Genomic DNA, 110520 nt, shown 5'->3' with positions numbered 1-110520 from the left:
TCCCACAAATCTTCACAAACATACTGATTGCCTCGTGGAAATGACACCGGATCGTTCTCCAGGAATTAGTTGGCCCTCAAAGAAATTCTGTTGTGACTAAGAAATGTATATAATTCTTAATTGCCAGCTGAGAAAAAAGATCTTATATCGAATAGGTGTTACGAGATTACAATAGTGGCAAATTCCTCAAATTTGTTTTCCCCCACGGAAAAGGATATCTCATCGTAATGACAATATTTTCTCGCCCCTGAGTAAGGCAATGATAAAACGCAGTTTTCTTTTATTCTAGTTGTTCTTTCTATTAAATGTAGTTTTTTAAAGTTCATGCCCAATGACGATTGGAATTACCTTCTTGTTACGTCAACGTTCTCATCTCTACCCAATATTATTTATTTCTTCAGATCTTCTTTAAAACCATCGCACTCTCCGTAGTTTCTTCCCTATTCATCCTTCTACCGTTTTTACCTAGCATTCTCTTGTTTCTTTTACGGTCGTTATCCCACATCCCACTTCATCTCTCAATGTATATATCCTCCACCCGCCTAGTCTCTCTTCTCCGGACTTCCCCAAGCAACTTGGTCTCTTCTTCCACCATATTCAAAACGCCCTCGTCAAGTCTTTCCTTCTGATCAATTTACCGTATCCAGTATTTTTCACCCTCATATCACACAAGTCTCCAATCTACTTCTACCCTCGTCCCATAAAACTTCGTTTCCACGGCATAGGGTGTTACGATTTGCATTGAAGTTTTTACCAACATTTTATTCACTTTTTTATTTAGCGTTCCTGTCACCATGCGTCTTCTCCTTGTTAAAGTATCCCTTTCGTCTACGACATGGTCCTCATAATATCCTAACCACTATCGCCATTCTTCTTCAAATACTTCTCAAATACCAGAACTGTTCCATCTGCTCTAGCATATTTACCCTGCTTTAAAGTTTAACTTCGCTTGATTACTAAGGTGTTACTTGTACTCTGAGGTAGTTAAGACCATGATTTAACTCTCGGTCGATGTATGCAGTAATTACGGGTCTTCTAAGTGAATGTTGTCTCGGGTCGTATGTTACAGATTAAACCAGCATGGCCCCCTCCCTTTCCCCTTGATCACCTCCAGTGTCTCGACGCACAACGAAGCCCGGATCACCGAAACGAGTGATGTGATAGCCGTAAAGAATTTCGCCTGGAGAGTGTGCGCACACGCTCCCGCTGCGTCCTGGTGACCCATAGACGTGGTTACACAAGAAATGACCCCAATCGTCGGGATGGCCGAAATCGGGTCACTGCTAACCCTGAGGTTTCCGCTTGGATGCATGTTTTAAGCAATTTTATTCGATAAAGTTCTACTTTTGGAGATAATACTACTTTATTTAAGCTGTTAACACGATCAGGAAATGTGATATAAAGGTACAAGCTTTTGCTAATTCGGTAATTTCGTTGGGTGATAATAGTTAAAACCCCATTTAAAGGGATTTGCTCAAACATATTATGCTTTAATCGAGGTGAGAAAGTCAGGGGTTCATAACTGCCATGGTTGCAGGGTAGCGAGCGACTCAGTGCATGCATGAATTGGCGTGGAAGCCTAGCGGATTAGCATTGAAGCGATTGGCAATCTAGTTAAGGATTTGTCTGGACAATTGAAATTAATTGAAGCGGAGCAATTTCCTGTATGTTCTCGGGAAACCGCATGTGTGGAAGATGGAGTAGAAATGTTTTTATTGCATGTAATTCAACTATTTATTATATTTTTTCATATGAAATAGTAGTATTATATTCATCATATATGATATACAGCAGAATTACAGACAATCAATGGAAAATACAATTGTATAAAATCTTCATCATATTTCATAGCGGTATGATCTTCATAATATTCAATAGTAGTATGCATTAAAAATTTGTAAATGGAATACTCTCTCTGGTCCTTCTAAGCCAATCAGTTCTGACTTCACAGTAGACGATTGCAATTGTCAGAAATAGGAGACGATTGCGAATTTTTCTAAAAGTACGACTACATCATTTGAAACCTTAATGAGCCATGAAATTCTAAATTATGTAGGTTTTCAATGGGATTAGTTCTCGTAGAACCTAAGAATCTAAAGTAATGATCAAGTCACCGAAAAATGTATTCCCGCTTATTTTAAAGACATATTATTTGAGAGAACCGAATAATCGAACAACACGCTTTTCATCCGATGGAGTGACTCAAATTAAATTGCAGGTAAGTAAATTTGAGTGCAATAACAAAGTGCATCGAAGACCCCATTTTTTTACGTAGGCGATAATTCGATTTCTTTCTCTCCTTGATAAAATGAGTTTCGTTTCGCCATTAATTGCACTTTCCCGATTTGATTAGTGTTTCTCCAAGTTGTATCCACAATAACAAGAGCAGCTGTTCCACTCTTGCCAGTATTCATGACAATCAATAGGACGTGTTTGACGAACGGCATTTCTAAAACAAACACTTTCGTTTTAGTCTCATCCACCACTCACAATTTAATCTATTTGTGTCCTCTTACTCACTCGAGATTCATTGCCATTGGCAATCCACATCGTTTTAGTGAACTACATTTTAAATAACACATTCCTACGAGAAAGGCTAATTCAAAAGGCATTTGAAAGCAATAAATAAGACTTATTTTAGAAATCACATTAGACATGAAAAAAACCTGGCAAACGCCCTGGTATTCAAAGAGATGGTAGTCCGAGCATTATTATGGCTAGGTACAGATTTAAAAACGATGTATTTGCACAGTTTCCGGAGGCTATTGCAAATTCAAATCATAATTTAGTACCAAAGGTATTTAGCGTCGAATTCTGGAAGACGGGTAGAGAAGTGGGGTATAGAATTATTAATGGGGACGAAACGGATGGAGTACCGAAAGGAAGTGGAAACATTTATGAAAGAGAAAAGGGAAAAGGAAACTGTAGAGGAAAGATGGGTTGTATTAAACAAGGGATATCAAAAACCGTTGCAGAAAATATGAGAACATTTAATAGGAAAAGAACAAGAAAACCAGAAAGAAGGAAATTGAATAATTTGAAAACAGAATAAGAAAGTACGAATGATAACTTTAACTATTTTGGCTTTTTCAATATCATAAATTCTGGAACCATAAGCTGGACATGTACGCTGCCTCAAAATGCTTGAGAGAATAAATGGAATGAGGGAGGAGGTCGTGGTTTCGTCGGCAGGAGACATGATCGCTCGGCGGCCGCAATTGTAGGTGGGTACCGCAAAGAGGGAGAAATAGCGCCCGTCCGTCGGATGGGGGCGCTCCAGCGTCCCCATCCGACTTGCCTTCTCTCTCGCACTAGCGGCGCGTTCCCCAAACCCCCATAAGGCTAAACGAAAGCAAGAGTAGGGACGACGTCAACGGAATTACGCCGCTGGACGTCCTCCGGCTAATTAGTCATTATGGACGGTCTGTAGTTCAATGTCATCGACCATTGAAACATATTTAAATGAAAAGTGACGGACGAAATTTGCTATCGCGAACGACTTTAGGTCAGTTCAACAATTTCAAAACGTGATGGCTGACCTCTAGGTAAACGGAGCCAATGTTTTTAACCAAAATAAAGGTTGGCTGGCGACTTTTTGCCCTTTTGAAGTGGCAAACCTGACTTCAATCGACGACGTTCAATCACATCACAGGATAGACTTCATTGAAGCCAGTGAGGGTGAATCAGAACTACCGATTGGTCAAAGGCAGAACAAGTAGCATCCAGTAAATGTAACCGAAAACTTTGATGATTTATCCTTCGGAAACACTCGATAGAGACATCTTTGGAGGACGACATTGGAGGTTTCTGGTTATTTCGAGTCCTTAAACAGGGTGCGGCAGCATATTTTTTTTTAGACGAAATAAAATCCATTTTATGAAACAGAATCTTTTTATTGTTTTTTTAAATGCAGTTTCATGTTTAAAGTTTTGTTTGACAGTTTTGAAAATCAAATCAGGTAGGTAATCAGGTACGTAAAAATGCCCCCATTGTCAATACACTGAATAAGTATTTGCCATGACCCTTCCGAGCTTAGCAGCAGGTATGTTGGCTATTTCTGCCCGGATGCTGTCCTTCTGGTCTGTGCGGAAGGAGTGCGTGGGCATAATTATAATTTTGCATAAATAATATTTTTATGTAAGAAAATGGAAAGAATTTCCCGAAATAAATGTCATAAAAACTTGTTTAAAATGTTTTGACAAATTCCAATGTTTTGCTACAAGATAAATTAGGCAAAGAAATACGAAATTCACATGAAAAATGCAAAAATAACGATTTGCAAAACTTTTGAGTCCGGAATCGATTTCAGCGAACGCAGAAACCTGTATACTCAACATTTCAAATGAATCCATCGATAGTATCATGAAATGTTCAGCTTTCAGAGAAATTGTACCAATGTGCGGTGGGATAGAGATGGCGCAAGGGGGATGGGTCGGGAACACGCCTAAAGGTGTTACTCCGGGGGAGGGGGGTCATGGGCGCCCAGGGACACAGCAGCGAGAGGAGGGATCGGGCCGCCATCGTCACGCAGAGAGCGCGGGGTGGGGTGTGGGAGAGAAGTCTTTTCGTACGAGGGGGAAGACGGGAGGGGGTTCCTACCCCCGTCTTCGTGACCCCCCCTCCCCCCGGTATCCTCCTCACCCGCCTCTGATCCCGCGTGGGCGTTTGCCTGCAGTGCGATTTTTCGCCGTGATGGCGAAATCCACGGAATCCCTCGCGCTAGGAAAGAAAAAAAAACATTCCGCGGACCCCCGCCACCACTACCCCCGAGAGGCATTCAAAAGGATTTCGGAAAAACGCTCACCCACCCTCTCTATTGGTGCGACCAATTCAAGTGAAATCGCTGCAATAATTGAATTCAAACGCCTACGTGTGCTGGGTTTAGAGCCATATTGCGTCAATTCACTTTGAATTTTAAGTTAAGAATACCTCAATCAGATGCTAGCATAAAGCGACTGAATATTTTATTAATTAGTTTATGTTCTCATTCATCACCGATACATTTACCGATATTTATGTAAATTTTCCAATTAGCTGATTTATTTAAGTCACCTTTCTCTCAGATCTTCTCGGTAAAAAAAAATTCAAAGTGCCGAATATGGCTCTCAGCTCCAGCAACGTATTATTCACTTAATCTTTGTATTACAAGAGATACATTTAAATACCGTTTTAATGGTCTGTTTTCTATAATGTTTATTATCGTCTGCAGTAGATGCTACATGCTAGCCAAATATTTGCATGCTTACCATTTGCGATATTCTCCTCTTATTTAGATATGAATTTATATTCACTCAACTTCTGGCATGATCTGCATTGAGTTTTTCCTTCTATTCACTGGCCCTTGAATTTATTCGAACTGTATCACGACCATGTTGTCATTGTTTTCTCTGCCGAGGACCTCCATTTCCTTCATTGAATCCTTCCAGCTGCGGCCTTTGGTAAAAAACTGAAAAATTAAAGGTATCGTCGACATAACATGGACAATATTCTCAATGCAACATTTTCACAGTGTAAAAATAATTCGCCCTGACGGGGATTCGATACCCGATCCCTCGATCACCGTCCGAGTTTTTTCAGCCAGTTAAACAATCGGGGCGTCCTCTTAAATTCCGATATAGTTACATTGAAGTGCATATTAGCAGATGACTCAGTTAAAATTTACTGTTGCGGCATCTCCCACAGTTTTTTGGAATTTGACAATATTCCAATCAGTATTATTGTAGGTTAACGTCACGCCATACGTTTTATCCAAATACTTGTTGCAGTGTGAAGTAACTTTCCGGTTGACAGTGCGGGGTTCATTTTGACAGATTTACTACAAGACGGCACTCCTCGGTGAAATTGGCAAGCTCTGACACTAAATGAATGAATATTCAGCGTCATTCTCAATTACCATCAGTTGATTCTGAGTATATGGCATTCATGACCATTAAAATACACGGTTTCCATGCATAATATAGGCTATTGTTTTAACCCATGGGGATATAAAAAAAATAACCATAAACACAGTAATCAGCCCGAAGGTTGGTTTGGTAGGTGATGGTAGAGTTCACCCAGTACTAAGCCCGACGACGTTTGAAATTCACACATCAGGGTAGGAGGGCCAGTTCCTTTCCCTGTGCCGGTTATGGTTTCCCAGGAAGACCTGGTACCCGAAAAATTACTTTAGCTTGGGTGGAGCTGCAGGTGCCCAGAGTGCCTTGCCCGGGAATCGAATCCGGGACCCTCCGGTCAGCAGTTCAACGCTCTACCCCCTGGACTACCGATTAAAATTGGCACTACGGTTTTCCGTCTAAAATTACTCTTAGAGAGCATGTGTATATACACACACATACACTTCTATATATGTATAAATTTTGGTTAAAATATTTATACACAGAAACACAGAGAAAGGAAACTCAGATGTTTTAATCAAAATTTTATTTATATTTAAATATTATATAACCGGTATATATATATATATATATATATATATATATATATATATATATCATTTATATCTACACACACAGAAGCACAGAGGAAGGACGCTCAAATATCTACTTCTCCTTTCTTTGTGTTTCTGTGAACTCACACGTATTCCGAGTTTTCGGTGGCCAAACCACGTTCCTATAGGGAAAGATGGAATTCTATATTTTACTATATGAAGGTAATTTGGCCACCGAAAATTTGGAATACGAGTGAATTTCATTTGTATGTGTTTTTCTGGGTTTTTATTCGCTTGCGCTATCTCGCTTCTCTATTTAAATTATCATTCACTTCCGTGAGACTTTCCTTCAAGATATGTATATATATATATATATATATATATATATATATATATATATATATATATATATATATATATATAATTTGCTACTCCTACTAAGATCTGCACCTCCGGTGGCTCCTAGTAGGCTCGAGCTCAGACCCTTTTGCGCACGCCGCCGCAACCCTCCTAATCGTCGCCGCGCCAAGCGGCATTGGACTCTAAAGCCGAGTCCGCCTCGTATGTAAAAGGGAATATTAAGACCAAAGCTCAAAAATGGTTCCACCTGCTACTAATCACAACATGCATATAATATCAATCAAAAATACCTGGTTGACTCCGGAGAAAAGAAAGCAAAAAATCTTTCTTCCGGCATACCGGCAATACAGAAACGATCAGACAAAGTGGTGATATGATACTTGTTAAACGTCTCTTTTTTCCTCTCAACTTACAACCCCAAAAACGGATAATCTCGAAGTAATCGGAGTAAAGAGGGGTACCTCCAACGGTAACATTCATTTATAGTTGGTCTGCGTGCCTCATCAATTCTCATAGAAAGACTCTGCCGTATAATAAATACAAACTGCTGCAATCCCACTCCTTACCAGGCTGAGACTTAAGCGCAAAAGATTCCGACTTGGCCACTCTGTATAATAACCCTGCAGGGAACACCCTAAGGCTCTTTCAACAACGAGGTTACTTCAGTATATGTAACTGCACCTGGAGAACCCACTCACGTCTCCTCCTCAGAGTCCTTCTTAGACGACATCCTTAATATCGTCCTCTCCTCTGGTTAGTCCTATGACCCAATTCCTGCTGTCCTCCAGTCCTCAGCTTCAGATAACCTTCCTCTCCCATACCTTATATACTTTAACCTTTACTCCCGAATCTTTCCACCCAAGTCAGTCATTAACTTCTAAATAAGATGTGCTACCCTAGTAGGAGAAGGTGTTCGTGCCCTTCACCAACACCAACCAACGACTAAACACCAACACGGATGCAGAGAGTTGCTAAAAAGCCATCACTTCGTTTGTAAAATCAGCAGCAAAGAAGGCATTCTTCTGCCCACCTCCTCAGTTTAAACCCACTCTTCTTTCTTCTGAGTTATTACTAACTATAACATTAAGAAACATGGCCAGAATAATATGGCAAGCTATCAGACACCGCCAGATGGCAAATATTTAGAAATTCCTGCGGAATAGAATCGAATCGCTGCTTAAAAACACAGGGATACCATGTGATAACGCAACGTCAGTTACCTTGCTACAGAAGATAGTTCAGTTTGGAAATTGATACGCTCAGTAGAAATTTCATACCCACTTTTCTATCCAGACTGTCTACTGCCACCGGATATGTGGAAACTGATAAGGAAAAGTGTGAGAAATTCGCTGAATGTGCTCAATGAACGCTTTGAAAACAAAAAAAGGAAGAAGTATAAATTTCATGCTACTCACTACTGTACTGCCCTGTAGGCAACTTGTCCAAAATCACCCCAAAGGAACCTCAAAACATAATCACATCCCTAAAATACAAGTCTGCTCCAAGTCTAGATGACATCACTAACCTTACATTGAAAATTCTCTCCAAAAACATGTCAACCTTCCTCTCTCACTTCAATGCAACAATTTTAGTGTAAAAATATTTCGCATTGACCAGGGTTCGAACCCGTATGCCTCGATGTTCGGCCGAGTACCTTAGCCAACATCTTGTTCCTGTAAAGCGACCAAAATTTCAGAGTTTAAGAGGACGCCTTGATAGCTTAACTGGCTAAAGCACTCAGCCGGATATCGAGGGATCCGGGTTCGTATCCCGGTCAGGACGAATGACTATTATACTCTGAAATTGTTGCATTGAAATGCATGTTAGCGGATGACTCCGTTAAAAGTTACTGCTGCGGAATCTTCCGCAGTTTCTTGGAATTCTTCACTCACCTTTCCAACCAACTCCTTCTGTCATATTTCTCAAATTCATGGAGAAAATCCTTATTCCTAAACCGCAACAATCCAGGAACCTTCCCTCCTCATACATGCCCATAAGTTTTCCATGCACCTTCGATAAACTCCTAGAATCCATGATCCACTTCCAACTTACTTCTATACTCCTAGACCACTCACTCATCCGACCAGAGCAGACAGGGGAAGGGAGGTGAGTGGCGGAGGACAGTTCCTTTAGGGAAATGACCTTAGACCTCGAGGCGGCTTTCGGTCGAGTCACGACCCAGGGGCTCATCTACAAACTTCAACAATTACCTACCTCACCTTAATAATCCAATCCTACTCCAGAGACCACTCCTTCTTCATGCATCTTTCCTCCGTCCCCTCTGACCTCGGACCCATAGCCTCCGGTGTACCGCAAGGTGCTATTCTTATCCCTATCCTTTAGAACCTATTCATTAACAACGTACCCTCCCCTTCCGGCACCAGCCGTCTTCTTTCCACTGACGATACAACTATCGTGACCCCAGTGAGCGAACGCAGGTAAAATGGCGTATCAACTCCAAATCCAAATGGAAAACTTTGAAGACTGGGCCCATGAGTTGAAACTCGCAGTGGATCCATCAAAGTGCACACCCGTTGTTTTCTTGCTTCACCCATAAGCCGAAAGGTGAAGGGCCAACAGTCCACCACGGGAGGAGAATAGCCATCATTGTAACGCCACCAGTTGAAACCCTCAACCGGTGAAAGCCGAACGAATACTGCTAAGAGAGGCATGGCATAAAAAGGAATCGAGTCACTCGTAGTATCGCGTGGCATTGTTTAATATATTGAATAACATATATCATTTCCTCTTGCGGTTGACTAATAGGACTCCTTCTCGTAGAGGTGATAGTAAATGACTGAAATATTGGGCTAAATTTGGCCGCCATCCTACTAAGCTTTCATCGCATACGTAGTGGTCAATTGAGTGATTTTTCCTCTGGAATAGGTGAATATTTACATCATTTTGCAAGTTTTAGCGATCTCTTGCCAACGTAGCAATTTTTATCGATTAAAATGAAGCAAGCAGCTATTGAATGTACGAGTTACTCGCATAATTGAGGAAGAAATAGACTGTTCGAATCAGGCTTCTCTTTTAAAAGATGAAAAATGCTCGTATGTACAAAATTCATTCATAAAATATCTTTAATCTGCCTTTATATGCATAAATTGTTTTTTATACTGTATATTCAAAAATATTACAGAAATCACTTGTATTAACAATGGAGCCACATGAAATAACCCTAATTCAGGAGTATTTAAGACGGTTTATTTTCAATTAATTTCGTAGAGACGTTTTTATTTTAGTGGAGCGAACTTTGACTTACTTTTCAGGGTAAATTTAGCGCCGGGCTCAAAAATAGGTTTGGAACCAATGATCACTTAAGCCTCCACATTCTCTCCCTCCATCCCTGCGTCATCGTCATTCAACTTCCCATCCCAGGGTGCAACTGGCCCTATTCCACTTTCCCCTCAGTGGTGGGTTATGCGAGGGGGAGTGGGTAAGGGAGAAAACGAGAGAACATTAGTAGGAGAGGGGGAAATAAAAGAGGGGAGCTCGTGGGGGTGGACTGGATGTAGAATGCGGGTGGCACGGGGGGGTGGGTTAATGCGCTGAAAGGTGGGGGCGCCATCGGCCACCGTGTAAGCCAGGGCGAGTCATGCGAGCCGGCGCCCTGTGGCAACCAATGGGGAGAGAGGGCGGGGGCGACGTCCCACCGGGGGCGGAGGGGGCAGACCCGCCCCTCTCGCCGTCCGTTGCGTCGCTCCCTCCTCTCGCCGGCGTAGACTCAGTGCAGAGCTCAGTGCGTGGGCGAGCTGGTCTCGAGGGAGAGAGGGAGGAAGAGAGAGAGAGAGAGAATCGCGCGGCCCTCAAAACTCTCCATCAATTCTTTGGAGAAGGGGGTGCCGGATGGGGGGGAGGGAGGGAGTCGAGTGGGGGGAGGCGGTTGTGACGTAACTCCTCTTCTATTTCGAGAGGGTGTGAGTGAAAAGTGAATTCATCCCTCCCTTCACACTCGCCCTACCGCATCCCAAAACTACCCCTGTCTCATCCCCTCGTCCTTACCCCTTCACTATAGCGTGACGCGCCTGGAGAAGGAATTTGTTTCTCGCGAGCCCAATCCACAGGCTCTCCGCCGTGGTTGTGGTTGAACTCATGTGCTCATCCCTCGCACACAGGGGACAGTTGAGGGCACGTTACCGCATGGTGCAATGCATACCACGTAGACCGATAACACATTTACTGTACAATTCATAGGCAGGGGAGTGCGTGGGTGCTCCGAGAGGAGTGTTAGGGCGGGCGGGCGGTGGGGAGGGCGGTGCAGGGCGGGGGGGAGGGCGGAGGGGGAGGGGGTGTTAGCGGGAGGAGAGGGTGGGACACCTACACTCGAGGGGAGGGGCTGAGGAAGGGAGAGAGGGAGGATCGGACAGAGAGGAGTGGGGGGGAGAGGGGGGGGTTGGGAGTCCTCTTAAAGACGGCAGCTGGGACGGAGCGCCTGGCCGTCGTCAACTGTTCTCCCGCGCGCGGAGTCCGAGGATCGAAGGGTGGGCGCCTCTGTCATCACGCACTCTGCTTCGTTCTGGGGAGGCGGTGACTTGAACGACGGCGCTGGTGGACAGAGTGGAGGACGAACCCGACCGAGGCACCACGCCGAACGCGTAACCACTTTGGAACTGAACGCGTAAGTACACACCTAAAGACTTGTCAGAGGTCATGTCCCCGAGTAGTTGACGGCTTTCTATTTGACGGACGTACTGGCTTCTCAACCTGCGGGCCCGGGTTCAAATACCGGCGGTGTTGAATATTTTTTAGTGGTATCTCGATCCCAACTTGAGGTGCTTTGTGGGGGGCACTTTGAGTAACTTGCCTACTCTTCCTCTGCATCGAGACAGTTGCTCGTCCCACCCTGAGGGTCCGGGTTCGAATCCCGGAGGTGGCGGAAATTTTTTAGTGGTATCGCGATCCCTATTTGATGTACTTTGTGGCTGGCACTTTGAGTGAGTACGCCGTCTGTCGGATGGGACGTTAGGCTGCGGACCCCTTGGCGCCTTTCGTTAAGAGTAGGCTAATGCCGACACCGGGTTTCTCTCCAACCTTCATCCTTTCCTGTGCATCCGTAATGGCGCAAATTACCTCAGCTCTCGGTCGCCTCCCCTCTACCACTACCAGTTGTCCTTTGACAGGTTTCGTGAGGGCGGAGAATACGACTAGCCGCGAAATGGAACGGCACCATTGTTGAGTGCTTGGAAGTTCATTTTCCTTCTCTTTCTAGGGTTAGTCTCCCTCATTTGTTTCACGCTACCTCCAGTGTTCCATAAATATGTGCAGTCACCGAAAGGTTTTACGGGAGAGGCACGTCTGCATTTGCATGGGGCAATAGTCTAACTGTTGATTTTTTTGTCGTCCTCGGTATATTCCTGGTACAGAGAAACTTCTTGATGGACGATCACGTATTAAAGCAATGCTATCCGCGTCGCACGAGGTTAGCGTGACAGCTTTCCGTCGTCAAAGTGGCAAATAAAAATAAAAAATAAATAAAAACAAAGTGATTAATAAAAAAAATAATAACTCTGGAAAATTACACATCCAAGCAATTGAGTTAATAAAATCTCATTTAAAATAATATTAGACGTCAGCCAGCCCACCTGTACGTAAATTACAGAAAATAATTTATTTTTATTCATTGGAGAAATTAATCCAGCGTTTTCATATATAAACATATAATTTCTAAATGTGAATTTTAATTTAAGGTGTAAATGTAATATAGGTGATTCATTGTTGATTTCCATTCTAGTGTTTTGTAATTTTTTATGTCCAATTCAAAATTACCTTTATGGTAAATACGAAAAGTATACAACACGTGTACTTAAAAATTAAAAAAACTTAACAAATAAAAAATTACGAAAATTAATCCAAGGCTAACATTATGTTTGGCGAATAAACATAAATATTTGCGTCATTTATTTCCAATAAATATAAGTATAAATATATGTGTAATCCGAAAATATGTATATATATATATATAAATAAATAAATATATATATATATATATATAAATAAATAAATATATATATATATATATATATATATATATATATATAATATTGTAGTACGCAGTAGTCCAGGGTAAATCGTTCCATAGGCAAATCTGAAGGATATGGCGGGTAGTGGTTGTTAAGGTGTAGAGAGTAGAATTTTGACTACTGACCGGAGGGCCCGGGTTCGATTCTCCGGGTAAGCTTCTTTGGGCACCCTCAGTACCGACCAAGCTGTGTGATTGATCGGGTTCCGCGTCTCCCTGAGAAACTATAACCGGCAGAGGTAAAGGAACTCACCCCCATACCCTGTGTGAATTTCACACGTGTATATATACATATACATATATATATATATATATATATATATATGTAAGTGTATATATATATATATATATATATATATATATATATATATATATATATATATATATATATATATATATATATATATATGCTTTCGTAGACGTAACACGGAAGTGCCGAATAGTACAATACACATTACATGAGTCATTACTTCTATATCTTCAGAGGAAGACGGATTGTTTCCGTCGAAATATCAAGAAAATACGTGTGAGTGTTCTTTTTTTGTGTTTCTGTATTATATATATATATATATATATATATATATATATATATATATATATATATATATATATGAGAGACGGACATGAACACACACTGAAAACATATTATCAGGTATAATAAATAGGTTAGTGGCACAGGTGTGCAAATATAAAACCTTAGAGCACAAAAAATAAAGCCGCCAGCTACTTGTAATTTTCAGGGTTATTTTATGAAATCACAGCTATAAACCCGAAGGTTGGTTTGATAGGTGAGGGTAGAGCTCACCTAATACTGAGTGAAATTCATACGTCATGGTAGAGGGGTTAGTTCGTTTTTCTGTGCCGTCTATGGCTTCCTAGCAAGATCTGGTACTCAAAAAAGCACACAGATCGGATGAAGCTATGACTGCTAAGAGGTTTCGACCAGAAATTGAACCTGGACCTTCCGGTAAATAGTCCAATGTTCTACCCACTCATTGGACATTTATATCCTTGTATATATATATATATATATATATATATATATATATATATATATATAATGGACGTTGTGGTATATATTTACGCGTGCACAATATGGTGGTGTGCGTGCGTGATATATGTGCATTCAGGAATTTTGAGTCGTGTTTCCTATTCAAGGGTAGGGTTTTGACCGTATATAACGATTATTCTCCTCTAAGTATAGATGAAAATTCCCCATTATATGCGCTACATTTTTTCTTTATTTCTAAATATGATAACTAAAGACCTCCTTTCTGCTGTGTAAAACCTACTTTATTCCTTCCTCAACCCCGCTTACTCGACGTTTCTTCCTCAATCGCAGCCTTCGACACATTGCTGCATTGCAATACATCCCACAGTAACTTTTTATCTTCACCAGCCCTAGTAAAAGCCTCGGCTTTTTGTCTTTCTTTCTGCCCCAGCATGTACATGCTTTTGCCTTAAAAGTCCGGTATCTTCATGATGCCTTGCTCCCCATATTAGTCTTTGCTGTTCTTTTCTTAAAAAAGTAATTAGTGGACACGACATCAATTCTCTTTTCCTTACAAATGTTCCTTTGATTGATGCAATATTGCTCCTAATATTTCCACTACAGCAATCCTTTGCCTATAAAACACTGACTGTCCTTTTGCATGAACTGATCCGCCTGCTCTTGTTTACTTCCTCATGATGTATAATTTAGCTGTCGTACATCTCGAGAATATCTTTACTTATGTTTTCTGGTGTTAATCCCTATACCATTCATCTCGTATTGCTCCTGTAAAATCCTCGGTAACAGCTACAATTTCTTCAACATCTGGTAAACTATTACTTCTTCATCTGCAAACTTAACATACCTAATCATCTCCCAACACAATTTGGAATGATATATTATTTAACCGCGAGTGGATTATTTCAGAATTTGGTGTGATGAGCCTCGAATCATTAGAATCGTTCTTACATATATTTTGAATATTGAGTACTATTTGACTTTTCCCCCAAAAATCTGACGAATATTCTTATAGTTTTAAATTTATTTTTAAATAGTTCAATTCTAAATAAATTATATTGTTTTATTTATTTATTATTGTTACATTTATGCATTTTTATTCAGATTTTTCTCCAAGCTAATAAAAATTAAAGTGATCATTCTCCCACTGTCAAAAAACATTTCTTCCCTCTCTTTTATATTATTTTAGCATTTTATCATGAGCTTATTAATTTTGCATGAATAATTCAAAGTTTCCGGAGAGACGTGATATTATTTATTAATAATATTTCCGAGGGAATGAGCGATATTTAATCATATCTCTAAAAATTAAGTTTACGTGGCACCAAGCAAGTCAAAGGCTGGAAATCCATTCTTGCCCAGTAGAACAATGGGAACACCTTTCCCACTAAAGCTATTTTTTCCCCCAATTTTTTCAGCAAGATACCGTCAACCCTTGGTCATTTTCTAACCCAGCCAGCTAATGGTTTCATATTTTTGTTATCTTTTAATGCCAATAATTACTTTTGGCTTAATTTTCAAAATGATTTATTTGCGGTTTGTTTTTTATGGTTGATATAATGATTATTTTATAATTTAACTATACCAGTTATTGATTACGGTGTAAGTATTGGTATCTAAATTCTTTGAAGTAAATGCAAGTCACGACCCGACCGTGAAGGGTAGGCCAAGTCATTATTTCCGGTTAAAAGCACTCGGGTGGTTGAAATGCCTACTAATGGCTGAGCCGTAATTAATATAACTATTTGCCCACCCTGAAGGGGTACTAGATAATGACATGGTTTTATTCTCTCACAGACTCTTTTTTTCTTAAAACTGATAAATAAATCATTATCATCCGTTGTGAATTCGCCACCTAGGAAATAAATCACATTTAAAAGAGAAAATTGTGTTAAAGCTGGAATTACAACCCCTCTTCTCGGTTGGATGTGCCGCGGCGGATATATTGGAACGCGGATGAATGTTTTTCCGAGAATTACGTCATATATTTTTGCTTGAAAAGTACAATATTTCATTGATTCAACAGAAAGCGGTAACCAGTTTTCTATTTGCAATGCCCCAGAGTGTAGTCAATGCAGTAGATACAAATCCCTCTGCAGACGGATAAGTATTTGTCGTAAAATGGAAGCGTGACTCAGCAATTGTATGTAGATCTTTGATGCATCGCTCCTTTGGGGAGGATTGAATTGGTGCCGGAAGAAGGCCCGGATCACACTTGGATTCGCCGCTCAGCTGCGCTTCTACTAAATGCCTCCTGTGATGCAGCCACAGCGACGTTACGGTTTATTTGCTTGCGGAAAAACGATGAAGATATCACTTTACCTTAAAGGTATTTGGATAAGGGGATTTCCTGTGACGCACGCTCTTGACAGTTCTACGATACACATGTTGGCGTTCTAGCGTCGGAGATGAACTCTCAGGTGTCAAAAAGAGCTTTTCCGGCGGTATTTAAGCGGAGAACGCGTGCGCAAGTACAAGGGTATTCTAATCACTGAAAGAGAAGAGGCGCTTAGTGGGCTACGCATGCCTCGTCCTTATCTATAATCCTACAAGTCGCCACGAGGGTGTGTGTCACAGGGAATATTTGGCCACCAGCCATTAGGACATCCCGTTATTATTTTGATCATTTCACTTTTGTAAGGTTTACATTGTATTAATTGGCATTTCCCACAGTAGTGGGCATTGAATGTCCGAGAAAAAATGGGTGCCTTGATTGCATTGCTGTGTTGACAGTCAATCTCTCTCTCTCTCTCTCTCAACTTCTCGTTCTCATTTTGCTTGCCAATATTTGTAATGCGTCTCTAAAATATTTCCTCGCTTTGTTCTTCTTCTAAAACTTGAAAGTTTTTTATTTATTTTATGTTTTAATTCGTGAATATAATCTTTATCTTTTAATTGGCGCCTAAGATAGAATTTCTCATAAATAAGTGAAATTTTTTGTTCAATCAGGATTCTCTGGGGTATCGAAATGGTTTCTACGTGCACAATTAAATCTCAAATTCATGTGCTCCTGCGCAGGAAACCAAACATTTGACACGTATTAAGTTAAGGACTAAGCCACTAAAAAAATAGGCGCGTTTTCTTTTTATGCTCACTTGAATACTTAATTTGCCCCTCTGTTCGTTTGGATAACCTTAATTTTGAGACGAGTGTGCCGAACTGCTTCTTACTACTCCTATCTCCTGTTGACTTTGCCATCGTTTGAGGTTTAAATATTGTCAAGGTTCTTTCTTTAATCTAGAATGATTTATTTGTATCATAAATGTATTGATTTCAAATTTTTAATTTGGTGGCTACGATTTCAGTGCTTTTTAAAATAATATACAACAATAACTTATAAAATAATTTCCAAAGTCCGTGGTGCAGTAATCCCGTGGATATGCTTCTCGGGATTGAAGAGTTCGGTTTGGGGTGATACCGCTTGTCACCCTCAGATTCTATCAACCTATATTGTGACTGCCATAGCCGGCACAGGGAAAGGAACTGGCCCCTCTACCCGGATGTGTGAATTTCACACGCCGTCGGGCTTAGTATTGGGTGAACTCCACCATCACCTACCAAACCAACCCTCGGGTTGATTACTGTATTTATGGTTATATATAATTATGTATATATATATGTATATATATACATAATTATATGTTATATATATACATACATATATATACACACACATATAAAAGACGAAAACAGGAGAGGCGGAATCGAGCATATCACAAGTGCAAAATATTTCTTTATAAATATATATATATATTTTTTTTCTATATATATATATATATAAATATATGTATATATATATTTTCTATATATATATAGGAGGGAGTTATAGTATAATATATGAGCAGTGGGGGGGAGGGATTGGGGTGGTGCGGTGGGTAACGTACTGACTTCCTACCGAGAGGGTCCGGGTTCGAATCCTGGAGACGACAGATATTTTTCAGTGGCATCCTTATCCCTACATAAGCTGCTTTGTGGAGAGCACTTTCAGTGAGGAGTACGACGTCCGTCGAATGGGACTTGAAACTTTGACGGGCCCTTTGGCACCTTTCGATAAGAGTAGGCTAATTCTGACGCATGGTTTTCCTTCTTCTTCCTTTCCCATCCATCCCAAATGGCGTAAGTGACCTTAGCCTTCGGTCACCATCCCTAAAACTACTACTATACGTGTGTACAGTGGAGGGGAAAAAAGCAAATGATCGCATTCGTCCATGGATAGTTTCGTCAATGAACTCCTCCCATTTGAAAATAACCTGGAATTTGTAAACGTGTGTTATCTTCACCTGAGTAGAATATCATAAGAGTTAGATCATGGTGAAAAACTCAGAAAATATTGAAAACTTACCCTTGAAAAAATTATAGAAACTATCCTGTTTGAAATTTTAAAAATCCTGAGCCAAGTCTAACCATAATAGGTGGAGTCACGGAAGGATATTTTTTGAGATAATATTTTAGCATCCTGGTTTATAGTGTCGTTTTCCTGCGGATACAATGAGAAAGCAGATTAGTTGACACAGATCTCGAGGTGATTATCAGTGAAATTCTGAACCAAAAGTGTAGGCCATGTTTGCGCATAATTTTAGTTCTTTTATAATAATTGATAATAAATTCGCATGACTCTTTAAAGCATAAAAATAGCAAACCGAATAATAGCAAATAAAGTAATGAGCAACAACAGCTTGAACAACCCGACATTTAGCACTTGACTTTTTTATTTATTTTATGGAACTAAATTAAAATTTGGACATAATATGCTTATTTATAGGGAATATAGTCGATACTGCCTCAGTTCAGTGTGTGACGTTGTCTAGTGCAATAATGGTAGCTATTTTAGACTGAAGGACTACTAAAGGACAATTTTTAGTAATACCTGCAAGAATATTTGTTTTTTCTGATTTTATTTTAATCACTTAAATATGAAAGCATTAGTTATAGGCCCATGAATTCAAGTATTTTACAGAAAAAGGATTAAATTTTCCGATTTGGTTCACCATTTATCATCTTTTATAGAGAAGAGTTTTAACACAAAACCTGAATATTTAGAGCTAATGCGAGGGTTACTATTTATATTTTGAGCCTTGACAACGCAGTTCTTTAGGCGCTATCTGATGTTTCCATTTGAAAGTTAGACTCTTTTAAAGTTAACTTTCTTCAGAATATTTTTTCGTTCGATAATATTTGTGTTGTATACGGTGACTCGAAAATATTGCTGGAGTTAACTGGAGTGAAAAATGGAGTTAACTCATAAAAACTTTCGTGCAATAATTTTTTACGACTTGGGACGCGGATTATCGAGACAGGAGCGCAACGTCGATCAACTTACTTCCACTTTTGGCGATAAAGCCCCATCCTTTCCCACTGTGAAACGCTGGTATAGGAATATCCATCATGGCCGCCATTTACTCAGCCACGAAAGTCCCGAAGGTCATTCAAAATCAGTTTTGGGGCCGAAAACATTGATAGTGTGCAAGAACTAGTGAAGAAAAATCGTCATGTGACTTTTCGTGTGAATTTAGGAGAATAGTATGACATTCAGGAATAAGATATTCCATAAACCTTTAATAGTGGAAAAAATTTGTTCGCGTTGGATCCCGCATAGTTTGAAAAAAGCTCAAAAAGATGCTCGTGTCAATTGGTGCTAAGAAATGCTCAACAAATACTATCGTCGTTTCTCAAAAGCTGTGTATAAAAACTACACAGGTGATAAATCTTGGATCTATCCTTTCGTCCGAAAGTCCGAAACAAAACACCAATCTTATGGGTCTTCCAAGACGGGTATGGGTCTTCCATGACGAGCCAAATCCGACAAAAAAGACTCGTGCACAAAGCACATCGAAGCAAATGATCGCCTGTTTCTTCGGAATAAATGGACATGTGGCAACCGTACCGTTAGAGAAACTTAGAACTGTAAATTCCGAATGGTACACGAGCATGTATTTGCCAGAAGAGCTTGGTGAAATACGGAAAAAGAAGCGGGAACGAAGGACCATTCTTCATCATGACAATGCAACCTCTCACAGATCCGCTGACACAACTACCTATTTGACTGGCCAAAACGTCGAATTGATGGGTTATCCTCCGTACAGCCCTGATTTAGCACCTAATGACTTTTTTATTCCCGTTTATCAAGAAAACATTACGTGGCTAACGTTTTTCGGCTTCCGTAGAAGCCGTTGATCCATTCAAAAACCATGTTTTGGAGGTACCTCAATCGGAGTGATTGAGGTACGATTGACGAAAATTGGTTCGAGCGCATGCAAAATTGTATTGATTATCAAAAAAATAAAGCCATTTTCAACAATAAATTACAGTCCTTTCATTATTTGGCTCAAAATATAAATTATAACCCTCGTATTAACCTTAGTGAATGTGATCTAGATAGATACCCCATCTTTGCCAGCTTCTTTTATTTTTCAGTGGAGAAAGTCCACAATCCGTTTAATTGAAAATCATCATGCATGAAATTTCTAAGAAAATACTAACTCAAGAAAGGCATGCAAAGGGTGGTGATTTTGAAGCGATTCTAAGATTTCACAGGAATACGATAAATAGGAATTTTTGCAATAGACACGAGTGATGACCCGATACGATCCATAAATTACCGTCAATTATTGAATGCAGTCCATATCTAAGGTCATGAAAAGGAGAGTTGTGTGGAGACCATTTGTGTCTGCCTCTCTAAAGGCCTTCTCCTGGTATTTCCGCAGGCTGTGATGGCGTCCTCAAGCCGCCGGTATGCACTGCTGTCGCGGGTGTTGGCGGCGCCGGCCACGCCCCTGCCGCCCCTCGCGGCTCTCCTCCTGCTCCTCCTCGCTTCCTCCTCCGGCTGGTCGTCCAGGGGCGTCGACCTATTCCCCGCCGCCTCCGCCGAGCCCCTCGACGCACCATCCTCCATCCTCAAGGCAGTCGACCCCGCCACCACCCTCCAGTGTCACCGCCGCATATACAGCTACCGCGTCTCCAAGACGGACAGCGCGGGGCGCAAGTGCTGGGACTACATCAGCGTCATGTCCTGCTGGGGCCGATGCGACTCCAACGAGGTACCCCGCCACCCCACCCCCTCTTCCGTAAATATATATGCATATAAAATTATGCATGTATACATATATACATATATGTATGTGTGTGTGTGTGTATATATATATATATATATATATATATATATATATATATATATATATGTGTGTGTGTGTGTGTGTGTGTGTGTGTGTGTGTATAAACGTAACTCAGACGTATTCAAAATTTTCGGAGGCCTAATCACCTTTCTCTGGGGAAAGAAGGAACTCAATTGTCCCACCAACCTCAGCAAGGTGGTTTGGCCACCGAAAATTTTGAATACGTGTGAATTTCATTTTTATGTTTTTTCTCTGTGTTTTTGTTGGCTAGCGCTATCTCGCTTCTCCGTTTAAATTATATATGTATATAAAAACAATATATATATATAAATATATATATGTATATAGAAATCCTATGGGGGCAGGGAAAGTGGATGAAGGGGGTATTGACCGGCAGTGGGATGTTGAAGACTGTAATAGAGGGGAGAATGTTAGGCAAACGAGGAAAGGGAAGGACAGGATAGGGATGTTGGACGGGATGAAGGGAGGAAGAAAGCACTCAGAGATGAAGAGGGACCTGATGTAGAGTAGGATACTGGATTATGTATTTTGTTAGGAATCACAAAATATTTATTTAGTAGCTGTTTCCATCCAAAAACCTGCTTTAACATTAACCGGTAGATTACCTAATAATAATAAATTATATATATATATATATATATATATATATATATATATATATATATATATATATATATATCCTCCTGCTTCAATGACCACGTTTCCGAGCCGTACATAGCTACGCTCCATATCAACGTTTTAACGAGTCTTTTCTTAATATCCTTACTCAATGTCCCTCTCATTAACTCCCTCCTCCTCTAGAAAATGACGATATGGTCATATAAAAAATGCCAAATATTCGCCTCAACATCATTCCGTACAGTCCAAAGAACACAAATCCATGCCCCTTGACTCGTATATCCAGTGCGATGCTCTCCTGCGGCGCATAGGAGACAAAGCCCGCATTTTGCGTGGGGATTACACTCCTCAAGCAGGGGTTCCTCTCAATTCTCCCATTCCTCACTCGCGCTCACACGCACAAAGAGAAACTCATTGAGAGCTTCACCCTATTAATTACTCACCCCCTATCCGCCAACGTAGCATCCGTAGACGTCGCAACGCATGTGGTTGGCATCTTAAGACGCCAGCCACAAGAAGAGTATGTATTTTATTCATTTTCTCCTCTTAGTTTGATCATATTACATCAATCCCGCATTCACGAACACTTGTCGTCACCTCAGCCTTTAATCCCACAATCTATGCACCAATGCACCAATGCACCAATGCCCCAATGAATGACATTCATTCATTATTCCAGCCATCGAATATTCTTCCGTCTTATTTTTCATTCTCACCAACCCTTCATTACATACCGAACATAACCGATCGTGGGTAGGCCGACCGCAGGTTGGGCTTTTGAACACTTGCAAACTGCTGTCTTTCCGTGAACGCGAAGGTGATACGCTACTTGGCCCAGAAGACGGTTCACACCCGGAAATTTCCCTGTGAGTTTATTTTGTTTCTCTGCTTCTGTTGGCGTTCCTTGTCTCTTCTATATCGTGGCATTTGTCTATATACAGACGTATACAGGGTAGGGGGATAGAATTTATAGAAGGTGATGTGGGATGTAAGAAGAGAGGATTACCAAAAGCCAGAAAGCAGGAAGTGAAGCAGTCCTGGGGGGATAAAGGGTTTGTAGCAGGACTCCTTAGCTGGGATAAAACCAAACTCGCAGTCAGTTTTTTAGTCTGGAAGAAAAATTCAAATGAGTAAGATCCGTTACTTGCAATGGAAACTATTGAGATTGTCAGCCGTTGGCCATGGCATTACCTTGACATTATTAAACGGTGGTAAGTTTGTCATTGATTTCTATTCCATTGATGTTTAATTTGTATCTGAACCATACCACTATGGAGAGGCACAATGTGGCCACGTTGGTCATATTTTCGGAGAGTTTGAACTTGATTTTCCGTTATCCATTGGAAGATGGATTTAAAAACCAAAGCTTTTCTTCCCTTCAATAAATGGAGATGCCTGTTTCTTTACGAGTCCTTACCCCTACGATTGAGCTCGGGCTTGTTAGAATAAAGAGGATGCCATGGCTTTATTTGGATGTCCTATTTCTTATTAGATGAATTGGAAAAAATGTCGTGGTTTAATTGCAGTATATTCTCGTGTAGTTTAGTTGACATTTTTCATTAGACCTTCTATATTTGATTTAATTGGACACTCTTTGTTTATTTTTGGCAATTTCAGAGCATAATCTTCAGCTGAGGGCAGTCCGCTGTGTCCCACGATCACGACCATTGGTTTTTTGCTGGCGTTCGCACTTAGGTTTCGCGACAGGAGAGTACACATTTGACGTTCAGCCAACGGCAACCATTGTGGGATAATTCTGCACTCATTAACAGCAGAGGGAAAGCAGACGCATTGTGTTGCGTCAAAATTTGAATCAAGACATCACAAGCGTGACAGCTAAGCTAGTTTAGACGAATGCTCAATTTTTACACTCAAAGGTTCATGAATATCTAAATTGTTCGGATTATCACGCCAAAAGAGGTAACCTGCTTTGAAATACTCTATTTAATAACGAATTACTTTTATTATTTAAATTCTAGATAAGTTTTTATCCTATGGGAAGAGCGACTGGTTAAGAACTCATATTTTTCGTGAATTTACCAGGAATGTGACCTCTACAGGTTCGTAGGCTGTATTTCGTAGGTTTACAGGCAAATTGCTTTTAAGATGGAAAACCAGCAAGAAAAAATTATATGTATGGCACTACTTTTATTTTTATTTATGTGTATGATATAAGTGTTGATAGAGAAAAGATGACTTAACGGTGGATATCTTTAAAAAGCAATTTCCATCGAAGTCTGGTTGACACATTATTTTTTTCTCCTAATCAATGTAATCTCCGCTTATATGTGCGTTCGTGAGTATTCACCCCCTGCCACACACCCTAGCGGTGTTTTGCAGGGTACATAAATAAATAAAAAAATATATGGTATTTCATACCTTAGTTTTACTTAAGTAAACAAGTCACCCATTGAGTTTCAGGTAAAAACTTGTCCAATTGAAAGGAAGAATTAATTAAAATTACAGATATAGATACAGATATTAATTAAAATCACAGATACAGTATCAAGACGGGGAGGATTCACTGTTACATATAGGGAGACGCATTTTATATTTGATGTTCTGGCACGCTATTTCCTCTTCCAAGATTAGCTATTCGTCTTTAGAATGAAATATTTGGAGAAAGGGGTAAGGAGGAAGATGGGGCCTCGCAGTATCAATATTTTTCTCAAGTTGAAAGACACGTAATACATGTAGCGGAAGATGATGCTATTTATGAACTGGTCTCATACAGGGAGTGGTTCATGCCGTGAAACTGCAAACGGTTTACTGTTTTCACACCACAAATAGTTTCATCATGCGACACCATTTAATATTTGATATTTTAGCTGTCATTTTGGGCGGTATGATGGTAAAAAGTTAAGCGAGCCCGGGAATTAATGTTAAGTGGATATTCGAAATATTTTCCGAGTAACATGTTTGCGCTGATGAGAATGTATCATTATTGTACGGTAAACGGAAGCAAAAGGAGTTTAGTTAGTTTATTTAGTACCCTGCAAGCCACCGCTAGGGTGTGTGGCAGGTGGTGATTGCACAAATGACTGCCCTTGACCCTTTCCTTCCTACCGCGGTCGGACAATGCTATTATGATTCCTTATCGTTCGTGGAAAAAATGACGTCTTAAATCCATCTGTTCTACTCTCTCGCTCTAATTTTATTAACATGATCTCACCTAGCGAAGTAATATGGGAGTAATGATACATTTTTAACATCATTGCTAAAGAAACGTCTTTCCATTTTATGCAAGAGCTTCAGGCTGTAATTTAACCTTCGCTCCGTGAGTGACTTCTAACATAGATCCTCTGACAACTTTGATTTAAACACTGCTCTCCAACGCTACTCAGACAAGCACTTCTCAGTTTATCATAACAACGTTTTACAAATGTAGCTCTTCTACGCTGCACGCGATCCAATTCGGCAATCAATCTAATTTCATGAAGATTCCATGTACTAACAGCATATTCTAAATTAGGCCTAACCAGCGAAAGACAATACGTATATTTAACCTTTTCATCCACATTTCCCCAACACTCTTCAAATAAATTCTAATCGTTTGTAAGCTCGTCCACATATTCCCTGAAGTAGATATAATGGCCTCATGAAAGGAAGACTGATTTTGCGATGCTTTAGAGGCACGTAGACATTAGTTTTCTCTCTTTAAGGAAAATGATATACATACATGTGTTGTATTAAACTGGTGATCGTCAACCCGAATAGTTCCATCTTTTCCGCTGGAGGGAACGAATCAGAATGGCAGGATGTGATGTGAGGTGAGGCGGGGGGGGGCATTATGCGCGTTGTTTGGCGTTCCAATGACGTCATTGGGGCGAGAGGGAGGGGGGGATGGTTGGGGTGGAACAAAGGTGCGAGGGTAGCGAATGATAGCGGAGAATTTCGAGATTAGATTATCTGCGATTTACGGCGCCCGCCCTCAGCATCGCACGGCGCGTGGAAATAGGCGCATCTTCAGAAGAATTGACAAAACGTTTTAACCTGCGATGCCGTAATCGTGTTCATTGCACACCTGATGAAACAAAATCATCTGGGATTGCTGTTACGCATTCTTCAGGTATTCAACTAAATTAATGAAGCTTCAAGTAGCGCAACTGGCACATAGTGGTTAGACCTTTGAAATTTTCCAGCCAGAAAAACACTTCCGCGCACGGAAAAGTGGCGGCATGAAACGTGATTGCAAATGAAACTCTCGAAATTTGCTGATCTTCTTTTTCTGGCGAACAGGTGCAACGAATGTTATGTTGTGACATGAAATTAGTCCGTGGTATTTTAATTTTTTTGGTACTTCTTATGATTTAAAAGTTCCGAACTGTATACGCCCGTATCGTTTTAATTTATGCTGACACATCGGAAGGAACAAAATTTATCTGATGGAAATGAAGCACTCGGATATGTCTCTTTACCTTATTCCCGTAGTGCTGTCTTTCTACTCTAGTTGCTCTTTTACTTCTGTTTTTCCTCCTAATTTCAAAACACACAGTGTAGCTCTCTCTCACTCTCGACTCTTATATTGATTGAGTTAATTCCATTTGAAAAGGAGATAGCATAAAAGAGTTGGCTTTCGCGGAACTTCATAGGAAAATTCGATTTTATTTTCGCTCATGGGTCCACTTCTGTACAAGTTTACTAAATATGATACTCATGACGATATTTTAAGATGACATAAAGTCGTCCTAACTAGTCAAAATCCTTTGGGTGAGCATTTGATGAATTCTTGCAAGCCATTTTAGTCGAATTTTTGAACAGAACAAACAAAGTAACTACGAGTACAAAGTAACTCGTATTTATTATCGTGGGCTATGATATTAAATAAGTCATTATAATATTAGATGATACATTACATTTTTTTCACATTTTGTGAATTGTTCTTGAACAGACAAAGAGAATAAAGACGTATAAATGTCGATCGAAAGATTTGTGAATGTAATCAGGCTTAAAACGTGTGTATGGTGAACTTTTGTCTTAGGTAAAGTAGAAAAGGTAAATTAGGAATATCCGCTGATAATGTAAGTGTATTATTGGATAAAAAGAATATCATAAATGGTTTAGAAGAAAGTTAGAACGAAATACATCCCATCTATTTTTTTCCTGCTGATTGATGAGAAGGATCCTAAACCTTTTTCGAATAATTTGACAAGAAATTACTCGATTTTCAAAGAAATTAGAAGTTTGCTTTTAAACATTGAGCAATTACGTAACTTGAGTTTGATGATCACAAACTTCTTTTGCGATACAAGAGGTGTTGTTCTTACTCATATAAATGTGACCCTACGTCAAGTTCATGCTTCGGTCGGCGACGATTCCCAATCAATGGAAGTCACGGCTTTACTTACGACATAACTGAACAAACAGGAAGATGATAAACGCCCGATAGAGGCCTTCACACAATAACATATATTGAATTCCCGCGGAGATACTGATGGTGAGAGGAAGGCTGTGCATAATTACACGCCGAGCGCGGGCGGGGGGCGAGGTATTGCCCGCTAGGGGTGAAAGAGTCGGTAAAAAGAAAAGGCAGTCCAAGAATGGTATGACACTGAAGTAAATCCTTTCTTCCATGCATTGACAATGCATTTCCCGATACAAAAGCGGCTCCTTAAATTCTACATTTTGATTATTTAGGAGAACAAACAATGTTCTTAGAAAATGTAAATAGATGGCTGTAATGTGCCCCTTCGAGGTTTTTACCAAGTAACTAAATTAGACTGACAATTAATTATCCCGGCTCTACTCTACAAACACGAATACGTGAGTTATCAATGCGAGGAAGGGATTTCTGTAGCTCTTCAAACTATCCTATTTCTGTCAGTTTTTCATTTTCTCATACCTCCTTGCAGCTCATGGGAAAAGGAAATTGGAATATTAGGACAATGTTGACGAAAAGAATATTAGAGAATATTCAGCGAGAGATGGAAAGGGGAAGTATAGATATTTTAGGTCTATACGAGGTGAGATGGAAGGATAGCGGGGATTACAGGAGTGATAATTATAGAATAATACACAGCGGCGGGGACGAGAGCCAACGAGGGGTTGCCATAATATTCAATTAAGAGGTACGAAGAAGCGTAATCAACATAGAACAAGCAATGGATAGAATGCAACTAGCAGAGATAAATAGAGAATCAACGAACTTAGTCATGGTTTAGGTATATATGACACTGAGCAACCATAAGGAAGAAGAGGTCGATAGGATATACTATCTGAGGGCATAATCGCGTGTGTTTGTGTAGGGAAACATTAGATAGTGATGGGGGATTGACGTGCGACGGTAGGCGAAATAGAGATGGTAATGAGGTGGGGGACTACGGTTTAGGTACGAGAAATGACCGCGGAGAGAAAGCAGTAGAGTTCTGTAGGAGGCAGGGGTTAGTCATCACCAACACTTGGTTTAGACACAACAAAAGGCGTAGGCACGCATAGAAAATACCAGGTGATTCAGGGAGGTATCAGTTAGATTATATTCTGATTAGACACAGGTTTAGGAACAGTGTGATAAATTCACACAGCTTCCGGGGAGCGGATGCGGACTCTGACCACAAATTAGTTGTTATGAAATGTACCGTCCGTTTCAAAAAGATAAAGCTGGGGCGGCAAGTTAGGAAATAGAATGTGGAAGCATTAACTGGATCGACAAGGAAGAAGTTTCAGTAGGTTGTAGAGAACATCATGGATTACGGTAAAGAGCTGAATACTATCGAAGAAAAGTGGGAACACATCAAAAAAGGGATATCAAAAGCCGCAAATGAAACAATAGGAACCGTTAGAGGGAAATGGATAAGGAAACCATGGATTACGGATGAAATGATTAAAAAGATAAATGAGAGAATAAAATGGAAGAGCGTAAACACAGAGATACACAGAAGGAAGTACAAAGAGCTAAGTATTAAATTGAGGCGGGCAACAAATAAAGCAAAAGAAGCATGGTGGAAGACGCAGTGCGAGGATATGGAATGTTTGCAGAAGAAGGGTAAAATTGGGGCGCCATACAGCAAGGTTAAATCACTATCGGGAAGTAAGAAGGGAAGACCAGCGTTAACAGTGATGAGTCAGATAAGATAATAGTTGAAACAGAAAAGATCTAAGAGAAATGTAAGAAATATATGGAAGAACTGAATGCTAAAGAATTTAGGCTAACAAGGTTAGACATAGAAAGAGAACACGACGTACAGGAAGATAGCTTAGGTCCAGGCACACTCCACGATGAGATAAAAAGAACCTCAAGGGAGATTAAATCAAATAAGGCTGTGGGGGTAGAAAATATTCCTGTGGAAGTATACTAAAAGGTTAAGAAAAATGTTGGAGGCTGGAGTCCATATGGACTGATTCGTAGTATCTATGAGAAAGGAATCTGGTGGGAAGAATTGGTGAGATCAATATTAGTTCCTAGTCTGAAAAGATAAAGACTACATCACGTGAGGGCTATAGAACAATACGTTTGATTTCCCTTGCAGCTAAAGCGGTTGTCAGTATCATCAACAATAGGATGGAGAGCAAGGCAAAAAATTACTTGGGGGATGATCAATTTGGGTTTAGGAAGGGAAAAGACACGCGTGATGCTATTGCAATAATGAGATCACTAATCGAGAGGTCTATAGAATATAATCAGGACGTATTTGCCTGTTTCGTAGATTTCGAAAAAACGTTTGATAGAGTGAATTGGGAAAAACTAATTAGTATATTGCAGGAAATAGGAATAGATTGGAGGGATAGGAGGCTATTCCACAACCTATACATGTCTCAGACTTCTCAGGTGCGAGTGGGGAATGAAGAGTCAGGAATGATGAGCTGTGGTTGGAAGAGGCGTAAGGCAGGAGTGCCCATTATTACCGCTGCTATTCAATGTATACATGGAGGAAATGTTTAACGAGGCATGGGAAGAACTGGAGGTAGGAATGAAAGTTGAAGGGGAATTTGTGAAATCAATTAAGTTTACTGATGACCAAGCTCTAATTTGCCAGTCAGCCAAAGGGTTTCCAGCATTGCTGAGTGAATTGAAAATTCAGTGCAATAGATACGGGATGAGAATCAATATAAATAAAAAAAGGTTATACGATTTTCCAAAAAGAAAAAGGTTTAGCTGAACATTAAAACAGGAAGGGAAAAATAGAGCAGGTACAACAACTTACGTATCTCAGAAGTGCTTTAGACCAACATGGTCAAGGTAGTAGGGACGTAAGGTGAAGAATTGCACTTGAGAAAGAGCGAATTGATGAGAAGGACGTTGAGTTAGGATGTTAAGAAAAGACTTCCAAACTTTGGTACGGGGCGTGTTTATGTACGGCGCGAAAACGTGGTCATTGAAGCTGAATGATATAAGTAGATTGGAGGCTTTTGAAATGTGGGTGGGGAGAATATACCTGTATATATGATATAATAGTATATAAGTATAGATATATAGTAATAAAGTATATATAATTTATATTTATGTTATATATATATATATATATATATATATATATATATATATATATATATATATATATATACATACACATTAAATCTCAACGGAGAAGCGAGATAGCACTACTGAACAAAGACAAGGAGAAAAATATACAAATGAAACTCACACGTATTCCGAATTTTCGGTTGCTAAACCATCGTCCTCTGGGGAAATACGAAACCTTCGGAATACGGTGAGCTTCATTTTTATACATGCTCCTCGGGTTTTTTTTCACTAGTGCTATCTCGCTTCTCCGTTTAAATTATTACTTATATCCGTGAGAATTTCCTTCAAGTAATATATGGGGCACAAAAATATAAATATAAAACCCATTAAAGGACACTCACTATTAAGAAAGTTCGAGTTTTCGACGTTCTTGCAGGACTTCTTCTGGTGAGACAATAGTTTGACCTGAATATTGTCGTAGGTTTCTCAAATAAGAGTGTCCTTTTACACCTTTCCTATGTATATATTTGTGTTCTAGTGTGCAGCCCGTGATATGAAATTCTCTTGAGTACTTCTAAATCATCTATATAAAGCATTTGGACGGCATAATAGAACACACAATAAAATAGATATCTCATAAAAGGTCTCTCACATTTTAGATTTTTTTATCTTTCGGCCATCTCTGAGCTTAAACAATGTAAAATGTTAGTGTATTTTACGTTTTATCAATTTTATTTTGTGATCTATTGTGGCGTCCAAATATATTGCTCTCGTGAGTACTTCATCATCATCCATATACATATAATACCCACCATCACAACTCGTAAACTTGGAAGCAGTGAATGGCCATGGTTTTTTTGATTGAGAGCGTTTGGCGTTATGACGTAAACAGACCGCGCACTGCTGTGGAGTGGGTGGATGTAAAACTTTGAATCGGGCCGCAGTCACTCGTGTTCCAGGAGAAAAAATGTGAGTCGGCCGAATGATTATTATTGGAAGTGGCTGAGGAAAAATGAGACTCGTGCACCTGCATGGCCAACGGTCATTACAGGTCATTAAGTGTGCGGCCCAATTTTTAACGTGGGCGTGCCGTATCGTCGTATTCCCTTACTGCGAGAGAATTACTACATTGATAAGTTCTCTCCAATCATGCCTTGCGGCTACTGGGCAAGAAAGAGGTGGTGGAGGGGAGAGCGGTATTGCTACTTCCCCCCCCCCTCCCCCAGGGGACGCGTCTCTCTCGTAGAGGAGTGCGACTCACTTTGCATCCATTGATGGCCCTGGGTCCAAGTCAACTCGGCCTCCATCGATGGGATACCCCGGAGCAAAGATGAATCTCTTCGAACGCACCCAAAGCTACTAGTGCTAATGATCAATGTATGAATACTTTTGCGTGGTCGTAGGTGAGTCTGGGGGAAGTCTCAAATGTTGTGACATAAAGGCTTACGATATTCGGGCTTAATTTTTTAACATGGAGTGATATTTATCTAAACGATAACCGTCCAACAATGATATTAATGCGTACCTATCTTCTGCTTCTATCATCACCATCCCATTTCAAGAAAAGTAGCAAGCTAAGTCTGAATGGTTTGAGCATTGAAGCGTGAGCTCTTTTATTTTTATAATCTTAAAAGTTTGCTGTAATCTGCACCACTTTCTAATTCACAGCCAAATATGTACTATTTCACTTCAACAGTCTACACCAGTGGTTCCCAAAGTGGGCGCTACTACCCCCCGCGGGGCAGTTCTCTAGTCTATGGGCGCAAACAGAAGCAAGGATGCGGCGGGTGGACGCCAGAGGGTCTCCGCATCTACATCTAAATCAATACCCTGCGAGTCACCAAAAAGGTGTGTGGCAAGGGGTGCAGTACCAGGAGGAAAGGGTAAGGGATGAGGGGGTTAGGGTTTTTCAAATGGATGGGGAAAGGTGGGGGGAACCTGCAGAAAATATATAAATATGCTAGTATAACCATGCGCAGTCCCTACCTTGTAGGTTAATACTTATTATGTCGAGCCGACTAGTGGGGGATATCGATTACAGGCATTCTGGTCTCTTATTGTTCTTGGAAAAAATAACCATTTAAACCTGTCAGTCTTGCGGTCTATCTCTCTAATCTTATATTCGTAGGGTTCTGACACAGCATTTGCGAAGGCTCGGTAACCTTCCTTTTGTTTCCATTTTTAATCTTCTTTCTTTAAGTTTACATTGTTTCCGGAATATGGAAGTAGGTGATTGAATCGAAAGCCAATTTCACCGCAACAATCCCTTGAACTGCCTTTCTTATGAATACAATTTAGGGAATTGCATGGACTAATATGATCATAACAAGAGAATAGGAGCCAAATTAGTACTATTTCATCCTCAAATGACTAGACCAGTATTTTAAATGGAATTCGAAAGTAACTTACTTCGCAGCCGAGTGTTTGATTTCTCTATGAGAGACGGCAAACATGCATGTGCATACCTGCGGCACAAACTCCCTACGCACCATTATCAAATTTGCTCGCGTGATTAATGTATTCCTTTCTTTATTAAATGTATATTATTTATAAAAAATAAATTACCTGTATTAACATTTTCGGTTCACCCGAAGTGAAACTACTACCGTTCAAGAACAAAATAACGTGTATGTAAATCCTGTTTTACCCCAGATATGCAGAAAAATTACATATTTCCAGGTTGCTAGTTTATGTTTGAAATTATGCCGCAAGCACATAAATATTGTGTTTTAATGTTCTTCATATGGTAATTAGTAATTTTATTTTAAAAAAGCGGCCACTTAAAGTATAAATCCTCTTGGTTTCATTAAATTATACACGTATTCTATTATTCTATTAAGTTAATATATATTACATTTAATTTTAACAAAATTTAATATCTAAACCTTTTTGTAGAAACAGAATGGCAAGAAATTACTCATCAAAGAAGAAATGCAGTAAACTGTGGATTATCTTAAGAACGGATTTATAGAATCACCAATAAACGAGCACGTATCTATGTGCTTACTATGTCAAAGGGTGTTTTAAAATAAGGCGATGGAACCTTCCAGGCTAATTGATCATTATAGGAAGGCGCATCCTGACAAGACAGAAAAGACTAAAATTTTTTCAGTCACCTCGTGTAGGATTGCAAAGTCGTCCAATGCTGTCAAGTATGTTGTATAATGCTTCAAAACATATCGAATCCCGGTCATGGTGAATGATTTTTACACTTTGAAATTTGTGCATTGATATCACTGATAGTTTGCATGCATCATACATGATGTCATTATTAATTTGCCAAATCTGGAAAGCCACATACAATTGGTGAGGAACTTTCATCTAACCAGCAGTAAGTGAAGTCCTAAGTACTATCTGCATAAGCAACCATGTGATATAATGAAAATTATTCCCTTGCGTAACACTTTAGTTCAACGTAGAAAAGATGAAATGGCTGAAAATGTAGAATATATATTGTGCAGCATCTTGAGAACAACAGAATTTGCATTACAGTTTGACGAGTCAACTTTAACAGGTAATAAATCTGCGCTTCTAGCTTACGTACGCTTTGTTAAAGATTGAAATCTATCTCAAAAGTTGTTGTTTGCAAGGCAATTAGAAAATGACACTAAAGTGGAGTCAATATTTCGTATCGTAGAGCAGTTTTTCAGGTACGAAAAAATTCCACTTTCTAACATACTTGTTGTAGCGACAGACGGAGCTCCGTCAATGAATGGTCGCCACCATTATTGCATTGAATACTTGAAAAAATATGTATAAAATGTTCTTGCTATTCATTGTGTCATTCACTGGCAATATCTAGTGGCTAAAATACTAAGTGATCGCCTTCACAAATCCTTAAGCATTGCAATTATAGCGGTTAACAAAGTCAAGCCCATGCTCATAACGTTCGATTCTTTCCAGAGTTGTGTGATTAGAACGACGAGGATTTCAAACGTTTGCTACAGTACACGAAAGATCGTTGGCTATCAAAAGACAATTTTAAAAGGTGCTTCTATAATCTTTTTGACACGGTCGTGCAGTTTTTGAGGAGAAAGATGCTTTTCCCAGCGACAACCTTCAAGATATAAGGAGTGACGTTTTATTTTTGTATGAATTATTTGCAAATTTCATTGAAATAAATTTACAATTGCAGGGAAATGATATAATTTGAGGATCTTTGTTTGTTAAAGATTCCAGACTGGGTGATAAATCCGTTTGTAGATATTGAGGAATTTTGAATATTAGAGGAAGAATTAGTTCGGAGGATGGGAGCGTTGTGCGTGCTGGGAAAGGGGGTAAGCTGTAAGAATATATCGGTGATAGTTGTGCCAGGAAATTTAGAATGCTCTAAATGCCTATAGATAGATGTTACAATGAATATTCTTTTCATTTTCGTCGTATGGTCATAGGTAATACTGGAAACATTGGGGAGTTAAAATACCAAAAGCAAAAACCAGCGTTACAGATAGAGACCTTTCGTATAAAAGCAATCGTTTTCAAAGCACGGACACGACTATCGTTATGGTCCAGTTATGTTATTCTCAAGTTGCAAGAAACTCATTCAAAAAGAATTAGAATGAATTTGAAGTCAAATGTTTACTTGATATATGTAGGAAAAAGATTAATACGGCATTACAAACCTCTATTGACACTCGTCAATAGCAACTGTCCTAGAAAAATAGAAAACCTAAGAGCGAACATTTTGGCCGGCGTGCAGCAGACATAACCTTCATTATAGTCAACCTTACTCAGGCAACGTTAAAGGACGAAATCGGGAAAGAATTTTAAGCCGAATCCATCGAATATAAGTATAATTTCAAATTCACTTATAAAATTAAACGCTTATTTACATTAAAGTGCTACAAACTTTTAGTTGGTCAGGTATATAAAGGATAATTAAAATAATGTCAAATAGGTGCTCTGTGAGTGCTGTTAATCTTATCGGACGATATTTTCTCGTAATGACAGTGGTGACGTGGCTGTTTAATTCTGTAAGAAAAACTATCGATCGGAGATATAGGTACATATATGTATATTTAATCAATTCCATTTCCCCTCTTTAAAAATTATAAATACTTTCTAGCTTGGCTATTGGGTCACCCCGGTGGCAGTGGGTTAACGTATTGCTACGCCTGTCAATTCAGGTGGGAATCACGAATTCGATTTCCACTGAGATGGGTTTTACTCCACTTGAAACTTTGTAATATAATGTTTAGGGGTAAGTCAGATGGTAGAAGGCACTATGAAGTCTCAACCTCGTCCCCGTAAAAATTGGTTATATAAATAACTAGAGGAGAGTAGATATCCAATAAGAATCCTGTGGAGTGTTTCAATGAAGGTTTCCACACACAAATATTTAAATTATCGAGGGACGTAAAAATAAAATTATAAAAACTTCCGAAAAATTAGGTTTATTTGTTTGTAATAGGTATGAAATGTTCGGCGGCTCTAATGACCCTCTTTCGGCATTCACTCGGCCTCCGTCGTGGGTGACCCCCCCTCCCTCTTTTCCCCTCCCTCCATCCTGCTTCGGTAGTTTCCTTGCTTTGGCGCGGCAATCAGTCTTGAAATCGTGAATCGGCAAGATGAAATATTTAAATGGTTCTCAAACTCTTCTCAATATGAAAGTTTAAAAACTTGAAATATTCCTTGGAATTTAGATTTATTCCTCTTCAACTCGTGGTGATCTTGAACCTTTTTAGGAATCATCAGAGATTCTGGAAGATTAATTGTTTTTTAGCATATATCAGATGAGTATTGCATAAGATATTTAATGTTTTAGGGAGCAAGAGTTGAAAAATCGTTTTTGAATATGATGGGGCTCCAGGTTTGGAAATTTTCATAATTTTTTTCGATGCTACCTTCCTTTACTGTTTAGAAACATTTCTTTACTTACAAACGCTGCATCATTCACTGCTTACGTCGATAGTGGCTCGGGCACTTCGAATAAACGTTAATAACCCTAGGCAGGGTTTGATACCATTAACACCGACGTGATATCCCGCTCTGTATGTACCAAAATGCGAGACGTTGTACGCCAAAAAGATCCTGATCTTCAACCTTGGGGGGGGGGGGGGAGGTTACCCAAACCCGTGTTGCACCGTGTTAACCGAACTGGGAGGGAATTCTGCCTTCGTCCCGGTACGGGCCTTCCTCCGTCTCCATTCTCACGCATGCGCCTTCGCGTGTGTATGATAATCGGAGGGCGATTGAGGTGAGGGGGTCGTATTTCTTCCTTTCGGGGGTCCGGGGTGTTGAAGAGGCTCCCACTGCCTGCTCATCCGACACTTCCTCGCTAGGAGGATACGGAGACCCCCTCTGTTCCGGGGTGAGGATACGTATTTAGGAAGGGAGGGGTTCGGCTCCCGCTTGCATTATTCATGTACACATCCCCCCCGGCACTCCATCCGACTATCATAACCATTTCGGGGCTTCAGAATCGCGATCCCTGCGGCGATCCGATAGGCCTACGCGACGTCTGCGCCGCGGCGTTTCTCGGAACTTTTGGAATGATAAATGACCCATTGACAGTCTGCAAAGCCCTCTCCGTCCCTCACTCAGCTCACCCCCTTGGCGTTACCGTCACCCCATCCCATGTACCCCCCTTCCGCGTTGGATGGAGATGATGCCCGCCTTCCATTGTTCCCTGGTGCTTCTCTTCGCCACTCATCTCATGACCCTCTCCGAGCCCTCAACAGTCTCCTCCTCGAAAACACCATATCGCCCTCCAGCCTTCCACACATTCCGCAATTTCGCCGACAGCCGGAGAAAAAAAGACGCCCGATGTGCGTCCGTTTATTTTTATTCTACCGACGGAAAGAGTTTTTTCTTTATATTTCCATCTACATCCCATATTCATTTTTTTGTGGATATTTTCCCCGGCTCTCGAGAGATAGAAAAATGTTGTTGGCCTCAGAGAGAGAACTGGTAGCCTCTCCGACCAAACACGAGACATAAAGGTTTCGAGGAAACTGGTGAGGGGATTGTGGGGATCTATATTTAGACATTCATCCAGAATCGATAAATTTCACCTCTTTGATCACAATTAGACACCACCTCCTTCCTTTCCTCTGCGGCTATCCTCTGCAGAATCGAGTCTGTGTGTCACAGGCAAATCGGTTTCACAAATATTGTGTCCGATTCAAATGGTAGCACAAGCATGTGACAGGGAGAGAGAGAAAAACCTTTATCAATGAGCGAGTTGATGATGAAAAAAATAATTCTATTAAAATAAATGTATTTCTTATGGTTTTATCTTAACTTTTTTGCATACCATCTCGAAAAGAGATTCATGATTGAGGTACTGATGAAGAGGCATGTCAGAAAGAGACTAAATCTCTTTCCGCTGACATATGCTCTGTCGTGGCAATAGTACTGTGCGTGGTTAATATTTCCTGACCTGCCATTTAAGTAACTTACTCATGGACACTACTATATTTATTAGCCTCGCTTAATAAGGCAAAACCTGACACCCGGCAACACAATATACCGTTATTTAATTTTAAATACTTCTTTCCCCCTTCAATCCGTCCGATATCATTTTCTTATCCGAAGTCTGCATTGCTTGCAAAAAGCCACCCACTCCCTTCTATAAAAGTCTTCAGCATTGCTTCGCAATGAAAATAGTCTGCGTCCATCTTTGTTGCTTCCTTCGGATTCCTCCCAACAATCGCTCTCTCCTCCCCACCATGCTTATTCTTTTTCTTCTACATTTCTTCTTTTGACTTCTTGACTTCCTCTCCGTCCATTTGACCTTTTTTATTGTTTTCCACACTCTTATCTCAAAAACCTCAAATTTTTGGATATTATGAAGCTCGAACGATCAAGGTTCCGAGTAGTAAAAAACGGCCCTCCATATTAATGTTTACACAAGCATTTTCTTAACCACTTTGATAAAAGTCTGTGTCATCAATTGTGTTTTTCTTGAGAAAGCATCTCTTCCTGACTTAATTATTCCTTACTAATGCCATAATCTTGGGAGAAGTCACTTCCAAGATACGTCAATGTTTACACCTGTGCTAGCTCATTATTTTTAATTCTAATATTTAACTTACCTTTCTTCTTTCTCGAAAATGGTATAACTTTTTTTACATTATTCTTATCTCATAATTGTCACACTAACTATATGATTCGATCAGAAGCACCTGTAACCGATTGGGTGACTGGAAAACTAAAGCTTGATTATTAGCAAACTTGATTTCTTTGATTTCCCACCCTAAATCTACTTCCTACCTTCAGTCCTACCCATGCTCCTTTTCCATTTACTCCACATATGTATACGTTGAAAAACACAGGTGATAATGGATAACACCCCTGTCTTGTCCCTTTTTCTAACACTGCCCGTCTGTACTCTCCATCCGCCACTCGTACCGGAGCAGTCTGTAACATGTACAGGTTGTGGATACGTCCCGTATTCCTCCAATTCAGTCTTATATTCTGCAGTAGATTCCAGCCAATATAATCTATCAAACGCTTTCTCGAAATCTTCAAAACTGACAAATATATTGTTTTCTTTGTTCTTCTGTATTAGAAATCTCTAGTTTTAAGCGAAAAGCTATTACTAGGCTATCAGGACCTGTCTTTACAAGTTTTTACAAAATATATTATAATTTAAAAAGAAATTACAAATGTATGCAACAACAATATGACTTCAAGAATCAATTCAGGCATTTTAAGATTAAAGATTGATTTGTTTAACTCATGATCATCTCTATATGAAATACTCAGCCACCATGCATTCACAGTTCCATTTCTTGCAGTGAAATATGTTTGATGGCCGAGATGTTGTAGTCATCGCAACGAGTCTTCGGATTCCGTCGCCGAACTGTCAGGCCACCGCAAACACTGAGCTTTTGGCCTATTAACTCCTGAAGGATGAGAGACAAACTTGTTGAATTTCCTGGTATAATTTTGCATTGAACCAATTCTTCGTAAATTGTCCTCATATTTTTGATGATATTTGGAAGATATAATCCAATTATAGTTCGGCCTTCATCTAATGTCTCTCCTCAAATATCCTTACTTGTTTGTGGTGTGTGCGTGTGTGGGGGGGAACGAGTGCTGGAAAGGGGGAGCTGCTGGAAGAAGGGAGGGGGGCGTACGATAGATATGCAGCTGACTTCTTGTTTCTGTGAGTATTTCCTGCTGAAAAGATAGCCGAGAGTGAGTAGAGGGGTGGAACGGCCATCTATGACGCAATTTAATTTGAAAGCAGCCATTAAAAAACTTTGCAATGGTTTGAGTGAATTTAAAAAATAGCTGAAACGTATGAAATGGGTTTTCTTTCATTTAAATTATGACAAGAATCCATATATCCCAAATATTTATCATACCGAAACAATATTATCCCAAATATTATGACCAAGCGCCCAATTAAGTGAGAGTATTTGCCTTTATTGGGCCTGGAGAATCAATTAATTTCGTTGTTAAACTATAAACTGTAAAAATAATATGAGAAATCACTCTTGCCAGCCATAGATTACTCTTGAGGGAACACAAGAAGCAAACGGTCTTTGAATTATTTGTCTCCACAAGTTTCATTCCTACTCCACCGTCACAGCGTGCACCTTGGAATTCTATGGCAAGGGGAGGGCCCTGCTTAAGTGTTCGCAGTTGTTGGTTTTCGCTATTTTACTTTTATAAAACGCTATTGTTAATAGAAAGCTGAATGATCAATCGTGGCTAAAGAGAATTCAACATTTCTTTAATGTTACCAAACTTTTCTCAAATGAGACCTGATGGTAATCTTTCTATAGCTGGTTGTAAATGGTTCGAAAATTTTTCTTTCCCTCACGTAATGAGTTAATAAATTTAGTTGAAAGACATTTGCTGCGGCATTTCATCAAATTATTCCAGATTCAGATCCATAATCCTTAAGAAACTTACTCTTGACTTGAAAAGATTACCAGAAAACTTTGCATATGTGATTTTCAATTACTGCAGAGCATGCCATCAAATTTCGGCGAGATATTTACATCACAATATTTAGCGGCAATACGCCTTTCTGGACAGTCTATTCCCAAATGGTTTTTCCATAGCTACGGAAATTAAATTGGCCCAATTTTGTAGTTATGCCGTAGGCATTGGGCTGCTAACTTTCCGGGAAGCCCAAGAGATACAAAATAATAGTAAAAGATAATAGATGGTGGCAAGAAACAACATCCCTTCCCCAACGCCTGCTGCATTGGGAACACCGAAATGGAATGTGTAGACTCGATTAAATACTTAGGCGTTACCCTGACTCACGGCCTCTCTTAGGTGAAACATACGGGGAAAACTATATGTGAACAATCTAGCAACAATTAGGATATATTAGTAGAGCATTATGATATGTGAAAATTTCAAAGAGAAATGTTTTCTTTCGCTGATTAGGCCTCCTTTAGAATATGCTGCTACGTGGTATATGGGATCCTCATGAAGTTGGATTGATTGACGAATTGGATCACGTGTAACGCAGAGGAGCTAGAATTGTAAAACGTTGTCATGGCAGACTGTCTAGTGTATACATTCCATTAGAGGAGAAAGCTTGGGAATCAATCACGGAGGGAAAAATAAATTACATATTAAATCTCGTGAATAAATTGGAAGGATCTCTTCTTAGCAGTGATGATGAATATGTATTATAACTCCCATCACACTGCGGTAGGTAAGATCATGTTAGTTAAAACTGAGAAATTAAGTGTTCAACCGATAGATGTAAGATGTCATTTTTCTATTTACGATAAGGGATCAGAATAACGTTGTCCGAATGCCCTAGGTGGAAAAAATATTTCGGGTCAAAATTAGTCTTTTGTGTATTCGCCATCTGCCACACACCCTAGCGGTTGCTTGCGGGGTGCTAAAATACCTAAAAATGGCGAAATAGGATAATTATGCTTGGGATGAAAACCGTGCAATATACTATATGCAAATTCTGGGGTTCTCTTCTCGCACATAGATAGTCCCTTTCGTCAGGTAATTCAGTTGATTATGAGGTTTTACCCTGGTTCATAATTAATAACTATTGTTTTGGATAATCCATTGTCCACGTTTCAATTCGGTATTTGGTGTATGTGAATTGCCGTTGAAAAGACCGCAATCTTTCGGGGGGTGGTGAGTTCTCCAGAGGGGTTTATTCGGTGTTATTAGTTACTCGTGTATAGGTTGTATGGGGGATGTGCGTGCGTGTCGAGAGGGTGAGGAGGCAAGAGGGTTTGTACGTAGTAGAGTGGGTGGGCGGGCGAGTCAATAAGGGAGGGCGTGGGTGAGAGGAAGGGGGAGCAAGGGGAGGTTGTTGAGCGAGCGCTGTGGCTATGAATGAAGTAGGGCCGATCAGTAGTTTCCTGAACTCCCGCTTTCACCGGTGCCACAATTCTCTTAACACCGCCATGCCTGAACACCCTCAACTCCTTGAATCGTCTCCAAAGATTTCCAAACTATATTCGATGAACTTCTCCTTTCCTCTGTATAGAAACTCGTACACTCCTTCTTTCTCTTCATTCAAAGTCATTATTTCACCTCGACTTCTTCGAGAATTTCTAAGAAAGTTCACGCTGGGAAAAGTACCCAATAACATTTGTATATTGGCCAACAAGTGACCAAGTTCACTAAAAACTTGTAACATATAAATATACGTCGAATCTTAAAAAAATGTATCCGTTTCTAAGCCAAGGAAGTAAGGAGAAGTGAAGTTGTACCCGGTTGGAATAGTATAAGGTGATTGATTGATAGAACCAAACATTCGTGCCATTTAATATTAAAAGTACAGACATTCTTTAATATTTAAGCTTGGTATTAAATTGTCCCATTGATGCAGGATATCATTGTTTATAACATTAATATGGATATATTCTAACAATAAGATAATATCTGAGAAATATATAGCTCTTGGGAAAATTAATACGGGGCTTTGAGAATGAAACGAGTACATTTAGTGCGCTTGAGATATCGAGGGAAATATGAGGGCTTAAATTTGAATGGGCGGGTACATGCTCGTCCAAACTCCCCCACTCAAACGATGGGACACCATAAATAATAAGTATTATGAGATAATATTTCAAAATCCATAGTTTTTCCATTTAATAAGCAATAATATAATTATATATTCAAGAAAGTCAGTGTCACCCGTGAAGTTGGCCCTTCAAAAAGATTAGAGCATCAGGATGAAATAAAAGAAAAAGAATCCGACACTGAAAGAATGTCCATTGATAAACACTGTTGCAACCCCTTCCTCTCTCCAATGCATAATTACCCTAAAAAATAACTGAAATTAAATTACCCTAGCAAAAACGGTCGAAGAACGTACTTGTCATCTTTCTTTTATGCTAAATATATATATTTCATACACATAATTGAATAGAGTTAATATACCTAATGAAAGCTTGCATCCTAATAGTCACTACAGCTTACTATCGCGGCGACTGAGGCAGTTCTTTCCTTCTTTTCCTTGAGAAAGGTGGCTTTTGAGTTTCTTTTCTTTATTGTTTGTTTCAGTGTTTTTTTTGTCCAGAAGAGTCGACGGATGTCTCGAAGCGAAATTAATACTATCCATACTACACAACTTTCAACCCCTTACACATATGCAACACAACTAACATCGCCTGCTGTATATGCAACACACACAACTCTAAGCGCACAATGGAGTCTAACGGGGATTGCCAGAAGGCGAAGATTTTATTCGCCCGAGCAAGCTGATGATGCTGGGAAGAATGTTGTTTGAAGATTGCAATCGGCTAGAGTTAAACGCCTTGAAAAACAGTTTGTCCCACAATTTATCATATTAATTAATTAATTTACACAATTAAATTATTATTCCCATTCTTTAACCTTAAATTATTTCCCAGTTTAAAATTATTGAACCTTTGAAACAGAAAAAATGTTCTGTGGGTCTTTGAATGACATAAATGGATATAAATAGCCGTTGGATGATTTGCCCAATAAAAGTTAATTTAATTATCTTAAAGCTAAAAGTAAAAGTTGAGGAGCTAAACTTCATTTAGCCAGGAGCGGATATTAGTAGCTATGCAAATAAGGTATTAATTGATAAATTCTCTTTCTCAATATTTTAACTGTGCAAATATTCTTATAACAATGACGGAGGGTGACACAGATTTTCACACCTAATGTTCCGCATGCAAAAAGAAAATAACGTCTTCTCGTCTTTAATGAGTGCCATCTTGGCCCTCCTTAATTAAACATTTAACTTTTCACGAATAAAATCCAATGGCAAGTTACGAGGGTGGTCCCAGAAGTACCCGACCCAACAAAGAAAACACAAAAATTTAGGAAAAAATGTAATTATTTTTTAACATAACCTCCTTTCAGATCTATACACTTTTCCCGGTGATGTTCAGTAAGGTTGATACCCTTTTTATAATAAGAAATGTCTTGCTCCTCAAAATAGCCATTAACTGCCGACATCACTTCTTCACGGTTGGAAAATATTTGACCACCGAGACATTTTATCTAGTTTGAAAAGAGAAAATAATCCGAGGGGGCTAAATCGGGTGAATAGGGTGCATGAAGTAGGAACTCAAACTTTAATTCATCAATTTTGGCCATTGCAATAACGGATTTGTGCGCTGGTTCATTGTCTTGATGAAACAATACTTTTTTCTTAGCCAATGTGGCCGCTTTTGCTTGATTTCTTTGCTCAAACGCTGTAATAAGCTCGCATAATACTCGCCGTTGACAGTTTTCCCTTTTTCAAGGTAACCAATGAAAATTATACCACGCACATCCCAAAAAACCGAAGCCATGATCTTGCCCGCAGATGAAACGGTCTTCGCCTTCTTTTGGAGCCGGTTCTTCCTTCTGAATCCATATTTATGATTGTTATTTTGCCTCGGGTATGAAGTAATAACGTTTCATCCATGGTTATGAAATGGCGCAAAAATTCTGCCTGGTTGCTGTAAAACTTACTAAACACTCAATTGGATTATTTTCACGACACTGGTTTTGCTCGAATGTGAGCAAACGCTGCACTCGTATAGCACACAGCCTTCTCATGTCCAAAATTTCAGTAAATATGCGATGTACCGCAGTTTTAGAAATGCCTACTATATCTGCAAGCTCGCGCACACCCATTCGACGATCACATAGCATCACTTCGTGTATTTTCTTCACCGTTTCTGGAGTCGTCACCTCATTCGGTAAACCAATACGATGCTCGTCTTGACAGCTCGTCCGGACTCGGCTACCAAATATTTTATTTTACTTTTGTAACCGAAGAAGCAGACTCACCCAGAGTAGAATCCAGTTCAGCTTTGATATTGGTTTGGCTGAGGGCTTTCAATTAGAAGTATTGTATCACATAACGATGACCAATTTTATCCATTCTCATAAATTCACTGAAAACATTCAGTATTGATTGCTGCCAAACAAATACAAACAACGTGGCGTCTTCAAACGTGAAACATATTCTTTCTAGAAATCGGAATTTATAATACAGCGATATTTTTTAAACAACTACCGCCATCTGTAGATGAGGCCGGGTACTTATGGAACCTTCCTCGTATGACTTACCTATAGAAGCAAAATTAGTTTAATGAATAAAATATTTTCACGGTAAAGGTTAAATACCCAGGATTTCTATCTACGTGATTGCACTACTTAAATATAATAGTTTGTTTCATCATCAGCCTTAAATATGGTTAATGGTTTTTATTTCAGATCATTGAGAATTTTATTGGGTGATTTTTAATCATATATATGAAGAAAGACCTACGAAAAGGAAACTTTTATCGTTATTTAATACTTCATGATATAGAAATAATAAAATACATCGGCATTAGAAGCTTAACTTAGTGATGTAGTGCCATGAAATATTTTTTAGCCCAGAAAATTAATTAAGAAATACAATTTTTGGGAATTGCGATATTTAACTTTTAACAGCTGCTATATTTAATGATAAGTTTATTAATACTTTAATAAGACTGAAATACCGTAAAAGTAATAAAATGCAGGAAACGAACGTTTGAATTCAAATGTGTGTCTGGACACTTTCACAATATCGTCAACTCTGAGAAGACAGCATTTAGATTTGTATTAAGCATCAGTTTGTGGTATTTTGACTTTCAGAAACTTAAAAATAAATTTTTATTCAACCAAAGTGTCATGGCCAAAGTCCGAAATGTTTTCATGCTTTCTTCTTCAAAAAGCTCTTAATTTTAATATAAATCCAAAAGAATATTCAACGACATTTTTTTAACCTTAGATTTGTTGTGACCATTCCTCTTTGAACACATTTCTAAAATGCACACTACGCCCGAGCGTTGCTATTGACTTCTGTGCTCTTTTTAGTGGCGCCAAGTGATATAAAGCCGGAACGGAATGAGGAACAAAAGTAGTGACCGTGTTTCGACCGCACTGCAGTAGTGGGGAAGAAGAGCATTCACACACTCTCACACCACTTCCCTGCTGTTAACACTTCGCCCTCATCATGCAACAAAGGGAGAATAGGAAGAGAATGCACTCCTCCTTGTCATTCTCAACTCAACCGCAGCTTCTGTTGTAGAAGTCGATTGTGAACGCATGTAACTGCATACACATGTCACATAATGAGAGGCGTATTAGTTTGCATATTGTATTCTTGTTACTAAATTGAGGTATTCTCTAAAAATCTTACATTCCGTAAAACGTAAGAATGTTAGCGACAACAAAAACCGTTATGACCCATTACAAATCATGAAGGGCACATTTTGGTTTTTTTTTTTGAATCCTTAAAATTATCCAGTAATTAACCATCCTATAATTATCCTATAATAACCATTACATCCATGGATGAAATACAATTTATCTTTTCTTTCTGATCGTCAGTATCCGGTTTGAACTCCAGGATTAAATAGCTTGTTAACCTCTCTAATTCGGCCCAACCTGGTCCACATTTTCAATCATTTTGGTAATATTATCCACTTGAATGCTTCCTTGCAAATTTTCCATATTTTTAAACGTTCTTTTTTGAAAACTTCCAAAAAATCTTTGTGGAAAATACAAAAAATGCATGAGATTCTTTTTCATGCATAGAACTTCAATAAACACAATAGCCGTTGATAGAAATAAAATCTATAGAGACATTAAAACAATGTGTAAATATTTAAATTTATTAAGTAAGGTCGTTAATAAATTAAACGAGTAGACATATAAAATTTAACGCTTATCAAAAGATAACCGTGCTCATTGACATAAAGTGTGGTATGATTTCGAAACTTGGTCGCTGGGGAGAGAGAAGGGGACCAACATATTGGAATTGGCATGATGTGGCTGGGGACAACTTGAAAATGGAAGTAAGGGACCCAAACCAAGAGGTATAGGATATGTCGGAGGCGAAACCAAAGGGAAGGTCCCTTTTGGAAGACGAAGAGAGGAGGAGTGAAAGGAATCCATAAAAGGAAGTGCTATGGATCAGGGCATGTAAGGTTGTTGAAGACTTGAACATGTTAGTAACATTTGGATGAAAATGATGATGACGACTCTGGAGTAGATGAAGTTGATGTGAGAAATTTGAAGGAAGGAAAAGGTTATCTTTGGTAGTAATGAGATTTGAAGAAAGAAACATAAGGAAAAAAATTGGGAAACTCAAATACCCTAGTTTTTCAATGTTTACTCGTTCCGTCTTCTTTTATCTAGCAACTTGTGACCTTCCAAACGGTATCATTAAATCAGATTTCCAATTGACTCATAGTAATCTAAAACACTCATCACTATTTTTCCTGTACAGGTTTCACCTATCACTTTCAGCGTATGCATATGAAAGACCTCTTACCTTCTATGTGTAGTGTTACTCTTCACATTGCAATTACCCAGACGATGAGAGATAAGCATTTATCTTTTCCTTCACATTGAATTTGATTCATTTCCCAAAAACATCAACCCACTTTCGTTTTCCTATAACACATTTGTCAACATACCTGTAGCTCTCTTATTACTATCTTTCCGTAAGCAATAATTTTTCCCATTTGATTTTTTCCAGTCTTTTTAGTTTAAAAATACCTAAATTCGACTGAAATTACATGTGTTGTTATACACTCCACTATAAATAGGTCAATCAGTATAAGTGTAAAATTCTGCTGTACCTTGAGCAGTTTTCCAAAATAAATAAAATGCAGTTTACAACACATAGGGTGGGTTTGCATAGGGCTTATCCTTCAAAAGGGCTAAGACTTCTGACCTCGCGCCCTTTTCATTCCGACTTTCTACCCCTTTTGGTGTCTCGGATCAAAGGGTGCAAATGCGTCATCATATGTCTTTCATTTATTTAGTTTTTGCTTCCGAAATGGGGAATATGTTGCGCTGCGAAATCGCATCATCCGGGCATAGGGGCGGACACTCCCGCAACCTCCTGGGTGTCCAGGCGGAAGGGCCTCACGACTCTGAGGTCGGCGCACAGACACTCTCATCTCTTCATTAAGAGACCTCGTGTTTACACGAGGGGGTTTATTTCATCTCCACTTGGAAATAAGACCTCGTTGTTCCGTAGAAGTTCAAATATCCTTGGTGTCTGAGCACCTCTCATCTAAGTAAACACCCGCACGATGGTCCGCGCAAGCTGACGTCATTTCCAGGCGGCGTCGAGAGCAAAGGCGAGAGGAAACACTCAATGGCATTGTGAAATTTAACTGTTTCCTTTGTGATGTGGTTTGAGAACCCGCGTGGATGTTCTCAGCATATCGTTTTTTTGGTATCAATGGATTTTAAGGTTATTCTTACATATTCGACTTGTTTTATGACTGATTAAATAATGTTTCATGTTTCAGTTTCGTTTCAATGGCTATCTGCTCTCATTTAATATTTTTAATTCCCAGTTTTATTTTGAATTCTAACCTCATACATTCTGTAGAATGCCAAAGTTAGATTCAAAGGTCAGAATACACAGTGATATATGAATTTATAAAACGCTAAAGGTAAAAAATTAGAAAATAATAAAGAAATTTATTTTAGACATTAGAGGTCTGCGCCGCCTTCTTAAGTTACCAATCTGGGGAGAGATTTTTATAGCTTTTTATAGATTTGCGCTTTGCTTTCTTGCAAAGCGCAAATCTATTTATTCCTCCCCATATTTTCTAACACAGACAAGTTCCACGATAGAATCAATTAGTTGCAGACCTAGTTAAGAGGGTAATTTAGTTAAGCTGATTGAAAAACTTTTGTAATATTCCACAATTATTTGTTGTCATTGAAGTATTGCCCTAATTGTATGCCTAAAAGTGTGTGAAAACATACAAGTATTTGATTGCCACTTTTTGTTCTCGTGGACCGACGTTGGCCGTACTCCGTTTAGTACTTCTCATCTTACGGTACTTTCAGTTACGATCGTGCCTCAGGGTACGAGGATACGTGTCCCTTTACTTATTCTAACTGCCTGCTTGACCCACTCGAAGTACTTTGCAATTTCTCATTCCCCTCAATACATTTATTTTTAATAGTTTTTCTGCAACGATATATTTTCATCGATTGCAATTTTCTTTCCTCTCTTTTCACCTGTTATCCATACTTCCATGTTTTTCATAATTTACGATCAGTTGATGTTGTAATGATCCGAATCCAGAACGTGCTGCCCTGGAGTTCCCTATTTTTCCAGCCGACCGCTCTTCCAGTCTGCCCTAATCCACACAAATGCTGCCGCGCTCTGCTTCCCTATGCATAGTCGAGGAAAATATGTATGTTTTACAAATTATGAGTCATCTTGTTAGCCTAGAAAAGATAGAAACCCATACCTGTAGCATAAAGTCTGATCATAAAGCATAAAAATCTGTTCTAAAAGTATCACGATTTTTGAATTTTCGCGGGTTACGTATATTTGATTTATTGATTTTTTTCTGGCGCTATGTTAGTACTTATGCGTCTAATTTATGCCGAAAAGTTCGGCCATTTTGATTGTTCAGTTAATTGTTGAGAGCTGTTTTGCTTGGACGTGTTTGGCTTGTCTTCGATTTTATCCTGTCCCAAAAAAGGGATCAAAGAATCTGTATCACATTTTGTGTGAAAAGCGAAATTAAGTGCGTGGACCTATTCCGAATGTTGACTGTGGCATATGGAGAAGATACCTTGCACCGAAGCAACGTTTATTGGTGGTACAAAATGTTATCAGGGGGCCCGAGAAGATGTGAACGACGAAGAGCGTGCCGGATGCCTGAGCACGTCAACAACAGACGAAAACATTGATGAAGTGAAGAAAATAGAATTGACCTATCGTTGTATTACCGTTAGAAAAGTTGCTGTGGGCCTAAACATAACGCTTGGCTCGTGCCATTCAATTTTTACCGATTGCACGGGTCGCCGCAAAATTCGTACCAAAATAGCTCAATTTCGGCCAAAAACAGCAACGCAATAAAAACATTGTTAATGAGGTGTTGGACTCTGTCCGCGACGACCCAAATTTGCTCCAGAGGGTCATAACTCGTGACAAATTATGGGTTTATGGTTATCACTCGGAAACGAAAGCTCAATCATCCCAATGGAAGCTGCAGTACGAGCCAAGACCGAAAAAAGCGCGCCAAGTTCGGTCGAATGTGAAAGTTTTGCATACAGTTTTCTTCGATTGCAGGGGCGTGGTGCATCATGAGTTCTTACCACAGGGTAGAACGGTAAATAAGAAGTATTACCTGCAAGTCATGCGCAATTTGCGCGAAGCAATCCGCCAAAAACGCCCGGATTTGCGGAAGAACAAAAATTGGCTTTTACACCATAAAGACCACCCTGCTCACACATCGTTGTTTGTGCGCGAATGTTTGGCCAAAAACAACACACTAATGACACCACAGCCACCATATTCTCCAGATCTGGCCCCAAGTGACTTTTTCTTGTTCCTGAAACCGAAGAGGACCATGAAATGATGGCGCTGCGCTACCATTAAAGACTGCATCGAAGGAAGAGCTGAACAAAATCACAAAAAATGATTTTTTGAAGGGCTTCGAGGATTGGAAAAAAACGTAGGCACAAGTGTATAATATCTAATGGGGATTACTTTGAAGGGGAGAAAATATATTTTCATGAATAAATAACTAAGTTTTGATAAAATAAAAAAGTCGTGATACTTTTTGAACAGACTTCGTGGATAGATATGTCTTATGCTAGGTTAAAGACTTGCTGAATAGTTGCATACAATGGTTGGCCATAGATGGTGCTAGATCCAATGCAGTAGAAGCCACTGAAAAGGTTCCCCAGGGAAGGGGACCTATTATTCCTTCTATTCGTTAACGAAATTAACACTGCTTAGTAGTCAAGAGCGATGGGATATGGCAAACCTTTCATCATTACTAAAAAATAACTTCTCTACATAGTCACCATCCAGAGTTAAACATTTCTCCTAGCGTTTCTTTGCCTTTCAAAGGTAAAGAAACACTCGTTCTTTCTAAATCCGAATCACTGCCTTTTGTGGCTTTAGACCGAAGACGATAGAAGGAAAGGGAAGACGGAAGGTAAAGGTGACAATGTGTGGGACAAGTAAAGAGGACTAGTGATTACGTGTGAAAGAAGGAAGGGGAAGAACGGGAGAAGTGGCGACTCTAGTTGAGGAAAAAAGAACTAGGCGTGCGTGTGTGTGGGGGTGAGACACACGCTTTCCACGAAAAGGGAGGGGGAGTCGTTCCCCTGATCCATTGTGTCACCGCGAAGTATTACACTTCCCCCTTGTGAACGCAGCGCGGAGAGAATCCGAGACACAGCTCCCTGTTTCCGTGATTCCCCCTTCTCGGAGAAACTCTAGCGAATCCTCCCAGAACAAAATACCCTTTCCTTTCCCTCATCAATCTCACCATTTTTGAATTATCCTAATTCGCCAAAAGCATCCCTTCCTGCCCCTTTTGTTTTCTCTTCATCCTCTGCGGGGGAAACCCTTTCGGGAATCCCTTTTGCGTTCTTCCATCGTCCGCAGAGTTTTCAATAGGGCGTAAAGTTGGAAAACGTTCTTCCCTCTTATCCACCTTCCAGCACGCCCGACCGCCCACTCTACCCCCGCCACCCCCTCCCTCGCGATGGGGTGCATCTCTTTGACTAATTTCTCATTTTTATTTCTTGTTACAACTGGGCGAAGGGATAGCTTCTCGTATCAAGGATTTAGGCGATGCCTCGTTCGGGATAGATATGAATTAACAAACAAAAATATAAAAAAATAAGTTTAAAAAAACTTAGGCTAAACATACAAGCGAATTGATCTACCTTTTTCATGAGGTTATGAGGATTTAATCATCAACTTCACTGTTAGCAGGATTCCATCCGTTTAGAGGGGTATTCTTCCATCTCAGGCATGTTTCCATTATACGAGCTAAAATATACTCTCTACAGCTACATTAAATAATAAATGCTATTAAGGATTAAATAAATAATGGGTAAAAGAATATATTTTATAAAAGAGGTAAGGACTATGCTGTTATAAAATGAGTATTCCATTTTCAGGACTAAACAAACGCATCAAATGGATTATAATGTTATTAATGCCATAGTCAATTATAAATGCCGGATTTAAAAATAGCACAATTTTTTTAATTTTACGATTAATTTTAAATATCCTCTTCTTGAATTGTAAATACATGCACTGTCGGGGATAATCGCTGTGATAACTCTTTTGATAAAAAAGAGTACTTTTGTACCTTATGTGTATTATCATGACGTCAACGCCCATTTATCAAGTTAATGCGTCTAATATATTCTATAATTAATCAAGGGTTGAATATACGTTTACATGAACCTACAATTTCGATATCAAAAATTGAAAATCGAAAAAAAATGGCAAAATATTGGCGCAAAAATGAATGTTGCTTTAGGCGCGATTTCAATTGTCAATGATGATAAATGGGGCAGAAGGGAGGTCCCGACGAGGGAGGTTAGAGGTTCAGATAGAGGGCAATGGTAATTCAAGGAAATCTTCGACGGATGGCGCCTTCAAAAGGAGCTGACTGTTGGCTGCACTTTCACTGAAATCGAGTAGTTTTTTTATGGGGGGCGCCCGTCAGCTAAGGCCGTTTACGCCATTGGAGATAGATGAGATAGAATGGGTGGAGAAAAACTCGGCGTCGGCATTAGCTTACTCATGTAAAAAGGTGTCAAGGGGTCCGCAGTTTAACGTCCCAGCCGACGGACGTCGTGCTCCCTCAAAGTGCTCACCCTAAAGGGCCTCAAGTAGGGATCGGGACACCACTGAAAAATATTTGTTGCCTCCAGGGTTTGAACCTGGGCCCTCGCGGTGGGAAGCCTGTACGTATATTTTACCAACCCACAAGGGCGTGTGGAGGGGGGTTTTCTGTGCGTGAGAATTCTTCATGACCAGGCTGATTTTCTGGCATCACGATTACACTAGATAAGTTATACAGGGCAGGGCGCAAGTTAGCTAATAATTGCTATTAATTAAGTGATGAAGGATATGATAATTGCATTTAACTTTTATTGAAATGTGATAAGTCGATTCCTTGTTCAACTAGATGGATGTAAGGATTCAGTTTTTCTCTATTTCGCATCAAGAAACAAAAATAAATATTATTCGGGTGTAATTTGAACCGAATATTTTCAATGAGATATTAAAAATTTACATCCACCATTCGACTATATTTTACAGTAGCTATTTAACAGTTATCAGAATGAATAAAATTACGTTTCGCGATGGGTTTCGATTTTTATGTAGAAAGAGAAAAGGAGAACCGGGAATAGGGAAGTCCGAAACTTTTGAAGCCCGACCGACTTGATCAGTTCATTGAGGTTTAAAGTAGAAGACACCTTAAAGGAGGGGCTGTACGAATTAGCTCCGTCTTTAGCGAAGTGATAGGAATACCATCTCCGTCACCATATGACATCCCATCCTAAGCCACCCTCCATGGCCCTGTTCTCTCTTTCTGGACCCCTACCACAAAATCACCACGCGACCCCTTACGTCCTCCCCATAGAATCATGCATAACTCCGGTATAAAGTGAGTGGCGACGCGGAAGGGAGGGGGGGTTTGCGTGAGCCTCTGCGCAGGTGACGTGTTGCAGTGACTCCCAGATGGGGCTTGGAAAGGCGAGGCGTGGTGGGTTAGGCGAAGCGCAGAAGTTGAGTGCCTGGCCGAATCAGATGATTCCGGTAGTTAGTGTGTGGCCCGGCTTCCACGATAACGTCTTGAGAAGGATATTTACATCTTACTTTTCTTCCCCTCTCAATGTTCTCAGAGGGGAGAACGCTTCCAATGCAGTCCATCGAGTGACAGGCCAGGCTCGTTGGCTCCTTGGCGCTAAAGAAAGCTCAGTGCAATCTTTGTCGTATTTTCATCATTTCTTCCCCCGTTTCCTAAAATATGATGGACCATCGTATCTCTTCCAAGCAACCATCACCTCCATTTAATCGAAACAATCATTTTTTTATCTTTGGAAAATTGTGCTGCCTCTTCGTTTGAAGGAATAGGAGGACATTCATGGATAAAACAATTTGATAAAATATTTATTTAAAAAAGAACTTTTAAATTATGTTCTGAAATCATGCGGATGACGTTAATATAAAAATTAAACACGAGAATCACATAGAAACGCGCAATTCTAGCGATGGATCCAGTTTTCCTCGCACGATATTAAATGTCTTGATCTTGAAAATATTATCAATTTTGTTCATTTACAAGAAGTTGATCCTTTAGAAATTTTATTAAGTACCATGTCTTATGAAATTCTATGGAAGAAGGCTTTTGGTCTCACTTTCATGTGTTTTTTTCTCCTATAATTCCGCACTCTACATAAATGTTTCAACTCTACCAAACCATTTTCATTTTTTGTGATTTATTCATTGACGCAGTGGGAACGCAACTATGTGATCTGAATATCTATCTCACTAACTTCTTCGCGCGTTAGTTTCTTCTGTCTTGTTCTTTCCCCTGAAAAGCGCTTTTCTGGAATAAAATGAGCAATCAATTGAAGTAGTGTTTTATCTTGAATGTTCACTTTCACCTTGCATTAATCCTTGAATTTTTGTTAAGTTTCACGATTTTGCTTAAAATCGAAAAACCATAAACGGGATTAAAATTTAAACTGTGATTACGATCTATAGCTATTTTTCACCAACGAAATTCTCTTAGCAGAACGTTCTAAAATTCCATCAACTAAAATATTTCAGTTAAAAATAGATAATTAATTAAGAATATAACAAAAGAATTAATAACTAAATAATTAAAATAACAAATTAAGAGATTATAATAATTTTCTTTGCTATGTTACTATGTTTCTCTGTCACCTCCTTCTAAAGTAGCTCACAACCAGAATATTTCTTTTACCGAGGAGAATAAAATTTTTAATGAGATGCATGAAAGTATTGTCAGCAACTAGAGCAGCTATAATCTTCCAAATTCTTGATCGCAGTTATTTGCCACGTTTTTTTACTTGCGAGGACCCAGAGAGTTTATGGAAAATAGTGAGACCTAGATGATTTGGAATCAAAAGGAAAATTACCAAACGATCCCTTTGAAAATTGTATGTTGACCGTAACATCCTCTGAAAATGAAAAAAGTATGATAAACGCATTTAATTCATTGCAAAAAATTTCAACTTTTTATCGTAGCGACTCGAGAGAAATATTTGCACTCTCCGAGGCCAAATGAAGGAGAAGAAGATGGTTGGGAAGGGGAAGAAAAGAAAACAGAAGACCCATGGAGCATAATCATCTGAAGGTGTTTGATTTCGGCGAAACTGATTTACTGCAGTTTCATGCATTCAGAGGTTTCAAATATCTCAAATAAATATGAAATATAAAATAACTTTATATTTCAAGTAGTAGTAGTTTTGAGGGGAGGCGACCGACAGCTAAGGTCATTTGCGCCATAGGGGATGGATAGGAAAGGATGAAGGGTGGAGAGAAACCCGGCGTCGGCATTAGCCTACTCTTTACGAAAGGCGCCAAGGGGTCCGCAGTTTAACGTCCCATCCGACGGACGGCGTACTCACTCAAAGTGCCCTCCACAAAGCACCTCAAGTAGGGATCGAGATACCTCTGAAAAATATTCAACACCGCCGGGATTGAACCCGCGCCCTCATGGTGGGAAGCCTTATATTTCAAATTAAATATATTTTATATAAAATTCAAAATATATTTCAAAATAAAATTGTCGAAAATACAACGTGCTTTTAAGAAACATTTAGAGAGTCCATGGAAATAAATACATATCAAAGTGAATAAGTTAAGCTCGTACTTGAGAAGGAAAATTATTCTTTTTAATCGATCTTATACTCGGTTTGATGTATTAAAAAAAAGTTTTTTTGATCTCGAGGGACTGAATTTATGTGATGTTTACACTTGCAAATATCCCGAAAAAAATCAGTTGTGTCCGCACAGCACGCGGTAGCTTAAAAAACGTGCACGAGTGAACGAGTTCCTCATCAAACACTCCTTACGTGTGCCGGCCGTGGTTTCCTATGAAATCTCATATCCTAAAGAAATCACAAAGCTTGGTAAGTTGTTGGTGTCCAATTTTTCCAGATTGCCCAGAATAGAATCCGGGTTCTCTAATCAGTAGCGCAGTGCTCTATCCACTCGGATACTCCTATGCAGGTACGATGAGAAAGAAATTTCCGATAGCACATAGTTTGTAAAAAAAGGTATTGGGAAAAGTCTCGGGAAAAAGATTTATTGTGGATATTTCTACAATGGCTCTATACTTTCCAAAGTACATCCCTTAAGCGTTGACAGGCTTTTAAAAGCAACCTACAGCTTTTCAACGACTCGTAGAACCCCTGGTAGGCGGATGTAGGTTATAAGGGTACGTGTGCAAGCGTCTTTGACGGCACTTGGGGTCACATGGTGATGTCCTTTGAGGGAGGATTTCACTTTTTGGAATAGGAAATAGTCTGCTGGTGCCAATTCGGGACTGTAAGGTGATTGAGGAATCGTCGAGATGTCATTGGGAAAGGTCTTCGCAATCAGACACTCGACTCTGCTCTTGGTCGTCCGTCAAGACCATTGGGACGAGTTTAGCGCAAATCTTTCGCATTGCCAAATTTTAAGTGATAATGGTGTGCACTGGCATCTTGTCAACGCCAAAGCGATGTGCGACCATCCGCGCACTTAACATACGCCCTGAATTCAGCACTTCACGCACTCGTTAGTAAAAAAATTGTCACCGATACTTTTTATACAAACCTTGTAAAGCGTAGGAAAAAATTCAAAATCCTCCACTTCTTATCGTCAATTTTATGCCTTTTTGATTAATGACTGAAACTTTCAATTGCTCATTTTCCTCGCCTTGTTCTCTAGTCGCTGTTTATTAGTCTACAGAACCTGCAAAATATAACCCTCTCCATCTCTTTTGTGCAATTTCCACTTCGCTCTTCTTTTGTGACCTAATTAAATTATTCTTGCCCCAAAAGGCTCCAATTAAACTACCTGGCCTCTGTCTCTCCGACAAAATAACTCTCGATTATTTTATTCAACACATTCACTCCACGACGGACCTTTCCACCCCCTCAGTCCTCCTCCATCCCCCAACAGAACTCCCGCCTCTCACCAAATCCCATTCTTCGACCCTCACCCACCAAATCTCCCTTCCTTCAACCCAATTACTCTCCAACACCTTCCAACCACCCCCTTCCTCAACCCGCTCCTTTCATCTCGGTTTATTTCCGAACGAATGCATAAGTGAAATGTTTTTCTCTTCATTTGGCAAAATCGCTATTAAAATCTTTTAGACATTTCAAAGTTGCGCATGTACTCGTAGATGAGTTGCAAAACGTAATGCATAATGCGAGCGTATTCTATTCATCGCCAAAAATACATGCGGGCCAATCGAGGCTGTCATCAGCACATCGAGCATGAGAACGCTCCGAAAATTATGATGTCTTGTAAAATGGCATTAATTTTATTTTACAAAGTTCATGATTTCAGTGCCAAAATGTAGCGCGTGTCTCTTTGGATTAAGGTAAAACCACGTCAGCCTCCTTGAAGGTCGTCTTGATAGGCGAGGAGAGAGTGAAGCTCAGCCCCAACTACGCCCGGTGAACGGTGCGTGAAGTCCACGCATTAATAGGGTTTTGGTACCAAATCATAATTCATCGTGCCACCTGCCCTTTTGCAGGGAGATCTGGTATACATTAAAAATGATATTGTTTGGATTTGGGTGGGGAGGTATTCAGAGAAATCACTCGGCTTCGAATCCGAGAAAGAAGCGAAATGCCACAACCAGTGAAATGCCCCGGTAAATAGGGATTGCGTGAAATCGTCCTCGATTAACGTCCGATTTTGCTCGTTGCCCGTCGTTTGTTCCCATGGAAACATATAAGGTACGAATCATCGCTGTTTCCTGCTTTCTCCTGCTGTCCGTATGAAAACGGGGTAGGAACCCCTTGTAATTCCTATGAAGTATTATGGTAGAGACAGCGGTGATCCTTGTGGAGAGAATGTGTAATCCAACCTACGGATCGAAGCTGGGATGAAAAGATGAGTGCTGAGTACTATTTAATGGGCATATTCTTCGATGCGGGTTTGTACTTTATGGCGTGAAAGTCAACTCAACTTAGGAACGGTGTTTAGTAATTCTAATTATCTTTTTATTAACACAAAGCAAGTATTGGTGTTGGTGCTGGAAATTAATTACAAAACTGGTAAACAAGATTTTGACGAACAAAAAATGTCCGAGTTCCTTTAAGTGTGAAAACAAAAAATATGGGTTTGAACAACATAATTTCCTCCTTGAATGACTAATGTATTGCATCATCATCCGGTGACGATGATGTAATACATCGTTTGATGATGATTTAATACATCGAAACCCGGTCGTAAATAAATTTGATCAAGTGGAAAAGTGCTACGATCAGTTATTCATTATGTTTGGCTTCCACCACATCATGCCTGAAGCTACTCAATTTATGATCTCCTTCGTTTAATGTTTGTGTCTCAGGACAATATTGAGTGGATAAGCAGTGTGCCTCATGGAACAAAGAAATTATTTTAGCAATGAAAAAGACGGAGCAATCATTTCAACATACTTTATTAAATTCACCTTAAATGCCCGACAACTGAAATTAAAATAATGAGGGGATTTTTAGTAAATTAAGTAAAATATAATGAATTTAATCAAGTATTATTCATTGATTTCGACAATTTGGCATAATCAAAAACCATCTTCTGTTGAAAATTACTGTAACTTAGTTAAATACTTGATTGGAATTAATTTCACTTACTCCTTTTTCATTCGATTGTCTTTATTCGATATCAAGCGCAAAAATTTAAATGATCTATACAATTTGTGCCTTGTGGCTTGATCTAGGAATCTTTTTTTGGGCATTTTGTCGTCCCTAGTATTTAATAACGTTTACTATGGTTCTCTTCCTCTCTCATATATCTTTACACTCTTCCGATCCGATAATTCGATTCCAGCAGTTGAATTCATCCCCTTCAACCATCAACCCCTGACGTGTCTCAATGCCATTCATCCTGTTCTACCCCACCCCCTCCTCCCTCCCCAACCCCATTTGCCCTCTTTCTTTCGGCTTGCTTAATTACTCGCCCACACTCCCAGCTCCCAACACGCCCATTTCATCCGAATAAAATGAAGTCCTAAATTAATGCTATTAATTCTGAAGTGTTTCTTCACCCGAATCAACCCCCACACGGTTAGCTAGAAATTTTGAGCCCTTCTCAGTGTTATATCTCAGAAAACCATATATTTTTATTTTATTTTAATGGATTTGTATGAATAGATCCATTCTATACCTGTATGTTGATATATCCACATGCATATGCATACTTTTTAGTATATATGTATGTGTGCACATGTATATATGCATTGAACATTTGGATGGCACAAGAGAACACAAAATTATAAAGAGGAAAAAACCTAAGAGAAGGCCAAAATCTCAAACTTTCATAAATACGAATATCCTTTTACATGTTTTCTTTTAATATGTTTGTGTTCTATTGTGCCGTTTATTCATTTGGAATACTGTGCCCAGGCATCCAGCGAAAATATAAAACAAACTTTAAGCATATTTGATCTTGAGGAGAGGGCTCGCAGCAGAAACACCGAAAAATCAACACGAACCACGATTGTGGAGACACTAGTCAATTGGCTTGAAGAAGGGTTTATAAGTCTGAACAAATTAAGCCCTTTGTTTTTGCTGTGTATCTGCTTTGTGTCCTGTCCGCAAATAATAAATCGTGTCGCAGAACGGTTGCTTCGATTAAATGATCTCTATGAAAATTTTCATTATGCAATGGATACAAGCATTAAAAAGACGAATATAAGGTTATTAGGGATGATGAAATTGTGTGGGTTTTCAGTACAAAAAGGAAACTTTATTTCACTTTGTGCAATATATGTATATACACAATAATAATGAACGCTTTTCCATTAGACTTCTTAAATTAATTTATTTAAATAGAAAATAAAATAATTAAAGGAAATTGATCGTGACAATCACTTCTCGTGACATATCCTGGGGTAGAAGGCGTCTCCTTAATTATCAAGAGAGAAACCCTACATATAATACTATTATTATTAATAACTACTGATTAAAGAAGGTTTTGGATTGACATAAGCTACCCAATGGTCCAACGACATTAAAAAATACGACTTGACATCCGGAAGCACAAAAGATCCACCTTTATCTCCAAAGACTTCCTTCCTCCTAACATTCCGCCCAACATCCCCATCCTACTCCTGTCCCTTTCTCGTCTGCCCAACGTCCTCCCTTCTATCGCAGTCTTCAACATACCATTACCAATCGGAATGCTGTATTTCCTCATCCCACCTTCCTCCTTTGGATGCTTCCCAACAATCCCATTTCTTTCCCCACCATATCTAACCCTGCCTCGTTTGTTTTTCTCCTTGCCCACTTCACCTTTTACATCCTTCTCCACACCCGCATTTGAAAAGCCTTCAATCGACGTCTTTCACCTTTATTTAATGACCAATTTTTCATTCTGTACCAAACCATGCGCTAAATTGAAATTTGGACGCGACTTTTTTAACATTCTTACCGTACGTGCCTGTCATTAATCCCCTCCTCCTTGGGAAAGCCTCTTTGCCGAATACCCATAATACTCTGTCCATTCGGTTCAGAAAATTTCAGAGAAAAGTATACTGTTCAACCTGTTCTAGTTTTTACCCTCCTATTTTAACATTTAACCTACCTTTTTTCTCTCTGGAAAATTGTGGAACCTTTGTTGTATTAATATTGATTCTCATCCCATATCTATCGCACTGAATTTCCAATACACTCAGCAATACTTTCAACCCCTTTTCTAACTGATAAAATGAAGCCTGGTCATCTGAAAACCTAACTGATTTCATGAATACCCCGCCGAATTTCACTCCTATCATCAGTTTTTCCCATGCCTCTTTACTCATTTCCCCTACGTAAAGGTATACGTTGAACAGCACAGGTGGCAATGGACACCGCTGTCTTATCCTCTTCCTAACACTGCCCATCCGGACTCCCCATCCGCATGCCGCAAAAACTTCGTGCATCATATATAAAAGCATTTTCTTGCCAAATATGTTTATGCAGTCCTATTTTAAGGAAGACTGACGTTTTAAAACCAGTGTGTTATATTTATCTTTATTCTTTAACATCTCCACCGCTGTAATTTGTATAGTTAATAGGTTTCAATTTTAGCTATCGCATTTATAATAAAATCATTGCTAAAGGCTTAGAACTTTTAGTGTTTTGATTTTACTGACTAATCTGATGGAGCGAAATGGAAAAATCATAATGAAATTTTTTAGAATGTATAAAAGTACTGGAAAAAAAGATGCTCTGCTTGTAACCCGTATATTATGCCTAGTGCAGAAGGGGACAGAGAATCAGTATGTGGAGGTCAGGGGAGTGAGTCAGGGTAATCCGTAATAGACTATGCTTTTCAACGTATATTCGGAGGGGATTTTGTTAGGGGCATGAGGTCTGCTCCTATTACTTCACTAAGAAATGAAGGTAGATAGGGCGCTGATTTAGTCAGTCAGTTTTGCCGATGATCATGATTAATTTAAACACAAATCAAGATATTAAAATCATGGCTGGTCGCATAAAAAGAGTGAAAGTGGTATCGCATTAGGATCAAATATAGAAAAGTCTATGAATTAAGGCTAACTTAACCACCGAAGGAGATTTTTTTGAGTATATCCTTTATATAGGCAATATTTCATGATAAAATAATAACTGGAGGATGAAGAGACATTCAAAGAAGTATTTGGTGGTATAAAGAAGCGAAAAAAAGTGGTAGGGAAGTGATGGCAGGGCATTAAATAACTTTTATGAATGGAGGGGAACGATTAAAAACTTTAAATCTCTAATTTTAATTTTTTGTAATTCTGAATATTGATTGTGAGGAAAAATGCTGAGCGCGAGTTGTAGCAATGCGGAAGATGAATAAAACAGTTCATATGTGAGAAAGGCCAAATATCAGGAATTGTAATGTAAGGGAGGATTAGTTGGAAGAAAATTCGATCACATGAACATTGAATGGTAAAATATTAAGATGAATGAGAAAAGTTGGGAACTGTGACGGAAAAGGATAATTTTGGGGGAGCAAAACGGAGAGAAAAATATATTACTGACATTGTAAATGGAATTAGAACAGGTAGGAGGTGTTATGTGTTGGAAAACAGTTGATGTTACTGCAAGATATCAAGCAAAACTGAGCGCTGTTTTAAACGAGCTAGTCTTCAGAAGAACAGCATACCTATTAATAAATAATTTTGATCCAAACCTATCACTCAATGCATGCGGTAATAATGACGCAACGTAATTTTGTGAAGAATCGCAAAACATTCGTTTATAAATACAGGAGCAGGGTATTAATTGCAGTGAACATCCTCGCTAATACTTGGCATGAGCATAGGCTATGCCTGTGTCCATATCTACAATTTTTTGCGGAAGTAATAGTTATTTAATCATCTCCTGCAACAGCTGTGTTATATTCAACATAATTTTATGGAAAATTCAAGTCAAAATAAGCAAAATATATCGTCTAATACGGATGAGTCCACTTTGGTGATTAACTTGGCATGTCCATAATGATGGCATCATTATTACTTTCAGCTCGTGATCGAAATATTAAATAATTTTTGCATTAAAACTATTGAATTTTATCATTGAGCATAGTGTTTGAGATACCTGTTTTGCATAACTATATTGTATGTTTTTATACAATTCTTACTACCATATAATATTGTAACTTATTTAGGCAACAAAATCTATATAAAATGAGTATCTTTCAATTATTTCAATTATCTCAGATAGATTTAGCACAGAATACTTTCCATTTACTAATGGTTCCATTTTGAAAACAAGAACTTTTATGTTTTGGCGAGAATCAAAGGCTATGAGAAAAATTCTTCCTTGCATGTTTTAATACTGAAAAAACTTTAATTAGTTCGTTTCATAGTTATTTTTAAATTATTAAAAGTATTTGATGATCGAATTTAATTAGAAATAATTTATTGTGAATTGATCTGGTTAGCTAGAGGATAATGTGGCAATTACTATATGTTCTCTTTTACAATATGATTATATTATATGTACCTAAATGTATACGTAATTCAGATTTGCTGACAAGTAGGCTCAGCATGCCGATATCTACACATACTATCTATCTATCTTAATTTTGTGGACGCCCTTGCTGGTCAAATAACTATATTTAATTTGTATCTTTTCCATCGCTCTCTGACCTCTTTAGTTTAAAAAAGTGTATTTCCGTTTTTGCCCCAGCATATTGCCATTAGTTCTCGGTGTGAATTGAAGAGCTTTTAAAATTGAGTACGCTCTGTCAAGGCGTGCCCTCCTTAGTACCTTGACTGATTTATTCTATCCTATTTTCTTTCTCATGCCTTGATTTTCCATTATTTAATTTTTGAATAATTACATATTTTGGAAAATCTTTCTCTATAAGTTTATTCCGTTAATCTAGTAGAATCAATATTTATTGTGCCATGCAATACTTCTTGCCAGTAGTTTTCTTCTTCCTGTTATGTTATTGGCACTAGATAAGATGCAAGATGGGGATCTTAATGAGCATTTTATTTCTAATTGCGCTTTTAAAAATGTAGAGAAATACATTTTGATTTTTGATGATGATATCAAATGATTACTTGGATCTTAATTTTTGCCAATCAGGAGATTCTATTTTCAATCTGTTTAATTACGCCAGTCATTTCTGTGATGGAACTCAATCAAGCGAATACAACTAGTGGGATAACTACTAGAAAATACCATATTACCTCTACGTTTTCATTACATGCTATAATTTGTCGCAAAATGAATTAGTCTTGTTTGGCCGATCCGGTACTGCGTGAATACTTTAATCCCTAGATGTCATTCAGACATGCCTTTTCAACATTTATTGCTTACAGTGACTCCAAAAGTCATCAAGTTCTTAGACGGATTCCAATCCTGCTTATTTTTTAATTAACTTGGTACTTGCCATTAATTTCCCTCTAAACATATCCCGACTCTGAGAACCCCTAAGTAGCCATGGGTTCGTTTGATACAAAGTGTTTTGGGATTCAGTTATTTAGCCATCAAGGGCAACCAATTTCTTTCCCGGTAGTTTCCATATTTTTCGATCAACATTTGGGCGCAGAAATATCTCCTGCCTTCTAAGTGTTTTGAGACGTATACAGACGTTTGTGTGATTTGAACTTAGTCTCTCCAGCCAAGGATCAAGCAAATTCTTGGAACTAAGTCAGGGCTCTTAAGTAATTACCAAGCAAATCAGCCTCAGATCAGATTTAACCCAAACCCAAAATTTTCAATTGTTTAAAGGATTAAAATACAGAGTGATAAACCACGGAATCGGGACTCACGCAAAGTTCACCCCGACGTCGTCCTCGCGGCGTGGATCCCGCCTGCAGGGAGCGCACGAAAGGAGTGAAAAATAAACTGGTGGCAGGTACATCATGGTAACGATAACATGAGTTTACAACAAAGTCCGTGTAGTTTACTTCTCTCAGGATTTGTTCTATTTTTTACTGCTAGGTGTTGACTTACGTTTTGGGTCGCCCTGAAACATTTCCGGCAAGGTTTTTCCTCCTCGCCCTTAACGAGTTGGGGGCAAAATTTCCTCGAAAGCGTAATGTTCACGACAGGAGATGAAGATGTATATTTTCATCTCCTTGGGATGGAAATATATTTCGGAGTATTATGAGACTTCTCGGTCGCTCTTCCTTCCCCCTCTCACCCTCTCGCGCCTTCCCCTCCCCCCTTCGAACGCACCTACGGGTCTTTGGGGGTAGCCGGGGAGGGGCAGGTAAGGCGTTGGAAGGCTCCGGGAAGTAAATGAGGTGCGCGCAGTGGAAATAGGTGAGCGTGATTGGAAGTGATGGAGCAACATTCCCCCCCACCTCCCCACTATCGAAGGAAGGGACTTCTTCTCACCCCCCCCACCCCCGCGGACTCAATCCTCTCCACCCTCTAATGAGGAGATGCAGAGCGCCGTGAACATGGTGAATGAAAAACACGACATTTTTCCCAAAAAATTGTAAAGTATTACTATCATTAATGTTATGATCCAGGGACAGACATTTATGAAAACTAAATAAATTTATTGGCTCATTTGAATTCCATTTATTAACAAGGATATAAACATTAGGATATAAACTTAGGCAGGGGATGTCTCGACTCAGTCACGGCCGATAAATATTGATATACTGCGGGAAACGACTCTTGAGGGTGCAAACACGAACCGAAGATGGAATCGGAGTTCCCTCATCTTTACTTGCGACCGAGAACCAAGTGCCCGCTTGTTATACCAAACGACAACATCGGGGGACTCCGAAGGTATTACAATTTAAGGAAATGCCCTGGGTTTTTCGTAGTTAACCATGATAATGCTTTAGCGATATGTAAATTTGCTAAAAGTTATCATTTGAACTCACACTTTGATGATTAATGGTACTACGGTCGTTAAAAGCTATCAGTTTATCCTATTTCCCAACTAATAGCAGGAATTGAATATATTTCAAGACAAGCACGTAACTCTGAATATCAATACATTAATTAGTAATAGAGAATGTAGAATTTGTATGAAAATGACATAATTTTCCGCCGTTTTTCTAATGGCTTTTCAATAGTAGAGAAAGCAAGTGCAGTGTTACCTTATCCTCTGGAACTTATTGTGCCACGGTATAAGGGAAGGAGGGGCACCTTCGCCCCACGAAGTAACCCTTCGGTGCTTAGGTAGGGATGGTAACATGAAATAACAGAATTGTTTTTAATAAACCAAAAGGGTTGAAATGTAATGAAATAATTGACTTTGTAATTCCACACACTTTATTTAAAAAACACACGACCCAGGTTTCGACGTTGAACGTCATCATCAGGTGGTCCTCATAGAAGCACGCTGGCTATATATACCTTCTGATCATAGGAGGGGGGGGTTGGTCAGAGAGGGAGGTCGGAGGGGTAAAAAAGGTTACAATGTAGCTGGGAAGAAAAGAGAATTACATTTTTGATTTAGAAGAGTGGTAGGTCTAGGAGTGGGGAGTGGGAGGGATACAAAATTTCGTTGGCAAGATCATCTTTCCAACGGACACATTTCAAAATTTCTAACTGCTCCAAAGCATCGAGCCTTTGACCTTTTTCTTCAAAATGAATAATTTTTGTCACAAAGTCACTTTTGTGATCACTTTCGATGAGGTGTTTTGCAAAGAGGGATGTTATGTTCTTATTTTTTACACATGTTTGGTGTTCTTTAATCCTTTCTTTAAATTTCCGTCCTGTTTGTCCAATATACTTTGTGCTACAATCCGAGCACTTTAACTCATACACTCCACTCCTCTCGTTTTCGGGGACTTTGTCTTTAGTGTGAGAGATCAGGTTCTTAAGGCATGAACGACTGTAAAAGGCACATTTAATTTTTTCTTTAGGTAAACTTTTAATTACTTTTTGAGAAATAGTCCCAGTTTTTTGAGAAAAATAGTTTTTGAGAAAAAGGTCAAAGGCTCGATGCTTTGGAGCAGTTAGAAATTTTGAAATGTGTCCGTTGGAAAGATGATCTTGCCAACGAAATTTTGTATCCCTCCCACTCCCCACTCCTAGACCTACCACTCTTCTAAATCAAAAATGTAATTCTCTTTTCTTCCCAGCTACATTGTAACCTTTTTTACCCCTCCGACCTCCCTCTCTGACCAACCCCCCCCTCCTATGATCAGAAGGTATATATAGCCAGCGTGCTTCTATGAGGACCACCTGATGATGACGTTCAACGTCGAAACCTGGGTCGTGTGTTTTTTAAATAAAGTGTGTGGAATTACAAAGTCAATTATTTCATTACATTTCAATATGTTATGCAAATTCCACAAAGTTACGCCTGAGACAACAAACCAAAAGGGGTTTATTGAAAGAAAAGTAACGAAACGGAAACCCGGCAACATTAATAAGCAGAGATTATTTGAACCCTAAGTGTGATGGTGGCCGAGGTAAAGGACACCAAAGAGTGCTGGTGTGTGAATCCTGGCGCTGAGTGTCGGGAGACAGTCCGTGGCAACGGTGGCTGTGTTCCCATCAGTCACCCTCCAACTACCCGCCGTGGTCGACTCGTCCCCCTCGACTCTCTTCCTCAGGTCCACCACTCTGTGGTATTGAGGCGCCATCCCGGGGCGAACGTTTCCGCTCTTTTGTAATTTCGTTGCGACTGCCCGTGTCTTTCGCTCGCCGGAAACAGGTCGGCATGTGTTGCTGTGAGTGTGTAGGGGAGAGAGGGGGATGGGTAGTGGGGAGCGGGAAGGTAGTGGGGGATCAACAGGTGACGAACCTTGGACGAGGAGGGGAAAGAGATGAGAAGCGGGGGGGGGGCGGGATGTGGGCGGCGAGAATCCGTTCTCTACGAGTATCCCACCTCGATCCAGAGTCGAGAAAATATTCGTACCCGGAATGAATACTGTGTTTTAATAAGCATTACATTTTTCCGGACAACTCATTACTCAGGTACGGCAACCAGTCGTGAGTCATTTCACTTCCTCATCGGTGGCTTGTATTTGGATCTCCTCCGGTGATGCGGAGAGAGCTCCGTAGCATCACGCACGACACAAGGGGCGAGGATGAAGGCTCCCAGGTTCTATTCTTAAGTGATGCACTGAACTCAATGCATAGGATATATAAAATCATCCTCCTTGGTATTGTTACGTACTAATGGGTTTAAGTCAATTTCTGTTTCTTTAATCAGTGATTTTAGCACGTAGACACTGATAATAGGGAAAAAGTATTTTAAACAATTTTTTCATGCTAAGAAAAATTCCTAAGATACTTGGTTCTGAAAGTAGATTACGATTACAATAATCTCATTTCGTATCTCAATATCAAATTAGTTGATCTTCCTTAAAGTTTCTTTTCCAACGCTCTCCTGAATTATTATATTTTATGCATTTTTAAATTATTATAATTTTAATTCGCGTGAACTTCTGCGTGAATTTTTGTTATGATTTTATTTTCTTCTTTAGTTATTTAAACTTATGTCTGCCTCCATTGTGCTCAAAAAGCGTTTGTTCTGTCACCCTCTAACCCGATTGACTATAAAATGCTCTCCTATCTACAGCTGATACTTTTCTTGACACCATGTTTTGCTGAGATCTCTCCACCAAAATTATTTACTTAATTCACTCTCACACGCAAATCTCAATATTCTCCAATCCACGGTCATCTCCATCCCTCAAATCCCGCGTTTATAATTCATACCTTGGTAGGCTCCGTATTAAAATATATGTCAGTTTCTTCTTTACGCTTTTTCTTTTACTTTATGCGCCTCTCTCCCCTGCTTCTTGCAAATACCATTTGGGAAATTTCTACAAATTCTCCTCCTACCGTGTCATTCCTAACTTCACCATGAATACTTGAAATGTTCCAACATCTCAACATTTTTTCCTTGAAATTTGAATGTCTACATTTATCTTCTTTCCTTTTTGATAATGGTTTTTTTTAGTGATTTCCTTCAATGTATTCTCGCCATCCCAGTTCCAATTTCATGATGTTTTTACATACTAACCATAGTAAACTATTTTGTACTTTTTCAAAAACATTAAGTCTGTGCCAAATTAAAAAATATTTCAATATGGAGAATAAATACTTCCACGAAATGAAGCCTGAAACCGTAGATTATATTTATACTATAACGTTTAAAATCGCTTCAAGTTGCCACTAAATACCTAACATCACAGAAAGTTTCTTTCTATTTCCGTTCATGGGCTTAAACAGCGACCTTAATATTTCTCTATATGCCCATTTCTGTTCTTCGATTCTCAATGAGATAGCATAAATCGATAATAAATGTATTCTGATGAACTAAAAACGAATCTTCATCGACTTTTGTGGCTAAAGAATGATTCTTTAATCCAGTTTGTCAAATATTTGTGACCACATTGTGTCATGCTTGGGTCATTCTCGCAGTTCAGTGTCTATGAACCGAAGAGAATTTCAGCGGAGGTAAGTGAAAATGAAAAGTTTAGTATTGTGCTTCTATCACATGGAGTGTGAGAATGAATCATGCCACAGTAAAACTGTAGCACTGAATCTTTGCATGCAACGCGACCTTAGAGGCACATATAAGCTACTCTTTGTCTGCTTCATTTTTTACAAATAGATTTATTATTTTGTTAAAAAGTTAATTAGTTTAACTGCAGCCATTTCCGATTTTTTATCATTCAATGCTCTTCTTTGAGTTTAAATTTCTTGGAATATACTACGTTACTACTTCATTCCAACTTTCACGGTAATTTAATTGCTCCAAAAGGGCCTGAACGTGGCAATGGAAATTACGTTGAATAGGTACGCCACAACGCAACGTGAAGGAAGTTGCAAAAATCCAATCTTCATGAAAACCTTTATCCAGAATCTTTAAAAGGGTAACTACCGGGATTTGCGCTGGGTCCTATAACCTGTATGAAACATGAGACGGTTCGTTTCAAGATCGTGGAAAACAATTTAGTTTCCTGGGAGACTGAAAATGATAATCGACATATTTCACCTGGAGTATACTAGGCCGCCAGGGGTCCATATCCATACGAGGCTCCTACTCACCAAAGGAGAGGAGAGAGGAGGATAGTGGTATGAGTTGAATGAAAAGGGGTCGGAAAAGGATCCCGTGGAAGTCCTCGCCCCAAGATGGGGAGTCTCGGGGGAACGGGAGTTCGAGTTGGGGGATGGGAGGAAAGCGAGGGAGCATCAATCACGTCGGAGGAGAGACAGCTATCTTTCTTCGGGAGGGCAACGAGTGGGTGGCATTCCAGGAATAACTGGACGCTAGGGGGACGGAAGAAAGGAGAGGGTCGCGTAGGGGTGCGGACATGGAGTAGCCGAGGGTGGCGCGCGAGGAGTTTGACGGGAGGAGAGGAAACCATTATCGGAATTGGAACGGGAGATATCATGCGAGGAGTGTGAGCGATCGCCGCATCTCTCCCTTGAATGGAGAAGAGCGGCTGGGTGCGTCTGTCTCAGGGTTGGGGGTTACTCAGGGAGCGATACAAAGGAGGAGAACTCCCGATGATGGGAGAGAAAGAAGAGAGAACGTTCGCTCGACTTCCTTAAGTGCACGCACTTACTCGGGAGTAAAGGACTTTGAATATACAGTTCCTTGGACGATATACGTAGATAAAAAGAAATTTAGATGCATAGAGACATATTTTTAGATATTCTATCGGTTGAGGTAGGCTTTAGATGGATACATACCCTACAATTGTACATAAATACACTTATTTGACGGTCCTAACAAATAATATACCTGACATCCTTACCTACAGCAAGTTCCTCTTCAATTCTACATACTTCTTTCCTCGCTTCATTCCACCCAACAGGCCTAACCTATTCCTGCACCTTCCTCGTTTGTCTAATATTCCCCCCTCTATCGCAGTGTCAAACAACTCATTGCTGATCAAAACGATCAGCATCTAGATTTCCTGTATCCTCTGCATTTCTTGCGAAGTTCCTCTCTCTTCTCCCATCATTCCTCCCACAAAAACTTTCTTGTTTTTTCCTTCATGTCATTTCCACCTTTTCCATCCTTCTCCACATCCACATTTCATAAGCCTCCAAAAAACTATCATCCTACTTTAGTGACCATATTTCCATACCATATAAAACTATGCTCCATATTAAATTTTGACGTATTTACTTAACTTTCACTTAACCTCCTTACTCAACATCCGCGTCATCAATTCCCTCATCCTAGTGAAAGCATCTTTGCCTAACGCGATTCTTCGTCTGATGTCCCTACTACATTGATAATTTGGGTTCAGAGCTTTTCCTATTCAAGAATGCTGTTCCACTTGCTCTAGTTTATATTCCTTCTTTCCAAAATCTACGAAATGATATGATTGTATTCTAAATTTATTTCCTTTAACGACCAAATTATTGCTGTGGCGTCATGGATGCCTCTCTTCTTTCTAATCATCCCTTAAGTGATAACTTGTCTTGGTCTCCATCCCCTAATTGGTTTTGGCGAGCAAAATAAGACTTATTGTTCTGTAGTTTTCATATACTGCTACCTTTCTCTTTTTTGGAATTGGAGCTAACACTGATCTGACGAGGTCTGTCAGTCAAATTCATGTATCATAAATGCTCGAATTAGTTTATAATAACTCTTTCTCACACGTTATTCTAAACATTCCCACCCTTCAGTAGTCCTGCGGGAATCATTTCTACCTCAATGGCCTTATAGAATTTATTCCCTTAATGTTATTTCCATCTCGCCATCGAGTAAACTTCAGCCTAGGCTAACCTCATACACATATGTCTAATCGGGCTGGGCTAACGTCTTTACCATACAACTTTACATCTTCACCTTAAGCTCTCATAAAGGTTCATAGGAATATATGACATTTACAAAAGTAAATTTTTCACGATTATAATCTAGTAGTAACATAGCTGTCAAACTGGTTTAAAAATTTTGACAAACCTTTTTATTTCTCATGGGAGAGTAACTCGTGCATGAGAAAATTAAAAATTTAGGTCCAAATTTTATATTCAATTTTTGTGAATATTTATTCTATGAGGAACTTGTAATAATAATAGTGCTATTTAATAAAATTCACGCGACGGAACGAAAAATTGCAACTTTTTTAATTCCACTTAATGTAATTAGCAAGGCTGTGATTTTTCTTTCCGTATCGTATAGGTCCCAAATACCAAGCCTGAAATTAATATTTAAATTGACCAGATTAAGGAGTTTTAGAACTGTTTAATACTTGGCTTAAAACGTATATGTTACATTTAAAGGGATAGACCATAAAGATAATGTATCATTCGTTGGAAATTAGAGCCAGGGTATCTCAATATATTTTCATATTGTCTGGGTATTTAGTGATTTACCAGTATCAGCTATTTTACTCTTAGTTAAAGAATTTATTCCAACCTATGTTTCTATGTGATTGATCATCCTTTGGTGAATTTTGTACACCTGTAGTAACTCTTCACGTGAACTAAGGTCGGAACAAGTACTTCAAACCCTTTGGGAAACGGCATTTGCTGGTCGAGGTTATTGATCAGAAGAACGCTAAATTAAGACTTGAACAAAGGATTATTAAAGACTAATATGGAGAGCAAGACTGCATGGACCCGAAGCATGGTAGTTGACAACAAAAAGAACGTAGTATTGGAGGAAACAGAGAATGGCAATAGGACAAATGGACATAGATCAAATATTTATTACCTCCATAAATATAATATGTGCAGCGCACCACCTCCCCTAACCAAATATATCTCAACGATGTTTACATGATAAGAAGATTAATTATTCCACATTAATCTAGTTTAATCATCATTCAATAATTAATCCAGACCATTTAAAATACTCCCATCCTGCTTTTCATTTTAAACTTGCAATGTGACAAAACAGAACAATTGGGAAAATTCTTCTAATTATAAATACAAGGTTTAGTTTTTTTAAGTTTTTGAATTTTGAATTTAATAAATATATATTCATTATATCAAGTTTTATTGGCAGTTTTAGTTTACTACAAACCTGCTTCACTTTTCTACACAACTGCTGTTCATGTCGAAGCACGCTTTGTAACTTTGTACCAGCTTCTTTAATCCCTCAGCATAGAAGTTCGCTCACCAGTGAATTGAACAAGTTGAAAACGGTGTTCTTGAGTTCCTCATCATCCTCGAACCGTTGTCCACCGAGTCACTGTTACGTGAGTGCAAGGAGGGGGAATAGTAACTAGGCGCAAGGTCGGGACTGATGGGTGGAGTCCAAAAAAGCTCGTCCACTCAATTCTTTGCTCTTTGTGTTGATCGGGAGACATTTTCGGCACCCACACAGCACACAATTTGTTATGTCCGAGATTTTCAGTAGCGATCGTGTAAACAGTGGTGAGTCAACAAGAGGAAATTCATCAGCCAGAACACTAATTGTCGATCGGATCGCAGTTCTCGGTCCAATTGTTGAGAGATTTCATCAGATTCTGGATGTAACCCATCGTTCAATAAACCCCAGGACTAAGAAAACAAAATTTGTTTCGCAAAATTCATTTTTATTCATCAATATAATCATACTCAAGAGCTATGCAATTTCTTCAACGCTTTTCTAACTTTTTGATACCATGCTTGTAAAGCGATTTGCCATTATCCTCAGAAGAAGCTTCAGTTGCAGTGATGACTTCCTAATTAAAGCCAAATCCTTTTCCCTGGAAAATATTTTGAAGAGCAGCAAACAGCCAGTATTCGCTGGGGGATAGATCTGGAGAATATAATGGGTGGGGAAGGAGATTAAAGCCCAGCTCGTTCAATTTTGCCATTGTTTTCATTGACTTGTGGCACGGTGCATTGCCTTGATGAAATATGATTTTTTTCCTCTTAATGTGCGGTCGTTTTTTGCGATTTTGTCCTTAAAAAGCACCAATAACTGTAACTGTTATAATCGCTATCGATAGATTTTCCCTTTTCAAGGTAGTCAATGTAAGTTATACCTTGCGCATTCAAAAATAATATCCCGTTCGATAAGTCCAGGGACTTATTAAATAATGGGTTACTTGGCTTTCCACTCCGTTTCATTTCATTGTGCGCTTGCCAGTGCTGTCAGGTTTATAGCCTCGACACCACTGTTCAACTTTTCCCTCAGTCGTTCCTGTAGTTCCATAAACAACGCGAACTCCTGATGAATTTGGGCAGCTGTGCTTGGCTCTTTCGCACACCAAAATCCAACCAAAGTACGCACTTCCAAAACTGGCGGGAACAACGATTTTAGGGGACATTGTTATCTGGATTCGCGAAGGAAACGACTACTGAATCAAAACAGTGCCTTTCGGAAGCGATCAATATATGGCGCTGCATTCGCCAAAATGTGTTCTGACCCGCTAATAATTAAATATGAGAAAACGGCCATTACTTTTCGAAATAACCTCGTATTATGATTTTTTAATTTTTTAACTCCAAAACTAGTCCGTGTAATTAGTCATACTATTAATAACCCTTTGTCTGCAGATTACAAAAGGAACACCTATATCTAGGCGGGACTTATAATCGTTGTAATTTCAGGCCTTTAGACATTGATTGTATTTATGCTGGATACCACGAATATTAGGTGCAATACATATTGCAATCCCCATTTAACATTCATATAAATTGCTAACTAAAGAAAAATATATTGAGCTAATTAGACGGTGTCATTATATACGAGGTCTGTTCAAAAAGTATCACGACTTTTGTATTCTTGCAAAAGTTATTTATTTATTCATGAATATCTTTTTTGTCTCCTTCAAAGTAATTCCTATTAGATATTATACACTTGTGCCAACGTTTTTTCCAATCCTCGAAGCCCTTCAAAATATCATTTTTTGTGATCTTGTTCAGCTCCTACTTCGATGCAGTCCTTATCTCGTGTATCTTAGCGTAGCGTCGTCCTTTTATGAGCCTCTTCAGCTTCGGGAAAAAGAAAAAAACACTATGGGCAAGATCTGGGGAATACGGTGGCTGCGGCATCATTAGTGTGTTATTTTTGGCCAAAAATTCGCGCACAAACAATGATGTGTGAGCAGGGTGGTATTTATGCCAAAGCCAATTTTTGTTCTTCCGCAAATCCGGGCGTTTGTGGCGGATTGCTTCGCGCAAATTGCGCATGACTTGCAGGTAATTAATTTACCGTTCTACCCTGTGGCAAGAAGTCATGTTACACCACGCCCCTGCAATTAAAGAAAACTGTAAGCAGAACTTTCAAATTCGACCGAACTTGGCGCACTTTTTTCGGTCTTGGCTCGAGCTGCAGCTTCCATTTTGATGATTGAGCTTCAGTTTCTACGTCATAACCACAAACTCATGAAATTTGGGTCGTCGCGGAAAGAGTCCGACACCTCATTAGCAATTTTAATGCGTTGCTGTTTTTGGTCGAATTTGAGCAATTTTGGTAGGAATTTTGCGGCGGCCCGTGTCATGCCCAAATCATTGGTAAAACTCAAATGGCACGAGCCAATCGATATGTTTAGGTCCTCAGCAACTTTTTTAACGGTGATTCGACGGTTGGAAAATTTTATTTTCTTCACTTCATCAATGTTTTCGTCTGTTGTTGACGTGCTCGGGCGTCCAGCACGCTCTTTGTCGTTCATATCTTCTCGGCCCTCTGAGAACGTTTTGTACCACCGATAAACGTTGCTTCGGTCCAAGGTATCTTCTCCATATGCTACAGTCAACATTCGGAATGCGTCCGCGCACTTAATTCCATTTTTCACAAAGATTTGATACAGATTCTTTGATCCATTTTTTGGAACAGGCAAAAATGGAAGACAAGCCAAAACACGTCCAAGCAAAAGAGTAAATTAATATAAAAACTGTCATAAAAATTAATATAACGTTCAAAATGGTCGAACTCTTCAGTATAAGTGAGAAACATAAGTACTAACATAAAGCCACAAAAAATCGAAAATCAAATATGTGTAACCCGCAAAAATTCAAAATTCGAGACACTTTTTCAACTGACCTCGTACAATGTATTCATCTACCAATCGCAAAAATTTCGCGAGCGTTCTCTTTGGCATCGAAAATTAGTCTCAATTTTACGTATAAAGCCATTTTTATAATTAGGGTGAAAACCCAGAAATTTTACCAACATCTTAGAGAAGTCTGTGATATTTAAATAGCTTTTTATATTTGAAAAATTTGCAAAAGTGGTAAATGATATTGAATTTAAAATATATTAATTTCGTTCCTCGATCCTATGAAAGCCTGTTTCAATATCACAACGTTGATTATAGAATAATCATTAATTTTATGGCAAAAAGACAGTATTCTCACAAACACTGTGAGAGGCGTTTTCGAAAAATGCCTTTTTTTAGGCGGAGTGTGGAGTTGTTTAGATATAAAATGGGACAGAAATACTGTAGACGATTGCTGACATCAATAGTCTTATCTCTCTGAGGTGGCACCCGCTTTAGGGTGCATCATGCCCACTTGGCGGGTGACACTCTACAGGCGCGGGAGACGGCGCTGCCGCCGGGAGGGTGAGTGGGGTGTTGGCGGTGCAGGGATCCGGCTAACCTCACTCGCCTCTCGTAATCCGCTCCTTACTCCCCGCGAGATGATCCCCGACCCGATTTCTATTCAGCAATTCGCTGGCTGCTGCCCGCAGCAAATTATTTCTGGCAAAAAAATTTCAAATCAGCATCCATTCGTCCGCCACCAGCAAAAGGAAAATGAGAAAAGTGGAGCGTAAAGAGAGTCTTTGGGGAGGGCGACTATTGCGTCATCAGGGGCGGCAGAGTGGAAGAGAGCTCTTCTTTGAGGATATTATGCTGCAATAGTTTGTGGCGCATGGGCGCATCGATCCGCCCCCTTTCTCCGAAGGGTTAAGAAGGGATTCGGTTCTTTACCACCCATAAACTCGGTAACTAGATGAAAGATGTGAGGGCAGAAAAAAATACTAGTATTTTTTAAATTGTGTAAAAGTTTTATGCTCCTTTAAAATAACAATTAAAAGTAAAAGGACTATCTCACTTAAATAATTGGATATTTTAAAATCAGTCGTCTGCTCATTACTTGAGAATTAAAATTTCCAAAAGGTGACTCGAGATTGAGAGTTTTGTGACCAAAGGCGTAACCATAACTTATGTCTTTCGATTGCTTGATTTGCCAGGGGGAATCGACATTGCCGAGATTTGAATTAGAACACATTTTTAAAGTAAACATTTCATGCAGAATTTTATCTTTGCTGTCGTTTATGTTTGTACCCGCCATTTTTTGTTTTTTCCTAAGAACAATGTATAATCTTTTAAGGAACAAAAGTACCGCAGTAAAAATTGATCTGGGATGATTTTATACTCAGCTTCCACCCGAACCAAAATTTGCAGCCTGTAGAATCCAGGGTGTCGTTCGAATAATATTTTTTAAACAAAGTTAATGATTTGTAATGCGTAATTTGAGATCCAATATTTTATGTCCACGGCGTTTCTCCCTGAGATCGCATGTGAATATAGTATTCTGTTGAAAGCGTCCAATTAGCACCAACCGCCGTCAATCCCAGGATTATTTTGGCGAAGATCCACATCCGGCTTAACAGCATTCTTAACAACTGATATCTCAAAACTTTCTTCTTATTTCCTCACATTTATACTGCCATTAACCTTTTCATGTATCGCATCCGGTGTCTTCATCTGTTATTCTTCGAGAAAAGTCTTGAAAACCTTCCAGAAAGAATATGTTTGATGAGTTTTTCCCTATGCTTTATTCCCAAACCTTATATCTTTGTCCTCTCTTCACAGATCCATTTTGTGTGTAAATGGAGCCAACTATTTGGTCTCCACCGTTCATTTAACACACTATATTTTCAGGCTTTTCATCATATTTTATCCAAGATGCTACCGTGCCCAGAATTGATTGTTACGTGTATTGTGCAAATGTGTCTCTCCGCTTAAGGCTTTCAACTTTACAGATACCCTATCTGTCGTGAGTTCATTTTTTCTAAGGAAGTCTCCCTGACTCATTAATTCTTTTGAGTTTTCTACAAATAAGTTCTGTGGCTGATAAACATTACGATGCTATTAATTATAAGAATATTTAACATTGATACTGAAAGGACGACGTGGAGTTGAGGAGTGTAGATCTGTTGATTTCTGAGTGAACGGCCCTGGTCCAATGGTTATTGACTTTTACTACCCGGATTTGAATCTGGCTTCACCCAATTTATTCCTTGGGACTCATTTTTTAAAGCCGAAATCCAAGCCCTATGAATACAGTCTTAACTGTAGTAAAAACTCTTAAATTCGCATTATTATGGGTAACGCAAGAAAGTGCGAGGGTTGTTAGGAAAGTAATTTCCGTTTTTGTGCAGCGTAAGAATTAGTGAAGGGAGCCGAATAGTCACTGAATGGACACACACAGGACGTCAGTACTCTTCGAGCTGCTGTTGTTGGAAGGTCGCTCTGCATTTAGTGTGTTTACAATAGCGAGTCAAAATGTACAATAGAATTAAAATTTCCACCAAATATGAAGTATGTTCAGTGGTAAGATTTTTACTTAAAAAAATTCAACACTTCTGACATTCATCGGGAAACATCGGACCAAGTGTGAAGTGATACAGAATTATGCGTCAATGTTGTCATTTACTCGAGAATGAACATAAATGTCCAAGATGATGTAGAAAATGACCGCCGGTATGTGATAAACAATGAACTGCACATGAAAATTGACGAAAAGGTTCGTGAAAACCAGGGTTTTACGATATGAAATCTTTAAAAAGTTATTCTATAATTTCTACGACTTTCTATTGCATGAAAACACGACTGAAAAGTTAGGCTACTGCATGGCTTGTGCTCGTCTCGACGAGGATCTTCAAGATGCTTTCATGGGTAGGCTGCGATCTCGGGTGGGAGAATTTTATGCTGAAGGAATTTGATAACTATTTCAGATGAAATGTTTAAATCTGTTTGGCGAAGATGTATTGAATAGTAGAGATATGTAGTTTTGAGATGAAAATGAGAAATTTTCCGTATATATTCTAGAGTATTTTTTATAGAATCTCGGAGGTTACTTTCTGGACAGCCCTCGCAAAAAAAACTGCTTCATTTATTACAGCCTTAGGCTTAAATGGATGACTTCTTAGTGAAGGAGGAGGAAGGGTATCAGGGATATTACTCGGGAAGAACGTGACTGGACTGCTCCAGTGCAGGAGGAGTTCACTACGAATGATTATTTCTTTCTTTCCCTAGCCAGTGTGCCGCGAAGTTTCCGAAGGTGGAGTTTTTTTGCTATGCTTAGGATAAGCGGTAGAAATACAAATCTCACTGAGTGACTAAGTAATATATGTCAGGAATATCAGTGATTGGTTGAAGAGGGAGAGCATGCGGAAGGAAAGGAAGAACGTAATAAGGGGCGCTAGCTGAACCGGGCGTTTCTGAATGTGCTCCGTTTGATTTTAATTCTATCTAGGTCTTACTTACAAATTCATTTAGTTAATTCAGCATGAGAGGACGTTTTGTGCCTCATTCATAATTCATAGCCAGTGCTATGTGCTTCAGATAGTAGTCACAAACCTTTCTCTAGCGTCCTCCGAGATGTTGCTATTTTTCGAAATCGAAAGATCGAGAGAATATAATCACTTTGAGTAGAATATATGTCGTGTGTTGAAGCTTCCGCGTTCCACTGTAAACACGCTGAGGTTGCGCTAGTTACCCCGCGTGAGATAATATGCATGCTGCTTTTCGCAGAGGAAGAAATTTGTCTTAAAAAGTATGTACTACCTTGATCAAAAAGTTCCCGGAATAACCACCGTGTGGCGCTCCCATCGTTCCGATTTGAGTTCTGTTTTTTTTGTTAAATTGGTACATCTGTTGTTGATATTCCCTTTAAATCTTAGTGTCATAACTTGACATTTGCAAAAGTTACGGTCGGTTTTCGGTATGTCCATCAGTGCTTCCTGCGATTTTTCCATTACTTCCTCTCGGCTGCTAAAACGCGTTCCCCGTAATGGTTTTTTAACTCAATTGAACAGAAAGAAGTCACAGGGAGCCAAATCAGGTGAATTCGGTGGCTGTTGGATGGTATTTGTTGCATTTTTCGTCAAAAAATTACGAATAATGATAGCACTGTGCGACGGTGCGTTATCATGGTGCAAAATCCACGAGTTTTCTGCCCACATTTCTGGTCTCTTTCGGCGAATTGCTTCACGCAAACGTCTCATAACGCCCAAATAATACTCTTTGTTTACTGTCTGGCCTTCTGGCAAAAATTCATGATGCACTACACCGTTGTAATCCATGAAAACCGTCAGCATTGCCTTCTTTTTTGACTGAAAACGACGTGGTTTTTTTGGTCTCGGCTCATTTGGTGAACGCCATTCACTTGCCTGATGTCTGGATTGCGTGTCGTACTCATAAACCCACGTCTCGTCTCCAGTAATGATCCTTTTGATGAATGTGGGATCGGATTCAGCCTCGCAAATCATGTCTTTTGCGACGTCAACACGGTCTCTTTTTTGCATGAAATTGAGGTCTTTCGGCACCAAATTTGCTGCTACACGACGGAAACCCAAATCATTAACCACAATGTCTTGGGCGGATCCATAGGCAATGTTCAAGTCCTCCGCTATTTCTCTGATGGTTAATTTGCGGTTATTGACCAACATTTCTTTTACTTTATCAATTTTTTCACCGACTTTCGATGTCGATGGTCTGCCACTGCGTTCATCATCTTCGATTGACTCACGACCACTTCTGAACCGCTCGTGCCACTGGTAAACGACCGTTTTTTTTAGAGAATCGTTGCCGAAACACTTTTCCAACATTTCCAACGTCCGTGCGCCACTAAATCCGTTTTTTACGCAAAATTTAATACAAGTTCGTTGTTGCAAATTTAAATCCATTTCTGAAATTGTAAAAAATCGCCAACACACACAGAGATAGATGTACTCTTGGCTACGTAACTTTTGCAAATGTCAAGTTATGACACTAAGATTTAAAGGGAATATCAACAACAGATGTACCAATTTAACAAAAAAAACAGAACTCAAATCGGAACGATGGGAGCGCCACACGGTGGTTATTCCGGGAACTTTTTGATCGAGGTAGTATGTCTACAATTAAGAACTTTAAACGGAATAATTTAAATAGGTTTATATTTTTTCCTCATACACCTTGAATGGTTCTTTAATCTTAAAACGTTTATTGTAATATAAAAATTGAGTCATACCATATTGAGATAAGTATCCTAAAGCATGTGCGAAGTGCTGATGACTAATGTGCATGTGCGAAATGATAAGGTCACTAATGGGAAAGATTGAGTTTTTTGTTTGCAAAATAGAAACACTAAAAAGGGGTACTCGTAGTTCTTCGTTGCTGACTCGGTGGCTTCGTCATTTGCCGCGTTTCCGTGTCTTTTCCCGCTGAGTCCCACGGCGGGACGTCCATGGGCAGAAGCCTCTCTTTCGTGGGGAGGACTTTTTTATTGCAGAAATACTATATTAATTAGCTAATCCGTGCAGTTTTCATCGAATAGCATTTCATGATGTGCTTTTTGAACTTTAATTTTTAACATAATATTCTACAAATATTTCGTGTTATGAATTAATACATAGTTTATATATTTTAAATTATGAGTTAATTATGGAATAATACCATCATGAAGTGCATTGCAAATAATTACTCACGATTTAAACTAATGTTTCAGAAAAAAACAACTGAATTAATAGAGAAAACACACGCAATTATCATGTCGTGTCTCGTACTCTTAACTTAATTCTTCTTGTTAAAAGGTCTTGCTGAAAATATATGATTTTTAATGCATGTAAACGACGAGAGGTTAGGTGTAAGTAGAAACTACCTAGTCTCCATCTCAATCCGATAAAGACATTTGATCAATATTATTATTATTATTATTATTATTAATTCGTATGCGGACTTCGATATCCCTTTTTGATATAATCTCATTTTTCCTCGATAGTGCCATGCTCTCTGTCTTCACTTATCATTTTCTCGAAAGCCTGCTCATACTCCTTTCTTGTTGCTCGGATTAATGCTCTCATATTCCATTTCCTTAACTGTCTTTCCTGTTATATATTTTGTAGTCGGACATTACACTTCATCATTACTAAATTATGGTCTGTCTCCACGTACGCTCCCTTGAAACTGCCAATTAACCACGCTATTGCTGAATCCCCCGGCGCCTATTTTGGTGTCAAAACAAAATGTTCCTTGTGAGTTACCTTTATCTTAGGCAGAACTCCATTGCTTTCTCCCCGCGGTCATTTCTCGTACCCAAACCGTAATCTCTCACCTCATCGCCATCTCTTATTACGTCTACCGTCGCATTCCTATCTCCTATCACTATCGAATGTTTCCATGCTGGAACACATCCTACGCATTATATCCTCTAAGTCAGTGTTTCCCAAACGTTTACGAGTCACCACACTACGATATGCCACTTCCTTCTTGAGACTGCACATAACTGAAAACTCATTTATAATGACATTAATTTTACTTTTCTACACCGTATAGATGGGATGTTAACACTACCTAAGGTTTTTGCCAGGCGGTAAGAAAAAATGTTGCAAAAATGTACAATTGGCCTATCCCAAGTGTAGGAGTCACGCATCAAAGGGCTCATAATGTTTCTTTGTATGTACTCCAAAGAATTGCGTTCTTTAAGGAACCATGAAAATGTTTAACAGCTTTACTGTTTTCATCAAATACCCTGTACCAGAGGCCATCTATGTTAGTAAAGATCAGTGTTTCCCAAACCTTTTTGAGCCCCCACCCCCATAAATGTTCATTGACTGCCCATTGGATCCATAAACCTATACCCAACACCCCCAAATTGGTAGATTTAAAATAATAATAAAAATTATTTAAAAAAATAACCTAGTGAAGAACATTGAAATAATTAAATTAGCAATAATGACTAATCAAATGCTTATTTATAATCCAATAGATGTAAAGTTTTCATATCACATTTATGCAACAGCATTAATACACAATAAAAGAACTTAGATGAGAATATACTTTTTGCATAAAAATAAATTATCGAAACAAAAACAAATCAAGAAAGCTTTTCTTAGAAATTTTTCACGTAATATTTTTACGAAAATTAAGCAATTATATAGCATGAAAATTTTAAATTTTTGAAAATAGAATCGAGTTTCATTAAAATTAGTTAAACAATTAAGTTGCCATTGATAATAGTTTTTCATGATCTAGAAGTCATTTAAGGAGATTCTTATGCCTAATTTAACAACATTTTTCCATCAAATGCAATTTTAATGGGTTGAATGGGCTTGATGACCTGACACCAGTTTTCCAACGTCCAGTTTGATGTCACTTAGCAGGAATCTTAAATCACCGCGTTTGCAAACCTGAAATCTGTTCTATCCTCGGAAATCGGCTGAATGACTACACTAAAACCACGTTCCACGAAATATGAAGTCGGAAATGCAGGATAACGATCGAAAATCTCCTTCTGTAACCGAAACTCTCGATAATTTATCTTAAACTTTGGTTTTTAATCCAACGTCATTTTGTAGTCCAATTAATTCTTCCTCTAATACTCCTCAATATCTACAAACGGATTTATCACCCAGCCTGGAATTTGCAAGGGAAGAAAATCCTAAAATAGTATCATTGCGCTGTTTTTTAAATTCATTTCATTACATTTTACAAATAATTCAAACTAAATGCAACGTCACTTCTAACATCTTTAAAGTTGTCGCTGGGAAAAGCATTTTTCTCATCAAAAACTGTACGACCGTGCCAAAATGTTATAGAAGTGCCTAATGCAATTGCCTTTTGATAGCCAGCGAACTTCCGTATATTCTAACAAAGGTTTGAAATCTTCGGCGTTCTCTTCACACAACTCTCGAAAGAGTCGATCATTTAGAGCATAGGCTTGATTTTGTTAACCGCTGTAATTACAATGTTTAAGGAATTGTGAAGGCGATCACTCAGTATTTTAGTCACTAGATGCTGTCGGTAAATGACACAATGAATAGCAAAACCATTTAGCACATATTTTTTCAAGTATGCAATTAAAAATGGTGACGACCAGTCATTGACGGAGCTCCGTCTGTTAGTATGTTAGAAAGTATGTATTAAGTATGTTAGACAATGGAATTTTTAGGCCTCTGAAGAACTGCTCTACGATACGAAACATTAACTCCCCTTTAGTGTCAATTTCTAATTGCACGTATGCGTTAATGATAAGAAGTGGATTCAATCTTTAAGCGCTGATTTTTAAAATAAAATTACTAAGAACCATATGAAAAACATCAAAACAAAATATTTATGTGCTTGCGGCATAATATTTTAAACTTATAGAAGCAAGACTGAATATATGATTTTGTTCTACATACCTGGTATAAAACAGGATTTACATACACGTTATTTTGCTCTTGAACGGTAGTAGAACGGGTGAACCGAAAATATTAGTACAGTTTATTTATTTTTTATAAATATTGCACATTTTTTGTACAAATGCAGTACATTTATCACGCGAGCGTGAATTCGGAAATGATGCGTAGGGAGTTTGTTCTAGAGGTCTGCACATGCACCTTTGCCGTATTGCATAGAGAAACTAAACTCTCGGTTGCTAAGTAAGCTCCTCTCGAATTCGATTTATAATACTGGTCTACAGGGTTCGTCCGGAAAATAAGTGTACTGACTCCTGGGCTGGGCGCGCCGCTCCAGGCGCGCCCAGCACCGCTCTGACGGGCTGTGATTGGAGGGGGGTATGTTGGCAAGCGACGCTGAAAAAGGCAGTCGGCTCTGAGCTGTGGTGTAGTGAGGAGCTCTGTTAACGCGAACCTCCACGCTCGACCCACGTCACGGAACGCGATGCCGAAGTTTTTGGAGCAGCGTTATTCCATCAAATTTGCGGTAAAGCTTGGGAAATCGTCTACCGAAACTGTCGGTATGATTAACCAGGCTTACGGGGAGTCAGCCATGTCCAAAAACATGATCTTTCGGTGACACAAGATGTTCGTGGAGGGCAGAGAAGAGGTCGACGACGAGTCTTCGAGAGGTTCCCGATGATGCCTTCGCGGGAGCGTTCCAGGAATGGGAACGCCGCTGGAACAAGTGTATCGACTCACAAGGGTCCTATTTTGAGGAATATTAGCTTAAGATATGTAAAAGTGTAATAAATTTTTTTTCCTGAGCTCAGTACACTTATTTTCCGGACGAACCCTGTAGTCATTTGAGGCTAAAATAATATTTCTTTGGGTCCTATTCTGTCGTTATGAACCATATTAGTTCATGCGATTCCCTAAATTGTATTCATAAGAAAGGCAGTTCAAGGGACTGTAGCGTTAAAATTAGCTTTGATTCAATTTTTGGTTACTTGTGTGTGCGTTAATTCAACTGAAGTTCATTCCATTGCAAGGCCATCTTTTCTTTTGAAAATATATTTTTAAGAGGAATTTTGTAAATAAGTATGCTTGCTAATCAATTTACTTCTGAAGGCGAAATATTTCCCAAGTTTTATTTTTATTCAAGGAATTATGGTGAATATTGAAAAAAGCTATGCTTCAAGGAAATGTACAATGGCAGCAAAACCGTTATTTAGATCAGTGTACCGGGAATTCATTTATTTGATATCTGCCCTCTCCATCGTCCTATTTTAGCTTCGATTGAAAACTTTGTCAAAAATATGTAGTATATAATTAAATTTTCTTGAAAAGTTGGTGTGTGTGTGCATATATAAATATAAAAACCATAAACACAGTAATCAACCCGAAGGTCGGTTTGGTAGGTGATGGTAGAGTTCACCCAGTACTAAGCCCTATTCGGCGTGTGAAATTCACACATCAGGGTAGGGGGGCCAGTTCCTTTCCCTGTGACGGTTATGGTTTCCCAGGAAGATCTGGTACCCGACAAATCACACAGCTTGGGTGGAGCTGCAGGTGCCCAGAGTGCCTTACCCGAGAAACGAACCCGGGACCCTCCGGTCAGCAGTCCAACGCTCTACCCACTGGACTACCGCTACCCATTATATAAATATATATATATATATATATATGTATATGTATATATATATGTATATATGTATATATATATATGTATATATATATGTATATGTATATATATACATGTATATATATATATATTTGTATATATATACATACATATATACATGTATATGTATATATATATATACATGTATATATATATATATATATATATATATATATATATATATATATATATATATAGATACATATCCGTTGCTCTTTTTTTAACTTTCCAAGGTACGGCATGGAAATCAAGTTACGCGTATTCTGCGCACGACGTTAAAATTCGGTGTACGTTTTGTGCACACGGCGGTTACCTGTCACCTTTCCACTAGTGTCTTGCGATTCTGAATGGCGGAACCATTCGCTCCCGCGGCATTCTTCCGTTCCCCGCCAATGGAGGCGGCGAGTAGTCGCTTCACCGCGCTTCGGTCGCACCCACCTCGAGGCTTCGAGACACTTCGGTGCGGAAACTTTTTTTTTAAATACGTGCGCCATATTCCGGAACCTCTTGGGCCTCTTTGAATATTCATTCGCCGTCCTGTTATTCGTCTGTGGATTAAGAGGATTAAGGATTGCGAGGCGACTTGGAACGAGCCCATATAAAGGGAAAAGGGGCACATAACAGAGGAAGAAAGGGGTTAAAAGCGAAAATAAAAAGAAAGAAACATTTTGGGGTCATTTCCTGTGGAACCGGGGCCAACCCCTCCATACCCCTACCCCAAGGATCACCTCTCTTCCCCTCCGGGCGTTTTATCGGACCATTTGTGCGCACCCAGTGCAGTAGAGGGAGGGCACCAGAAGCAGCGAGGAGCTTCTCTTCAGGCCCACGCAAGGGCCTACGACGCCATACCTCGCGATCATTTAATTTGCGCAAATCCACTCGTGCGTATACCTCCCTCCTACCTTCCTCCACCCCCTCGGGCATAGAGGCGCGTCATATTTTCCTTCACTCTCTGCATCCGACTTCCTCTTTATAACCCTACCTTCTCCCATCTGATTCTTTTGCCCGATTGGGGGGGGAGAAGAGGGAGGAAGGAGGTGGGCAGCTGCTGCTGGGGATACCGCCCTCACAGCGACAGACGAGGGGTGCGCCCACGCGAGGCGATGTAAGCCAGCAGGGTCGCCACCCACCCCCTGCATCCGTCCCGTCACCTCCACCTCCTCGCCACTTCCTCCTCCGAAGAGGGTCCATCATTTTTCATACACTCACGTGCACTTCCTCTTCCAATCATTCCAAACGAATCGTCCGTCTCTGTCTCGCACTCCCTCCTTTTTTATCCCCTATCCGTACCCTCTCTTCCCTCTATCCTCGCAAACGGTGTGAATTTAGGAATTGAATATTACGAGTACGTAAACGTGAGAAAGGAAAATTTGAGCGTACGTATGAATGGACGTGAATTGAAATTTAGATCTAAGAATCCAATGCCAACAATGAACAATAATGATTCTACCTTATCTTTGTCTCCCTTTGTCCCTCTTTAACCGTCACATTACCAACCTAGATCAAAAATATCTTAAAATCTACCTACTCGTTGTTGAACACTCTCGAAAATCTTCGCTCTGCAAATCTGTTCTGCACTTTCGCAGTCAGCGGGATGATTTCTAATCATGCGTTCCGCTCCCTCACCTCACCCACCTATCGCCCATGCCTCGCCCCCCCAAGAAATACCATCCGCATCCTCACTAGTGTAGTCTCGCACCACCCACCCCCTGTTCCTCCTCCTTTAATACTCTATGCACAGCTTCATTCTCTCTCTCTCTCTCTCTCCCTCCCGCCGCAGAAAAAAGCAATTGACACTTTTTCTTAACCAAATATCCATGCCTCGCCTCCCACTCACTCTTTATATTCCTCTCCTCATGGCCCATCGTACGCACCTTCTCCTCTCTCTCTTTCCGTCCCCCCCCTCTGATTCCCCTACCTAACTGGAATCAAGGATTTTTTGAGCCGTCATAAATGCGAACCCTTCACTCCTACCAAACCACAGATCTCATCAACATAGTATGTACTTATAATGTCACTGTAACTTCACCTACAGAACTCCCTCACTTGGCTTTTCAAATCCTTCCTTCCCTTCGTCCTTAATTTTTCTTCTATGTTTAAAGTTTATCTACGCAAATACACCGTCATCCACCAAAAAGGGTGTATTAGGGGGTGAAAACACCAAGTGGAAAATGTTAGGGTGAGGAAGGGTGTTTAAGGGGTTAGGAAAACGGAATAAATCTCCATTCACAATCCATGAAAGAATTTGCGCTGTGATGCAAACACTTATGCACTCTATGTTAGGGCAAAGTTTATTTTTAAACAAGATTTAATTTCACCCACTGGAGAAGTACTTGGGTATGATAAAAAGTTGGGATTAAAATATCAATCATAACCACTTGCTTTGTCTGTCACAAAAATAAGTAGAATAGCAAATCCGGGGGGAAAAATTTATCGCAGATCAAATTAAAAATTACTAAAATCCTTGGAAATGGCACCCTTATGCATCAATGCACACCAATGCCAGCAACTCTGACGGTCGCGGTAAGTTTCCTGGAATTCCTCAAGGAAAGGGAACCTCTTGTTAGGGCACCTTATGTGCGTCACCGTCTCTTTTGCATTCCAAAATGACTGATGTACTCTCTCGAGATATCCCCACCTTAAGACACGAATCACGGACTAGTTTACACCCGGAACATTTACCTCTTATTATTTTCGGAGTATTTTGTGGGTTTAATTACAGCTGTGATTCGATTCAATAAAAGAAAGAAAGGAAATTGGTGAGGTGCTGCTCCTCGGAATAATGGTGATGTACTGGCTCCCCTTTGGCCTTCCACGTCACAGTGCTGCTGCCTGCGTTGACCACGCCTGCAGTGAAATGGACCCAACTTCCCCCACCCCTACCCTCCCCCCCGGCCCCTGGCGGAAGTTGCGTGGTGGCTTCTTCTTCACCGTTCCCCGAGTCTCCATGTCAGCCAGCCAAGTAAGGCAGAAAGAATGACCCGGCAGCATCCCCCACCCGGCATCCTCTTTTAAAAAGGTCCAAAGACTCCCCTCCTTTTCGCGGCGCTCCCTTTACCCTCTCGGCAATGCCACCCCTCCCCTCGCGCGTTCGCCGCTCTTCTTTCGAGGAACTTGTCTATATTCATCTTCGGGTCCATTTCATCAAAAGGCCACCCGCCCACGCCGTTCCGTTTCCCCATCACCTTTATGACTCGCCATCTCAACACCTCCCTACCTCACGCCCCCTCCTCCCCGCGATATCGCCTCCCCCTTCATATATCATTCGGAATTATTATTAGGTAATGTACCGGTTAAGGTAGACTTTCGATGGGCACCAGTCACCAAAAAATTCTCTTGTCTCTCCCAGCATAACACAACCCAAAATCCTACCCTACAACATGTCCCTCTTCATTTCTGTGTACTTACTTCCCTTTATCCCGTCTAACATCCTTAGCCTATTTCTGCCCATTACTTGTTTGTCTAACACTCTCACCTCCATTACAGTTTCCAACATCCCACTGCCAATCAAAATACTCTGCATCTATTTTTCTTACCTCCTTATGATTACTTCCAACAGCCCCCTCTCCTCCCACACCACAGTAAGCACGTCTTCATTTTTTTCCTTTCTGCCCACTTCACCATCTCCATTCTTCTCTACACCTACATTTCAAAAGCCTCCAATCTATACCTGCCATCCTGTTTCAATAACCATGATTCCACGACGCACATAACTACTCTCCATATCAAAGTTTTAACGAGCCTTTTCTTAACATCCTGGCTAAACATCCCAGTCATTAATTCTCTCCTCCTTGTGGAAGTGTCTTTGCCTAGTGCATTTCTTTTCCTTGCATCCCTTCTACTTTGACCGTTTTGGCCCAAAAAAACTTCCGAAATGCGTAAACTGTTCCACCTGGTCTATTTTATGTCCTTCTATTTTTATGTTAGGCTTAGCCTTACTCTTTCTGGAAAACCACACAAGTTTTGTTTTATGTATATTGATTCTCATCCCATATACCATTCTGAATAACATATCTATATTCAGTGGTTTTGATAATCGGTGACCTATCGTCAATATAATTTATGCAATCGTAAAAAACTTTTGGATTATCTGAAATGTGCATGCCAACGAGAAATTACGATCGTGTTTTTGGTGATTTGGCCATTGTCGCTACCCACGTGCATCTATGTATTAACTTGCACTTAGGTAAGGGATTAACTCTGCGCTTGCCTATTGCACTGGTCTTCTGCTGAATACCGTATTATTATTATCCTTTGAATGCGTCCACTTTCCATTGACGTATCACCCTTTCGAGTTTTCGTTTTCCAATCCTGTTCCGATTGTTTGACTTGTAAAGCTACTGATTTCCCTACCTACCTAGTCTTATCCGTTATTGTCAAGAGGCGTCGACGTATTTTTGAGTTTTCTATCAACATTTTACTGATGTTTGTCAACGTCTTTCCGCCATCGATATAGTTAGTTCAAGTTGAAAACCCAATATTTATCAATGCACAAATAATATTAATATTCTATGAAGCACTATTCTCTTAGTTTTTCCTCTCACGGGTGATGCGATGCCGTTGACCTTTCTTTGATCCTACGACTTGATATCTTTGGCATTTCTTTTCTCTCGGCTTTGATTCAGATTTTACGCCAGTCCTTTCGTTGGGGTTGGGTGATGCTGCACTCTCTTCTCTTCTCCGAGGGGATTCGCTCCGAAGCGAATAAAGCCGTTAACTTATTAATCTACCTCGTCTTTGCCACCTTTTCTGTAAAGGACGTACGTGCTCCCATTAAATTTCTCTTCCTTTTCAGGAAGGCGAAAACAAAATAACAGATGGAAATCTCCATTTGTAGTGTCAGGCAAAATATTGGTCAACTTAAGCTGCCCTCTCCACTCTCTCTTCCCCCCCTCCCCGCTATCGATTTCATTTCCACTCCGCCCATTCTTATCTCTCCTTCCTTATCTCCCTTCATGTCACTTGACTCAAGCATCTCATCTCATCCTCCTTCTCTCAGGGGATTCCCTTTAATTTTCCTTTTTATTAATTCCCCATTGCTCTCAAGCTTGGAATGTAAAAAATAATAGTAATTTGAAAAAGTCCTATTCTATGAATGCTGGGAAAAATTCAAAGGAGTAGGAAGAGAGAACATTGAGTGAAAGGAAATGGAAACTTTCAGACTTTGCTATATAAAGGAGAGAATTTATTGTTAGGGTATTTATTTAGTGTTGTGCCATGTGAAGATAAGAAGTGTTTTTTTTTTTAAAGGTGGAGTCTTGACGTTGCAGTCATTGGTCTCTCTTCATTGTCGTTCTTTTCATTTCATTGTATGCTGTTCCTCTCATAGTACTTTTTAAATCATCAATAAATTTCCTCCTCGGCCTTCCTCTTCCTTTCTTTCTTATTATTTTCCCCTCCTATATATTTTCCAGGCAGTTCTTATGTCTGTTAACATTTCCAACAAATTTAATTTTCCTTGTCTCTATCTTTTTTATTGAATTCATTTCCCCTTTAATTTCTCTCAGTACTTACTCAAGTTACTTTTCTCGTCCGTCCATTTTGTTCTTATTATCCTTTGCCAAATCCACATTTCGATCGCTTCCAACCGAGCCTTTTCCTTCTTTCCAAACGTCCAAGTTTCTCATCCATATAATAATGCACTCAAAGTAAACGTTTAATCAAAATATTTTCTAATTTCCAATTTCATATGTTTGTTTCCCAAAATATTCTATTTATTTTAATTGTAGAAGAGTAGCGGCACCTAATTCCATGGGCATATCAAAAGCCTTGACCGATGGACTGCTCTTAATATTTGAAATATTTAATACCCTTCTACTTGATTTCATTTCATGATAACCTAGATAGAATTAGGGGTTGTGGCTTCGTGAAAATTTTTTTTTCATAATAAAAATAACTTTGTTTTTCCCACATCACTTTGGTACGAGGCCATATCCATCATTCAGACAAAAAATGGTAGACTGTATAACGACTGTTTTTTTTTAACCTTTCAACCATGTTGCCCCAATGCGTACTCTAAACTAAAATGTGTGTAGTTCCCCCGCTCCTCCTCCTCCTCCTACTTACGCCTCACTTCCCCTTCCGCCCCCGCGAAGAGCATCTTCTCTGCCTCCCACCTTCTTTTCCCTTTCTATCCCTTTCCCCCCTCCGGGTCCTTTGCTGAAACGAGTGAATATATCCCTCACCGTACTTCTTTCCCGCGTATCCCCTTTTCCCCCAATATTTCCACCCTCCCGTCTTTCCCTTCGGCTAAATAAACGTGGACCATCATCAACTGGCGCATGAATACGCCATAGAATAGCAAAACTCATTCACTCATGTATTAATAAAGGCATGGGAAATACAAAGCTATTTTAAGCAATGGATGTTGTAATAACGTGCTTATTAAGCCTAGAGCTGATCTCAGTCAAATATTTCTCCTCGATCACTAATGTTCTTAGCCGGATAGCATGGTAGGTTTCCATAATTCTGACGTTTTGTCATTTTTTAGTGTCTAGCACCCAAAATCTCTTTTTAGCGTTTACCCAGATTGTTTTAATTGATTAGTATTTGTGTTCGTCCTGTTGACCTCATTAGGTATCAATTACACATATCTGGACGCTCTCTTGGTCACCTAAAAGTGCTTAAATGCTTCTTTTAGGCAATTTTCCGGTTCCGATGATGGGCAGAATAACGCCCTCGCCAGCCAACCTAGAGGTCCCGGGTTCGATATCCGCCTAGGTGGGTTTTTCTCCACCTAGGTCCTAGGGTGTTTGTAGTAATATATGTCTAAGATTTAGGGGTTGGGTGGAAGAAGGGACTATAAAGTCTCAATCTGGCCCCAATTAAGTGTTTAAATAAATATATAAAATTAATTAATTTCTTGTTTTACTCGAGTAGTAGTATTTAGGGGAGGCGACGGATATCTGAGGTCATTTGCGCCATAGGAGATGGACAGGAAAGGATGAAGGATGGACAGAAACCCGGCGTCGGCATTAGCCTACTCTTTACGAAAGGCGCCAAGGGGTCGGCAGCTTAACGCCCCAACCGACGGACGGCGTACTCACTCAAAGTGCCCTCCACAAAGCACCACAAGTAGGGATCGAGATACCTCTGAAAAATATTCAACACCGCCGGGATTTTGAACCCGAGCCCTCTGGGTGGGAAGCCAGTACGATAGCCACCGCACTAATCCCGATCCCCGTTTTACTCGAATCATCAATATGAGCGACACGGAGTATTTATTCATTAAATCTATTTCATTGCATCTTCATTGAATCTATTAACTCTCCTGATCGGTTAATGTAAGCAAAAATCTGGAAGAACCATGACGTTACTCGCTGTGTATGAGTTATGTTCTAGCAACCTTCTGGCCCGTGCGATTTTCAGCTCTTCAACTTCCATCCCCTGTTCATGTTTTTTGACAGAAAAAGAAGGTTTCAACCTACCCAAAATACGCACTTATTCACTCGACCTGTGAAATTTCTCTCAGATGAATACTACCAAGTCCACAATTTTTGTTCTCATTATCATAGCGAAAGATTTGCTGCAGGTAAACTTAGAATAGTCGCTGAGAAACTTTCGGATACTTGAATACTTCCTTGGTCACCGGGGATGAGGCAAGTTTGGGAGAATGGATGGAGCATTGTCATCGGCCAGGACAGACGTTCCGTTGGTTTTGGATCCCTGATATGACAATACTAAAGGGTTAACAGTACGGCAAATAGCAAGAAAAATATTGCGTAGTGCCACATTGACTGTAGTTACATTGACGGTTTCTTTCAATAAGACCTCGCTGCGGTCGATAAAGTCATCACACCATGAACAATTCCAATAGATAATCTAAAGGCTGGGATAATTCGTGAGCTCGCCAAGCAGTTGTTCCGGAAGCTGACCTGTCTATATTCCCTATCCTTGACTTTGATATTCACCCTTATTTTTTCATTTATCACACATGCAGTCTTTCCTCATGGGGTATCCCCTTTCAATCTCTCCTCCACGCAGAAGGGAATCTAGACAACCTCGAAGACGCACTGTTTTCACACATGAACAAAAGTTGTTTTACTGTCTTTTTCCCGCGGAGAAAGTTAACATCTTATTAACTTTGAAAACCATCGCAGTGATTTAGTGACCACAGATTACCTTTTAGTAGGTAAGTTCATGCTTGAGAGACAGCGAGTATTCAGAATCAATTCTGGTCATTCAGTAAAATTCACCCTGAATTTTATCAAAGCTAAAGTATTCCTAAAGGGACTCAATGGTGAATGATATGCCCCTCTTCAATCGTCATCGGACCGTCTCTAAGAATGTGTGTCCGATACGGATATAATATCAAATTTAAAATGACCTAGTTAGGTATTGAAAAATAGTTAGGTTTCTTAAGTTAATCTTAGGTCTTCAAATGTATGCATTTTTCATTATCATATATAATAAACCGACTTGGGGTGGGTTTTGAAAAGTACTTGACAAACAATCCATATATATATATATATATATATATATATATATATATATATATATATATATATATATATATATCGTGCACGTTATCCCTCCTCCTCCCTATATTATTTTCCTATTTGATTCTCAATGCGTCTCTGTCACCTAAAAGGTCTTTTTTATCCTTCCCCTCGCCTATTCACTCGTCTGGCGAAAGGCGAGAGCTGGTCTTCAAAAGGTGAGCTTGTCGAAAATATTTTCTCTCCGCTCCTGGCTTTCCAATTACTTCATGAAATTTCCAGAGCCATTGTCGGGCTTTTGCTATGGCTAATCCCTTTAGGGTACATGTTTTAACTTTTTTCTTTGATTTCCACAAAATATTACCCCGGGCTAGTATTTTACTCTCGCATAGAGTACTAATTAGACTCATTCGTCTTCGTATATTGTTTCAGTCCATTTCTTTTTCTTCGCCATCATTCGGATGAAGCACTAACTGTTTAACCCGACGAATTAAAAGGCCTCTCTTCCCTCCGTATCTATGGTTTATTCTAAGTTTAAAATTTACCACTGGCATGTTTAATTATACAATTTATTTGTAAACGAAATAGAATCAGACATTGAGCAACTGATGGCGTTTTTGTTCCCACGTCCTTCAGAGTAATAGGAAATAAAGCATCGTGCACTGGATTTCACTTTGATCGAAAATAATTGAAATGAACAAAAAATAAATTTCTAGACTTGATTAATTTACTTACATGCATAGCCATAGAGCTGTCGATATTTTAATGGAGAATCCATCAACAAAACTGATCATTTTGTAAGTTTTAGCGAAATATAAGGTTATTTAAAATTATCGTAAACTATTTTAAAAATGTACGTACTTTAAAACTTCTTACGTTTCACATTTATGATTGAGAAGGTGGAATATATCCTGACCATTGTCAACTCCTAGGATTTACTTAAGATCGATACGTTGCGGCTATTAACTATCGATGAATCCAAAGGTTGATGATACACCATTATTTGGTGAAAATGGATAATTTCAAAAGAAGAACTAAAGGAAAAACATTATGGTTCAGAAAAACTGTAGATCATCATATATTTTTGTATCTTAGAATTGTTCCAGATTGAAAAAGAGAATGATCAAAAGATGCAAGGAAGGCGTTTTGAATTATGTAAAAATGTTTTTAAAAACTATGCACAGTCACAGTAGTGTTTCAATTTGTGAGTACCTGGGAAACTAGCAGTTTTATTAAAATTATACACTTGGCTGTGGACTTTTTTTATCATTCCCTGAGGAATATGCAAAGAGTTTGATCCTGTAGCAGAGAACTTGACCACATTTAGGGCTTTCCTTTGACTTCCTGTGGCGTGTTAACCCAGTTGGTATATCATTTAGCCAATGGATGAGTAGTCCCTGGTTAGCATCCTTAGTTATGCTCCTGATTATGTCACGCACCGATGAACCCGCCCTGACGAATTCCTCGTCGAAAAAACCTTTTGGGAAACCTCTCCGAATCCTCAGACAAAATGTGAATTGAAAATGCCGTTGGGTTTCTACGGAGTGATTTTACCCTCAGCCTATGAAACTAGCATTCCGGTGAGTGAATTTCCATATCCATAACTTGCAGCGAAAATAATGACTTCTTGTAAATCTACTCAAGGAATCATTTGAGTCAAATCACTCGTAAAATCGTGAATCACATTTTAAATTGTTGGTTTCTTCTTGTGAAGTTCACTAAACGTAAAAGGGTTTTTTTTTCAATCATTATCATTCTCTTTCAAACACATGCGCACACAATATCGATCAGTATTTCTCTCCAAAGATTCCCTTTCACGCTAAAATTCCAAGAAGGGAGATGTCGAGCGAGGTTCCTCGTAGGCCTCGCACAAAGGAAGACGTTTTATGAAAAGGATAATCATCGTGGGATCCATAACTCCCCGAAGCAACTCCGCCAACTCATTGCCCTCTTTAAAAACGAGGGTAGGGGCAAATGAATGGAAAGTCTTCCTCCCTTCTTCTTTTTCGTCTGCTCCTGCTCATCATCTCGTCCACGATTTTAACTCTGGCCCTCTTCCCATTTCCTTTTGACCGCAGACTCCCTCGTCATTTTTTTAATCAATCACATCGAGAAGAAACCTTGTCACGTACCCGCATTTCCTTGTTAGAGTCACGGCATTGAATTTCAAAATTTACAGTATCTATTCCGCAGACGTAATTCCCTTTCAGCTGTAGAATCTTTCGTAACGCTACTTTCTTACCTCCGCCCCAACCTTGTTAACCTTTCAACTAAGTGCACCAACTAGGGCTAAATCAGGTTAAAACTTTCTGCGTTCACAAAGCCGCCTTACAACGGGTATCGTCACCTTTGTGAGCGGAACAATACCCATTACTTCAACCTAAATAATTGCTTAGAATAAGGGTGGATGCAGATAGGACACACATTCTTGAACTCACGTTTTACGTAAATTTGAAGGTAAAGAGAAAAAATATTAGGCTGCCCATTGGAAAGTATAAAAATTTGCATAAAAATTACTTTTTATTATAGTTTTTAATATTACAAGTAATTTTTATAGATTAAATTTAATGAAAATATCTTTAACCTGATGGACAGATGTAACATTTAGATGGACAGGCCGTCAGCTTCCGAATGCAGAATTGAAATTCTTCAGGAGGGCAGTCTGAAGATGACGACCTTCTTACCTAAATGCCAAACATTCGTTTATGTTCTTTTTTGTGTTTCTATTTTGATGGACTAGATTGGAGGGACAGGAGACCATTTCGAAACCTGTACATGTCTCAGACTGCACAGGTGTGAGTGGGGAACGGGGAGTCCGGATGGGCAGTGTTAGGAAGAGGTGTAAGGCAGGGTTGCCCATTATCACCGGTGCTGTTCACAGTATATGTGGAGGAAATGATTAAAGAGGCAAGGGAAGAATTGGAGGTAGGAATGAAAGTCGGAGGGGAATTCGTAAAATCAGTGAGGTTTGCCAAGGGCCAGTCAAGTATTGCTATAAAGCCATTCAACCATTGATGTGTGAATTGGAAGTTCAGCACGATTCAGTACGATATATATGGGATGAGAATCATTATTAATAAAGTAAGTAAGTAATTTTATTTGCCCAGCAGATTTGTACAATTGTAAAAAACAATTGTAAAAGGACAGATGTAGGACACGTCAATGTTATATAAAGAAATGATAAATACTAAGTACATGTTTAAATACAAAGAAACTCATGGGACAAGAAGTTCATTAATAGAATAAAACATTTTACAGAGAAAATATTTCTGAAGGTTGAGCTTAAATATAGGCAGCTTATGTTGTGCTTTCAGTTCTTTAGGAAGTTTATTAAAAATCATGAGGCCCATATGTTGAGGTCCATGGGCGGCGGTACAGGTTCTGACAAAGTTTTGGTGGAGGTCAGCAGAATGCCTTGTGTTATAATAAATTGTGTTATATAAAATTATTAATAAAACGAAGGTTATCCGATTTTCTAGAATAAAGGTTACCTAAATATTAAAATAGGAGGAAAAAAACTAGAGCACGTAGAACAGATCACGTATCTCGGAAGTGTTTTGGACCAGTACGGTTAATGTAGTAGGGATGTAAGGAGAAGAATTGCGCGTTCACTAGAAGGAAGGAGTTGATGACAGAGACGTTGCGCAAGGATGCTTAGAAAAGGCTCGTTAAAACTTTGATATGGAGTGTAGTTATGTGCGACGTGGAATTGTGGTCATTGAAACATGGTGATAGGTGTAGATTGGAGGCCTTTTGAATGTAGATAAGGAGAAAAATGGAGAAGGTGTAATGGACCGAAAGGAAAACAATGTGGAAGTGCTAGGTATGGTGAGAGAGGAGAGGGGTTTGTTGAAAGAAATCCTAAGGAGGCAGTAAAAATGGATGAAGGGTGTATTGATGGGCAGTGGGATTTTGTGCACAGTGATAGTGGGGAGAATATTAAAAAAACGAGGAAAGGCCGGGAATAGGATAGAGATGTAGGATGGGATGAACGGAGGAAGGAAGTATACAGAGATGAAGAGGGAATTGATGTAGAGTAGCTTGCTGTATTGTGTTTTGTTGGGGGTCAGAAAATGTTTATTTAGTAGTTGTGTTCATCCAAAACCTACCTTAACCGGTAGGATTATCTAATATTTATAATATATATTTGTAATATTATTAATAATAGTGGAAGTTTTAGCTCTGCGGGTGGAACGCTAGGTTGTTCAGTAATGTGTGCGTGCGCATAATCTACAATACATACTTGCAATCTTGAGTTCTTAAAAATTAGGTGTTCATCCATACAAATAAAATGTACTAAATGCTTTTAATATATTTCTTTCATTTTATTTAGTGAGCTGAAACATATTGTCTATTTAGAGCTTGACTCTAATCAGTCAAAAAAAGTCCATTTTAATTGTCGTCAGGACTAATCCGCTGGGGCCCCTCCAGCTGACCCAAGGGTCTTTTGTATGTATCCTCCTAACCAGCGTATTATTAATAGACGCTTTATGTCTCAGAATGTGGTATTCAGTTTTTTTGTGTCCAATTGTCTTCACCCTCTGCACTGATTGTCTCCTGTAATCCCTTACCAAAATCCTTTTTCTTTCGCTCGGGTAGATATCCGACTGGCGGTTCCCGTTCAAGAAGTCCTTTCACCCGGTGTGCATGCACGGAGACCGAATGCTTTACGAGGTCAGCCTGCGCCATTGCGACGATGGTGTCGAGCCCGGGACCGAGCGGTACACGTACTACGAGGCGGTGTCTTGCACCTGCTCCGTGTGCAGCTCGTCCAAGGCGAGCTGCGAGGGCCTCAGGTACAGGGGCCAGCGGAGCAGCCTGCTCTACCTGCAGGGGGGCCGGGTGTAAAGGGGCGTCGAGAGGGGGCGTGGGCGCGGGGACCGGCGCCGGTGACACCGACCGCCGTCGCCGCCAACACACTCTTCCCCGCCCCCGCCCTCCCGAGAGGAGAGGCTGGCGGGAGGAAGGATGGAGGTCGCCTTCGCGAGGAGGAGGGCTTCGACGAAAAGGAGAAGGAAGCGCACGCTCACGTCGCCTCCACCTTCATCCGTCGCTTGCCCCGCCAGGAAAAAAGGATTCAAGAGCTCACTCAAGTCATTCGCTCCCAGTTTTCTCCTTCCCCCTCATCCTTCAGTTCTCCCATGGGACTTCGGCATGTTCTTAATTTTATTTCCACCGATTCATTTCGTTCTTGTCCCTCCTCCGTCCCTTTGGGCCCGACTTCGCGTCCCTTGGGGAAAGTGTGTGCGAGCCGCAAGATGGCAAACCCTCACGAATTTTTCATTTCTCCTGGTTTCAATGTGCTATCCACGAATTTCGGTCAATGTTTTCCTCTCCTTGAAAAGGATGTCTCTTCCAACTTAAAAAAAAATTCAATCAATATTTGCATGTTTTTGTGCACATATATGCACTTCCATGCTAACAGACATAAAAATTAACAAATTAAAGAAAAAGGCTGAGCTCATATATAATACATTGTGTACTATAGGGAAACAATACGTTTACTTAGGAAACAGAAACAGTAGTATATTCCTGTGTGGGGCTCCTTGGCTTTACAGTAGAGCCAAAATATTTTAGAATTTTTCATGATCGACCCTTCGAAGCACAGATCCTTAATTACGTGAATCTACATGGATGTGTATTTTTTCCCATCCAAATTATTTCGATTGTCTCAATTTGCATTGGATATCTATTCCAAATAATATAAATATTCCATATGAATAATTCACCGCTATTTTAGCGTCAGATTTACAAAAATGTGTATGTTGTCGTCTTGTTTCTGCGTAAAATCACCACCTGAATATTTTTATGTTCTAAAATTCTACTGTAATGATTTCTTTTATAAATAAGGTCTGTTCAATCTCAACTTTTTTTACTCGTTCCCTCGTTTCCAAGGTGTCATCTTCATAGAAATGAGATCCATATGTTAGAATCATCCTTCTTTCCTACAATAAAAACTACAAAATTTGCTTCCCTCATAATCTCCCAATAGGAATATGAAATATTTGATTGGGTATTCAATTTAAGAACTAAATAAATTGATATATTGTATTGAGATTTATGTATGATATTTTTTCTTATGCTAATAGTATTTCACTGGAGTGATTTTTCTAATCTTCTTTGTGTTCTTGTCAATTAGGCTATGTATGGTCAAGGGATGAGTAAAGTGAATGTAAACTCTAAGAGGTGTAAAATGGGCATATATTTGTGCTTACTGCAACAGCATTATAATCTAAAATAGCGATCGAAAGCTTTATTATCACAGCCAAACCTGGTCCTTAATGCTAGATCTGCCAACTTGTTTTCATATTTGAATGTTTTATCCTTTTCTTTAACTCTTTGCTTAAAGGAATTATTTTAGTTTTAAACCTTGTTATAAAATGTTGATGCATTTAAAGTGTATCCTAAATGCTTTCTTAGGAAATATTCATACTTTTTTGTTTAATATCCCTCAAGCTATCACGAAGGACGTGGAATGAACTTTACTAATTAAGTGTCCGAAAGTAGGAACCCTTGATGGAAGGAATATGGATTAAATTTTAGAATATACCTTATCTTTCCATGTCTTAATGATTTTAATTGCGTAGATACTTTCATGTGTTTCATTAATTTGCAATTTACTGCTCCGGTAAAACCTATTAGCATTCCGTACCTTATTTTGCGGGGAGCTAAAGATATATTTTTCTCACACATCTCTAGTAACCGAATGTCACTCTATACAGTTAAATAAAATTTTTAAGTTTTCTAACCTTCTCTTGGCATTTTTCCTACTGTAAACGGAGAAAGTATCCCAATAAGGAGAGTAATACATTGCCAAAATGGAACAGTTAACTCTTGTCAAAGGGCGTTTAAAAATAAAATCATCGTCTTTATCATCCTGAACATCTGAAAATATCAATCCAACTACTCTCTGTAACTCCTTTAAAACTAAACGACCTCAATAAAATCAAATCCATCCTGTAACAAATGAGAAAGGGCCAAAGCAACAACGCGGTACTCTATAAAGTTCATTACAGTAAGTGGAGACATCCATATTCAAATATTGACGTTTTATTCACAGTTGTTCAACGCTTTTATGGTGTGCTTCTTGTGGCACTATTGCGCCCATATTTGACTGAGGACCTGCGTAAACACTTTTAAAGTAATAGCCCATGTTTTGAAGCGTTTTTCCAAATTCATGAGGTCCTTGTTGGAACCAATTTCTTTCAGAGCTACAAAACCAGCAAACGGTATCCAATTCGTCCAACGAATATTTTATTCAAGAGAAAACTGGAAGTTTACAACTTTATCTTAATTGAAAATTTATTTAATTAGATATTATAAATTTTTCCGTTCATTTCTAGAGAAAATTCTAATTAAGCAGAATGAGTTGGATATTTTATGAAACAAACGCTACGGATTTGTGAGTACGATAGGGAGTGCGATAGGTGATGTTATCAAAGATTACAAAATTTTATAGAAAGAAAGTTCTGTCAATATCTGTAACTTTTTAGGAGCGTTTGTCGTCCAGAGATCATTGTTGTGTGAAATTTAATATACATGCACATTTTTCAATTGGTTGAATTAAAGGGAGAATTTTTGTGCATTTGTTGCACCAAATTATGTATTCATAAAACATTTATTATTTTAATTTATTTCGAATTGATTTGATGTGAAGTTTATTTATATCCTGAAATTGTTGCCCATGTAATTACAATTGTTTTAATTAAGAACGAGTGACTCATGGTTTGTCTCTCAAAGTAATATTTTTGTGTCAACAAATCACTCAAGAATCAACATCTTCAATACTTTTGAAAGAAATCAGGATTTTTGAATTATAACGGATTTATTTTCGTTGAAATAAAAATTATTAAAATACAAGAGAAGGACCTGTTTTATCTTTTCAACTCTCTCAACTAAGTGTACTTGGTGAAATGTTAGCTTAAAAATGTATCTTCAGTGTCAGCATCTAAATAAAGCATTGGACATGCAGATGTGATGGGTTTATGTTGAAGACGATTGCTACGTTATGCTTCAAAGTGGTAGAAATTATCTATCTACTCTTCAGTTTTCAACTGTTTTATAAGTATTTGGCCGCATCGTAAACCCTGCGTTCCAATCCACCTCCACAACTCAACGCCCATCTCCTAAGATTAAGTTTGCAGCGAACAATTCATTGAAAGAACTTTCCTCTCACGCCAAGTGGGCATTCCAGAATATAAGTAAGGTGAATGGATCGATCCCGATTTATTAGACTTTCCCACACTTAACAGGGTTATTTGATTTCACACTAATACATACATCGTAATATTCGATCGAAAAGTGGCCGGAGGGCATATCGTTCGGCTATCGATCAGAAGGCCAAGAGTTGGGATTCTGCTAATACTCCTGGGCACGATCGGTTCCTCGTTTCTCCTTAGTGCGCAAGTGCAACCTCAATCTAAACAATTTGAAATTTTAATAAATATGGGCATCCCAGATGAGAAAGATAATAGTTGATAAGAACGAAGAAATTTTGAACGAGTGGAAGAATTTTTCAATTCTGGCTGTAGGATCGCCAGAGATGGAAAAAGGCGAGAGGGAAAGCGTGAGCAGAAGAGCCGAAGCAAAGGCGCCCTTGTTTATCCTTACCCTTTTTTGCCCTTACCCTTTTTTATAGAAGAAGCATTTACCAAGGAAGGTGTTTCCTAGCCTGTTGATGAGGAATCGGTTGCATAGAAACTCACAGTAGGGGGTGAAGTCTCTTGAGGCGGTGGGTGGTGAGCAGGGATAGACTAAAGGGAATTTAAAGGAATGGAAATGTGGCTCTAAACGAAATGAATTGGAAAATTAACCGGGCATGGGCAGAGAAACAAATAAAGGGGAAGTATTTCGAAAAGTGTGTGATGGGAGAGCTCCATGCGATAAACCTGGAAAAACTAAGTAAATAACTGACTAAAAAACTAACTAACATCCTGAGTCACGATAGGTTGGCAAAGACCAATGGAATGAAACGGGAGGGGAAGTATATCGAGGGGTTGGCCGGGCACGACTAGTTAGGCCCGGAGATGTTAGTACGAGTATCTCTGAATCAAAGAAGCCGGACCGACACGTGTTGAATGAAAAGTGTTGGCGACAGACTGTTGTAAACCATTTATAGAATAATTGTAAAAACCAAGAGGGTGTTTATAATGGTTTTGAGGTATTCCATTTCATATCCCTTCCAGAGTCGACGGTGGTGATCTAGAAGCAGCGAATTTATATTCTGCGGAAGCCAACACACCACCAACACAGTTACTCTTGTTGGCTGATATATTTTCAATTCAGCCCAGAAAATGTGGGAACCACATTTCATCTCAGGTATCCTGATATAGCGTTAGTAAAAGAATTATTAGAAAATTTATCCGTTGAAGACGCTATACGATATACGAGTGGAAGTAGAATATCCTAGAATATAATTGACTCGTGTATCAAACTTTGCGTTCTTTGTTTCTTTGACTTTGTTAAATAGCGCAACATTTGGGAATGTATTACTTATAAATTTCACAGATTTTGTGAAAAAATTGTTATAATTAACCGGTGATTTTATGACACCCTACACAACTTATGAATCATTTTATCAACCTTTATGTAAAAACTTTAATGCAAATAGTAGAGCAAAAATGCACCTTTTGTATGGGTAATTTAACATATTTAATCTAATTTCCCGAAGTTTATATACGTACACCTTCCGTTTTTGATAACGTGCGCTCACCCGATTCCATTCCGTCTAATTCGAGTAGTTTATCCACAATTTCGCTCTTTTAACTTCAATGCGTTATTGTTCTGCAGATTTTTTCTTTATCTCAATTGCTTAAATATTTCAATCTTTCTTGTTGCCAGCTTCTCCTCCGAAATCTCTTTTGAGTCTACTAGATAAGAGATCAATTGAGATATTAACGTGGAACCAGTCTGTTTCACATCCTATATCTCTTATTACCCTCGGTGAACTCAGGCAATACTCGCTATATTGCATCATACACAATGTAATCATCTCATCTTCTTAGATACATTCCTACCTTCGCCAATCATAAAAATTAACCTGTTATGCTTATAATGCATTCGGTAATAAAGACGGCATGAATAGAGAATACCGGAATCGAGCTTAAATGAATGAAAACGAATCTGCGGTGGAGGCAGTGAACACCCTATGTATCAACTGCCAAAGTCCGAGCCCATGCATTCACCGAGAACCAATTTCTTCCTGCATTTGGGAAAGGGGTGAGAGGCGTTGGTCTATTCGAAGTGTCAAGAATGCTTCACCGTCTAACGTATTAAACGAAGGCTTTCTTTTAGGAAATTTGAGAAACTAACCCGTCACAGAGAAATTATCCCTCCAATACACAAGGTCTAATGCTCTCGATTCCAGTCCATCGACCTCTCGCTCACACATTAACGCAGTCAACTACTGCCACTCATCCTCCCCTCCTCATTCCTTCCGATCTCCCTCCGTGAGTAGCGGTTTGCGTGCGCGTGACGGTAGGCTCGCACGCCGTCTAAACGCGGCGCGTGGCTGCGAATATCTAATTGCATGCAGCCAGTGGCCAACTCTTTACCTTGTCGTGTGCCGTGGGGCACTTGGCCATCCACTCGACGTTGCCGTTAGCGGCGATCGCTAGGAGGAGGGAGAGGGGCCCTCGTGGGCGGGGGGCACAGCGGGGAGACCTGCGGCTCGCATCGGGAGGCGTGGGTAAGACAGCCGCCTGTGGGCTCGCGATTTGGGCGGACGTGGTGCGTGCCATGATGCGACCTCCCCGTCCTGGTGGTTTGTGGCCAGTGAGTTTCTCTGCGAGTGGTATTCTCGAAGGGCTTTCCGATCTCCCGGAAGTGTTTTCATAGGCCTCGTTCCACTTCTCTTGGATTGCGCACCGCTGCCGATAAGTGCACCACACTGCAGGGCAAGTACCAGGACTGTGACAGTTCGAGGTCTTCACCGATTCCCGATAAAGGTAAGTTCACTCCTGTCGGACTAGTACACATGTTGGCCATTGAAATCACACCGGATGGGAAGTATTTGCAGGAGATCGGGTAGGTTTTGAGGAAATATAGCCGCGCAATGATCTACCCTCTCCCCACAAGCCGTCCTAAGGACGTGTGGCAGGGGCTGTTAGGTCACCAGCCATTCCACTTCTACTCGACTACTTCCAGAATCAAGGGGCACACCATTATACACCGAAAGGGCTCTAGGAGGAGGGGCGACCGGGCATTATTCACGCAACATTTGGTCTACATGTACACATTGCGAATGTTACACTGTCCGTAGCTACTCTAATGACTAGACTAAGAACACAAATAAGTACATCCTTTAAGGAGGAGGGTAAAGCATGCAACGCAGTCAATAGCTATAAGGTAGTATTCCACTCATGCAGGACGCACATTTCACAAAGGAATAAATGTTTAATAATTACATGACATCTTGCGACAAGGGCACGTGGAATTAGGACGGCAGCCTTGAAGCGAGTTTAGGGTAAATATACTCGTAACTTGCAGGTTCCTCACTATTTTCTCCAGTGCTTAACCAATTATTTCTCTCGTAGTGTTCCCCCTTATATTGTGGTATTGTTAAATAGTGCGCGGGAAGAGCAAATACTAGCCATTTTAGTAATACATTTGGAATCGCTATTACCGGATGATGCTGCTGATTCTCATTGAAGCGCGGTTTGCGATGGAAAAATACGACAAAGTTAACGAAGAGAAATTTAATTTTGAGTGTATATTCGCCAGGTGGATATGACAACGCGCGAGCCGATATCCGCAGTTGGAAATAAGTGTAGAGGCTCAGTGGAATGGTTTCCCTCTGTGCGGATTTACTCTGTCATATGGATGTACACGTATCGATATATCGAGGTATACGCTAACCATTTTACTATACCAACCTCATCAAGCCCCCTCTAACCAAACATGACTGATTTACCTGCGGCTCACCTCCTTGGGTGGTTCCGTCCATGGCATTCACCACCGCCACGTGCCTGCCCACTCTCAGCCACAAGTCCGAATCATTTGCCATTAATGGATTCAAAGCTAAGGACACTGGGGTGCTTGGTGGCGGGCGGGGGAACTGATAGGAGGAATGCTAGTTGATCACAAGAATCCCAGTGACGCTAATGAAATGTAATACCCATTTGTAAAGTCGCATGCAAGGAAGAGCGGAATAATCAAAGACCTGTTTCTCCCACATCCGTATCATGCAAGTTCATGGAACATGTAATTGTGTGTTCGATAATGAGATATAGTCAAAGAGTTATTGATAACAAATTAGAGCAACTTTCTAAACGGTTATATATATATATATATATATATATATATATATATATATATATATATATATACCTGATGTAGAGTGGGATGTTGTGTTTTTCTGGGGGTCACCAATTGTTGAATTAGTAATTTTGTCCATCCAAAAACCTACCTTAACCGGTAGATTACCTAATAAATAATATATATATATATATATATATATATATATATATATATCCTGGGCTGGTTTAATGATATTTTAATGATCGGGCACAAGAGGAGTCATAAATGGTGTTAGCTTAAATGCCGTAGAAGTCATTTCCGGTGTTCCCCAAGGAGGAGGTGTTATTGGACCTCTTTTATTCCTTATTTACGTCAGCAAAATTGACTCCGTAGTCACTAGTAAGAAACGTTTAATTGCTGACGATGCAGAGGTTTAGAGAAATATCCCTAATTCTGAAGATACACCAGATATAGCAGATAGCCTTAATGAAATAAAACTTGGCAATTAGAATTACACTTAAAAAAAATGACGAATTTTTAGAGCAGTTACCTCCCAAACGTTTACTGCATCAGGAAAATGGAGACAAAGTGTGTAGACTTGATGAAATACTTTTGCGTTGTCATGACTCATGACCTCTCCTGGGTGAAACATACACGCGAAATATGTGGACTAGGTGACAAAAACTTATGATTTATTAGAATAGTATTGGGAAAATGTGACGAAAATGTTAAAGAGTAATGCGGCCTTCCGCTGGTTGGGGCCTCATTTAGAGTATGCTCCTAATATATGGAATCCTCAGAAAGTCGCATTGATAGCCGCATTGAATCGCTTACTGCATAAAGAAGCTAGATTTGTAAATCGCGTATAAATATTATTCGAGGAACTAGGTGGAGATTCACTCACGGAGCGAAGGTTGGAGTACAGACTAAATATCTGCATCAATTCGAATGACGGCTCTTTAGCATTTATGTTAAAAATGTATTATTAGTCTATCATACTACAGTAGGAAAGATCATCGGAATAAAATTAGAGTGATTAAATGCAGAACAGATAAATTTAAGATGTCATTTTCCCCACAAACGTTAAGTGATAGAAATAAAATTAAATTATTCAGCCGTGCAAGAGGGGAAAGTGTTTGCTGTCAACATTAGTCTGATGTGAAATCGTCCCCTACAGCAAATCCTTGCAATGGCTTGTAGGGTAACATGTAGAATTCTTGATTCTATCCGTTCGGCAGTCGTTCTTTTATTTTTCGACAATTGATCGTATTTCGCTTGTAATTGGGAGCTTTATCATTTATTTATTTTAAAACATTATACACACACAGCAGTAGCGCCATTTTACAGTGAAAAATATAACAAACATGAAAGAGGACAAAAGACAATAACAGCATAACAATAACAACGAGAACCAAGCATGGGCCGGGGAAAATTTTAATTTACTGAAAGGTGGGATAAAGCTTCGGTGGTGAAATTGTTATAATCATCTTTGTCGGATGCAAAGCCACACAATTGGTTTCATTGTAATAGGCTCAATCAATATTTGAGTCTTTGCATATCAAATGATTTCCATTCTTGTACTAAATGCTAGACGCTTTGTGTTCTTTTTTACGATCTTTCAAGGATATGGCGGCCCTGCTCTGTACCTTGATCGACTCTCTAGCCGGTGTACCCCTCGCCGCATATACTATGAGGGGTCGTACTAAAGAATAAAAACACGCATTCTTCGCTTTTCATCGCTACTTTTTCCAACTATGCGTTTGAGAAATTTCGTCTGTTTTTTCCGCATTCTAGGTCGGAGTTGGTGGTGACTCGCAAGTGTTCCATGTAGTCTGCAAAGTTTATCCAATCACCTCCCCTTTTAAAAGTTTGTCAAGTCTCCTTTTGTTTTTTTTTAAGAAGTGCATTGCCGTAGATTTTTTTGTATTGAAATGCAGACTTCATACTGTGCACCATTTTTGAATATTTTTTTAAGTCGGTGTTTAGTACTTGACGGTCTGTTTCGTTCGCTATCTCCCTGTAGATTAATGTGCCGTCGGAAAACAGACGTAAGTTGGTTTTATTTTTGAGGTGATATCAATTTTAGTAAAAAAGAGTGATGAGCCAATGACGCTACCTTGAGGGAACTCGAATACTACTTGCAAATACTCGTATTTAGAGTTTGAGTCATCTATAACTGCCTTTATAGGCATCATGCCCAGTGATCGATCGTTGCTCACTGGATGAGGCCAAATTTAGGTTGCTGCCCATCAAGGGAGTGCATCTCTTGGGTGCTAACGTATATGTAAACAAGCTCGCCTCCTCAGTCGGGTAGGAAAGGGCGACCAAAGGAGGATAAAAGGGAGACTACCATATGGATAGATTCAAACATTTGTTTTGCCCGCGAACTATTCGCGAGAGCAACTATACTGAAGGGGAAAACACTAAGACAGAAATGGCTAGGCCCAGGCGAAAATAGTTTGGAACCTACAAGTTACATTTCCCCTCAACTAGCTTTATGGCTGACGTCCTGGCGTCATGCCCTTGTGTCTAGATGTAGTGTAGATAAAGGTGTAAAGCTAGTGTTTTTGGGAAATGTTCGTTTTGCGTGGGTAGAATGCTAAATTGTAATTAGTGAATGGGTGCAAGTGAGCTCGTCCTTTTTAATGATTCTACTTATTTATTTTCTCTGTGTAGCCAGGAGAGTAGTTAACAACCGTTAAATATTAGTAATGGGAGATCGGGATGGTTCAGTGGCTAATGTACTGCCTACCCACCCTAGGGCCCAGTTCGAATCCTGGTGCGGGATTTGTTGTAAATGAATCCCTACTTTTGGTGCTTATGGAGAGCACTTTAAGTGGTTATACTCCACTTCGGAAGGGAGAGTACATTGTGGGACCCCTTGGAACTTTTGGTTTTTAGAGTAGGCTAATGCCGACTCGAAGTTTCTCTCCACCCTTCCTCTACTCCCAGACCATACTACCCAAACCGAATTAGCCATCTATCTCTTCTGGCACAAACGATCTCTGATGTCGGTCGCCTCCACAATTTACTACTACTACATTAGGAATGTGTATGGCAGATGTTACAAATACTATCTTTGGTGCTTAAGAATTTATTCTTCATAAATAATTTTTATGAATTTTTTTCCGGCTTTAAAACTGAAATCTGCCATTCTCCATAACATCCGTATATTAGAATTTTACGATTAGGAATCTCTTCCACAGTAATCGTATTGGAAGTGGAACAGTTCTTTCAACATCAAAGAGATTCAGGCGGATCTTGTGATAGATTACACTGCGGGAACAGGAAAGTTTTTTTTGCGCAAAATCGTGTGATTAATTGGCGCAAACCTTTTACATAAGCGCGTACGTACCAATTCGGCTTCCTTCTCTGTTTTTGTTCAATCATTGTAAATTAAAGATTCCTCATTTTTTCTGAAAAATATTGCAATATTTTTGCACTCTGAAAATTATATTGCTTGTTTTCATCTCTAGTTATCCAAAAAAACTCAGTCTTTCGGTGATACATTTTTTTTGTCTACGGTTCGGAAATTCCTTAAATCTACGTCTTCTTTTCATTGTGGTGCGTCAGACAGAGATAATGCCCTCAGCAAAATAAATTTTTATTCAGTGTTTACGCTGTCATTCGTATTTGTCAAATAGGTATTTCCTCAAGGAAATATAATGAATACATGTTAATACTATTATATCAATTTAAATCCTCCTTTTAAATTCATACTTAGGCTTCGACTCACCAGGAAAGCATAGCAAATGTTAGGACAACGTACTATATGGTGTACTTTCAGATTTATGTCGTGTGTTCGTATTTGGGATTTCAGCTGAAAATTGTATTTTTGAGCATTATTTTGGCTACTTGATCGTTTTATTCTCGTATCTGTTCATTGTGAGACGACAGAAAGGGAAGCTTTGTGACTTTTTATGATTCTCGGAGCTCAATGAATCTTTCCATGTTATGAAAGACTGCCAGCCTAGTTTTTTCAATAACCTCCTCGCCAAAACGTACTTTCTTTTCATATTTTAATTTCCTTTTGTAATAATCGCTTACTCCAACATATTCTGCTAACGCGTAAGCTCCATGATAGATCAAGTAAGAGTGACACTGAAGTATTTATCTGCAAGTTTGTTCGCTTGTATTTCATATGCCCATTCATATTAATAATTTTTCCTTTAAACTACTGATTTTTTCAATTTTGTTTAATATTCAATTTTAATTCTTATTTTTTGCTCCAACCCAAAGGTTCGCCTTAATCAAAAAATGGGAACCGACTAATATTGATAAGGTAGTGAATATTTTGCTTTTCTCTCGTTCATCGCCTGAGCGCTTCTGATCACGTAATGATAATAACCTGTGATGATATCATGCGATTTGCAGAAGCTCAACTAACGTAAAACTGCACATGAACGCGTAAAAGGCGAATCTCATGTTTTTCTGGACACCCTTTGACTTGCTTATGCCATGGACTGGGAAAAGTGGCAGAATATAGGTGGATCTGATCCAGAGAATTAGTCAAGTGTGTTCAAGCAAAAAATTTTAAATATTTGGAAAATAATTAACTAAAACTACGAAACTAACGCATTTATCTTCTATCTTGATTGGGAGATGATCTATTGCCACTTATAAATTCGAAATTAAATTTTAGGCAATTGGGTATACGTAGTATTCCGAATTGAAAAAACAGCACTTTATTAAAAAATGGAGTTTTCTTTACCCTTATGCCCCTAATTGGTTGAATCACTCTCTCCGTTCCAATTTTGGAACCCACCGCATATAAAGACATCAATATAGCATGACTTAGGATCGGTATGGAAATCTTGGTGAAATAGCCAAAGTCCAGAAAAAAGGTGCAATTCGTGGGATCTGCAGGTATTTATAATCCATACTACGCGAAATATGCTCTTTGGTATTTACTTCTTATTGATCTAATATTTCATGGAAACTCGAGAAATATAACGCAACATCTATAGCATTTCAATGTAGCATCACGTAATTGAAAACTATGGGTTTATACAATCGAAAGCGAAGCGTCCCACAAGCAACCCGTTAGCTCATTCCGCACGATTTGG

The 110520-nt window shown here is 39.4% G+C and overlaps 1 protein-coding gene across 1 annotated transcript; it reads left to right on the top strand.

Moving 5' to 3' along the window:
- The first annotated feature begins 11322 nt into the window (after positions 1 to 11322).
- Positions 11323 to 101077, top strand: Gpb5 (Glycoprotein hormone beta 5). Its single transcript, XM_071596858.1, has 3 exons — positions 11323 to 11408; positions 20523 to 20855; positions 97817 to 101077. Exons 2-3 carry the CDS (start codon positions 20529 to 20531, stop codon positions 98063 to 98065), a joined length of 576 nt encoding a protein of 191 aa, XP_071452959.1. The 5' UTR covers positions 11323 to 11408; positions 20523 to 20528; the 3' UTR covers positions 98066 to 101077.
- The last annotated feature ends 9443 nt before the right edge of the window (positions 101078 to 110520 follow it).

Source organism: Hetaerina americana, unplaced genomic scaffold (assembly GCF_022747635.1).
Source record: "Hetaerina americana unplaced genomic scaffold, ioHetAmer1.1.p SCAF_10, whole genome shotgun sequence".
Classification (NCBI taxonomy): domain Eukaryota; kingdom Metazoa; phylum Arthropoda; class Insecta; order Odonata; family Calopterygidae; genus Hetaerina; species Hetaerina americana.
Note: the sequence above shows the minus strand (reverse complement) of the source record. Positions and strands in the feature narration are given on the sequence as shown.

Excerpts from the sequence above, each read along its gene's own strand:
- Gpb5 (XM_071596858.1), top strand. The coding sequence starts at position 20,529 with ATGGCGTCCTCAAGCCGCCGGTATGCACTGCTGTCGCGGGTGTTGGCG. Across the intron at positions 20,856-97,816 it reads GCCGATGCGACTCCAACGAG|ATATCCGACTGGCGGTTCCC; the intron begins GTACCCCGCCAC and ends TCGCTCGGGTAG.